The 121,896-nt window shown below is 46.6% G+C and overlaps 2 protein-coding genes and 1 long non-coding RNA gene across 4 annotated transcripts; 1 reads left to right on the top strand and 2 right to left on the bottom strand.

The window, feature by feature from the left end:
• Positions 1-699: 699 nt before the first annotated feature.
• On the bottom strand, positions 700-77,636 carry LOC137541535 (speedy protein 1-A-like). 2 transcript variants are annotated; one of them, XR_011025202.1, is made up of 7 exons: positions 77,449-77,636; positions 75,033-75,154; positions 73,554-73,612; positions 73,347-73,432; positions 70,051-70,213; positions 65,311-66,958; positions 700-1,321 (listed from the first exon to the last, which is right to left on the bottom strand). XR_011025202.1 is itself a non-coding variant. In XM_068262871.1 (6 exons), exons 1-6 carry the CDS (start codon positions 77,499-77,501, stop codon positions 66,782-66,784), a joined length of 660 nt encoding a protein of 219 aa, XP_068118972.1. In that variant the 5' UTR covers positions 77,502-77,636; the 3' UTR covers positions 64,842-66,781. The 2 variants fall into 2 exon arrangements, 1 of the variants encoding a protein (XP_068118972.1); XM_068262871.1 differs by lacking the exon at positions 700-1,321 and having other exon boundaries at positions 64,842-66,958.
• LOC137541536 (speedy protein 1-A-like) lies at positions 1,652-14,939 on the bottom strand. Its single transcript, XM_068262872.1, has 6 exons — positions 14,755-14,939; positions 8,708-8,829; positions 7,231-7,289; positions 7,026-7,111; positions 3,470-3,632; positions 1,652-2,774 (listed from the first exon to the last, which is right to left on the bottom strand). Exons 1-6 carry the CDS (start codon positions 14,802-14,804, stop codon positions 2,598-2,600), a joined length of 657 nt encoding a protein of 218 aa, XP_068118973.1. The 5' UTR covers positions 14,805-14,939; the 3' UTR covers positions 1,652-2,597.
• Positions 57,446-81,678, top strand: LOC137541538 (uncharacterized). The gene is made up of 5 exons (XR_011025203.1): positions 57,446-57,587; positions 73,301-73,429; positions 75,723-75,789; positions 80,511-80,593; positions 81,603-81,678. It is a non-coding gene; the product is annotated as an uncharacterized lncRNA (long non-coding RNA).
• The last annotated feature ends 40,218 nt before the right edge of the window (positions 81,679-121,896 follow it).

The raw sequence follows: 121,896 nt of genomic DNA, 5'->3' as shown, positions 1-121,896 counted from the left end.
ATTAATGCAATTAAGCTTCGTCAGAAAAAATAATAAAAGGTGCAGTGCATAACAAAGTGACATGAAGTCAGAGACCTGACTTGGCCTATACTTCATGTCACTTTGTTATGCACGGCACCTTTTATTATTTTTCCTGACGAAGCTTAATTGTATTAATAAGCGAAACATGTTGATTTAATGGGTGTTTGTTAGTCAGTGGGGGGTTAGTCCTATTTGTCATGATTTGGGTTATCAAGCAGTGCAGCAGTAATTAGGCTATACTGCCTGCTTTCACTACTTGGTTTGCACTGACTTGGGGTCTTTTCCTACCCTGTATATGACAAGTTTCAGCTAGTGACATCTTCCTTCTATGACCTTGTGACTTTCCACTACCACTGTGTATTTCTTGTATATGGGTGTGGCTAATAACGTACTGTCAGCTGTATTTGGGCTGAGCCTTTGCCCTATCTTCTTCATGAGATAAATTGGTCATAGTATTCATTTATTACATATATATATATATATATATATATATATATATATATATATATATATATATATATATATATATATATGTAGAGTCCCTCCCCCCCCCCCCCCTAAATGTTGAGTTATATGGTAATGGTTTAATGGCCTGTTTTTAACATACAACTTATTAAAGGTTATGTTTTAGGTAGTATAGTACCTATTATAAATTCTGTGGCTAGTAGGGATCATTTCTATACTTGGTTTGCGCTGACTTGAGGTCTTTTCCTACCCTGTATATGACAAGTTAAGATATCTGTAGCTTTCAGCCAGTGACGTCTTCCTTCTATGACCTTGTGATTTACCACTGTGTATTTCTTGTATTTGGGTGTGGCTAATAATGTACTGTCAGCTGTATTTGGGCTGAGCCTTTACCCTATCTTCTTCATGAGATGAATTGTCATAGTATCGAGTGTGTGTGTGTGTGTGTGTGTGTGTGTGTGTGTGTGTGTGTGCGTGCGTGCGTGCGTGCGTGTGGTCCCCCCCAGATGTTGTGTGTTATATGGTCATGGTTTAATGGCCCGTTTTTATCAAACGACTTATTAAAGGTTATGTTTTAGGTACTATAGTACCCTTTATACATTTAGGGGCTAATGGGGATTGTTAGATCCCAGTGTTTGATTGTATCATACCCTGTCATATATTTAGCAATTCAGGTGTTTGTTACCTGTATGGGGTCACTGGCTACCTATACTAGGGGGTACCCTCTGGCTATCTACACTCGGGGGTCACTGGCTACCTACACTAGGGGTTACACTCTGGCTGCCTACACTCGGGGGTCACTGGTTACCTACACTAGGGGTGACGCTCTGGCTACCTACTCTCGGGGGTCACTGGTTATCTACACTAGGGGTGACGCTCTGGCTACCTACACTCACGGGTCACTCTCTGGCTGCCTGCACTAGGTGGGGGGCTCTCTGGCTGACTGTACTTAGTGGTGTGATTCTTTTCACAGAAAGAGTTGTACTGCTTTTAGACACTAAATCTGGGATGAATCATACCGCTAAGGAGGTTATTAGATGTGGCATCAACTTGATATCTAAGTTGGAGAAGTGCCATGCTTCCCACCTCCCCGGCATCATACAAACCCATGGGGATTCTGCGAGTAAGTACCCAGATATTCTCATAATTTTGTGTGACAAGTGGGTTGTGTGGCACAGCTCCAAGCTGGAATTGAACTGAAGGCCAAATAATGAATAAGTACCTCAGATATGTCCACATTCCGGGTGCATGAAAGATGGCTGTAGATGGCTGGGGCTGCAAGCTAGGATGTTTGTGGATGACTGGAGGGGCTTGCTAACATGGTTGTTAAAGGCTGGAGCTGGAGGCTTAAGGCTAGTTGATGTCGGGAGCGGCTATTGATGTTTTAAGTTGGCTGGAGCTGTAATTGATGACATTGGATGAAGGAGGCATTCATTGCAGGAGGTTATAGGTCCTGCAGGTGATGAGATGGAGATGGTCACTGCAGATGATGGTCACTGTAGGAACTGTATTGAAGGACAAACACTGCAGGAGATGACAGGCACTGCAGGAACTGTATTGAAGGACAATCGCTGCAGATGATGGGCACTGCAGGAACTGTATTGAAGGACGATCACTGCAGATGATGGGCACTGCAGAAACTGTATTGAAGGACGATCGCTGCAGATGGGCACTGCAGGAACTGTATTAAAGGACGATCGCTGCAGATGATGGGCGCTGCAGGAACTGTATTGAAGGACGGTTGCTGCAGATGATGGGCACTGCAGGAACTATATTGAAGGACGGTCGCTGCAGATGATGGGCACTGCAGGAACTGTATTGAAAGTCGACCACTGCAGGAGATGACAGATACTGCAGGAGTTCAGTTGAAGTAGACAGTCAGTGCAGGAAATGACCGGCACTGCAGGAGATGATAGGAGCTTCTGAAGATGACACTGTAGATGATGGCAAGAGCTGTAGATGGTGACAAGCTGCTTGAGATGACAAGATAGGAGGAGATGGGAAGAGCTTGAATGTGTCAGAGGAAGCAGGAGGTGACAGTCACTGCAGATGGTCACAGTCTGTAGAGAAGATGGTAGGGGCAGGGGAGGGGGAGGTGCAGTAGATGACAGTTACTGCAAGATGCAACAGGTTTGGTTCCTGGACCTCTCACAACGGTCACAGGTGTAACCTCTTGACGGATGCATCCCCTTCTTTTCGCTGTCGGACCTGTACTTCTCCATGATGGCCGGTCCGTGATAGGCCATCCTCTGTCTCCTCCATGCCCAGTGAAACTGAAACCTCATGACCTAATAAAAGATATAAATTCATATTAGTAACGCTGGAAGGAAGTATAAAGCAGAGAAGATAAAGAATATTTCAGGTTGTGTTTTATAAGAAATGATACAATACTGTGACTGAATGGAGACAACTAAAGCCTGACGTAAAATCGGAGGTCTGATCTCCATGTGTGTTTACATGACACAGTGACATGCCCCCTTTTGCAGTGTACCCCAGATTATATGCAGCAGGTGGGCTGGTGCTGCTGAGGATGGAGATCCTTGCTAACGGTCTTGCTGGTAAATACTAGCCTGCATGGGGTACCGGGGCTAGTAATGTTGGGGATCGGGGCATGCTGTCCTCATGTATTATATGATGTGTAATAACAGTGTGGTTGGTGTGGCATGTGAGCAGTGACATGGCCGGTGCTGCACATGGAGTGGTTCCCTGTGTATTTCAGTGGAGCTGTGCATTGATGCAGGAGGTGCCAGGCATGGCTCCAGCAATACAGAAGATAACTCGCTGTGTCTATGTACTGTGCTGCTCAACTGCTACTCAGCTAATCACAGCCACACTATGCTAAGGGATCCATTGTGCAATCCTTCTGCTTAGTAAAGAGGCTCATAAGGTTTCTGCTGTGATGGTTGTAACTTATAACATCCTACTTACATATCATTTTTCCATCACATTTCAGGATAATGTTTAGGGCTTGGGCTGTACTTACATGACGACATTCCTCTGGACTGACCAAGGCACTGTAGTTCAGGCGTCGGTACAGGGACCACACAACATCATCAAACTCCTTCCTGTTCACAAAGAATTCTGCACCGAATAGGAAGACGCACGTGTAGGTATCCACATCCTCCTCCATCTCATTTGCGAGATACCTGCAGACATTATGGCAGAATAAGTATTTGCTATAGAGACATACACATATGCATTGCTGAATTGTAATATGTAGTTATAAATGGAATTGTGCTCAGTTGAAAGTGTACCTGGAAGAAAAAGAAAAGATACTTACCTCAGTGCAAGGAAGACTCTATATAATCCAGAGGCCTCCCCCATCCTCCACACCCCACTGATCCAGTGCTGGGACCCTCTGCACTGATTGGACAAGGACTTGTTGAATAGATCGGTTTCTGAGCATGGCCACACTGTGGAGATGCACGGATGGCCCACATCTGCTCAGTAGCATGGAGCCACTCATGCATGGCTCTGTCCTCCGTACACCAGCAGCTCTGTGCTACGGTGCAGGCACTGGCCATCTGTGCACCTACGCAGTGTGGCCACGCTTGTACATGGACAGGAGCACAGCCATGCAGAGGAAGAGGGTCCCGGTGAGATAGAGATAGAGATGGGCAGCAGAAAGATAGGAGAAGCCTCTAAATCACCCACAGGTTTCCCTCTCCTCAGGTAAATGTACCTTTTGTGAGTTTTTCGCATAGGTTTACCTTAATTAAGTGATAATATGCCTGGACATTGGCTTCTAACAGTCTCCTATGCCCTGACATTGGCATCTAACAGTCTCCTATGCCCTGACATTGGCATCTAACAGTCTCTTATGCCCTGACATTGGCATTTAAAATTCACCTATGCACTGACATTGGCATCAAACAGTCTCCTATGCCCTGACATTGGCATTTAAAATTCACCTATGCACTGACATTGGCTTCTAACAGTCTCCTATGCCCTGACATTGGCATCTGACAGTCTCCTATGCCCTGACATTGGCTTCTAACAGTCTCCTATGCCCTGACATTGGCATCTAACAGTCTCCTATGCCCTGACATTGGCATCTAACAGTCTCCTATGCCCTGACATTGGCATCTAACAGTCTCCTATGCCCTGACATTGGCATCTAACAGTCTCCTATGCCCTGGCATTGGCTTCTAACAGTCTCCTATGCCCTGACATTGGCATCTGACAGTCTCTTATGCCCTGACATTGGCTTCTAACAGTCTCCTATGCCCTGACATTGGCATCTGACAGTCTCCTATGCCCTGACATTGGCTTCTAACAGTCTCCTATGCCCTTACATTGGCTGCTAACAGTCTCCTATGCCCTGACATTGGCTTCTAACAGTTTCCCATGCCCTGACATTGGCGTCTAACAGTCTCTTATGCCCTGACATTGGCATCTAACAGTTCTCCTATGCCCTGACATTGGCATCTAATCGTTTCCCTATTCCCTGACATTGGCATCTAACAGTCTCCTATACCCTGACATTGGCATCTAAAAATCTCCTTTGCCCTGACATTGGCATCTAACAGCCTCTTATGCCCTGACATTGGCATCGAACGGTCTGCTATGCCCTGACATTGCATCGAACGGTCTGCTATGCCTTGACATTGACACCTAACAGTCTCTTATGCCCTGACATTGGCATCTAACAGTCTCCCATGGCCTGACATTGGCATCTTATACACTCCCATGCACTGACATTGGCATCTAAAATTTCCCTATGCCCTGACATTGGCATCTAACAGTCACCTATGCCCTGACATTGGCATCTAACAGTCTCCCATGCCCTGACATTGGCATCTAATATTCTCTCATGCACTGACATTGGCATCTAACAGTCTCCTATACCCTGAAACTGGCATCTAAAAGTCACCTATGCCCTGACATTGGCATCTAACTGTCTCGTATGCCCTGAAATTGGCATCTAAAAGTCACCTATGCCCTGACATTGGCATCTAACAGTCTCCTATACCCTGACATTGACATCTAACAGTCTCCTATGCCCTGACATTGGCATCTAACAGTATCCTATACCCTGACATTGGCATCTAACAGTCTCCTATACCCTGACATTGGCATGTAACAGTCTCCTATGCCCTGGAATTGGCATCTAACAGTCTCCTATGCCCTGACATGTCACCAATAAACAGCACTCTAGCATCATTATAATTATTATTTATTGTATTTATAAAGCGCCAACATATTACGCATATTACACATCATCGCATCTCTGTATATGGCAGCAGTATCTGATGGGGAAATTATGGTTCCGTGAAACCCCAGTCTATGTGGAATGATGTTTGTACTTATAATGGGGAAGATCTACAAGTGAAATTCCACTGTAGTGATTGCAGCAAACATTACAATTCCCTAATATTGGCCATCACTGCTACAGATGAAGACGTCCCCCCTGTTCAGTAGGGTGTAATGGGCTGCCTGACCCACCAGATGCCGGGCACCCATTCTGTCCCTTCCAGCTTCCGGCCTGTGTGGATGGAGATCACATGGTCAGTGCAGAAGTCACTGAAGCCAGGTCAGCACATGAGGAGACCACAGTAATCTCTGGCCGCTCGTACAGAGCCAGCTTCAGTGACTTCCATCCTGAGCAGATCCCCACAGGCAGGCAGCCAGAACAGGCAGCACAGTCATAGCTATCTGTAGAGCCAGCTGCATTTTATATGTACTACACTGAAGGCCATTACTGGGAAGGTCCATGCTTGCTGTAGTGATAGTGGCAATGAGATCACAGTGATTGTGGGGTCAGGAGCCAATGAAAAGGGACCCTGACCGGCTTACACCGACAGCAGGGCGAGTGAGCTTCAGCGACGGGGAGAGCGGCACCATCGGCGGTAGCGGTGGGTCCGTGTGGTAATTGGAATCTACGCCATGGCAAGAATAAGCAGCCATAAATACGGCGTAGATTTCAATTACCGCAGTACGGTAATTAAATATTTTTTCACACAAATGTAGCAGTTTGTGACACGCCATTTTTTCTTAAAATAATGGTCTTCCAGATACAGAGTTCTTTCAAAGCGGTATTTCAGTTTGCCGATAGCCGATAATGTCTTTTTTTAGCCGTTACCTCTGGTTTTCTTCTCTTAAAATGAAGAAGAACGTTAACCTGTGCTATGATAGGAGGTGTGGCTAAGGCACTGGGGATTGTGGGTGTGTCATGTGACAATGTGAAATGCAGCATGGAGGGTTATGGAAGGGGTTAGGACTAGTCTGTCCAGTTCATGTCTGTGGGATGAGATGACTTGGGGTCTAGGGTCAGCATCTAAAAACAAAGATCTGAAGCTGGGATGGAGAAGATGGTCTGTGTGGATGGGAGGTCACATGACACTCCAGAGTTTAGGACCCGATCATGTAGGTGAGTATGATGGGTAGCTTTTCAGGTAAGCAGTACATAAACCTCTTAGGTGGTAGAAAATAAAAATAATTATTGCAGTGGTGCTCTAATAGACATTCAGTTCTCTTGCCTGATATATTACAGCCAGTTATCTGGAAATATGAATGAGGAGAGGAACTCCAATACTTACAAAGCAGCAAAGAAATTCTGGACGGTACATTCCTCGATGGAAAGGCCAGCTCTGTGGAAATAGATGAGGACCGGGGCCAGCAGGTACTGAAATGACAATTACAGAGCACATTAGCATTTATTAATAGGAAATCTATTCTGTATTCTCAGTGTGTTTGTGTGAGAAAACAGCATAATAATCCCATTCATTATTTGCTGATATTTACCTTGTCTGAGACTCTGCGGCATCCGTCCAGCTCAAAGAGATGCTTGATCTGTGGAATGTCTGTTGAATAGAATAAAACAGTCAGATATTGGAACTATAATAGTTATATAATTTACTGTACTATAGAGAAGAGAAGTCTGTTATCCATCGTCATGGCCCTGAACTCCCATTACAGACTCCTCCCATAGCCACACCCCCTGCAAACTCACCACTAGGCAGCCTGTCCCTTTTAATCACGCTTATAATAATAATAATATATTTTATGAGGTTATAGATACACAAAGGAAGAGGAGTAGAGGAAATATATGATTGAAAAAAACAGATGATGGTTTATTTACCCATTTCGTTTTACCTTTTATGTTGATTTACTATTTTAATATTTAATATTGTATTTTGTTGTATTGTGCTAAGGAGTGTCTACAATATTCATCTTTTCAGACACTGCTTTATTTGATCTGAGGAAGCGGACTGTGCTCCGCGAAACGTGTTATCGTTTTTGTGTCTAATTATTAAAAATGTTTTCCTATATTGGCGTTGCCCCTTCTTGTTAGAGGTAAGCCATTTTATATTTATTACATCCATGGTTATTTTTTGGGGCACCTTCTCCCTCCCAGTGATATTGTTTACAGCCCCCTAGCTATTAGAGGTTGCTGTCAATTGTTTGTTTTGTGTACCCGAACAATCATTTTTTCTGGAGTGCGACCCATAAATTTGAAGACAAAGAGCCCGAGTGGGGACGGGATTTCCTCACTTGTTTTTATACTGTGGTTGCTGGTCTTGCAACCCACCTTTGTGAGTACCTCATCACTTTGCATTTATTCAGAATTTGACATTAATATACTGTATCCGTAGGAAGCCTTGGGACTTCTCTGGACTACACACCTCCTCACATGTCACTTCTAATGGCTGCCAAGAATTCAGCTCCATAGGATTCAGTATGAGAACTTAGGTGAGGCAATCTCATGGCAGCTGCAGGTGTTTATATAGATTTTTTTGTACATATCCAGGAGAATAAAATTTATTTTTTTTAAATGTTAAATAGTCTGGTGGTAGTACTGTATACTATGCAGCTTTACCACCTAAGATGTGCCCCCCCACCCCGACTTATTTCCATTCCTGTGCCCTCAGCTGTGCCCCCACCCCAGTTATCTTCCCCATTATCCCAGGGTCCATTATAGCAAATATTGTAATCTTCACCTATACTGTCCAAACTATAAAAATACAATTCAGAATAAGCTTATAAAATAGGAACTAATTCAAAGACAGCTGGCTGATTTATCACCACAAGTGCTAAGTTACCATGATCAGATGTGGAGCAGTTACACCTGGCAACCAATCACAAACCTTGTTTCATGAACAGATGAAACTGAATTGGTTGCTGTGACCAACTGCTCCATTTTTGCTCCAGTTTTCTTTGCACTGTCTTCATAAATCAGCCTAACAGGTTTTGATAATGGTGAAGAGGGTAAATATCTGACCAAGAAGCTTGTAGAAGGCTTTCCTCATGGCTCGTGTAATGTTGGCCGGTTTCTGAGGGTGGGATGAGAGGCATCCTGTCTCCGCTGTCTGTCCGTCTGGGTCAGTCACAGTCTCCACACTCCTGTAGGTAGAAATTACACACGTTTATATATCTGGCAATGCATGCTGGGAAAGATATTCTGCAAATCTGTAAACTACTTGATGAGGAGGATGGCAGCGTCCAAAGAAAGATATACAGATCAGGGGAAGTTACTATGTGCAGATAGGGGAGATTTACTAAAGGCTGGGGAACACTGGACAGAACAAGGGATCCAGCAAACCCCGACTGGATTTATTGAAAACTGTCTGCTAACATGTACCAAAAGTTATCAAACTCTACCCAGTAGCTCCGCCCAGTTGCCCAATATGGCAGCAGCCTTTTCTATTATAATGGGCAAGGGGGCGGGTACCAGGCACCAGCCATTCCTATTACATCCAGACTTCCCTCTACTGAGGTAAGTATCTAACTTTTACTATTCTCTCTATACAGTTTCGCTTTAACCTTGCAGAAAAGCTGTGATCTGCAGCAATGTGGGGCTTTGGTGAAAGCGGCATTTTGTCACTTTATTTTTGCCGCTGTAGAACATGGACAACCTCATTGTCTGCAAAAAGTAACTTTACACTATATAAAATTCAAATACTGTCTTTATTTGTATTAGAGATTTCAGTCAACATATATACGGTATGGCTCTTATTCCTACTGAGAAAGTAGCTGGTACATGTGCTATGCTGCTAAGTGCTCCTAGAGCAATGTTATGCTGGTGTGGGGCACACGGTGAGTGTGGGCACTAAGGGGTTTCCCACGCAGGTTGCGGAGGGGTCTATAGCATTAGCTGCACAAAGGAGGCATTTCTGTTTATGGGGAAGAGGTTGGAGAGCGCTGTGTGATATATACTGACGGAAATCCTTAATGTAACAGAAAGGGACTTGGACTTTATAAGAACATAGCGATCCACCATATAGACATTTGTGACCTATATTGTGTATAGATATTTCTATTCCATCCAGACTAATGTTGTAATAGAAGTGTCACAATATTGTCTATTTCCATCTACACATATAGAGGTCACAGCGGTACATGCATGTATTTATATGATAAGGTGGCATAAGTGAAGGTGTTGTCCTCATTGCACACCTCCATATAACTGCAGCCCTGTGTGGTTACAAGAAGTACATTTATGAACAATTGCTTCAATTACATTCTTTGTACAGCGCCATGGAATATGTTGGCGCTTTATAAATCAATAATAATAATACATGGAAACACATGGTAATGTGTGTAATCCTACTTACTGTGCCCTAGCAGGAAGAGGTGAAGCTCTGCTGATAGGTGGCAGAGTCTTCTGTACTTCTGCCATATAATCCAACTAGCAGAGAGCTGTTTCATGCTATTTGGCTTTCATCAGTGTAAGGTATAGCTATAGATCTAGAGCAGGGGGGGCGAGCAAACTACAGCCCGCGGGCAGGATTTGGCCCGCTAGGCCATTTCATCCAGCCTGCCGATGCTGGGCCGGTATTGCCTGGCCCCACAGGAGGTGAATTGACTTGCGGCGTCTAATAGTTCACCGGTAGCAGCCTGCAGCTCACCTCCTGCCTGCGGGATTGTGGATTCCGGCAGGCAGAGCAGGACTATGGGAAAATGATGCCCAAAGCCTTGGAGACTATTTGTGTCTCCAGTGCAGGGCTTCGGGCTCCATTTTCCTGTAGCCCTGGTCTGCCTGTCAGCCGCTGGCTGCACGGAAGATCATCGGGGGAGCTGCGCAGTGGAGGCCGGGAGAGGAGTCTTCTTCCAGGTGAGTAAATGGTTCATTTTTTTTTTTACAGGTGCCCACATTGCATGTATTTTCTGGTGAAAGCTGCTCACATTCTGTGTATTTTCTGGTGAAAGCTGCTCACATTCTGTGTATTTTCTGGTGAAAGCTGCTCACATTCTCTGTATTTTCTGGTGACAGCTGCTCCCATTCCGTGTATTTTCTGGTGACAGCTGCTCACATTGCGTGTATTTTCTGGTGAAAGCTGCTCACATTCTCTGTATTTTCTGGTGACAGCTGCTCCCATTCCGTGTATTTTCTGGTGACAGCTGCTCACGTTGCGTGTATTTTCTGGTGACAGCTGCTCACATTACGTTTATTTTCTGGTGAAAGCTGCTCACATTCTCTGTATTTTCTGGTGAAAGCTGCTCACATTCTCTGTATTTTCGGGTGGAAGCTGCTCACATTCCGTGTATTTTCTGATGAAAGCTGCTCATATTCCGTGTATTTTCTGGTGAAAGCTGCTCACATTCCGTGTATTTTCTGGGAAAAGGCTGCACAATTATGTGAATGTTCCGGGGAAAGGCTGCACCATTATGTGCATTTTCTGGTGAAATGCTGCCACATTATGTATCTTGCTGTCTGAGGGGTCTGCCTGCTGTCCCTTTGTTGTTTGTGGGTGAGGGGAACATTGTTTAATCACCTTTTGGGTTACTTTACCTGTGTTTTGGGAGAAAACTTTGGCCCACTGTCTTTGCATTGCACTGTTAAATTACCGTTAGCTCCGCCGTCATCCGGTCATGGCCACACCCATTTTAAAGTGCATGACACTCCTGTGTCCCCCCCTCCCCATCCTGTCATACCCACACCCAATTTTGCACTCCGGCTCCCCTGTCCAACTTGAGAACCCAATGTGGCCCTAAGGCCAAAAAGTTTTCCCACCTTGATCTAGAGAATGGCATAAGAGAGTCTTACACAGGATAAACAGTTATAATGTTTAGATTTAGAACCACTGAGATGTGTTGCACAAGGCACAAAGAAAACCAAATGCCCCTTTAGTTAAAATCATACCTCCCAACTTTTTGAGATGAGAAAGAGGGACACTTAAGCCACACCCATGCCACGCCCCTGATCACGCCTCCATTACACCCCTAGTCACGCCTACGATAAAAATTTCATGAGAAAAATATGTTGTTTTAAAATTCAAACCACACTGGTCCTTTCTATCCTGGTTCATTTTCCTTCATTTTAACGATTTAAAATTAGTTTAAATGATGGGGATAAAGTTTAGAGTCAATCAAACACATTTTTTTTAAAGAGAAATATATATATTTACATAGAAAGAGGGACAAAGTCCTGAAAGAGGGACAAATGAGAGTGAAAGAGGGACAGAGGGACAGGGCTCCCAAAGAGGGACTGTCCCTCCGAAAAGGGGACAGTTGGGAGCTATGGTTAAAATGCATTTGTAGCTCTCCATAATATAAGCCCACTGATTACATATCTGCCAGTAGTGACTCAGCCATGACCTACACCTATTAGCATGAGACTGCTTTGTGTGGCACTTCATATTGGATAATTTATCTGATGTGTCTTTATCCTTTTTATAGGCAACGCAGCATCTGGAAGTATCTTGGAAACCCCAGAAAGGAAAAAACTGAACAGCTGTACTCTGAGGTAAAAGTAATCTGTGTGTAAACCATGACCTCTGTACGGATGATTTATGTGATGATCTGGTGTCTGTGAACCTGTCAGCCCTATTGCTGCCTCAGTGAGGAGTGGAAAACACAGGAAATGGTCACATGTCACGTGTCTGTAATTTCCTGCTAATCTATAGTTACATTCCACTTCTCCCAACAATGAATAGAACCAGCCATGCTATTCTGTTGTTACACTCCTGTGTGGTGAGCTCTATAATGGGGAAACGATACAAAGGGCCCATCCACACTAGGGTGATTAGCGGGCGTTTACCACTAATCGCCGAGCCGTTAGTGCCTTTTTACTATATGGCAGTGACCTCACTGCCACCGATCACAGGTGATTTGCAATTGGCGGCAATTGCTAAACACATCGCATGTAGCGTTTTCCCGCTATTGAAGAGCAATCGTGATTAGCATGCTATAAAAATGCTAATCGCAATTGCAAATAAAGCGGGAACTTTGTGATCTTACAGTGATTTTACCGGGATAATCACGGTAAAATCACCTGTGCAAAAGGCTATCGCTAATCGCTAACATTTTGCATTTACAAGTGTGAATGGGCCCAAAGGGAAAACTGAAATGGAGAACACTATAATGTGAGCAATATAAAGATATCAGTAGAGGGGAGGCACATGGGATGGAGGCATGTAATGGGGCGTTATTATGGAGGGCTTGTAATGGAGGAACATGGAATAGGGGCATTATATTGGGGGATATAGAATGGTTTCTAAACGAGGAACTGCCAAACTCTGCAGATGGTATAACATGTAAGTACTGAAATGTCTCTTTTCAGTATTTGGGAGCTCATCATTTAAGTGAAGAGGGGGATCCTTTTCCCATCTGCAGCTCTGCTTACAGAAGAGGAGCTGTTACTCATTACATGGAGGCATTTCTGAGCATCCTCTATAATAATCTCCCTGTGTCCCTGCGTGTGCTGTCTCTGTGTAGCGTTGTCCGTGCTGAACTGCTGTGCGCATTTGCGCAGCACGGACCCGGCCTCACAGAGACAGGAGGACGGGACCAGGGAGCCGAGCGGGCAGCCGAGCGGGCGGCGTGTGAGTGGGCGGCCAGGTGTGCGGCAGGTCACCGGACAGCCGCATGTGCAGCTGGTGAGCGCGCGGCGGTGGTTGAGCAGGCGTCCGGTAGTGCGGCTGGTCAGCGGGTGGCTGGGTGTATGATTCCTGTGTCCCTGCTTCCCATGTCCCTGTGTCAGTGCTTTTGTGCTACTGCGCATGTCCAGCACTGACAGCCGTTGGGACAGGACGCAACAGGCTTAGGTCAGCTAGTTATTGATAAAAAACTATATTGAGGATTTTATTCTGATTCAGTTACATTAATGACTGAATGATACACCCACAACTCTATGCTGCCCCCTGGAGGCTGCACTTACCTGTCGCTGTCTCTTCCTGTGCCCATCTTGGTGATCAGAATACGAAGAAACATGGTGAAATATAGTGACTGGATGGAGTGTGTCACTGTAGGCTGTTGCTTTGACTATATTATATCTGACTGGAGGTCAAAATATTCACTTCAGGCACAAGAAATCAGGAAAGAAACCAACTGGTGACTTTCCTGATCCAATGCTTGTAGCGAGTGACTAATAACTGCCATCCTCACGGCAATCAGCCTCCTGCCAGACCTCTAGCCCCGCCCCCTGCACCTGAGCAGCCCAATCTACATAGAAAAATTCTTAAACCAAATCTGAATGTGTGTGCATAGCTCCCAATTGTCCCTCTTTTGGAGGGACAGTCCCTCTTTCCTCCTCATGTGTCCCTCTTTCAGGACTTTGGCCCTCTTTCTATGTAAATATATGTATTTCCTACTGAAAAATGTGTTTAATTGGCTCTAAATTTTATTCCCATCTTTTAAATTGATATATTTCTTATTTTCAAATATGAAGGAAAATGAACCAGGATAGAAAGGACCAGTGTGGTTTGAATTATAAAACAACATCTTTTTCTTATGCAATCTTTGTGATATGCGTGACGAGGGGTGTGACGGGGCGGGATCAGGGACGTGGCAGAGGCGTGTCTTAAGTGTCCCTCTTTCTCATCTCAAATAGTTGGGATGTATGTGTGTGTGTTGGTTCACCAGATCTCATAAACCACAAAAAAAATAAAAGCCCCAATATAATTTGTTTCAAAAATGCTCATAAATGTCACTTTTCAGTATTTGGCAGCTGATCAGTGAAGAGGGGGATCCTTTTCCCATCCGCAGCTCTGCTTACAGAAGAGGAGCTGTCACACATTAAATTGCAGCATTTCTGTCGGTCACCCCAGGTAAAAGATTCCTGGCTGCCAGGAGGGGCGGGAGAAGCCATCAGGAGCAGACAGAGCCGCCAGAAGCCTCCCGACCGCCAGCAGTGAGTCTCTGAGCTGCAGGCTTCATGTCGGGCCTACCGCTTTCAGCTCCTTTATCCTGCCCCCCCATAATGTCAGCCATCCCACCCAGGAGGTTAATAATAAACTATATTGAGGATGTTATTCTGCTTTAGTTACAACATGAATGACAGAATGATAAACACACAACTCTGTGCTGCCCTCTGGTGGCTCCTCTTACCTCTCGCTGTCTCTTGAGCGCATCTTGCTGATCAGAATACGAAGAAACATGGTGAAATACGGTGACTGGATGGAGTGTGTCACTGTAGGCTGTTGCTTTGGCTAAATAAAACTGACTGGAAGTCAAAATATTCACTTCAGGCACAAGAAATCAGGAGAGAAATCAACTGGTGACTTTCCTGATCCAATGCTTGTAGCGAGTGACGAATAACTGCCATCCACACGGCAATCAGCCTCCTGCCAGACCTCTAGCTCCGCCCCCTGCACCTGAGCAGCCCAATCTACATAGATACATTCTCAAACCAAATCTGAATGTGTGTGGGGTCACCAGATCTCATAAACCACAAAAAATAAAAGCCCCAATAAAATTTGTGTCAAGAAATGCTCATAAATGTCACTTTTTAGTATTTGGCAGCTGATCAGTGAAGAGGGGGGTCCTTTTCCCATCTGCAGCTCTGCTTACAGAAGGGGAGCTGTCACACATTAAATTGCAGCATTTCTGTCAGTCACCCCAGGAAAAGGATTCCTGGCTGCCAGGAGGGGCGGGAGAAGCCATCAGGAGCAGACGGAGCCGCCAGAAGCTTCCCAACTGCCAGCAGTGAGTCTCTGAGCTGCAGGCTTCATGTCGGGCCTACCGCTTTCAGCTCGTTTATCCTGCCCCCATAATGTCAGCCATCCCACCCAGGAGGTTAATAAGAAACTATATTGAGGATGTTATTCTGCTTTAGTTACAACATGAATGACAGAATGATACACCCACAACTCTGTGCTGCCCTCTGGTGGCTCCACTTACCTCTCGCTGTCTCTTGAGCGCATCTTGCTGATCAGAACACGAAGAAACATGGTGAAATACGGTGACTGGATGGAGTGTGTCACTGTAGGCTGTTGCTTTGGCTAAATAAAACTGACTGGAAGTCAAAATATTCACTTCAGGCACAAGAAATTAGGAGAGAAATCAACTGGTGTCTTTCCTGATCGAATGCATGTAGCGAGTGACTAATAACTGCCATCCTCACAGCAGTTAGCCTCCTGCCAGTCCTCCAGACCCCCTGCACCTGAGCAGCCCAACTGCCAACTGGCTGCAGCAATATGGCTGCCATTTTACTGATTTTAATACCAAGTTCAGACAGTTTGTTAAAAAAAAAAAGATACACATTTAGAAGAATGTTATTCTGAAGCGTAAAATACATCAAACAGTTGCAGCTGTTCCCAGTTATAAAATAACAAGTGGCTATACCTTTTCAAACCACAGTATATGCCTAAAGGGAACAGCTACTCTTTTGTTAGGATGGAGTCGCTGGTAAGGCCAAAAAATGCAAAGTGTCTGTCCTTTTGAGCACCCCAGACGGAGCAACCTATGTTGTCCCCCCATTCCCCCATGCACCACTCACACACATACTTTATGCTTCTTATACAGGGCTACATTTCTATAATATAAGATGATGATACAACAGGAGTTCCTTCCCCAGGACAAGATCCTTCCTCTGGAAGACAGACGAGGTATCTTTTTTTTGTTTAAATTTCCACTGTAGTATTGCTTTAACCTCCCTGGTGGTGCATTTCTGTCTGGAATTATGAGTCAAAAGTGGTACATCTTTTTCAAAAATTTTAGGCCTCCAATTCTTAAGTCATAACTCACCAAAATATGCCAGAATAAAAGCCTGATAGATATTCTGCATCTAAATAAAAGACTAGAACACACACTTGTTGAATTAATTACATTTATAAAGAAACGTAAAAAATTGTGAAACTGCACAAATAAGGCAGACAGAGAGTAGTCAAAATGCAGGCAGAGGTCGGTGAAGTCGTGTGTGTGTATATATATATATATATATGTACATATACATATACGCCGCCGCACTGATTAGCCGCCAGGTCCCCAGAAGAATAGCGGGGACATGGGGATCCTGTCGGCCGACAGCTGTAGATAGACATGGGGATCCCAGAGGTAGACAGCCGGGGGGAGAAGCCTGAGTCCCGCTGTGCTGCGCTGATTGCGTGCACGACCCAGAACCAGTGAGCACGCGTTGGATTTTGCCAGTCCGACCTGAGCTTGGGATTACCGCTCTCAGCTCACAAAGCGGAGCCCGAGCACAGGTCGGGATTACCGCCAGGGGGGTTAAGGAGGGTGACCTAAATCGGTCAACAAAATCGGTAATAGCAATCACTAGCGATTTGCGATATTGTAGATGGATTTTCTGAGTGATTTTTTGAATTAGCGTTTTTGCTCATTCATTCAAGCTTAAAAAAATGCTACATGCAGCGTGTTTGCAATTTTTAAAAAATCACAACGCTGTTGTGGGGTTACAGTACCCAAGTGCTTTTCAAGCACTGGCGATTTGAAAAGCGCTCAGAAGCCCTCTTGATGTGCACAAGCCCTATAGACAGTAGTTTTTTTTTATTGTTTTGTGGTGTTCCCTTTCTGCTAGTGTGCTGCAATGTTTGGCAATTCTTGTGAACTCTTGTGTCAGTGCAATTGAATGGGATTTTTTAATGTGTAAATCAAAGCAAAGGAAATTCAGAGTAAAAACAATTGAATTCTAGTGTCATACCACATTGTTATGTATTTATATAGCAATGAGATCTTTTGCAGCACTTTACAGAGTACATAGTCATGTCACTGACTGTCCTCGGGGACACTCACAGTCTAATCCAGGGTTTGGCCACTAGGGTTCCATGAGCTTTTAAAGGTTCTGTGTCATTTCTGACACTTTGAGACAAAATGGTCCGCTTCCTTAGTAATGCAACCAGGGCCGGTTCTAGTAACAATGGGGCTCCTGGGCAAAATTAACCTCGGGGCCCCCAAATAGATACCCCCATCCAAAAAGCATCAGTAGAGACTTTTTGTTGCAGCCGCATTTCCTAATAGGGCCCCTGAGACAGGGGCTGACACCCCCTGGCTCTGCTGAAGACTGTGTATGGGCCCTGAGACTGTGTAGGGGCCCTGGAGCAATAGTTAGGTTGTGGATAGACACCTTGGGGCCCCTAAAGGCTTTGGGGCCCTGGGGCAATTGTCCCCTTTGCCTCTATGGTAGCGCCGGCCCTGATATGCAACCGATGCTGTGATATCTGCTGCTGCATTAACCAATGTTCCTGTGTTACAGTCCCGGCTTGGCACACACCAGCGTGGGACATATGAGGAGGCGAACAGAAGCTGGAGCACAAGAGCAAAGTTGCTGGCAAGTATCAGTATTTCTTCTACCATTGTCACTGAATACCAGTGATTGGAGGGGCAACAGCAGCATTATATGAAAGACAAAGGCGCTGTTTCCTAGGAGATAATTGCAGCATTATATGGTGGCCCAGTGCTGTATTTCCTGGCGGAGGGGAGGGGGGCAAAGGTTGCATTATGTAAGGCGCAGAACAGGCCCAAGCTGGTGGCTGGCAATGGCATTTCCCTTAAATGGGCAGCATGGTGGCATAATGGTTAGCGCTCTCACCTTGCAGCGCGGGGTTCTGGGTTTGAATCCCAGCCAGGGCACTATCTGCATGATGTTTGTATGTTCTCCCTATGTCCATGTGGGTTTCCTCCGGGCACACTAGTTTCCTCCCACATCCCAAAAACATACTAATAAGTAAATTTGCTTTCCCCTAAATTGGCCCTAGTTTACAATACATACTCCACACGATACATACACAGACATATGACTATGGTAGGGACTAGATTGTGAGCCCCTCTGAGGGACAGTTAAGTGACAAAACAATATACTCTGCATTGCTGCGCACCTGATCAACCACGATATCTTGCAGCATATCCGTTCGATACATTCGACCAATTTCAGCCCGAAATTGGTCTTATTGTGGATTGGACCACAGGGAAGGGAACGACTTCACACTCGCTACCCCTCCTAATCAGGATGTAGGAGATGATGTGCCCGAGTTGCCAGTCTTTGCCCTTGATGTGAATGGGTTGTGGGAGTTGTTTCTGATTGGGAGGGTGGGATTGGACAGTAGACTCTCTGAAGCCTGCATAGGGGAACTTGCTGTCCACATGGACATACAGGAGCAGCAACAGTCACCTGACCGCCACCATTTCCTGCAAAATGAAGGCATTTTACTGTTTGTTACCATATAATTATTATTATAGCCAAATTCCTATAAGTAGCTGGATGTTCATTTTCACTGTGGTTGTCTTGTCAAAAACATTGCTTAGCCCTGTAGACCTAAGCATCCATCAGACCTTATGGCATTGTCGGGGATAATGCACTTGGGTGCCTTTTGTTGTGGCATACGCTCAGGGTATTTCTGGTGTTTGACAAAAGTGTGCATTGATTTCAAATAATGAGCAAACACCATGTGAACACCAGGACCAGACATAGGGCAGCTCAGTGCAGGACCAGATATAGGATAGCACGGTGCAGGGCCAGACATAGGGCAGCACGGTGCAGGGCCAGACATAGGGCAGCACGGTGCAGGACCAGACATAGGGCAGCATGGTGCAGGGCCAGACATAGGGCAGCACGGTGCAGGACCAGACATAGGACAGCACGGTGCAGGACCAGACATAGGGCAGCACGGTGCAGGGTCAGACATAGGGCAGCACGGTGCAGGACCGGACATAGGGCAGCACTGTGCAGGGCCAGACATAAGGCAGCACGGTGCAGGACCGGACATAGGGCAGCACGGTGCAGGGCCAGACATAGGGCAGCACGGTGCAGGACCAGACATAGGGCAGCACGGTGCACGACCAGACATAGGGCAGCACGGTGCAGGACCAGACATAGGACAGCACGGTGCAGGACCAGCCATGGGGCAGCACGGTGCAGGGTCAGACATAGGGAAGCACGGTACAGGACCAGACATAGGGCAGCATGCTGCAGGACCAGGCATAGGGCAGCACGGTGCAGGGCCAGACATAGGGCAGCACGGTGCAGGACCAGACATAGGGCAGCACGGTGCAGGGACAGATATAGGGCAGCACGGTGCAGGACCAGACATAGGGCAGCACGGTGCAGGACCAGACATAAGGCAGCACGGTGCAGGACCGGACATAGGGCAGCACGGTGCAGGGCCAGATATAGGGCAGCATGGTGCAGGACTGGACATAGGGCAGCACGGTGCAGGGCCAGACATAGGGCAGCACGGTGCAGGACCAGACATAGGGCAGCACGGTGCAGGACCAGACATAGGGCAGCACGGTGCAGGACCAGACATAGGGAAGCACGGTGCAGGACCAGACATAGGGCAGCACAGTGCAGGACCAGACATAGGGCAGCACGGTAGCATAGTGGTTAGCACGCTCACCTTACAGTGCTGGGTCCCCGGTTCATATCACAGTCAGGGCACTATCTGCACAGAGTTTTGTATGTTCTCCCCGTGTCTGTGGGTTTCTTAGGGGCACTCCAGTTTTCTCCCACATACCAAAAACATACACATAGGTTATTTGGCTTCCCTCTAATAAATAATAAGCCCTAGACTCCAATACATACATTACACAATATAGACATATGACTATGGTAGGGATTACATCGTGAGCTCCTCTCTGAGGGATGGTTAAGTGACAGGACAATGTACTCTTTACAGCTCTGCACTATATAAATACAGCACTATATAAATACTAAAAAATAACATAGGTAGTAAATGCCGGACCAGCCCCCTATGGGAATTAATAACATTAAAAGTTAAATACAGTAAAAACACTGTATGGGCTGGTGCACACCAACAGCAGTTCTGAGCATTTTTAAAAACGCTTGCGGGTTGAAAACCGATTGGCTAATATATTGCAATGGGATGGTGCACACCAGAGCGGTTTGTTTTTTCCCCAAACTCGGGTCCTGCAGCATTTTTGCGGATTTCTAAAGCGTTTCTGCCTCAGTATAGGAAAGTGGAAAATTGCTCTGAAAAGCACTAGATCAGAGCGATTTTCCAAGTGTTTTTGTTACAGAAGCTTTTCAGTTACAGCTCTACTGTAACAAAATATTAAAAAAGCTACACCAAAACGCTCCACAAAACATGCGGCTTTTTAGAAAATCGCTCTGAAAAACCGCTTCAAAAACTGCTAGCATTTGCGGATATGCTAAAGGTTTTTGGTGTGCACAGGCCCTATCTAAGAAAAGTCAAACTTTGATTTGGAAAGGTTGTAGTTTAACCAGCTGAGCGGTCTGGACGAGCTCAGCTCGTCCAACACCGCCAGCGGCTGCCGCTCAGGCCCTGCTGGGCCGATTTTGATGAAATAAAAAGCAGCACACGCAGCCGGCACTTTGCCAGCCGCGTGTGCTGCCTGATCGCCGCCGCTCTGCGGCGATTCGCCGCGAGCAGCGGCGAAAGAGGGCCCCCCTAGCCGCCTGAGCCCTGCGCAGCCGGAACAAAAAGTTCCGGCCAGCGCTAAGGGCTGGATCGGAGGCGGCTGACGTCACGACGTCGGCTGACGTCGATGACGTCACTCCGCTCGTCGCTATGGCGACGATATAAGCAAAACAAGGAAGGCCGCTCATTGCGGCCTTCCTTGTTTATTCTGGGCGCCGGAGGCGATCGGAAGATCGCCTCCGGAGCGCCCTCTAGTGGGCTTTCATGCAGCCAACTTTCAGTTGGCTGCATGAAATAGTTTTTTTTTTATTTAAAAAAAACCCTCCCGCAGCCACCCTGGCGATTTAATCAGAACGCCAGGGTGGTTAACACATGAGTGCGGCCGGACCATAGCTGGTGCCAGAGGGGGTGCGCAGACAGTAGTGGTAGTCAGGAAAGGCTACAATAGCCTGTAGTGCATTGGGCTGTACACAACTAGCAGCTGGGGTAGTACATGTAATATTAGGGCCTTCACTGAATTACCTTTCCTCCTGACTTTCCTGCCATTTTTCATCTTTCCTAAAATAACTGTTTAGCGTGTAAAGGTACATGCACACAAGTACATTTTTCATCAGGAATTGCCCAAAATGACCATTTCAGCCGACGATCTTGCTTGTATGGGTCAGTCCTGCTCGGGTCGAGCGTTGCTAAGGATCCGTCCTGCGTGATCCTTAACGACGCCCGAGCAGGACCAATCGCAATGTTATTTCCACTCCCCAAACCGCAGAAATCTGTTCTGTCATGTACCGATTGTCATCCCCCCGTCCCACAACATAGCATCAGAACGAATTGCTAGCCTTGAGGCTAGCGATGTGTCTGTATAGCATCGGTCCCCAAATTGTTGCCCGAGGGATCTTTTCCCAGTCCCCGATGGGCGACGGTTATTGCATGGGTGTACTTAGCGTAGCAATTTAAAAACAAATCGAAAAGTAGTTGAAAAGATTACAATATCAAATTGATTTTGTATATTTTCTTATTTTGTGGAAGTTTAAAAGGTATTTTATTGATGGTGTGAAAATATCCAATCCGAGAAAGTTAATTGAATAAAGCCTTATGCTACGTACACACTTGCGATAATAACGAACGATAGTTACCAGACGAACAATATTGGACCAATTGGAATGCAACGATGGAATGCAGCGATCATCATACACATTTTAACGATCGTTCTCGCAGAAAAGAACGATCAGAGGGAAATGTTGCGTACATATTTATATAGAATAAACAAAAAAAACACTAAAATGGAGTTACAATAGATAAAAATATATGATAGTTAACATGAAAACAAAGTTTATTTGAAATTTGTAATGTAACAATCTTTATGGGTCGCGCTACACAGGAAGTACGAAAGCTGGGCAGAATCTAACGCAGGTGCATTGGCCCTTGTAACAATTGTTCTCGGCAGATAACTGTACACACTATAGTTTTGTAACGATTGTCGCTCAATACGATCTGTCCTGTTGGATTTTCTCATCGTGCCGATATCGTTCGTTCATCATTGTACTTAATGATCGTTTGGTAACGTTCTTTACCCGATTGTTGGCAGACCGATCGTTAAGCTGCTGTTTCAAACGACCATAGTCGCAAGTGTGTCCGTACCATTAGATTGGATCTCTGCACAGAGTAGGGCAATAGGATGATTAATATCTGGTAGATGTTAATTGTTTGCTACATCTAAAAATATGGACAACAGAGCTAAGCAATAGATGATTTCAGCGCAGAACATAAAATGAATAATCCCTAATGATGTATCCTAAAAAAAGACACTTAAAAGTAATTAGGGTAATTTCTTTAATGATTAGGTCGTTTCTTTTTCCCAGAGCAAACAGAACATTCTTAAAAGTAAAAAAGTAGTCATTTTACAATGAACATCTGTGCGCACATGTGCAAAGTAACAGCCATCAAAGTGCAGTAAAAGTAACAGCTAATAGTGGTAGGTAGATAATGTACTAAATCCTAAATACATATTTTATTCGTTTAAAGGGATACTGTAGGGGGGTCGGGGGAAAATGAGCTGAACTTACCCGGGGCTTCTAATGGTCCCCCGCAGACATCCTGTGTTGGCGCAGCCCCGCTCCAGTTCACTTCTGGAATTTCTGACTTTAAAGTCAGAAAACCACTGCGCCTGCACGCCCGTGTCCTCGCTCCCGCTGATGTCACCAGGAGTGTACTGCGCATACACAGACCATACTGGGCCTGCACTGTGCGCTCTTGATGACATCAGCGGGATCGAGGACACGGCAACGCAGGCGCAGTGATTTTCAGACTTTAAAGTCTGAAATTCCAGAAGTGAACCGGAGGCGGGGCCGGAGCATCGGTGAGTGGCTGCGCCAACACAGGATGTCTGCGGGGGACCGTTAGAAGCCCCGGGTAAGTTCAACTCATTTTCCCCTGACCCCCCTACAGTATCCCTTTAAATAAAGCAGATTTTCTCAGCATTATTATGGCGTGTAGCCCTTCATATAAGCTGGACATTACCGAGTACCTCCTGTTGTGGGTGGCTCTATCTCAGCACCCATTCACACCTATACTTAAAAATACATCTTTATTGTTTATAAATTTCAAGCACAGATTCATGCTTTAACCACTTCACCACTGAGGGGTTTTACCCCCTGACCACCAGAGCAATTTTCACCTTTCAGCGCGCCTTCCATTCATTCGTCTATAACTTTATTATTACTTATCCCAATGAAATGAACTATATCTTGTTTTTTTCGCCACCAATTAGGCTTTCTTTAGGTGGGACATTATGCCAAGAATTATTTTATTCTAAATGTGTTTTAATGGGGAAATAGGAAAAAATGTGGGAAAAAATTATTATTTTTCAGTTTTCGGCCATTATAGTTTTTAAATAAAGCATGCTACTGTGATTAAAACCCATGAAATGTATTAACCCATTTGTCCCGGTTATAAAACCATTTAAATTATGTCCCTATCATAATGTTTGGCGACAATATTTTATTTGGAAATAAAGGTGCATTTTTTTCAGTTTTGCATCCATCCCTAATTACAAGCCCGCAGTTTATAAAGTAACAGTGTTATACAATCTTGACATAAATATTTAAAAAGTTCAGTCCCTAAGGTAACTATTTATGGTTTTTTTTTTATTGTATTTTTTTTTTTTAATTACAAAAAAAAAATAAAATTGGGGAGTGTGGGAGGTAATCACCGGCGTACCTACCGGGGATGCGACCCCCTCAGCCGCAGGGGGGCCCGGGGCTGCTCTGGGGCCCGCTCACTGTGCATGGGGGGAGCGCTGCTCTGGACCCCCCAGCAGGGTGCACAACTGGCCGCAGCGTCTAATAGACGCTGCGCCAGTTCATTCCCCGCAGCCTCGCTCCAGCAGCCCGCATAGTCTCCGGCAGGCAGAGCAGGGCTACGGCAAGATGGCCGCCGAAGAAGCCCTACACTGGAGACTATTTGTGTCTCTAGTACAGGGCTTCGGCAGCCATCTTGCCGTAGCCCTGCACTCTGCCTGTCAGCGCGGGAGATGTGCTGCAGGAGGACTCGGGGAGCTGCGAGCCAGATGCCGGGAGAGGAGAAGACTTCTGTCAGGTAAGTGAATTGTTTTTTGTTCACAGGTGCATTTTTTTTTCTAGTGTCTGCTGCCTACATTGTGATTTTCAGGTGTCTGCTGCCCACATTACCATTTTCTGGTGTCTGCTGCCCACATTACCATTTTCTGGTGTCTGCTGCCCACATTGCGATTTTCAGGTGACTGCTGCCCACATTACGATTTTCTGGTGTCTGCTGCCCACATTGCGATTTTCTGGTCACTGCTGCCCACATTGCGATTTTCAGGTGTCGGCTGCCCACATTACGATTTTCAGGTGTCTGCTGCCCACATTACGATTTTCAGGTGTCTGCTGCCCACATTACGATTTTCAGGTGTCTGCTGCCCACATTGCGATTTTCAGGTGTCTGCTGCCCACATTACGATTTTCAGGTGTCTGCTGCCCACATTGCGATTTTCAGGTGTCTGCTGCCCACATTGCGATTTTCAGGTGTCTGCTGCCCACATTGCGATTTTCTGGTGTCTGCTGCCCACATTACGATTTTCTGGTGTATGCTGCCCACATTACGATTTTCTGGTGTATGCTGCCCACATTAGGATTTTCTGGTGACTGCTGCCCACATTGCGATTTTCTGGTGACTGCTGCCCACATTGCGATTTTCTGGTGTCTGCTGCCCACATTACGATTTTCTGGTGTATGCTGCCCACATTAGGATTTTCAGGTGTCTGCTGCCCACATTGCGATTTTCAGGTGTCTGCTGCCCACATTGCGATTTTCTGGTGTCTGCTGCCCACATTGCGATTTTCTGGTGTCTGCTGCCCACATTACGATTTTCTGGTGTATGCTGCCCACATAAGGATTTTCTGGTGACTGCTGCCCACATTGCGATTTTCTGGTGACTGCTGCCCACATTGCGATTTTCTGGTGACTGCTGCCCACATTGCGATTTTCTGGTGACTGCTGCCCACATTGCGATTTTCTGGTGACTGCTGCCCACATTAGGATTTTCTGGTGTGTGCTGCCCACATTATGATATTCTGGTGACTGACTGCTGCCCACATTAGGATTTTCTGGTGACTGCTGCCCACATTACGATATATTCTGGTGACTGCTGCCCACATTAGGATTTTCTGGTGACTGATGCCCACATTGCGATTTTCTGGTGACTGCTGCCCACATGGCGATTTTCTGGTGACTGCTGCCCACATTGCGATTTTCTGGTGAACTCTGCCCACATTACGATTTTCTGGCCCACATTAGGATTTTCTGGTGAACACTGCCCACGTTACGATTGTCTGGTGAATGCTGTCCACGTTACGATTTTCTGGTGAACGCTGCCCACATCACGATTTTCTGGCCCACATTACGATTTTCTGGTGAACACTGCCCACGTTACGATTGTCTGGTGAATGCTGTCCACGTTACGATTTTCTGGTGAACGCTGCCCACATTACGATTTTCTGGCCCACATTACGATTTTCTAGTGAACACTGCCCACGTTACGATTGTCTGGTGAATGCTCTCCATGTTACAATTTTCTGGTGAACGCTGCCCACATTACGATTTTCTGGTGAACGCTGCCCACATTACGATTTTCTGTCCCACATTACGATATTCTGGTGAACGCTGCCCACATTTCGATTGTCTGGTGAATGCTGTCCACGTTACAATTTTCTGGTGACTGCTGCTCACGTTACGATTTTCTGGTGAACACTGCCCACGTTACGATTGTCTGGTGAATGCTGTCCATGTTACAATTTTCTGGTGAACGCTGCCCACATTACGATTTTCTGGTGAACTCTGCCCACATTACGATTTTCTGTCCCACATTACGATATTCTGGTGAACGCTGCGCACATTTCGATTGTCTGGTGAATGCTGTCCACGTTACAATTTTCTGGTGACTGCTGCTCACGTTACGATTTTCTGGTGACTGGTGCCCACATTACGATTTTCTGGTGAACTCTGCCCACATTACGATTTTCTGGTGAAGTCTGCCCACATTACGATTTTCTGGCCCACATTACGATTGTCTGGTAAAATGCTGCCCACTTTACAATTAATTTACAGTGAAACGCTGCCCCATTACGATTATTTGGCACCTATGGGGGGGGGCCCCATCCAAATATTCGCAGGGGGGCCCAGTGATTTCTAGTTACGCCCCTGGAGGTAATGAGTTAATTTATTGTTGTAAATGTAATGTTTGTATATGTAAAATGCTTTTAGGGTGTAGTTTACTATTTGGCCACAAGATGGCCACAGAGTGTTTGTTTACATGCGACCTGTAAGCGTCCGGAAGGACGCTTACAGGAAGCAGTAGGAGGCTGGCCAAATCACAATGATCTCGCTGTTTCTGAAAGAAGCAGCAGATCATTGCGGGGGCTTAGATCAACGAACGGGAATGGATTTTCCCGTTCATTGATCTCCGGGCGAGCGGGCGGCGGCGTGCACGAGTGGCGGGTGCGCGCGCACGAGCGGCGGGTGCGCGCGCACGAGCGGCGGGAGCGCGGACAGCGGCGGTAGCGCGGAAGGTACGGATTTCTCCGTCCCTGGTTTTTTAGGAGGGAAAAAAGGGGCGGAGAAATCCGTACGCGTGGGGGTAAAGTGGTTAATTTCACTAAAAACACATTTTTTTATAAAAATTAAAATAATTTATTAACCTTCCTGGCGGTAAGCTCGGGCTATGCCCCCGGAAGGCACCGCTCAGGCCCCGCTGGGCCGATTTGCATAATTCTTTGTTTGCTACACGCAGCTAGCACTTTGCTAGCTGCATGTGCAATCCGATCACCGCCAATTCGCCGCTAACCGTCACGCCGCAGCCGCCCCCCAGACCCTGTGCGCAACCTGGCCAATCAGTGCCAGGCAGCGCTATGGGGTGGATCGGAGTCCCCTTTGACGTCACGACGTCGATGACATGGCGACGGGGGAAGCCCTCCAGGAGATCCCGTTCTTTGAACGGAGGCGATCGGAGGGGCTGGGGGGATGCCGCTGAGCGGCTGTCATGTAGCGAGACAAGGTCTCCTATCCTCCTACATCCCACAGTGGTCTCGCTGGGCCCCTCTGAACGGCAGCCATGTAAATATTTACCTTTCCGGCGCAGTAGTGGCTCTCTGCTCGGGATCAGGCTGCAATAACCGATGTCGGGTCCCGACTGGGATCAGCTATTTTCTCCTGAGCCGAGAGCTGCTATTGCGCCTGCGCTGGAGCCGGGGAAGGTAAATAGTGCAGACGCTAGTGTGCCTGCGCCACAGCCTGACACATTGTTGGCTGTGGCTTCAGAGGTGCCAAGCGAGACCACCGTGGGACGGAGAAGGACGGGGGAAGCCGTGATAGTAATTATTACAGAATTCAAGGAATTCAAAAATTTTGCTGATTTTTCATATAAATGTTTTTATTTTGTTTTTGTTTTTTTAAGTTCTTTCTAGATATTTTTAACAGCTGTTAATTTTACAGTTAAAAATCTAAATATATATATATATATATATATATATATATATATATATATATATATATATATATATATATATATTATTATTATTATTATAATTATTATATATTTTTTTCCTAAGGCATCAGCATGATAGGCAGTAACTAGCACTTTTTTTTAAAGAGAATGGCAGCCTCCCCTTTCCTCCTGTATGTGTAATAACAAATAGGAAGACAAGACGCATTAGAATGTGCTACGTTTATAGCGGCAGCCCGGTACTGAATTCTATGGATTAGCAAGAGCAGTGTAGTGAAAAGTGAAACCATATTCTAGGCTCTGTGAAGCTGGCCACCCTACAATCAGCACAAATAAAAATTCCATCATACTTAGTTAATGCTTTATTTGTGCCAAAAAATTAAGATTTGTTCTGCTTTTGTTTTGAAGATAGTAGCAATTCTTATTAAAACAATAACATCACCCAGCCCTCGTACAACAACCTACAGACATAGTACGGTTGGGTAGTGCTGTGCATGTGCTCATTTGTGCTGTAAAATTCATCCTTCTATCTTTTTTTTTACTTTTTGAGATATTCAAGTTTTCATAAAGGTCAAAAGTTCACTCAGCCCCCCCTACAACATCGCAAAGGCTGAGCGAGGCTGAGTGAACTTTTGACCTTTATAAAAACATGAATATCTCAAAAACCAAAAAAGATAGAAAGAGGATTTTTGCAGCACACAGGAGCACACACACAGCACTACACACCCAATACCCGTCTCATGTCTGTAGGTTGTTGTACAGGGGCTGGGTCATGTTACAGTTTTGGAGAAAAAAAGTGTTATTACCTTCAAAATTAAAGCAGCACAAATATTAATTTTTGCTGCACAAATGTAGCACTAACCAAGCATGAGGACATTTTTATTTGTGCTGATTGTAGGGGTGGCAGCTTCACTGAGCTCATATTCTAGCGTGTGGGGTGTGGACCGCAGCAAAGAGGATAAATGCACCTGTGTTGCCTACTCTTGAAAGTTAATGGAACCGCCCCAATGTTTGAGGAAATTCTTGCGAGTCTGCCATAGGCGTTCTTGCTCATGCCTAATGGTGCGTTCACAACAGTGCATTAGAAGTGCAGTGCGACGGATCCATCTAACATAATGCATGATGTGTGTCATCAGATAACATGGCAGTGAAGCATACTTTCTATATTCTGTATGTTTCACTGTATACGTTGCACTGCATGTGTAGTGTGCTATGCCACTTTTCCCGCGTCTAGTGAAAAATGGCGCCGGCAAAATAATGGCGCCCCCTTCTGCCCGATATATATTTAAAACGATTTTTATCGTTTTAAAGGTTAAAATAGTGCAGACCTTTAAAAACGAAATTTATCGTTTTAAAAAAATTTTTTTGTCCTGCCTGAACGATATTTATCGTTTTAACCCCTGCTTTGCTGCCGTTTGGAAAATATCTGCCCGCCGGCTTTAATGTTTAATAGCAAAGCCCCCTTAAAAGCTAAAAACACCAAATTTGCAGGGAATGTTAAGAAGAAAATTGTGAACAAGAGGGAAATTTTTTTTTTCAAAAAGACCTTATAGTTTATGAGAAAATCGATTTTGAATATTCTTCTTCTGACCGTGGGAAAATTAAACGCCCGACTTTAGCGGTTAATAGCAAAGCCCCTTTAAATGCCAGAAACACCAAATGTGTAGGGAATGTTAAGAAGAAAATTGTGAACAAGAGGAAAAACATTTTTTTCAAAAAGACCTTATAGTTTTTGAGAAAATCGATTTTAAATCTTGAAAGAGGAAAATGTATCTATTTAAATTGCGTACTGACATTTCCGCGGCGGAAACAATTCCCGCCGACTTTAGCAGTTAATAGCAAAGTCACCTTAAATCCTAGCAACACCAAATTTGCAGGATATGTTAAAAAGATACTGGGAAACAATATTTTAAAAAAAAAATTGAAAAATTTTATTTATTTTTTTTTTAAATTTTAATTTTTTTGGTTATGTTCAGAGTGTGGGGATTTTTTTGAAAAAAATGACGTGGGGTCCCCCCTCCAGAGCCTCTGTAACCCCTTGTCCCCATGCAGGCTGGGATAGCTAGAATGCGGAGCCCCGGCCGACTGGGGCTTCGCACCCTGAGCTATACCAGCCCGCATGGTCCATGGTATGGGGGGGCTTCGGGGGGGGAGGGGCGGCCAAGCCTTCCCCTCCCTCCCGGAGCCCTTGTCCAATCCATGGACAAGGGGCTCTTCCCCACCTCCGGTGCCCCAGGAGCAGGTGGGGGCGACGACTCCCTGAGGGGGGGGGGGTTCATGGTGGCATCTGGGAGTCCCCTTTAAGAAGGGGAACCCAGATGCCTGCCCCCCTCCCAGGAGAAATGACTATAGGGGTGCACCCCTTACCCATTTCCATAAAGGGTTAAATGAAATAAAAACGCAACAACGAGAAAAGTCCTTTAATGTTCTAAATTAACCAGAAATACTTACCTGTACCTTTAAGAAAAAAATCCCAAGCCAATTAGGTCCCATGACAGTATCCTCCATCTTGCGATCTTCAGAAATACTTACCTGTACCTTTAAGAAAAAAATCCCACGCCATTATCCTCGGAAAAGGTCCCTCGCTATAATCTGTTATGTCCCACGATGACAGTATCCTCTGTCTTGCGATCTTCAGAAATACTTACCTGTACCTTTAAGAAAAAAATCCCACGGCAATTAGGTCCCACGACAGTATCCTCTATCTTGCGACCTTCTGATACATGTTGATTGAAGATCTCCGCCGCCCCGACGCCACACACGCCGCCTCCGCCGCACTGCTCTCAGCTATACTAAGTATAGCTTAGAGCAAAAAGCATCTTTAAATTTTAGCTCCAATGGTCCCCATTGGTTCCTTAACAGACCAATGGGGATCAGGAGAATCCCCATTGGTCGATAAGGAACCAATGGGGAGCCTTGGAGCCAAAATTTAAAGATGCTTTTTGTTCTCAGCTATACTAAGTATAGCTGAGAGTGCATCTCTACAGACGCATTAGCGCTGGCTGCCACTGCCCTCCCTGCCTCTCTCACACCTGTCACCCTCACCCATGCTGGCACCCAATGCACCCATGGGTGCCAGCATGGGTGAGGGTGACAGGTTTGAGAGAGGCAGGGAGGGCAGCGGCAGCTAGCGCTAATGCGTCTATATAGACGCACTCTCAGCTATACTTATAGCTGAGAGTAAAAAGCATCTTTAAATTTTGGCTCCAAGGCTCCCCATTGGTTCCTTATCAACCAATGGGGATCCTCCTGATCCCCATTGGTGTGTTAAGGAACCAATGGGGACCATTGGAGCTAAAATTTAAAGATGCTTTTTTGCTCTTAGCTATACTAAGTATAGCTGAGAGCAGCTCGGCGGAGGCGGTGTGTGTGGCGTCGGGGCGGCGGAGATCTTCAATCAAGATGTATCAGAAGATCGCAAGATAGAGGATACTGTCGTGGGACCTGATTGGCGTGGGATTTTTTTCTTAAAGGTACAGGTAAGTATTTGTGGTTAATGTAGAACACAAAAGACCTTTGTGGAAATGGGTAAGGGGTACTTTGTACCTCTATACTCATTTCTCCTGGGAGGGGGGTGGGCATCTGGGGGTCCCCTTCTTAAAGGGGACTCCCAGATGCCACCATGAACCCCCCCCCCCCCCAGGGAGTCATCGCCCCCCCCCCCCCGCCTCCACCTGGGGCAAAGGAGGCGGAGAAGAGCCCCTTGTCCATGGATTGGACAAGGGGCTCCGGGGGGGAGGGGGAGGCTTGGCCGTCCCTCCCCCCGGAGCCCCCCCCATACCATGGACCATGCGGGCTGGTATAGCTCAGGGTGCGAAGCCCCAGTCGGCCGGGGCTCCGCATTGTAGCTATCCCAGCCTGCATCTGGGACAAGGGGTTACAGAGGCTCGGGAGGGGGGACCCCACGTCGTTTTTTTTTTATTTATTTCCCACACTCGTTTTTTTTTTATTTATTTCCCCCCTCCCGAGCCTCTGTAACCCCTTGTCCCCCATGCAGGCTGGGATAGCCAGAATGCAGAACCCGGCCGACTGGGGTTTCGCACCCTGAGCTATACCAGCCCGCATGGTCCATGGTATGGGTGGGCTCCGGGGGGGAGGGGCGGCCAAGCCTCCCCCTCCCCCCCGGAGCCCCTTGTCCAATCCATGGACAAGGGGCTCTTCCCAGCCTCCCTTGCCCCAGGTGGAGGCGGGGGGCAACGACTTCCTGGGGGGGGGGGGGGGGGTTCATGGTGGCATCTGGGAGTTCCCTTTAAGAAGGGGACCCCCAGATGCCCACCCCCCCTTACCCATTTCCACAAAGGGTTAAATGAAATAAAAACACAACCACGAGAAAAGTCCTTTAATGTTCTAAATTAACCACAAATACTTACCTGTACCTTTAAGAAAAAAATCCCACGCCAATCAGGTCCCACGACAGTATCCTCTATCTTGTGATCTTCTGATACATCTTGATTGAAGATCTCCGCCGCCCCGACGCCACGCACGCCGCCTCCGCCGCACTGCTCTTAGCTATACTTAGTATAGCTAAGAGCAAAAAAGCATCTTTAAATTTTAGCTCCAATGGTCCCCATTGGTTCCTTAACACAGGGTTTCTCAAGACGCGGTACGCGTACCCCTGGGGGTACGCGAGACTACTGCCGGGGGTACGCCTGCCATCCCCGCTCAGACCTCCGATCATCGCTGCCTGCTGTCCCCGCTGCCTCCGCGCTACAGTAGCAATGATCACTACACTTCAGATCAACGGGGACAGTGAAGGCGCATGGTCCCTGCGCACAGTACTGCATATGCCGAAGTGACGTCATTAGTCACTTCCGCATTTGAAGTACAGCCATCAGCCGCGTGGGGACCATGCGCCTTCACTGTGCCGTTGATCTGAAGTGTAATGATCATTGCTACTGTAACGCGGAGGCAGCTGGGACAGCAGGCAGCGCTGATCGGAGGTCTGAGGCTGCGATAGGAAGGCAGCGTGGATGGTGTGCACTGGACAGGTCTGTAACAGGGACGGGTGAGAGGCCGCTCATACTGCGGGGACCACTTGGGGGACCACTTATTGGTGAACTGGGGGGGGCTGCTTATGAGGGCACTACTGACTACTTAAACTGGTGGGGCTGCCTATACCGAGGACACCACTCACTACCTAAACTGGGGGGGGGGGGGTGTCTGTACTGGGGGGACCTCTCACTATTTAAACTGGGGGAGAGGGGCTGCCTATACTGGGAGGGCTGTCTGTTCTGGGGCACCACTCACTTCCTAAACTTGAGGGGGGGGTGCCTACACTGGGGGCACCACTCACTACCTAGACTGGGGGGGGGGGCTGCCTGTGCTGGGGATACCTCTCACTACCTAGACTGGGGGGGGCTACTTATACTGGGGGGTTCTTGTACTGGGGACATCTCTCACTTCCTATATTGATGGAGGGCTACTTATGGGGGGAAAACCTCTCACTTCCTGGGGGGCTACTTATACTGGGGGACAACTCTTACCACCTATACCGGAGGGGCGGGCTATTATACTGGGTGTACTCCTCTCACTACCTATGCTGGAGGTGGGGGGCAATCTTAGTGTTTGCCATAGGTGCTATATTGGCCAGATAAGCCTCTTTGGGGGAAGCCGGGGGCACAAAAGGTGACAAGAGATGAGGGGGGCGGGGTGGAGTTGGGGGAACAAGAGATGTCAGGGAGGAATGTGGGGGGACAAGAGATGATGGGGAAGCTGGGGGACAAAAGATGGTGGGCAGAAGCTGGGGTACAAGGTGACACAGGGAAAGCCAGAGGCGCAAAAGGTGATATGGGAGACGAGATGACACGTGGGGGGACAAGAGAGAACACAGGGGGGAAGCTTGGGGACAAGAGATCATACGCGGGAAGCTTCAGGCACAAAAGGTGACAAGGGGGGGGGGAGCCAGGGGCACAAGAAGTGACACAGGGGAACAAGAGGAGGTCCCTCACCACCCATCACCCTGTACCAGCCTCAGCCAGCACCCTCACCACCCATCACCCTGTGCCAGCCTCAGCCAGCACCCTCACCAGTCCCTCACCTGCCAGCACCCTCACCTGTCTCTCCCACCCTTCACCCTCTGCCAGCTTCAGCCAGCACCCTCACCTGTCTCTCCCACACTTCACCCTCTGCCAGCGTCAGCCAGCACCCTCACCTGTCTCTCCCACCCTTCACCCTCTGCCAGCTTCAGCCAGCACCCTCACCTGTCTCTCCCACACTTCACCCTCTGCCAGCGTCAGCCAGCACCCTCACCTGTCTCTCCCACCCTTCACCCTCTGCCAGCGTCAGCCAGCACCCTCACCTGTCTCTCCCACCCTTCACCCTCTGCCAGCTTCAGCCAGCACCCTCACCTGTCTCTCCCACACTTCACCCTCTGCCAGCTTCAGCCAGCACCCTCACCTGTCTCTCCCACACTTCACCCTCTGCCAGCGTCAGCCAGCACCCTCACCTGTCTCTCCCACCCTTCACCCTCTGCCAGCTTCAGCCAGCACCCTCACCTGTCTCTCCCACACTTCACCCTCTGCCAGCTTCAGCCAGCACCCTCACCTGTCTCTCCCACACTTCACCCTCTGCCAGCATCAGCCAGCACCCTCACCTTTCTCTCCCACCCTTCACCCTCTGCCAGCTTCAGCCAGCACCCTCACCTTTCTCTCCCACCCTTCACCCTCTGCCAGCTTCAGCCAGCACCCTCACCTGTCTCTCCCACCCTTCACCCTCTGCCAGCTTCAGCCAGCACCCTCACCTGTCTCTCCCACCCTTCACCCTCTGCCAGCTTCAGCCAGCACCCTCACCTGTCTCTCCCACCCTTCACCCTCTGCCAGCTTCAGCCAGCACCCTCACCTGTCTCTCCCACCCTTCACCCTCTGCCAGCTTCAGCCAGCACCCTCACCTGTCTCTCCCACCTTTCACCCTCTGCCAGCCACTGAAAGCACCCTCTCCAGTCCCTCACCGCCCATCACTCTCTGCCAGCCTCAGCCAGCACCCTCACCTGTCCCTCAACAGTTTCTCCCCACCCAGCACCCTCATCTGCCTCTCCCCATCCAGCACCCTCATTCTCCAAGCGTGTGTGTGTGTGTGTGTGTGTGTGTGTGTGTGTGTGTGTGTGTGTGTGTGTGTGTGTGTCCAGGGGGTACTTTGTAGAGATGGAGTAGCAATAAGGGGTACTTGGCTTAAAAAAGTTGAGAAACACTGCCTTAACAGACCAATGGGGATCAGGATGATCCCCATTGGTTGATAAGGAACCAATGGGGAGCCTTGGAGCCAAAGTTTAAAGATGCTTTTTTGCTCTCAGCTATAAGTATAGCTGAGAGTGTGTCTATATAGACGCATTAGCGCTAGCTGCCGCTGCCCTCCCTGCCTCTCTCACACCTGTCACCCTCACTCATGCTGGCACCCAATGCACCCATGGGTGCCAGCATGGCGTACGTACAAAAAGGGCGCCCGGACAAAAAGGGCGCAGGGTGTAAACGCTAATTAATAATTAATCATTAATAGCGTTCATAAAAATAGTGTGCTATGTTTCGTTTACAAATAATTTTCAAAATTATAAATCATTAAATAATGTTTATGAAATCGGCAATTGTGAAAACGTTAATCTTCCCTGTTTCAAAAGTTAAACTTATAATTACGTTTATTAAAAAAACAATAATATATGTTTAATTGTTATAATTGTATATTATTGTGAATAACCTTCATTTATGGTTTGTTCTTATAATAAAATCTGAAAATATTCTTTATAACGATGATATAAATATAACTACGTTCGTAATAAGTGTTGTAAAACATTAGTAAGTATTACTAAAATTTTACTAAAACTATACCTAAGCCTACTCTTACACAGAACCCTCCCTATCCCTAACCCCTAGACCCCCCTGGTGGTGCCTAAACCTAATACCCCCTGGTGGTGCCTAAACCTAAGACCCCCCTGGTGGTGCCTAAACCTAAGACCCCCCTGGTGGTGCCTAAACCTAAGACCCCCCTGGTGGTGCCTAACCCTAAGACCCCCCTGGTGGTGCCTAAACCTAAGACCCCCCTGGTGGTGCCTAAACCTAAGACCCCCCTGGTGGTGCCTAAACCTAAGACCCCCCTGATGGTGCCTAACCCTAAGACCCCCCTGGTGGTGCCTAACCCTAAGACCCCCCTGGTGGTGCCTAACCCTAAGACCCCCCTGATGGTGCCTAAACCTAAGACCGCCCTGGTGGTGCCTAAACCTAAGACCCCCCTGGTGGTGCCTAAACCTAAGACCCAACTTTATTATGTGGATAATAATGTTTTACTAATTGTGGCTGCAAAAAATATATTGCAATTTACGTTACGTACTGATCCCTTTATTTTGTGAATAATAATGTTTTACAAACAGTAAGGGATAAAACTTTAAATAATGTTTTAATTAGTTAAATAAGATAAATATGTTTAGTATTTTTATAAACGTTATTCGGCACGGGTGCATTTTATAAACGTTAATCACCACAAGCACACTTATAAATCATTAAAAATCTCCGGGCGCCGTTTGTAAACGTTATTTATGTCCGGCGCCCTTTTTTCCTGCTCGGTGCCCATTAAACGTTATTTATTATGAGAGTGAATGGCGGCGGCCTTTTTGTCCACTAGCTGCCTGTGCCCTTTTTTCCCCGCCAGCATGGGTGAGGGTGACAGGTGTGAGAGAGGCAGGGAGGGCAGCGGCAGCCAGCGCTAATGCGTCTGTAGAGATGCACTCTCAGCTATACTTAGTATAGCTGAGAACAAAAAGCATCTTTAAATGTTGGCTCCAAGGCTCCCCATTGGTTCCTTATCGACCAATGGGGATCCTCCTGATCCCCATTGGTCTGTTAAGGAACCAATGGGGACCATTGGAGCTAAAATTTAAAGATGCTTTTTGCTCTAAGCTATACTTAGTATAGCTAAGAGCAGTGCGGCGGAGGCGGCGTGTGTGGCGTCGGGGCGGCGGAGATCTTCAATCAACATGTATCAGAAGGTCGCAAGATAGAGGATACTGTCGTGGGACCTAATTGCCGTGGGATTTTTTTCTTAAAGGTACAGGTAAGTATTTCTGAAGATCGCAAGACAGAGGATACTGTCGTCGTGGGACATAACAGATTATAGCGAGGGACCTTTTCCGAGGATAATGGCGTGGGATTTTTTTCTTAAAGGTACAGGTAAGTATTTCTGAAGATCGCAAGATGGAGGATACTGTCGTGGGACCTAATTGGCTTGGGATTTTTTGTTAAAGGTACAGGTAAGTATTTCTGGTTAATTTAGAACATTAAAGGACTTTTCTCGTTGTTGCGTTTCTATTTCATTTAACCCTTTATGGAAATGGGTAAGGGGTGCACCCCTATACTCATTTCTCCTGGGAGGGGGGCATGCATCTGGGTTCCCCTTCTTAATGAACCCCCCCCCCCCAGGGAGTCGTCGCCCCCACCTCCTCCTGGGGCACCGGAGGTGGGGAAGAGCCCCTTGTCCATGGATTGGACAAGGGCTCCGGGCGGGAGGGGAAGGCTTGGCCGCCTCTCCCCCCGAAGCCCCCCCATACCATGGACCATGCGGGCTGGTATAGCTCAGGGTGCGAAGCCCCAGTCGGCCGGGGCTCCGCATTCTAGCTATCCCAGCCTGCATGGGGGACAAGGGGTTACAGAGGCTCGGGAGGGGGGACCCCACGTCATTTTTTTCAAAAAAAATCCCCACACTCTGAACATAACTCAAAAATTTAAATTTAAAAAAAAAAATTCAATTTTTTTTTTAAAAATATTGTTTCCCAGTATCTTTTTAACATATCCTGCAAATTTGGTGTTGCTAGGAGTTAAGGGGACTTTGCTATTAACTGCTAAAGTCGGTGGTAATTGTTTCCGCCGCGGAAATGTCAGTACGCTATTTAAATAGATACATTTTCCTCTTTGAAGATTTAAAATTGATTTTCTCAAAAACTATAAGGTCTTTTTGAAAAAAACATTTTTCCTCTTGTTCACAATTTTCTTCTTAACATTCCCTACACATTTGGTGTTTCTGGCATTTAAAGGGGCTTTGCTATTAACCGCTAAAGTCGGCGGGCGTTTAATCTTCCCACGGTCAGAAGAAGAATATTCAAAATCGATTTTCTCAAAAACTATAAGTTCTTTTTGAAAAAAAAATTTTTTCTCTTGTTCACAATTTTCTTCTTAACATTCCCTGCAAATTTGGTGTTTTTAGCTTTTAAGGGGGCTTTGCTATTAAACATTAAAGCCGGCGGGCAGATATTTTCCAAACGGCAGCAAAGCAGGGGTTAAAACGAAACATATCGTTTGGGAGCAATACAAATATAAATATAAACGATAAATTTCGTTTTTAAAGCCGGAGCCGTTTTTTAGCTGTCAAAAACGAAAAATAACTAGCGATAGTGGTTCTCTATGGGGCGCCGTTTTTTAACTACGGTAACTGGCGCCATTTTTAATGGACCCCACTTTTCCCCTCTGTTTTTACAGATAAAACGATGCAACTCCCCATTGTGAATGTTTCATTACTGAGAATTCCAAAGCTAGTACAAAATATACCTGGTCTCTCAGATTGCTCAAGATGGAGAATTCCGCATAGCTAAACAGCCTAGGCTGTGACATCACTGAGAGGGCGGGGCTACATATTAGTATACTGCAATATTTACCTATAGGAAGTGTTTCTGGTGCTGAAACCAGGAAAATTATTGTAAAAGTGCATATCCTGAATACTTAACTATATTCTACTATATGTTACTACCGTGCCTCTTTAATAAATAAGAGACTACCTTGTGGCTGCTTGATACAGTCATCTATCAACAATTTACTGATTAGAACACAAACGATGACTTGATGTAACGATACTACCTGATCCTCGCTCCTGCGGAGGCACGTCCTCTTCCGGCTTGCGCTCCACGGACTCTTCCTCCTCTGCTAGCGTGCGTCTCAAAGGGCGCACGCCGTACACCAGGGGGCGGCGCGTGTTCCGAAGGTCAGGTCATCTTAAGCCTTCCGGGAACGCCGCGCCGCGCCAGTTATAGCATACACTAGGCTAGCTAGGTAGCTGCTCCTGAGCTGAGTAAGTTAGGATAGTGTATAATAGTTACATTGCTCGTTTTTGATACATGTGTATGACCCAGCCTGAAATCGATTACCCGTTTGTCTCATCCTCTTAACTTTGTATGATCTACTGTACCGACCCGGCCTGAACTCTGGTTATCCACCTGTATTGATTCCCGTATACCGACCTGATTACTGTCTGACTATCCGATTGCCTGATCCCTGTACCTGTATTGATACCCGTGTACCGACCTGATTACTGTCTGACTATCCGATTGCCTGATCCTTGTACCTGTATTGATATCCGTGTACCAACTACTGGCGGCGTGCTAGGCGGTATCCAGGAGTTAGACCACAGTCTGCACAATCACTTCTGTTTACATTTCTCTGAATAAACTTGTGCTTCCCTGTGCATCCCTGCCAGTCGTTGTCAGTGCAAGCACTGCGTACCAGCCAGCCGTTACATTATAACTAGCCCAAAAAAAAGCATCAGTATGGAGGACCTCCAGCGTCAGATTGACGCATTGACGGAGGCTATGAAAGGCCTCGCTGACATGGTCACTCCACTGGTACAAGCGCAGGCCCAAGTGCAGGCCCAGGCGCAGGCGGCAGCCGCTCCGGCAGATGCCCCTCCTGAGGGCATGGAAGTGCCGGTTCCCCCAGCAGCCGCAGCGGCTGCAGAACCCCTGGCACCCCCTCTTCCTGAGGGGCCAATAACTGAACCGAAACTTCCGCTCCCCGAGAAGTTTTCTGGCAACCGTAGTACTTTCAGCAATTTTAAAAACTCTTGCTTAATGTACTTCTTTGTAAGACCCAGGTCCTCTGGCTCAGAAATCCAGAAAGTTGCGCTAGTAATTTCCTTACTGCAAGGGGACCCACAGGCTTGGGCCTTCAGCCTTCCCCAGGGACACCCTGGTCTTGCGTCCGTGGAAGGGTTCTTTGAGGCCATGGGAGTCCTGTACTCTGACCCTGATGCCACCTCCACAGCCTCACAGAAGCTTCGGGGTTTGAAACAGGGTAGGAATGCAGCGGAGATCTATGCCGCTGAATTCCGGCGGTGGTCCGTGGATACCCACTGGAACGATCCCGCATTGTTAGACCAGTTTATCCACGGTTATCAGATCCAGTGAAGGATCTCCTGGTCAATTTTCCACCCCCTGCTTCCTTGGATGAAGCAATGACCCTGGCTATCAGAGGGGATCGTCGCCTCCGGCAGCGTCGCCAGGAGCGATCGGCAGGTGGCAGCCCGTCTCTGCCTGTAGCTCCCCCTATTGCCGCTGCTACCGAAGAGGAGCCCATGCAAATTGGGTCCTCTAAGCTTTCAGTAGCAGAGAGATCCAGGAGGCGCTCGCAGGGGCTCTGCTTATACTGTGGGGGAACAGGACATTTTGTGCGGAATTGCCCCGAGAAAAAGTCGGGAAATGCCAATGCCTAGGGGAGTTAGAGGGAGCTTTCTTGGGCGGACAGAATATTCCTCCAATCAACCAACGGTTTCTGGTTCCCGTCTGTTTGGATTGGCAGGAGCGGACATTTACTGGGCAGGCGTTTATTGACAGCGGGGCCGCTGGGAATTTCCTGGACCTTGCAGTGGCCCAACGACTGAATATTCCTGCTCTCCCGCTGGAGAAGCAGATCCAAGTTACTGCCATTGACGATTCTCCATCAGGGCTGGAACCCACAGGAGCGCTTTTGGCAGCGTTTTGGCAGCACTGCGATACGCTAGCAGTTTGCCAAAACGCTGGGCTAATGTTAATGGATGGGGCAACTTCCACAGGAGCGTTTGCGTTTCTCAGAAACGCAAACGCAGGACATGCAGCATTTTGGGAGCGTTAGCGCTTCAATGTAAAGTATTGAACCGCTAGCGGAAACGCTCAGCAAAACCTAAACTGAGCGGTTTTGCTAGCGTTTTGCGGTTCAGCACACTGTAACAAAATGAAAAATAATTCACAGGACCAATCAGGATAAAAACGCAAAACGCAAAACGCTAGGCACCCGCTGGGGAAAAAAATACAATGTTGCAAAACACGACCAAAAACGCGCATGAATCCGCTTGCAAACCGCTCAGACAAAACGCTAGCGGTTGCGTTTTGCGTTTGCGGTTTTCAGTGGGTTCCAGGCCTTACAGTTGGGACAGCCCATGGCAGTAACGCCAGAGTTGCACCTTACGATTGGGGCACTGCATTCGGAGAAAATCACCTTCCTCCTGTTGAGAATGCCTTCCACCCCCTTAGTGTTAGGGTTACCGTGGTTAGGGCAACACAACCCAGTACTGGATTGGCAGACGGGTCAGCTGGTCAAGTGGTCCGGCTTCTGTCTGAATAACTGTATTTCTGCCCTGCCTCTCCGAAGCACTCAGGTGGAGCCTCTTTCCATCCCTGAACCATATGGCATGTTCTCTGATGTGTTCTTTCCCTGCGCGGCTGATGAGCTGCCTCCGCACCGCTCATATGACTGCCCCATTGACCTACTCCCTGGGACCACGCCTCCTCGGGGCCACCTGTTTAACCTCTCTGCCCCTGAGAGAACAGCTATGAGGACGTACATCAAGGAGAATTTGCAGAAGGGGTTCAATAGGCCTTCCAATTCTCCGGCAGGGGCCGGCTTCTATTTCGTAGAGAAAAAGGATGGGGGTCTCAGGCCCTGTATCGATTACAGGGGACTGAACAGAATAACAGTGAAAGATCGGTACCCTCTGCCGTTAATTAATGACCTGTTCGGGCAAATTGCTGGGACGCGAGTTTTCACCAAACTGGACCTGAGGAGGGCGTACAACCTCATCCGGATTTGCCAGGGGGATGAGTGGAAGAAGGCCTTCAATACTCATGAGGGGCACTATGAGTACTTGGTCATGCCCTTCGGGCTCTGTAACGCCCCGGCCGTCTTCCAGGAATTCGTCAACGACGTCTTGCGGGACTTCTTGGGGAAATTTGTTATCGTTTATTTGGATGATATTTTAATCTTTTCCCCATCCTTGTCAGTCCACCGGGAGCAAGTCCGGGCAGTTCTCCAGAAGTTGAGAGAGCATCATTTATATGCCAAATTGGAGAAGTGTACCTTCAAGGCCAATCAGGTGCCCTTCCTGGGCTACATTATCTCTAGTACAGGACTGGCGATGGATCCGGCCAAGGTCTCCGCGGTGTTGAGTTGGCCCCAGCCCACTGACCTGAGATCCCTGCAGCGATTCCTGAGTTTCGCCAATTTTTATAGGCGATTTATCAAAGGGTTTTCAGTCCAGGTGGCGCCACTGACCGACCTGACTAAGAAAGGGGCAGATCCTACCCAGTGGACTCCCCAGGCTTGTCAAGCTTTCAAAGTCTTGAAAGAGGCCTTCTGTTCGGCCCCGCTTTTGGTGCATCCGGATACCTCGCTTCCGTTCGTGGTCGAGGTTGACACTTCCGAACTGGGCGTAGGGGCAGTCCTCTCCCAGTATTCTGGCTCCCCGGAGAGGTTGCATCCGTGTGCCTTCCTTTCTAGGAAATTCTCCCCAGCGGAGCAAAATTATGACATCGGCAATCGCGAGTTGCTGGGCATCAAGTGGGCTTTCGAGGAATGGAGGCACTGGCTGGAGGGGGCCAATTCTCCGATTACGGTCTTCACAGACCACAAAAACCTAGAATACATCGAGTCTGCCAAGTGATTGAACCCCAGACAAGCCAGGTGGACTCTGTTCTTCACTAGGTTTAAATTTACAATCACGTACAGACCTGGCTCGAAGAACGTTAAGGCGGACGCCCTGTCCCGTTACTTTGGCCCGAATCCTCCTCGCTCTCAGACCCCTGAACCCATCCTGCCGGCTCACTGCTTTGTCGCCGCCACGACCACTCCTAGTCCTGATGGGGACCTGGTGGAGAAGTTGTCTCGCCTTCAGGACGATGCTCCCTCCGGGAAGCCTCCAGGGGTTCTGTATGTTCCTCTGCCTTTGAGGTTACAGGTCCTGCAGCACTTTCATGAAAGCAAGTTGGCAGGTCATCCCGGTCAAGCCAAAACTCAGGAGCTTCTGGCGCGCTTGGTTTGGTGGCCCTCCTTACCTAGAGATACGCGAGCCTTTGTCAAAGCATGTCCGGTTTGTGCCCGCAACAAGGCGTCTAGAACTGCCCCCAGTGGTTCCCTTCTTCCATTGCCCATACCGTCCAAATCTTGGACCGATGTGTCCATGGATTTTATCGTGGACTTGCCACCATCGGAGGGATACACGGTAATTTGGGTGGTCGCTGACCGATTCAGCAAAATGTCTCACTTCATTCCTCTGACCAAATTACCATCAGCCACAGAATTGGCCGACCTATTTGTTACCCATGTATTCAGGCTCCATGGTATCCCGGAAAGGGTGACCTCGGATCGAGGGGTTTAATTTGTCTCTAAGTTTTGGAGGTCATTTTGCTCTCGCCTGGGGATTGATCTGGCGTTCTCATCAGGATTTCATCCTGAATCCAACAGCCAGACCGAAAGATCAATCCTTGGAGCAATATTTACGTTGCTTTGTCTCCAGCAACCAGGAACAGTGGGCCGAATACCTCCCATTTGCAGAGTTCGCCCTTAACAACTGGATGAGTTCATCCACGGGCAGGTCTCCCTTCAAAGTAGTTAACGGCCTTGACCCAAAGTTTTCTCTTCTGGTGGGACCGCCGTCCAACTTACCGGTCCTGGAGGAAAGACTGCAGCATATGGAGGAAGTATGGAAGGAAACCGAGAAGAATTTGCAAGCCGCAGTGCAGAGGCAGAAATCCGCCTTTGATAGGCGCAGGTCGTCTGAGCCACGGTTTTCACCTGGGGACCTGGTCTAGGTGTCGACGAAACATATTCCATTGCGTCGACCTACGCCAAAACTGGGTCCCAGGTTTATAGGCCCCTTTCCTATCTTTAGGAGACTGAATAGGGTGGCCTACAAGGTGAAGTTACCAGGATCCATGAAAATCGGGAATTCGTTCCATGTGTCACTTTCGAAAACCGGCCGAGTCCGCTCAACTTTCCGCTGCTCCTCCTCCACCAGTCATTATACGGGGGGAAACCGAATATGAAGTTGATAGGATTTTAGATTCCAGAAGATTCAGGAATTCATTGCAGTATCTCCTGGAATGGAAGGGATACGGGCCAGAGGAGAGGTGTTGGGTTCCGGCCCGACGGGTACATGCTCCTGAATTGATCCGGGAGTTTCATGCTAAATTTCCAGATAAACCTGGGTTGGAGTGTCCGGAGGTCACTCCTCAGGGGGGGGGGGGGGTACTGTAACGATACTACCTGATCCTCGCTCCTGTGGAGGCGCGTCCTCTTCCGGCTTGCGCTCCACGGACTCTTCCTCCTCTGCTAGCGTGCGTCTCAAAGGGCGCACGCCGTACACCAGGGGGCGGCGCGTGTTCCGAAGGTGACGTCATCAGGTCATCTTAAGGCTTCCGGGAACGCCGCGCCAGTTATAGCATACGCTAGGCTAGCTAGGTAGCTGCTCCTGAGCTGAGTAAGTTAGGATAGTGTATAATAGTTACATTGCTCGTTTTTGATACATGTGTATGACCCAGCCTGAAATCAATTACCCGTTTGTCTCATCCTCTTAACTTTGTTTGATCTACTGTACCGACCCGGCCTGAACTCTGGTTATTTACCTGTATTGATTCCCGTATACCGACCTGATTACTGTCTGACTATCCGATTGCCTGATCCCTGTACCTGTATTGATACCCGTGTACTGACCTGATTACTGTCTGACTATCCGATTGCCTGATCCCTGTACCTGTATTGATACCCGTGTACCGACCTGATTACTGTCTGACTATCCGATTGCCTGATTCCTGTACCTGTATTGATACCCGTGTACCGACCTGATTACTGTCTGACTATCCGATTGCCTGATCCCTGTACCTGTATTGATACCCGTGTACCGACCTGATTACTGTCTGACTATCCGATTGCCTGATCCCTGTACCTGTATTGATACCCGTGTACCGACCTGATTACTGTCTGACTATCCGATTGCCTGATCCCTGTACCTGTATTGATACCCATGTACCGACCTGATTACTGTCTGACTATCCGATTGCTTGATTCCTGTACCTGTATTGATACCCGTGTACCGACCTGATTACTGTCTGACTATCCGATTGCCTGATCCCTGTATCTGTATTGATATCCGTGTACCAACTACTGGCGGCGTGCTAGGCGGTATCCAGGAGTTAGACCACAGTCTGCACAATCACTTCTGTTTACATTTCTCTGAATAAACTTGTGCTTCCCTGTGCATCCCTGCCAGTCGTTGTCAGTGCAAGCACTGCGTACCAGCCAGCCGTTACACTTGATCATTTGATTGAGCATTGCCCATAAATACAGCTGATCCACACAGACACTGACGGTCCAATGGCAGGCCACAGTGGAGGAAATTGGGAGACACATAGAAAATATGAATGAGTACAAATGTTAGTGCGGGGCGTATCCGATAAATTAGATAAGAATAGAGATGGACAATGAGATGCAAATCATTTTAAGATGACGCAGCATTATGCAAAATTTTGTATGCAAATGTATGCAGCTTGAAAAAGAATCATTCAAGTCCCGCTGAAGTACAATTTGATCGGTCCATATCCAATCTGCATGAATTTGCATACAAATTTTGCATAATCCTGCGACAATTCGAAATTATTTGCATCTGATTGACCATCGCAAGATAAGAACACTTGAAAAATGTGGTCATCGCCGTGAAAGCATCACATGTTGATAAAAGTGAGTAAATCTATCAAAAATATCATACAGTGTACATCCATATATAAATAGGACATTTGGGAATATCAGTGTCCACTAATGTTTTTGTAATTTTTTTGGATACACGATAACATTTTTACTTGAATTGATGCGCTTGTGGAATTTTTTTGTTTTCCAGTGGACATCTTTTCTCACATAACAGAGTTTGCATTATGAGTCCACTATTCTTGATGATTTACACACTTGCTCTATACATTTGTGTCATAAGAATTAGAAAACTGGAGAAGATGAATATTGCTTGGTCCTGTCTCTTATAACCTCTATGAGTCGAATTTGCAGATAGGTCTCTGGTTGAGTGTTAATCTGTGTTGCAAAAAAATAAAAAATAATATATGTCAGCCTCCTATAATTCAGATCTATGTAGACACAGAACATAGTTTACTAATGGCGGGCAGGCATAAAAAAATCCCAGTGAGTAATCAACCCAAATTCTGTTTTAAAGAGGAACTCCACCCACCACCCGGGATCATAGGTGGAGTACAGTTTTGTCCACTGACCATCGCTGGACCCATTTTTGAAGACTATCTACCAACCCTTACATAGATATACACTTCCTGTTTCAGGCATCTGTTGGATCATTTGAACTATGGACTAGGGCTGGACTCTGTTATCGGTTAACCACTTGAGGACTGCAGTGTTATACCCCCCTAAAGACCAGGCCATTTTTTACAATTCAGACCACTGCAGCTTATAACAGTTTATTGCTCGGTCATACAACTTACCACCCGAACACATTTTACCTCCTTTACTTCTCACTAATACAGCTTTCTTTTGGTGCTATTTGATTGCTGCTGCGATTTTTCGTTTTTATTATATTCATCAAAAAAGACAGGAATTTGGTCAAAAAAAGGATATTTTCAACTTTCTGTGGTAACATTTTTAAAATAAAGTAACATTTCTATACAAGTTTTTGTCCAAATGTATTGTGCTACATGTCTTTCTGCTATACTCCTTATATTGGGCACCCAAAAACACATTATACTACTTCTCCTGAGTACGGCGATACCACATGTGTGAAACTTTTTGCAGCTTAGCTGTGCAAAGGGGCCCACAGTCTAATGAGTACCTTTAGGATTTCACAGGTCAATTTTACTCATTTGCTTTCCAGACTACTCCTCACGGTTTAGGGCTCCTAAAATGGCAGGGCAGTATAGGAACCCCATAAGTGACCCCATTGTGGAAAGACGAGACCCCAAGGTATTCTGTGAGGGGTATGGTGAGTTCATAGAAGATTTTATTTTTTGTCACAAGTTAGTGGAAAATGACACTTTGTGAAAAATAATAATAAAAAAATTCATTTCCACTACCTTGTGACAAAAAAATAAAATCTTCTATGAACTCACAGAAAACCTTGGGGTGTCTTCTTTCCATGAACTCCAATCAAATAAAAGCGTACTGTATATGCTAGAATTACTTGGCCTACTATAAACACTTACTTGGCTGTGGTTCCAAACCTTTTCAAGACATAACACACTGCACAGCATCACGTCACAATGATGTATCTTATGCTGTACCCACAACCCTTCTCCTTTCCAAGCCTTGGCCTTGATTTTCCTAATCCGACTGTCCAGTCACTAATGATGGCCACATCCTCAGTGATTGGCCCTCTAGACGGGATGGAAGTGCAAGTGTACTCTATTGTTGGTGCAGGTGCAGCACTACAAGCGAGTGGCCAGTAGACTAGCTACATAGCTATTGGCTCCAGTGTGAGTTTTACATTGAGCCCTCACGAGTGCTCTATAAAAAAAAAAAAAAATTAATATGCAGCAAGTATTCTTGCCAATTGTCAGCATAGAACAGTTGAAAAGCTAACATGGGTAAGAAGGGTCAGTTTAGCTTTCCTGGTGCAGTTACTAGGGATGGTTAGTGAGATGCAAGTTGATGAATAATTATGCAAATTTACGCTGCTCAAAAAATGGATCAATTGAGCCATACTAAGGCCTCTTGCACACTGCAAGTGATTCCGATACAGATTCCGCTTTTTAATCAGTTTTTACATCCGATTCCGATTCCGATTTGCAGTTTGCTTCCTGCACACTGCAAATCGGAATCGGATGTAAAAACTGATTAAAAAGCGGAATCTGAATCGGAATCACTTGCAGTGTGCAAGAGGCCTAAGTTGGAAGTCGATTGGCCCATTTTCAATCTGCATAAATATGCATATTCATGCATCAGCTTTGCACCATTTGCATCTCATTCACCAGAGAAGTATAGTTTTCATGTACTATACTGTGCTTCACTGTATGCACTGCACCCATAGCGCATGATGGGACTTTTCCTCTCTGTCACATTTCAGTCCTTTTTTTTCCTTTTTCCCAGGATGTGCACTACCTTGGTGTGAAGCTAGCCTTAGGCCTCGTTCACAGCATACGCGCTTCCGCACGGATATGGAAGCGCGTATGATGTGCTAAAACGCAGGAACGGCAGAAGGGCATAGACTGCCCTTCTACCGCTCACATCTACTGCGCTGCGCAGCAGTACGATGTGCTGGGAAGTGCTTGTGTACTGCTGTCTGCATATTGCCCGCAAGCGCAGAGCTGATCCCATCACTGTCAATGGATGGGATCAGCAGCGGGCTGCGGCGCAGATGGCTGGCGATCGGATGAGCTGCGTTCGGATCGCACAGCCATCTGCGTTGCTAGATGGGAACGAGGCCTTAGGCCTAGTGCCAACTTGAGAGCTTTCAGTTGTGATTTATGCTTTCTAGGTATCTGGTGACTTGTAAAAATGCTTCGCTACTGAAAGGCTATGGGAGTGAGGCCATAGCAGCGTTGCAGTCACAAAAATGCTTGCAATTGAGCTAGAGCGATTGCATTAAAGCCAATAAGGGCAAAATCGCAATGGCAGGAAAAAAGCGGTACTTTAGCGATTCGGAAAACGCTAGTTCCAAAATGCCGACCGTTACTGCAAGTGGGTTGCCTGCCTGGCCTTCAGTTTAAAGCGGATCCGAGATGAAAAATTAACTATAAAAAGTAACTTTTCCATATATCTTATCTAAAGTTTAGTTAGCTTACACAGCAAATCTAGCTGCAAACAGCTTCAATAGTATATGATTATTTCTTCCTGTGATACAATGAGAGCAGCCATGTTCTGTTTGTCACGTTAAGCACAGGCAAGCTGATCTGCATCTCCAGCCCTCAGCCTGTGAAAACTTCACTCCCCTCTCCTCCTCACCTCTCCCTCCGAAATCTCTGGCTAGTAACACCTCCTCCTCTTCCTGCCTAGACTGAGCTCCCGTAAGCCCTTGCTACATGGGTGTGAGTGCCAAGGCACTGGAGAAGCTGTGGGCAGAGGCTTGTTTAGTTTATAGGGAATAAAAAGTATTAAAACAAAAAACAAAAAGTATTGGGCTTGAGGAATGCCCTATAAACTATATGAAAGGTACACAATTATGTGAAGAGTGAGGGCCAGTGCACACCCAAAAACCGCTAGCAGATCCTCAAAACGCTTGAGGTTTTTGAAGCAGATTTCAGAGCGATTCTAGGCATGTTTTTTGGAGCGTTTTTGTGTAGCAGATTTCAAATATTGTTACAGTAAAGTTGTTACTGAACAGCTTCTGTAACAAACGCCTGGAAAACTGCTCTGATCGAATGTTTTTCAGAGCGGTTTTCCACTTTCCTATACTTTAACATTGAGGCAGAAACGCCACAGAAATATAAAAAATGCTGCAGCACCCGAGTTTGCGTTTGTGGAAAAAACGACCCGCTCTGGTGTGCACCAGCCCTAAACGTTTATCTCGGATCCACTTTAGCTACTCCTAGCAGAATTTTTTTTTAATCTCTCTTAAATATTGATAAGATGAGGATCTTTGTCTGGTTTGTTTTGATTTCCTAGTTGCGAAGAATGCATTATATTAACCATTCTCTTTCTGCTCCTAGGTGTAAAAAATGTGGTATTCCTATTGAGAAGATCTACAACAAAACTCAGTGAGAAAAGTTTGCCTGGGCTATTGACATGACTGAGGATGACTATGAATTTTAACGAGTGTGCGAGGGACAATGTTTTATTTGTTTTTAAATTTGTTTTAATTATTTTAAGCCTGGATGTCACCACGGAAAGGATTTTATTTTTTCTTTTAGAGAGCTGTGAGCCTTACCTTTTATTAACTTAATTTTATTTTAAGATGGGAAGGGGATATGCAGCAGATTAAGTGGAGAAAAATATAGAGACATGAATTGTAAGCAAAGTACCCCCCACTGGTCGAAAACTTTGGGTACTTACATGACTTCCCCATGTGCTGCCTTCAGTATTGTCCCATGGACAAGAAGTATATATACCTATGATGTACAAAACGGATGAGCTGAGATTGTGACAATGCGGTTTTTACGTGTGTTTTAAGATGGGAGGTTGTCACCAGGCGTTAAAAAAAATCCACTTTTCAAAAAAGTCTGTATAATAGAACTAAAAAAAATAAACTATCCTGTGTGTTTTTACAGTTAAGATTTTTTTGCAATGACGTCTATTTTAATAGAAAACTATAAATTGTACCCTTCCCTTTCATCTGGACATATCCCCTTACCCTGGTTACACTGTTCTGCTGAAAAGAGGGGGGCGTCTTGTCTGGCAGCTGTGGGGTCTTATTGACTCTGTTTTCCCATTAAAAGTGAAATTGGACCATGCATCCTAAAACTGGAGAATAAAACTACATCAGTCCATTGCCAGTGGCCAACCAATCATAGAGCTTATTTTTGAAACAAAATGCACAGTGTAGCAACCAGAGGCTGAATCTGATCCGAGTTTTATGCTACGTACACACATGCTACAACGATCGTTCGTTATGAACGACGAACGAACTTTTAATTGAAGAAAGAACGACCTAAGTAAAGTTAGTTTTAAAAGGTGTGTAACGATCTGATCGTTAAAACGAACGTTACATCACATAAAGCAACTATTGCGCTTGCGCATAAAAATGAAAAGTTCCATGGAGAAATAGTGAAATGTGCATGTCAAGCCTAGTACGAACGACCGTTTCCAACGATGTGCTACTTTTGCAAACGATCGTCGTTGGGAAAAATCCGCCAAGCTAGATAGTTCGTTTTAAACGATATAGCTCGTCCGTCGTTAGACTTTATAGTCGTTAGCTGCTTTTTTTCAAACGATCGTCGTTTGAAATGATCGGGGAACGATCGTTTCAAACGACTATAGTCGCATGTGTGTACGCACCTTTAGTAACGGCTGTTTTGATTGGTTGCTTAGACTACTGCTGATGGTACCCTTCTTTTGCAGCTCATGACATAATGCCATATATGCTGTTTGCATTAGACTGAGTAAAATGTGGTAATTAAATAATCTTCAATCAGATTCCAACTATTGTTTTTCTCTGTAAAGTGCAAAAAAATATTTGATTGTTGTAGATGGGGGTTTGTCTCTTCTCCAGTTTTTATATGCTCGAGTCCTGTGTTCAAACCAATTATGAATGGCTTGAAGACTTATGGTAGAACTTTAGGAATATGGCTAAAATGAATTGTTGAAGTACATATACATGATTGCTTTTATGTACCGGGAAAGTAAGAATAGTCACTATGGTGTTCTGGTTTATAGCCTGATTGTGTCACGTGCCTGCTCATTGGATGGCGAGTGAGCAGTGTGATGCTGATTTGCTGCCTCTACAGGCAGGTGACACAGGAAGCTAGAAACAGGAAATGACACAATCTGTCTGGCCATGTAGTGTGACAGAGGTGTGCGAGTTAAAAATCATGATGCCAGGGAAATTACTAACTCTCTGGTAGGAACAATAATTCATGTATATGTATTTTATTATTCTGCTAGATTCCGTCTTAAATACAAAATGTGACTTTTATTTTTTTTTTCCCTTTCGTCAGATTTCCTAAAGGGGATTTTTTTTTTTTTTTTTTAAAGAAATGTGAATTTTTTTTTCTGCCCAATATCTATTGTCCACTATTTTAAGTATTTAATCCTGTATCTTAGTAGCAAAAAAAGTATCAAGACAGTTGTACCATTGTAGGAACATTTGACCTTCATTTGAGGAAATGCTTTTAACACAGAATTGTATTTAATGTGAAGAGTACTTTTTGTAGAAGTGCAATGGAGACCAAACTTGTTGAAACTTTTTTTGTATGAAAGCATTACTTGTCACGACGCACTGCACCGGCGCCCTGTGGGACATTGGGCCACCGCATTGTATCTTGGGTGGCTCTAGTTGCAGAACTTCAGCTTGTGGCTACTTAAAGTGAGGAGTAAGGACTGAAGACCTGGATGTTTCTTTCAAGCCATTGGGGAGGCTCCAGGGAGGAATTGCATTTTAAACATTATACTTGAATCCTGCTCCACATTGGACTGGCTAATATTTTAGTAAAGGCGATTTTAATTGGACACGAGGAAAATGTTGTTAGTGTCTTGATGGAGAAGTCTGTAAAGCATCAATGGGCTTTTCTTTTTGGATCTATCTGTCTCTCTCCCCTCACATTATCTATTTTTATCATAATTTGCCATTAACTTGAGTGTAGGTTATTTAAAAAAATAAAGCCCTACAACTTGCATTTGTGTTTGTTTCTTTTTTTCATACCGTTATATACAGTATATTGGTCCCATTTTGTATGTAAATGGCAAAGTAAATACACACACAGAGTACACTTCACTGGTTTCACCACTTAATGACAACTGGACGTTTATAAACAGCCAGTGTATTTGTGGAGAGTGCACCAGCAGTTTGTTACTAAACAGGCTTCAGTAGTGTCTGAATAAAGCATGTGGCAAATCCAGTTAGACTTTAGTCAAACATCTGATCTGCATGCTTGTTCAGGGTCTGTGAAGGTATTAGGCATGGAACCCACTAGCAGCAATTTACTAAGCACTTGTGATTTGAAAAGATCTTGCTAATGTAATGCTGTGTGTGATCCCACTTGAGGGATGTGAATCCTGTATTTATTTTTTAAATCACACAAATCATCCCATTTGTAAAAACATTACAAATCACCGGTGGTAGTGCAGAGTATAGATGGGAACTCCAGCGCCTGGAACCATTAGTAGGTGAGTCTGTGTCTGCTGCTTTTATCCCTCCCCGCTGTGTTCTGTAATAGTGCAGGGAGGAGAGGGGATGCCAATGGGGCATGTTGTGGGAGACAGATGCAGCGGGAGTGCGGACATGGCACACTACAATGGGCTGGGGGGCCAAGGACAGTGACGGGACAGCTTCTGGCCCCCCTTTCTGCACCCTAGCAGCTGGCAGTGGCCACCAATGTAAAGGAGAAAAAGTGGCCAATCACAGAGGTGTGAGGGGAAAAACGAATGGGACAGATACTTCAGCCAATCAAGGCTGAATTAGCATGTGACGCAACTTCCCTTTTGCAGCTGTGTACAAGATGAGCCAGGAGGCATGAGGAATGGAAATCAATTAGGAAAAAAAGTGAGATTGATTTATATTAACTTTTAAACTGCCTGGTTAGCATCCCATTTTACTTGTATAACAGCTACTAATAGAGAATTGATTGTATGCCTAACAGTTACTGTTTAAAAGGAAATATAGCAGCCTCCATATCCTTTCACCTCGTGTTCCCTTTAACCCCCTTGCCGTTCCAATTCTGTCGGCAAGGGTGGCGGCACAGCACTTTTAAAAAAAAAATGTTTTTAAATTAATGTAGCTAGCCTAGCGCTAGCTACATGATAGCCGCTGACAAGCGGCATCCTCCTACATGTTTCGATCGCCGCCGGCGATCTTTGCAAGCAGGAAATCCCGTTCAGAACGGGATTTCCTGCTCTGCTTCGGGGCGGGATAACGTCATGGACGTCGGGACGTCAGAGGGAATCCCGATCCACCCCTCAGCGCTGCCTGGCACTGATTGGCCAGGCTGCGCAAGGTGTCTGGGGGGGGGGGGGGGGAGCACGGCGGGTAGCGGCGAATCGGCGGCGAGTGGAGGCAATCGGGATATGCACGCAGCTAGCAAAGTGCTAGCTGCGTGCAATAAAAAAAAATTGTGAAAATTCGCCCAGCGAGCCTGAGAAATCCTCCTGCGCAGGTTACCCGAGCTGAGCTCGGGATAACCGGCAAGGAGGTTAAGGCTCCTTTCACACTAAGCATGTTGCAACCACGTATCCCTCACTTCAGCTGTACACACACATGTTGCCCTGTAAACACACTGCATGCTTTGCATTACCCTGATGGAATGGGCTGCACTGCAATCAATGTGACAGCCCTATAGGAATGTTATTGTTGTTTTTTTGTTGATACTGTCTATTGAAATTTAATCAAATGCGGACCGACGCAATTTAAATCTACGTCGGGCGGGTGGCGCTGCGGTTCTGACCGAACGTAAACTCCACGTCCCATTCACCGCACGTTCCCGCCGCTCTCTACCCGCTGCAATGTGCTGCCTCCATGACGGCAGAGCAATGTGAGCCGGGCAGGAGCCGTTTTCATTGGCTCCTGGCCCTGTCATTACTGTAAGCCAATCCCATTGGCTTACATTGAGTGACAGGGTCAGGAGCCAATGAAAGCGGCTCCTGAGCGGTGCACAGCGCTCTGCCGTCATAGAGACGGCAGAGAGAGCAGCCTGCGGTGGGGACAGACCAGCATGACCGTCGGGAGCAACGGATTATTGCGGCGATTCGTTGGTATGCGGCGTTTTAGTGTCCCGGCAGCCTCTGGCCCTTAAGGGGGCAGAGCCTGCTGGTACCGAAGTGGTTAAAGAGTCTGAAGTGTTAAATACCGCCTTTATTTCAGTGTCCTCTTCAGTAGTATGAGCTAAGATTATTCACCGCAGCCGTACCAGTTTGTTGACCACCCGGAAAGAATCCTCTGATACTTCCTGGAGGAGGCAAAGCTTTGTGCTGTAGCTCTGCCTCCAGTCCATTCAATAGCCTCCCCCCCTCACCTCTCTTTGAAAGAAGACTGAGAAGCGGCAATCAGCAGTGACTGAATGGACTGGAGGCAGAGCTACAGCACAGGCCCTGGGATTTGGCTGGGGATAAAGACCTTGTACTGCCGCAGGGATGCAGCGAATAGTCTTAGCTCATACTGCTAGAGGATTCTGAAATAAAATGGGTAGATAACGCTTCAGAGTCTCTTTAAACTTGCTGGCCTAGAATGATCCTGCAGATCATATGCATTGACTCTGGCCTGACTCCACTGGCTGTATGCCTGTTGCAGGTATGGGATTCTAAACCACTAAAGTGTGACAGCCAGGCAACTGGCAGCGTTAATAAGGGAATGCAGATGGCTGCCTCTGTATTCCTCTCTCTTCAGGTTCTTTTTAATCTCCCTGGTGTTCAGCTTTTGCAGGATTTCTGTGCAAAAAGCGGTTCAATTAATTTTTCATTCGATTTTTGGCTGCAACTTACCAAAATGTGACTCGCAAGTGTCTAGAATACATTTTGAGTAGTAGTTACAACCACAAAAACATGTAAAAGAAATTGAATTCACATTACTAAATTTAATTTAATCAAACCGACGCTAGAACATCATTTACGCAAACGCAGCATTTTGATCCCTATTTCTCCCATCGTCTGAGGCAACCATGGCAGAAAAGGGGTTGTTTCGCACCATACTTCTGTGCTGTATGGGGTAACAAAAACTGACGATCGCTGGGAAGCCCTGCTGGAAGCCACCACGTGCTTTTCTGCACGCTTGCAAAAAAGCATTTAAACAAGACAGCGGGGGGCTGGTTCAGAGGCCTGCCTGACGCTGGACTGAACTCAGCCGTGGCACACAATGTCAATGTTCTCACCGCCTACCAGAATCTGCTCTGTTGCACAAGCTCATCGTCCCTCTGCCACCTCTGCAGAGCAATAGATGCATTGTGTGCGGAGGCTGATGACTCGTCTGTACACAGTTGGTGCACTCCGGCGACAGATCCAGAAGACCTCTAAAGGTGAGTATTTGGCTGCAGTGATCCTTGCCAGCTGACAGGGCACTAATGGCACTGTACACATGCTTCATCAGACTTTGGCTGACAATGCTTCTATTGCTATACTGAGGCGGAGGGACGCTGGCGAGTGGCTTCCAGCAGGCGCAAAGAACAATGGGTGTAATACTGATCAGGTAATCAACTTGTTGTGCGGTTGGTCATGTTGTGTGGTTGGTTATGTCTTCATTGATATTACACAGTATACATTTACTTTACCCAATAATTTATTAATAATAATCCCTCCAGCAGTCAAGTAATATTAGACTTCTACCTTCCAGGTTTTTTAAGTAATAATTTAGTTACCAATCTTGGGTTTCTCAGACTTCTGCCCATGTCATCACTTACAGTATTAGAGCGTTCCTGCCAAGCACGGGTCCATAGCACCACCCAAATTACACAAGCCACTCCCCTTCCACCTATATTGTTTAAACACTGTAGTTTTACAGCTGTTCGATCACTCAAACTAAGGCCCCGTTCACACTTGCGGTTTTGTCAAAACCGCACCGGATGTCCGGACCGCACCGGAGCCGGACCGGACCTGATCCGTACGGTTCCTATCCGGATCCGGTCCGGATCCGGTCCGTTTGCATCCGGTTTCCGTGCGGTGTGAACACGGTTGCGGTCCGGATCCGGTTTCTTAAGGAGATAACATCCTGTAAATACCTGGGGTCTGGGAGGTCAGCAGAAGGGTCTGGGGTCATTGTTGGAGACAGGTGGACGTGTGGAGACCATCCGTGGATACAGAGAATGCAGTTGGGACCATGGATCCAGGCATTTTTTACTCGTAAACCTGGGAATTCTCTCCTTCCTGTTGTTCGCCTCCTCGTTATCAGACATCAGACATGTTGCTGCCAAAACGAGCTCCAGCATGAAATCGCTGCTGCCCCACTCTTTGAACGCTGGGCCCATGTGGTCCCCATCCAAAATGCATAGGAAGTGGGGTAGAACGTCCGGTTTTTGTAGCCAGTGTGTTGTGCGCTCTCCGGCTCTCATTGCTTTGTATTGGCCGGATGGTGCAGTCCGGCTCCGCTCCGGATACGGCTGCCGGAGGAGCCGGACCAAAAAATAGCGCATGTTGGAACGGACGCCGGAGTCCGGATCCGGTCCGGATCCGGTCCGGCTCCGGTCCGGCAGAACGGACGCATGTGAACGGACGCATAGGCTTTCATTGCTATTGCCGTGCGTCCGTTCCGTCCGTTCTGCAAGCGGTCCGGCTCCGGCACGGCGATTCCGGACGGCCACCGCTAATGTGAACCGGGCCTAAGGCAGGACTACAGCCGTTCTGCCCATCGATGTCCCATAGACCTATCGAATGAATGAATCAATGTTATAGTTGACCTGTTGGAGTTTTGTATTTATTATCTAACTGCCTCTGAGGAAGATAGATCTGACAAGATTATCTGCATGCTTGTCTCTGGTGTTATTCAGACACTACTGCAGCCAAATAGATCAGCAGGGCTGCCAGGCAACTGGTATTGTTTAAAAGGAAATAAATACGTCAGCCTACATATCCGTTTAGTTACAGTTGTCCTTTAAGGGCTCTGCCTCTGACACAGGAGTCCTTGGTTCGAATCTTGGCTCTTCCTGTTCAGTAAGCCAGCACCTATTCAGTAGGAGACCTTGGGCAAGACTCCACAACACTGCTACTGCTTATAGAGCACATCCTAGTGTCTGCAGCTCTTGTGCTTTGAGTCCACCAGGAGAAAATTGTGATGTTATTTGTCTTGTCTGTTTTTTTTGTTTTATTAAAATCGGATTAAGCTGATCACATTGAGAGCATTTTTCTCTCTAGTCTCTTGACGTTCAATCTTCTTGGAGCCAATGGTGAGGACTTTACAAAGTTTCCCCGACGATTCGTTGAGGTGGATGTCCTTGGATTGCCCAGCAGTTGTCCCGTTCTCATTGTTGTCTTTCTACTCACAAGTGCAAGCTGCTGATTGGTTAGTATTGATGCTATTAGCAACAACTTCATGTGAGCTGCTGTGATATTGGGTGAGAAATTCCTCCCATACTTTAAACACAAAAGGGTTCATATGCAATAGTTTTTTTTTCTCCAGTGTTTTCTCCTAGGTGATATTTTTTTTATCTTCTATTTAGAATAACTTGTAAATATTGTGCAATTAAAAAGGTAACAGAAAGTAGGTGGAAAAGTACTTTCAAAACTATTTTAATATTTTATTCAATTATTTATTTTTTGCTTACTGTTGATTTAGAAAGGCATTTTACTGCCACGTTTGAAAATATCACTTAGGAGAAAACTCAGGGCCCGTATGCAATTTAAGTTTTCTCCCGGGAGATGATGTTTCATCCTTTATTTAGAATAACTTTTCTGCACTTTGCAACTGAAAAAAGTACCAAAAAAAAGTGAAAAAGTACCATTAACCATTTCAGTCCACAGATATTTTTCACCTTATGGACGAGAGGAATTTTCCCCTTTCAACGCTCCTCCCTTTCATTCCCCAATATCTTTATCACTACTTATCACAAAGAAATGATCTATACCTTGTTTTTTCTGCCACCAGGCTATCTTTGGGTGGTACATTATGTTAAGAATTCTTTTATTCTAAATGCATTTTGCCAGGAATAATACAAAAAAAATTGATAAAAAATCATTATTTCTCAGTTTTCGGCCATTATAGTTTTAAAATAATACATACTACCGTAAATAAAATCCACACATTTTATTTGCCCATTTGTCCTGGTTATTGCAACGTTAAAATTATATCCCTAGTATAATGTATGGTGACAGTATTTTATTTGGAAATAAAGGTAAATTTTTTCAGTTTTACATCCATCGCTAATTTTTAGCCCATAAATGTATAATAATATTGCCCTCTTGACATACATATTTTTTTATTCCCTAATGTCTGTAAATGTAATTTTACTATTTGGCCACAAGATGTCCCCACTGATTAAAATACTATGTAGCGTACAACTACGATACATAGGAAACAATGTATTGCTGCATTGTTACTAGGGAAGTGACGCAGGTTTCAATGGAAGCCTGGATCACGGGTGGGTTGCAGGAATATTAATGAATGGGAACAAAGTTCCCATACATAAATCTAACGATCAGGTGGTGGATTTTGTCGGCTGGAGGCAGCGCGGCAGCTCTATTTAAGAATAAACACTGTTTTTGTACAAAAACTGTGTTTATTCTCAGCGGACATGCTCCATTAACACAGGGGACTTTTGTCAAATATGGAGGTGGCAGCATCATGTTCTGGGGGTGCGTCTCTTCAGCAGGGACAGGGAAGCTGGTCAGAGTTGATGGGAAGATGGATGGAGCTAAATACAAGGCAATCTTGGAAGAAAACCTCTTGGAGTCTGCAAAAGACTTGAGACTGGGGCGGAGGTTCACCTTCCAGCAGGACAATGACCCTAAACATAAAGCCAGGGCAACAATGGGATGGATTAAAATCAAAACATATCCATGTGTTAGAATTTCCCAGTCAAAGCCCAGATCTAAATCCAATCGAGAATCTGTGGCAAGATCTGAAAACTGCTGTTCACAAATGCTGTCCATCTAATCTGACTGAGCTGTTTTGCAAAGAAGAATGGGCAAGGATTTCAGTCTCTAGATGTGCAAAGCTGGTAGAGACATACCCTAAAAGACTGGCAGATGTAATTGCAGCAAAAGGTGGTTCTACAAAGTATTGACTCAGGGGGCTGAATGCAGTTTTTTTTTTTTTTTTTTTAAATGTTTGGAATCATGTATGATTTTCGTTCCACTTCTCACGTGTACACCACTTTGTATTGGTCTTTCACATGGAATTCCAATAAAATTGATTCATGTTTGTGGCAGTAATATGACAAAATGTGGAAAACTTCAAGGGGGCCTGTAATGGAGTGCGGAGACACTGCCGCACGGTCTGACAGCGAGGCGGCTGGTTCCGTGTTCAGACTGGCGGTTTCTCTGAGCCTAGTAGTGCACACAGATGGAGAGCTACGCGCGCGCTAACAGGCAGGCCCTTTATGCCAATAGGAGAAGGATCAGCTAATCAGGATGATAAGCTGATCCCAGCGCAGTAGATGATTGGCTGAATAGGACTGGGCGGCGCTGAGGAGCGCTCTGCTATATATACTTCTTGCTTGTCAGTTGCTGGTTGTCTGCCGTTGCGAATGCTTATGTGTTAGCACTCAGACCATAGTCAGATCCCTCAGTGTGTTAGAACCAGGTGGACCTGGGAATTCACACTTAGCCAGATTACTGTGTTATTACTGTGTTATTACTGTGTTATACTTTAGACCAGTTCCAGGGTGTAGAGACCACGGACCTCACACCCAAGATTAGGGATACTGTGTCATTGCTGTGTTATTCTTTGACCAGTTCCAGGGTGTAGAGACCACGGACCTCACACCCAAGATTAGGGATACTGTGTCATTGCTGTGTTATTCTTTGACCAGTTCCAGGGTGTAGAGACCACGGACCTCACACCCAAGATTAGGGATACTGTGTCATTGCTGTGTAATTCTTTACATCAGTTCCTGAGTGTTGAGACCACGGACCTCACACGCTAGACTAGGCCTCTGCTTGATATCTGTTATGACCTATTGCTCTCTTGACCCTTGTCTTGCTCTCTGATTCGGTACCTTCGCATATCTGATTACCTGTTGCCAACCCTGCCTGTCCCTGGTTGCCGAATCAGCCTTCTGTATCTGTACCTTATCTGCTCGTGTGTTGCCGACCCGGCCTGACCGACCCTGCTACCTGTGACACCCCTCCCCCCCTGGTGGGATGTCCAGTAGATTCAGGGACTCCCTGTCCCTCAGAGGGACCTCTCTGCAATCCAGTTAGGGACTCTATCCTATAGGAGTCCTTTGACTGCAGTAGAGTCTGACTCCCAGCAGTTCAGGGAATCACTGGCTCTCTGGTTATCTCCAACCCTAACTAGGAGATACTCGTTACGGTCTAGGGTCACCTGCTCCTCAGGTGATCCAGGCTCATATACTGTTGCACCAAACACTTACACTTCATCAGGTGTCCAGAGGTTAGTTATACTAGTATTATTGGTGATTCTGCAGATCATCAATAATCAGGTATATATCTGTATTCTTGGTGATACTGCAGATCACCAATAATCAGATTCTCTCTGTGTGTTGACACCGATCGTTACAGGGCCGAATACTTTTGCAAACCACTGTATTTCTTAATTTCAAATGTTAATATGAAGAAAAGCTAGTGATAATAGAAAAGGCCAGTGTGGTTTGAATTGTAATATTACATCTTTTGCTTACGTATTTTTACGGGTATGCGTGGCTATTGGTTTGCGGTGGGGGAGTGGTTAGAGGTGTGGCAGGGGCGTGTCTTAAAGTGTCCCTCTTTCTCATCTCAGAAAGTTGGGAGGTATGCAGAACCTGTGATTACTGCAGTCCCTCCCTCCCCTGATGTCACACAATCAAGCAAGAGCGCTGCCAAGTGGCTGTTGATGTGTCCTCACTGGTTTATATGATGGATGAAGTGCTTGGTAGAAAATATAAATAAAGAACCAAAGATATATCATGCTCATTACATTGACTGGGGTCCTGGGATCACAATAAGGGAATGTGACAACAGGTTCAGCTCCATGATAGGGTTGTGCCATGCCCCCCATACTTACCTTACCCTCCCATGTCACACAAACCAATAAGAGCTCCAGTAATGGCTGCTGGCGTGCTCTCACTGGATTGTGTGATGGGCGGGGACTGGGCAGAGACCTCATTTCAAATAATAAGTGATTATCTCAGCTACAGGCACATGATTCTGTTCAAAGGCCCCAATTAACAATACCGGAACCCATAGATAACAGAAAATGGGACCCCACTGCTAGTGTGAACCAGACATCTGAACCATTGTGAGGCAATCAAAAAAAAATATACCAGTACAAATATATGACTAAGGAGGCAGAAATAAATTCATGAAAGTTTATTATACATTTAATATATACAAACAATAGAAATTGGAATTGCCATAAAACAATTTCACACATCACATATTTATCAATAAGCTGGACAATACGAACATATACAGAAAAAGCCACCTATCACAATAGTATTACAATCGTGGTGTTAGTATTATTCTCAAACGTGATGACAAAAACTGCAGAGAAGTAGAACCTAGATGCCTCCCATAGCCATGAAATATCATTCATAATGCATTACTTGACTTTACCCATTGTGGTTCCTGTCAGGCCTTCATGGCTACCGTAGCGGCTCGGGGCCCACAAAGTCCCCACCATACTTCACCCCAACAGGCAGTCCCTTACTTGCCGATACCCAGGTCCTACCACAAGTAGGTAGCCAGCATAATGCATTAATATAAATAAATGATATCTCAGGCACATAGATGGAAGTCTCAGACAAGGAGGAAAACACACATAACTGAGGCAATGGTTAGTTTGATATAAAGTGATAGCTGGAGAGAGATATGTGTCCTGGAGGCCTCTGTGATGTATAGAGGCCTGTGATAGGTGGCGAGAGATGTGTGGCCTGTGATGTATAGAGGCCTGGCATTCATACACCTGGAATATGTCCATATCAAAAGGGAACCTACTTTGCACCCAAGTGTGTTTGTTTGGGCGCATGTAATGTGGCCAAAACTTCAGTTCTGAGTTGATGCCACATCATGCCTCCCACCCCTGAACCACAAGCCCAGGTGTATGTTGTAAGTGTAGCAGCAGTTTCAGCTCTGTGTTGGAGCCACACCAAGACCCCCACCCTCCCCGGTATCACACAAATCAGTAAGAGTGCAGGCAATGGGATGCCTGTGTCCTCTGATTGGTTTGTGTGATGGGTGGGGGTGTGGTAATGTTCCAGGTTTAGAGGTAAAACCAAAGCTACAGATACAGCATGCACACAAGGATGACTAAACTCCCAGGGATCCCTGGCCTATTCTTCCCTTGACCCTCCTTCTATTAACCTAATGCCTTCCCTAAATGTGACATTACCCTCAGGTCTAAATTAGAGTATTGCCATGTCTCCCACTCCCCTGACATCATACAAACCAATGGGAATTCTAGGAGAAGCTACTAAGATAATCTCACTGTTTTTTTTTTGGCAAGTGGGTTGTGTGGTACAACTCCAAGCCAGAGCTGATCTGAAGGCCAGAATATTAACTTGTACCTGAGATGTGTCCACATCAAAGGCCAACATTAAAGGGACCTGAGCAGAGGGGACTTCGGCTGAAGTGAATTTCCCCCACTGCTCAGGATCCTTTTAACAATCGGGGAACTTATGATGCACCTACTTCTGCAAGCCGGGGTGTGTTGTAAATGTGGCAAAAACGTCAGTTCTGTGTTGACTCCACACCATGACTCCCACCCCCTGAATCACACAGACCAGCAAGACTGCAGCTAATTGGCTGCTGTGTGTCCTTGCAGGTTTCTGTGATGTGTGGGGCGCATGATATAAATCTAAGCTCACAGATGAAGTCAGAGCCACAGATCCAACATACATGAGGCTTTGATCAAAGCCTGGGGTTCCCACTTAGGGAATTTATGAGGCAGCCTTACCAACAAGCCTACACATATACTGTAAGTGTGACAACAGGTTCGTCTCTGAGGTGGGGCTGTGCCATGCCACCCATGCCCACCCATACCCTCCCATGTCACACAGACCAATGAGAGCTCTGACAATTGCTGCTGATGTGCTCTCATGGGTGTGTGTGACAGGTGGGAGGCCTGGCAGAGCTCTGTGCTCAGAGCTGAAGTGAAAGTCACAAATACAGCAGATGCAAAGCTTTGATCAAAACCCCAGGTGTACTGTAATGGACCCTGTGGGCACCCAACCCTACAAGCCCAGGTGCATGTTGTAAATGTAGCAACAATTTAAGCTCTTAGTTGGATCCTCACCATGACCCTCACCTTCCCCAATATCACACTAATCAGTAAGGGTGCAGCCAATGGGATCTTTACATGCTCTTATTGGTTTGTGTGATGAGTGGGGGTGTGGTGATGTTCCAGGTTCAGGGCTGAAATCAAAGCTGCAGATACAACATGTACACAGGGGTCCTTCCCAGACATTGTTTCTTCCTGAAGTATGGCATCAAGTTCAGGTCTAAGTTGGAATAATGCCATTTCTCCCACCTCCCTGACATCATACAAACCAATGGGAATTCTAGCAGTAGCTACTAAGATGTTCTCACTGGTTTACATGACTAGTGCGTTGTGTGGTACAACTCCAAGCCAGAGCTGATCTGAAGGCCAGAAAATAACTTGTACCTGAGATGTGTCCACATCAAAGGCCAAGATTTACAGCTGAGGAACCTCTGAAGCACCCACTTCTACATATAATAGGGGAGACAGGAACAATGGGTGCCGGGTAATACAGATAGTAGAATGGGTAATTTTACTGGTATCCCTACTAGCCCTGATTCCTGATAGGAGAATATCGGTTATTATACAGATATTCTACTTTCACCCTCTGTAATCTAATTCCCACACCAACTCCCCCCTATGTGCTGCTTACACTAACCTCCCCCTGCTTTACTTTTAACATCAACCTCCCCTATATGTGTCTACCCCCCCCCCCCCCACACACACACACACACACCACCGCCACCTAGATAAAGCCTGGACTTTAGCTGCAGTGGAGCCAGATTCTGGTGCACTACTGCTCCCAGCAGAGTGGCTATAAAGCTACTCAAAACCATACCCCCACCGGCTGATAATGTACTTCCTCCCTCTGGGTACGCTGCCTGGCTACCTATAAATGGGGGCGCTGTAACACTAGCCTCCCCTCTTAAAAGGTGTGGCACTCTCTGCCTGCCTATATTTTGGGGGCTTCTCTGACAATCTCTGCTGGGGAAGGGGGCACTTTCTGTCTACCCATAATGGGGGACACACTCTGGCTACCTGTAGGGGGTCAATCAAACACTGAGATCAAACAATCCCTTTAATAAGTCATATGTTAAAAATGGGCCATTAAACCATTACCATATAACACATAACATTTAGGGGGAACTCCACATATATATATGTAATAAATCGATACTATGACCAATTTATCTCATGAAGAAGATAGGGTAAAGGCTCAGCCCAAATACAGCTGACAGTACGTTATTAGCCACACCCATATACAAGAAATACACAGTGGTAGTGGAAAGTCACAAGGTCATAGAAGGAAGATGTCACTAGCTGAAACTTGTCATATACAGGGTAGGAAAAGACCCCAAGTCAGTGCAAACCAAGTAGTGAAAGCAGGCAATACAGCCTAATTACTGCTGCACTGCTTGATAACCCAAATCATGACAAATAGGACTAACCCCCCACTGACTAATAAACACCCATTAAATCAACATGTTTCGCTTATTAATACAATTAAGCTTCGTCAGGAAAAATAATAAAAGGTGCAGTGCATAACAAAGTGACATGAAGTCAGAGACCGTGTGTGTGTGTGTGTGTGTGTGTGTGTGTGTGTGTGTGTGTGTGTCCAGATGTTATGTGTTATATGGTCATGGTTTAATGGCCCGTTTTTATCAAACGACTTATTAAAGGTTATGTTTTAGGTACTATAGTACCCATTATACATTTAGGGGCTAATGGGGATTGTTAGATCCCAGTGTTTGATTGTATCATACCCTGACATATATTTAGCAATTCAGGTGTTTGTTACCTGTATGGGGTCACTGGCTACCTATACTAGGGGGTACCCTCTGGCTATCTACACTCGGGGGTCACTGTCTACCTACACTAGGGGTTACACTCTGGCTGTCTACACTCGGGGGTCACTGGTTACCTACACTAGGGGTTACACTCTGGCTGTCTACACTCGGGGGTCCCTGGCTACCTACACTAGGGGTTACACTCTGGCTGTCTACACTCGGGGGTCACTGGCTGCCTACACTAGGGGTTACACTCTGGCTGTCTACACTCGGGGGTCACTGGCTACCTACACTAGGGGTTACACTCTGGCTGTCTACACTCGGGGGTCACTGGCTACCTACTCTCAGGGGTCACTCTCTGGCTGCCTAAACTAGGTGGGGGGCTTTCTGGCTGACTGTACTTAGTGGTGTGATTCTTTTCACAGAAAGAGTTGTACTGCTTTTAGACACTAAATCTGGGATGAATCATACCGCTAAGGAGGTTATTAGATGTGGCATCAACTTTATATCTAAGTTGGAGAAGTGCCATGCTTCCCACCTCCCCGGCATCATACAAACCCATGAGGATTCTGCGAGTAAGTACCCAGATATTCTCATAAGTTTGTGTGACAAGTGGGTTGTGTGGCACAGCTCCAAGCTGGAATTGAACTGAAGGCCAAATAATGAATAAGTACCTCAGATATGTCCACATTCCGGGTGCATGAAAGATGGCTGTAGATGGCTGGGGCTGCAAGCTAGGATGCTTGTGGATGACTGGAGGGGCTTGCTAACATGGTTGTTAAAGGCTGGAGCTGGAGGCTTAAGGCTAGTTGATGTTGGGAGCGGCAATTGATGTTTTAAGTTGGCTGGAGCTGTAATTGATGACATTGGATGAAGGAGGCATTCATTGCAGGAGGTTATAGGTCCTGCAGGTGATGAGATGGAGATGGTCACTGCAGATGATGGGCACTGCAGGAACTGTATTGAAGGACAAACACTGCAGGAGATGACAGGCACTGCAGGAACTGTATTGAAGGACAATCGCTGCAGATGATGGGCACTGCAGGAACTGTATTGAAGGACGATCGCTGCAGATGGGCACTGCAGGAACTGTATTAAAGGACGATCGCTGCAGATGATGGGCGCTGCAGGAACTGTATTGAAGGACGATCGCTGCAGATGGGCACTGCAGGAACTGTATTGAAGGACGGTCGCTGCAGATGATGGGCACCGCAGGAACTATATTGAAGGACGGTCGCTGCAGATGATGGGCACTGCAGGAACTGTATTGAAGGTCGACCACTGCAGGAGATGACAGATACTGCAGGAGTTGAGTTGAAGTATACAATCAGTGCAGGAAATGACCGGCACTGCAGGAGATGATAGGAGCTTCTGAAGATGACAATGTAGATGATGGCAAGAGCTGTAGATGGTGACAAGCTGCTTGAGATGACAAGATAGGAGGAGATGGGAAGAGCTTGAATGTGTCAGAGGAAGCAGGAGGTGACAGTCACTGCAGATGGTCACAGTCTGTAGAGAAGATGGCAGGGGAGGGGGAGGTGCAGTAGATGACAGTTACTGCAAGATGCAACAGGTTTGGTTCCTGGACCTCTCACAACGGTCACAGGTGTAACCTCTTGACGGATGCATCCCCTTCTTTTCGCTGTCGGACCTGTACTTCTCCATGATGGCCGGTCCGTGATAGGCCATCCTCTGTCTCCTCCATGCCCAGTGAAACTGAAACCTCATGACCTAATAAAAGATATAAATTCATATTAGTAATGCTGGAAGGAAATATAAAGCAGAGAAGCTAAATAATATTTCAGATTGTGTTTTATAAGAAATGATACAATACTGTGACTGAATGGAGACAACTAGAGCTTGACGTAAAATCGGAGGTCTGATCTCCATGTGTGTTTACATGACCCAGTGACATGCCCCCTTTTGCAGTGTACCCCAGATTATATGCAGCAGGTGGGCTGGTGCTGCTGAGGATGGAGATCCTTGCTAACGGGCTTGCTGGTAAATACTAGCCTGCATGGGGTACCAGGTTTAGTAATGCTGGGGATCGGATGCTGGGGATCGGGGCATGCTGTCCTCATGTATTATATGATGTGTAATAACAGTGTGGTTGGTGTGGCATGTGAGCAGTGACCTGGCCGGTGCTGCACATGGAGTGGTTCCCTGTGTATTTCAGTGGAGCTGTGCATTGATGCAGGAGGTGCCAGGCATGGCTCCAGCAATACAGAAGATAACTCGCTGTGTCTATGTACTGTGCTGCTCACCTGCTACTCAGCCAATCACAGCAACACTAAGCTAAGGGATCTATTGTGCAATCCTTCTGCTTAGTAAATGAGGCTCATAATGTTTCTGCTGTGATGGTTGTAACTTATAACCAGTGGCGTACCTAGGGTATTTGACACCCGGTGCTGATTATCCACAGACACCCCCCCCCCCCCCCCCGAATAAAAAGATGAAAATTAGTGAGCGTGACAGTGAGACAGTGGTAGGATTAGATTGTGAGCTCCTCTGAGGACAGCCAGTGACATGACTGTGTACTCTGTAATGTGCTGCAGAACATGTCAGTGCTATATATATATATATACACAATAATAATATGGTAGGACATTAGACTATGACTATGGTAGGATTACAGTGTGAGCTCCTCTGAGGACAGTCAGTCACATGCCTATGTACTCTGTAAAGTGCTGCAGGAGATGGCGCTGCTATATAAATACATAATAATAATAATATTGTAGGACATTAGACTATGACTGTGGTAGGATTAGATTGTAAGCTCTGAGGACAGTCAGTGACATGACTATGTACTCTGTAAAGTGCTGCAGAAGATGTCAGTGCTATATAAATACATAATAATAATAATACGGTAGGACATTACACTATGATTATGGTAGGATTAGAGTGTGAGCTCCTCTGAGGACAGTCAGTCACATGCCTATGTACTCTGTAAAGTGCTGCAGGAGATGTGAGAGCTAAATTAATACATAATATGGTAGGACATTACACTATGACTATGGTAGGATTAGATTGTGAGCTCCTCTGAGGCAAAGTGGGTGTGGCCATGGGTGGGGCTCCACTATATAACTAGATGTGGGTACCAGCTCCCCAGTATAGGCGGCAAGTCACATAAATATGTAGGGAGCTCCCAGTATAGGTAGTGAGGTGCCACAGTATAGGTGGTAAGATGTCCCCAGTATAAGTAGGAAGGTGTCCCCAGTATAGGTGCTAAGCGTCCACAGTATAGGAAGTAAGGTGACCCCCCAAGTATAGGTAGTAAGGTGACCCCCAGTATAGGTAGCAGGGTGTCCCCAGGCGGTGGTTGGGTAGGTAGGTAGCAGTTTGTGTGGTTTTAGGCAGGTAGATAGCAATGTGTTGGTTTAGGTAGTCCGGTAGCAGTGTATGTGTAGTTAGGTAGGAGCTTGTGGGGTTTTAGATAGGCAGATAGGTAGCAGTGTGTGGGTTTAGGTAGGTAGCAGTGTGTGCGTAAGTAGGCAGGTAGGTAGCAGTGTGTGGGTAGGTAGGTAGAAGTTTGTGGGGTTTTAGCTAAGTAACGTAGCAGTGTGTGGGTTTAGGTAGGTAGGTAGGTAGGTAGCAGTGCGTGGGTGGTTAGGTAGGTAAGGTTTAGGTAGCGGTGGGTGGTTAGGTAGGTTGGTAAGTTTAGGTATGTAGGCAGCAGTGGGTGGTTAGGTAGTAGAGTGGTTAGATAAATGGGTAGCAATATGTGGGTTTAGGTAGGTAGCAGTGTTTGGGTTTAGGTAGGTAGCAGTGTGTGGGTAGGTAGGTAGGAAACAGTTTGTGGGGTTTAAGGTAGGTAGCAGTGTTTGGGTTGGTGGTTAGGTAGATAGGTAGGTAAGATTAAGGTAGCGGTGGGTGGTAAGGTTTAGGTAGGTAGGTAGGCAGCAGTGGGTAGGTAGGTAGCAGTGTTTGGGTGGGTGGGTGGTTAGGTAGATAGGTAGGTAAGATTTAGGTAGCGGTGGGTGGTTAGGTAAGTTGGTAAGATGTAGGTAGGTAAGTAGGCAGCATTGGGTGGGTGGGTAGGTAGGTAGCAGTGTTTAGGTGGGTGGTTAGGTAGATAGGTAGGTAAGGTATAGGTAGCGGTGGGTGGTTAGGTAAGTTGGTAAGGTTTAGGTAGGTGGGCAGCAGTGGGTGCGTAGGTAGGTAGGTAGCAGTGTTTGGGTGGGTGGTTAGGTAGATAGGTAGGTAAAATTTAGGTAGGGGTGGGTGGTTAGGTATGTTGGTAAGGTGTAGGTAGGTAGGCAGCAGTGGGTGGGTAGGTAGGTAGCAGTGTTTGGGTGGGTGGTTAGGTAGATAGGTATGTAAGGTTTAGGTAGCAGTGGGTGGTAGGTAGTGTTTCTCTCTCTCTCCCTCCTCCCATCAGACCTGCAGATCAGCGCGGCGAACAGGAGCAGAGACCTCAGATCAGCGTGGGACCCGGCTGACAGAGCGGCGCACACTGTGCAGCCGCGCGAGTCGGCTCATATGCAGGAGGTGACGAGTGACGTCACTTCCGCATATGAAGTAGTCGTGTCCCGCGGTGTCTGTGTCACGGTGCTCTGTTGGTCTGATGATGGGAGGGAACACGGGGGGGGGGTGCCAGCCGAGCCCAGCCCGAGGCCCCTGCAGGGATTGAGGCCACAGGCGAGCTAAGCACAGCGGCAGGGGCGGCAGCACAGGACTCCGGGTGTCACCCCCCACCATGAAGACACCCGGGGCGGGCCGCTCCTGCTGCTTGACGGTAGGAACGCCACTGCTTATAACATCCTACTTACATATCATTTTCCATCACATTTCAGGATAATGTTTAGGGCTCGGGCTGTACTTACATGACGACATTCCTCTGGACTGACCCAGGCACTGTAGTTCAGGCGTCGGTACAGGGACCACACGACATCATCAAACTCCTTCCTGTTCACAAAGAATTCTGCACCGAATAGGAAGATGCACGTGTAGGTATCCACATCCTCCTCCATCTCATTTGCGAGATACCTGCAGACATTATGGCAGAATAAGTATTTGCTATAGAGACATACACATATGCATTGCTGAATTGTAATATGTAGTTATAAATGGAATTGTGCTCAGTTGAAAGTGTACCTGGAAGAAAAAGAAAAGGAAAAGATACTTACCTCAGTGCAAGGAAGACTCTATATAATCTAGAGGCCTCCCCCATCCTCCACACCCCACTGATCCAGTGCTGGGACCCTCTGCACTGATTGGACAAATACTTGTTGAACAGATCGGTTTCTGAGCGTGGCCGCACTGTGGAGATGCACGGATGGCCCACATCTGCCCAGTAGCATGGAACCGCTCATGCATGGCTCTGTCCTCCGTACACCAGCAGCTCTGTGCTACGGTGCAGGCACTGGCCATCTGTGCACCTACGCAGTGTGGCCAGGCTTGTACATGGACAGCAGCACAGCCATGCAGAGGAAGAGGGTCCCGGTGAGATAGAGATAGAGATGGGCAGCAGAAAGATAGGAGAAGCCTCTGAATCACCCAGAGGCTTCCCTCTCCTCAGGTAAATGTACCTTTTGTGAGTTTTTCGCATAGGTTTACCTTAATTAAGTGATAATATGCCTGGACATTGGCTTCTAACAGTCTCCTATGCCCTGACATTGGCATCTAACAGTCTCCTATGCCCTGACATTGGCATCTAACAGTGTCCTATACCCTGACATTGGCATCTAACAGTCTCCTATGCCCTGACATTGGCATCTAACAGTCTCCTATGCCCTGACATTGGCATTTAAAATTCACCTATGCACTGACATTGGCATCTAACAGTCTTCTATGTCTTGACATTGGCTTCTAACAGTCTCCTATGCCCTGACATTGGCATCTGACAGTCTCCTATGCCCTGACATTGGCTTCTAACAGTCTCCTATGCCCTGACATTGGCTTCTAACAGTCTCCTATGCCCTGACATTGGCATCTAACAGTTCTCCTATGCCCTGACATTGGCATCTAATCGTTCCCCTATTCCCTGACATTGGCATCTAACAGTCTCCTATGCCCTGACATTGGCATCTGACAGTCTCCTATGCCCTGACATTGGCTTCTAACAGTCTCCTATGCCCTGACATTGGCTTCTAACAGTCTCCTATGCCCTGACATTGGCTTCTAACAGTTTCCCATGCCCTGACATTGGCTTCTAACAGTCTCCTATGCCCTGACATTGGCATCTAACAGTTCTCCTATGCCCTGACATTGGCATCTAATCGTTCCCCTATTCCCTGACATTGGCATCTAACAGTCTCCTATACCCTGACATTGGCATCTAAAAATCTCCTTTGCCCTGACATTGGCATCTAAAAGTCTCTTATGCCCTGACATTGGCATCGAACGGTCTGCTATGCCCTGACATTGCATCGAACGGTCTGCTATGCCTTGACATTGACATCTAACAGTCTCTTATGCCCTGACATTGGCATCTAACAGTCTCCCATGGCCTGACATTGGCATCTTATACTCTCCCATGCACTGACATTGGCATCTAAAATTCTCCTATGCCCTGACATTGGCATCTAACAGTCACCTATACCCTGACATTGGCATCTAACAGTCTCTCATGCACTGACATTGGCATCTAACAGTCTCCTATACCCTGAAACTGGCATCTAAAAGTCACCTATGCCCTGACATTGGCATCTAACTGTCTCTTATGCCCTGAAATTGGCATCTAAAAGTCACCTATGCCCTGACATTGGCTTCTAACAGTCTCCTATACCCTGACATTGGCATCTAACAGTCTCCTATACCCTGACATTGGCATCTAACAGTCTCCTATGCCCTGACATTGACATCTAACAGTCTCCTATGCCCTGACATTGGCATCTAACAGTCTCCTATGCCCTGACATTGACATCTAACAGTCTCCTATGCCCTGGAATTGGCATCTAACAGTCTCCTATGCCCTGACATTGACATCTAACAGTCTCCTATGCCCGGACATGTCACCAATAAACAGCAATCTAGCATCATCGCATCTCTGTATATGGCAGCACTATCTGATGGGTAAATCATGGTTCCGTGAAACCCCCAGTCTATGTGGAATGATGTTTGTACTTATAATGGGGAAGATCTACAAGTGAAATTTCACTGTAGTGATTGCAGCAAACATTACAATTCCCTAATATTGGCCATCACTGCTACAGATGAAGACGTCCCCCCTGTTCAGTAGCCTCTAATGGGGCTGCCTGACCCACCAGATGCCAGGCACCCATTCTGTCCCTTCCAGCTTCTGGCCTGTGTGGATGGAGATCACATGGTCAGTGCAGAAGTCACTGAAGCCAGGTCAGCACATGAGGAGACTACAGTAATCTCTGGCCGCTCATACAGAGCCAGCTTCAGTGACTTCCATCCTGAGTAGATCCCCACAGGCAGGCAGCCAGAACAAGCAGCACAGTCATAGCTATCTGTAGAGCCGGCTGCATTGTATATGTACTACACTGAAGGTCATTACTGGGAAGGTCCATGCTTGCTGTAGTGATGGTGGCAATGAGATCACAGTGATTGTGGGGTCAGGAGCCAATGAAAAGGGACCCTGACCGGCTTACACCGACAGCAGGGCGAGTGAGCTTCAGCGACGGGGAGAGCGGCACCATCGGCGGTAGCGGTGGGTCCGTGTGGTAATTGGAATCTACGCCATGGCAAGAATAAGCAGCCATAAATACGGCATAGATTTCAATTACCGCAGTATGGTAATTAAATATTTTTTCACACAAATGTAGCAGTTTGTGACACACGCCATTTTTTCTTAAAATAATGGTCTTCCAGATACAGAGTTCTTTCAAAGCGGTATTTCAGTTTGCCGATAGCCGATAATGTCTTTTTTTAGCCGTTTCCTCTGGTTTTCTTCTCTTAAAATGAAGAAGGTTAACCTGTGCTATGATAGGAGGTGATGGATGGGAGGTCACATGACACTCCAGAGTTTAGGACCCGATCATGTAGGTGAGTATGATGGGTAGCTTTTCAGGTAAGCAGTACATAAACCTCTTAGGTGGTAGAAAATAAAAATAATTATTGCAGTGGTGCTCTAATAGACATTCAGTTCTCTTGCCTGATATATTACAGCCAGTTATCTGGAAATATGAATGAGGAGAGGAACTCCAATACTTACAAAGCAGCAAAGAAATTCTGGACGGTACATTCCTCGATGGAAAGGCCAGCTCTGTGGAAATAGATGAGGACCGGGGCCAGCAGGTACTGAAATGACAATTACAGAGCACATTAGCATTTATTAATAGGAAATCTATTCTGTATTCTCAGTGTGTTTGTGTATGAGAAAACAGCATAATAATCCCATTCATTATTTGCTGATATTTACCTTGTCTGAGACTCTGCGGCATCCGTCCAGCTCAAAGAGATGCTTGATCTGTGGAATGTCTGTTGAATAGAATAAAACAGTCAGATATTGGAACTATAATAGTTAGATAATTTACTGTACTATAGAGAAGAGAAGTCTGTTATCCATCGTCATGGCCCTGAACTCCCATTACAGACTCCTCCCATAGCCACACCCCCTGCAAACTCACCACTAGGCAGCCTGTCCCTTTTAATCACGCTTATAATAATAATAATATATTTTATGAGGTTATAGATACACAAAGGAAGAGGAGGAGAGGAAATATATGATTGAAAAAAACAGATGATGGTTTATTTACCCATTTCGTTTTACCTTTTATGTTGATTTACTATTTTAATATTTAATATTGTATTTTGTTGTATTGTGCTAAGGAGTGTCTACAATATTCATCTTTTCAGACACTGCTTTATTTGATCTGAGGAAACGGACTGTGCTCCGCGAAACGTGTTATCGTTTGTGCGTCTAATTATTAAAAATGTTTTCCTATATTGGCGTTGCCCCTTCTTGTTAGAGGTAAGCCATTTTATATTTATTACATCCATGGTTATTTTTTGGGGCGCCTTCTCCCTCCCAGTGATATTGTTTACAGCCCCCTAGCTATTAGAGGTTGCTGTCAATTGTTTGTTTTGTGTACCCGAACAATCGTTTTTTCTGGAGTGTGACCCATAAATTTGAAGATAAAGAGCCCGAGTGGGGACGGGATTTCCTCACTTGTTTTTATACTGTGGTTGCTGGTCTTGCAACCCACCTTTGTGAGTACCTCATCACTTTGCATTTATTCAGAATTTGACATTAATATACTGTATCCGTAGGAAGCCTTGGGACTTCTCTGGACTACACACCTCCTCACATGTCACTTCTAATGGCTGCCAAGAATTCAGCTCCATAGGATTCAGTATGAGAGCTTAGGTGAGGCAATCTCATGGCAGCTGCAGGTGTTTATATAGATTTTTTTTATATATCCAGGAGAATAAAATTTATTTTTTTTAAATGTTAAATAGTCTGGTGGTAGTACTGTATACTATGCAGCTTTACCACCTAAGATGTGCCCCCCCCCCCCCCCTGACTTATTTCCATTTCTGTGCCCTCAGCTGTGCCCCACCCCAGTTATCTTCCCCATTATCCCAGGGTCCATTATAGCAAATATTCTAATCTTCCCCTATACTGTCCAAACTATAAAAATACAATTCAGAATAAGCTTATAAAATAGGAACTAATTCCAAGACAGCTGGCTGATTTATCACCACAAGTGCAAAGTTACCGTGATCAGAAGTGGAGCAGTTACACCTGGCAACCAATCACAATCCTTGTTTCATGAACAGTTGAAACTGAATTGGTTGCTGTGACGAACTGCTCCATTTTTGCTCCAGTTTTCTTTGCACTGTCTTCATAAATCAGCCTAACAGGTTCTGATAATGGTGAAGAGGGTAAATATCTGACCAAGAAGCTTGTAGAAGGCTTTCCTCATGGCTCGTGTAATGTTGGCCGGCTTCTGAGGGTGGGATGAGAGACGTCCTGTCTCCGCTGTCTGTCCGTCTGGGTCAGTCACAGTCTCCACACTCCTGTAGGTAGAAATTACACATGTTTATATATCTGGCAATGCATGCTGGGAAAGATATTCTGCAAATCTGTAAACTGGAAAAAGGCTGCACAATTATGTGAATTTTCTGGTGAAATGCTGCCACATTATGTATCTTGCTGTCTGAGGGGTCTGCCTGCTGTCCCTTTGTTGTTTGTGGGTGAGGGGAACGTTGTTTAATTACCTTTTGGGTTACTTTGCCTGTGTTTTGGGAGAAAACTTGGGCCCACTGTCTTTGCGTTGCACTGTTAAATTACTGTTAGCTCCGCCGTCATCCGGTTATGGCCACACCCATTTTAAAGCACATCACACTCCTGCCCCCCCCCCCCCATCCTGTCATACCCACACCCAATTTTGCACTATGGACCCCCTGTCCAACTTGAGAACCCAATGTGGCCCTCAGGCATTTGTAGCTCTCCATAATATAAGCCTACAGATTACATATCTGCCAGTAGTGACTCAGCCATGACCTACACCTATTAGCATGAGACTGCATTGTGTGGCACTTCATGTTGGATCATTTATCTGATGTGTCTTTATCCTTTTTATAGGCAACGCAGCATCTGGAAGCATCTTGGAAACCCCAGAAAGGAAAAAACTGAACGGCTGTACCCTGAGGTAAAAGTGATCTGTGTGTAAACCATGACCTCTGTACGGATGATACATGTGATGATCTGGTGTCTGTGAGGGTCCATCTGAAAATGGCGCCTGAGAATAATGGCGCACGGTGTTGCCGCTAATCCGTTTGTTGCTTATAGCTATTTAACGTTAAAGCCTTATCGTTATTTAGTGTTAACACACAGAACCCTCTCTGTACCTATCCTTAACCCCTAAACCCCCCCTGGTGGTGCCTAACCCTAAGACCCTCCCTGGTGGTGACTAACTCTAACCACTCCCTTGGTGGTGCCTAGCCCTAACTACCCCCGTAGCCGTTGGGACAGGACGCAACAGGCTTAGGTCAGCTAGTTATTAATAAAAAACTATATTGAGGATTTTATTCTGATTCAGTTACATTAATGACTGAATGATACACCCACAACTCTATGCTGCCACCTGGAGGCTGCACTTACCTGTCGCTGTCTCTTCCTGTGCCCATCTTGGTGATCAGAATACGAAGAAACATGGTGAAATATAGTGACTGGATGGAGTGTGTCACTGTAGGCTGTTGCTTTGACTATATTATATCTGACTGGAGGTCAAAATATTCACTTCAGGCAAAAGAAATCAGGAAAGAAATCAACTGGTCCAACTGATCCTGATCCAATGCTTGTAGCGAATGATGAATAACTGCCATCCTCACGGCAATCAGCCTCCTGCCAGACCTCTAGCCCCGCCCCCTGCACCTGAGCAGCCCAATCTACATAGATACATTCTCAAACCAAATCTGAATGTGTGTGCATAGCTCCCAACTGTCCCTCTTTTGGAGGGACAGTCCCTTTTTTTTGGGAGCCCTGTCCCTCTGTCCCTCTTTCCTCCTCATTTGTCCCTCTTTCAGGGATTTGTCCCTCTTTTTATGTAAATATATGTATTTCCTACTGAAAAATGTGTTTAATTGGCTCTAAATTTTATTCCCATCTTTTAAATTTATATATTTCTTATTTTCAAATGTTAATATGAAGGAAAATGAACCAGGATAGAAAGGACCAGTGTGGTTTGAATTATAAAACAACATATTTTTCTTATGAAATCTTTGTGATATGCGTGACAAGGGGTGTGACGGGGCGGGATCAGGGACGTGGCAGAGGCGTGGCTTAAGTGTCCCTCTTTCTCATCTCAAAAAGTTGGGATGTATGTGTGTGTGTGGGGTCACCAGATCTCATAAACCACAAAAAAATAAAAACCCCAATATAATTTGTTTCAAAAATTGCTCATAAATGTCACTTTTCAGTATTTGGCAGCTGATCAGTGAAGAGGGGGGTCCTTTTCCCATCCGCAGCTCTGCTTGCAGAAGAGAAGCTGTCACACATTAAATTGCAGCATTTCTGTCGGTCACCCCAGGAAAAGGATTCCTGGCTGCCAGGAGGGGCGGGAGAAGCCATCAGGAGCAGACAGAGCCACCAGAAGCACCCCAACTGCCAGCAGGGAGTCTCTGAGCTGCAGGCCCCATGTCGGGCCTACCGCTTTCAGCTCGTTTATCCTGCCCCCCATAATGTCAGCCATCCCACCCAGGAGGTTAATAAGAAACTATATTGAGGATGTTATTCTGCTTTAGTTACAACATGAATGACAGAATGATAAACACACAACTCTGTGCTGCCCTCTGGTGGCTCCACTTACCTCTCGCTGACTCTTCCTGAGCCCATCATGCTGATCAGAAAACGAAGAAACATGGTGAAATACGGTGACTGGATGGAGTGTGTCACTGTAGGCTGTTGCTTTGGCTAAATAAAACTGACTGGAAGTCAAAATATTCACTTCAGGCAAAAGAAATCAGGAGAGAAATCAACTGGTGTCTTTCCTGATCGAATGCTTGTAGCGAGTGACGAATAACTGCCATCCTCATGGCAGTTAGCCTCCTGCCAGTCCTCCAGACCCCCTGCACCTGAGCAGCCCAACTGCCAACTGGCTGCAGCAATATGGCTGCCATTTTACTGATTTTAATACCAAGTTCAGACAGTTTGTTAAAAAAAAAAAAGATACACATTTACAAGAATGTTATTCTGAAGCGTAAAATACATCAAACAGTTGCAGCTGTTCCCAGTTATAAAATAACAAGTGGCTATACCTTTTCAAACCTAAATGCACAGCAAGTATACTATATATACAGTGGTGTGAAAAACTATTTGCCCCCTTCCTGATTTCTTATTCTTTTGCATGTTTGTCACACTTAAATGTTTCTGCTCATCAAAAACTGTTAACTATTAGTCAAAGATAACATAATTGAATACAAAATGCAGTTTTAAATGATGGTTTTTATTATTTAGTGAGAAAAAAACCTCAAAACCTACATGGCCCTGTGTAAAAAAGAAATTGCCCCCTGAACCTAATAACTGGTTGGGCCACCCTTAGCAGCAATAATTGCAATCAAGCGTTTGCGATAACTTGCAACGAGTCTTTTACAGCGCTCTGGAGGAATTTTGGCCCAATTATCTTTGCAGAATTGTTGTCATTCAGCTTTATTTGAGGGTTTTCTAGCATGAACCGCCTTTTTAAGGTCATGCCACAACATCTCAATAGGATTCAGGTCAGGACTTTGACTAGGCCACTCCAAAGTCTTCATTTTGTTTTTCTTCAGCCATTCAGAGATGGATTTGCTGGTGTGTTTTGGGTCATTGTCCTGCTGCAGCACCCAAGATCACTTCAGCTTGAGTTGACGAACAGATGGCCAGACGGTCTCCTTCAGAATTTTTTGGTAGACAGTAGAATTCATGGCTCCATCTATCACAGCAAGCCTTCCAGGTCCTGAAGCAGCAAAATAACCCCAGACCATCACACTACCACCACCATACTTTACTGTTGATATGATGTTCTTTTGCTGAAATGCTGTGTTACTTCTACGCCAGATGTAACGGGACACGCACCTTCCAAAAAGTTCAACTTTTGTCTCGTCGGTCCACAAGGTATTTTCCCAAAAGTCTTGGCAATCATTGAGATGTTTTTTAGCAAAATTGAGACGAGCCTTAATGTTCTTTTTGCTTAAAAGTGGTTTGCGCCTTGGATATCTGCCATGCAGGCCATTTTTGCCCAGTCTCTTTCTTATGGTGGAGTCGTGAACACTGACCTTAATTGAGGCAAGTGAGGCCTGCAGTTCTTTAGATGTTGTCCTGGGGTCTTTTGTGGCCTCTCGGATGAGTTTTCTCTGCTCTCTTGGGGTAGTTTTGGTCGGCCGGCCACTCCTGGGAAGGTTCATCACTGTTCCATGTTTTGCCATTTGTGGATAATGGCTCTCACTGTGGTTCGCTGGAGTCTCAAAGCTTTAGAAATGGCTTTATAACCTTTACCAGACTGATAGATCTCAATTACAGTACTTTTGTTCTCATTTGTTCCTGAATTTCTTTGGATCGTGGCATGATGTCTAGCTTTTGAGGTGCTTTTGGTCTATTTCTCTGTGTCCGATAGCTCCTATTTAAGTGATTACTTGATTGAAACAGGTGTGGCAGTAACCAGGCCTGGGGGTGACTACAGAAATTGAACTCAGGTGTGATAAACGACAGTTAAGTTGTTTTTTAACAAGGGGGGGCAATCACTTTTTCACATAGGGCCATGTAGATTTGGAGTTTTATTTCTCACTAAATAATAAAAAACGTCATTTAAAACTGCATTTTGTGTTCAATTATGTTATCTTTGACTAATAGTTAACGGTTCTTGATGAGCAGAAACATTTAAGTGTGACAAACATGCAAAAGAATAAGAAATCAGGAAGGGGGCAAATAGTTTTTCACACCACTGTACAGTATATGCCTAAAGGGAACAGCTACTCTTTTGTTAGGATCAGGGCCGGCGCTACCATAGAGGCAAAGGAGGCAGCTGCCCCAGGGCCCCAGAGCTTGTAGGGGCCCCCAGTGGCTACAAGAGGAAAAAAAATTCAAATCGATTTTAAAGTTTCAAAGGAAAATAAATACACATTTAAAAACCAGCCGACTTTAATGGTTAATAGCAAATCCACCTGAAATTCTAGAAACCCTACATTTGCAGGATATGTTAAGGAGATCATTGGGAATAAGAGGAAAAAACAATTTTTCAAAAAGACCTTATAGTTTTTGAGAAAATCGATTTTAAAGTTTCAAAGGAAAAAAGTATACTTTTAAATGCGGTAAATGTCACTTTTAGTACCTAACGGTAGTGTAATTTTACATATGTCAAAAGAAAGAGCAATACATTTCCTGACGGGGTTTCCAGGGGGTCCATACGCAGCCGCAGCGCTTTGGCCAGGGATCGCTATACAGCCGCAATATGGCTGTATGAAGATCCCTGGCATTTTTTTCCTATTTTCCCATTTTTTATTTTTTTTATGTTTAGAGTGTGGGAATTTTTTTTTTTATTATTATGTGGGGTCCCCCCTCCTGAAACTTTTTAACCCCTTGTCCCCCATGCAGACTGGGGTAGCCAGAATGTGGAGCTCCGACCGATTGGGGCTTCAAACCCTGACTATACCAGCTGCAAAAAAGGTCCCTTAATGTCAATTTTTGCTCCGGGGTATCTGTTGGGGGGGCCCCCAGGTTTATTTTGCCCTGGGGCCCCATTGTTGCTTAAACCGGCCCTGGTTAGGATGGAGTCGCTGGTATCAGGAAAGGCCAAAAAATGCAAAGTGTCTGTCCTTTTTAGCACCCCAGGCGGAGCAACCTCTGTTGTCCCCCCATTCCCCCATGCACCACTCATACTTTATGCTTCTTATACAGGGCTACATTTCTATAATATAAGATGATGATACAACAGGAGTTCCTTCCCCAGAACAAGATCCTTCCTCTGGAAGACAGACCAGGTATCTTTTTTTTTATTTGAATTTTTTTATTTTGTTTAAATTTCCACTGTAGTATTGCTTTAAGGAGGGTGACCTAAATCAGTCACCAAAATCGGTAATAGCAATCACTAGCGATTTGCGATATTGTGAATGGATTTTCTGAGTGATTTTTTGAATTCGCGTTTTTGCTTATTCATTCAAGCTTAAAAAATGCTACATGCAGCGTGTTTGCGGTTTTGAAAAAATCACAGCGCTGTTGTGGGGTTACAGTACCCAAGTGCTTTTCAAGCACTGGCGATTTGAAAAGCGCTCAGAAGCCCTCTTGATGTGCACAAGCCCTATCTTAGTGCTTGCATTTTGCTGATCAGAAGGACACTAGTTATTTTTTTTATTGTTTTGTGGTGTCCCCTTTCTGCTAGTGTGCTGCAATGTTTGGCAATTCTTGTGAACTCTTGTGTCAGTGCAATTGAATGGGATTTTTTTATGTGTAAATCAATCAGAGAAAATAATCGCAAAGCAAATGCAGAGTAAAAAAAAATTGCATTCTAGTGTCATACCACATTGTTCTGTATTTATATAGCAATGAGATCTTTTGCAGCACTTTACAGAGTACATAGTCGCAGTCTAATCCAGGGTTTGGTCACTAGGGTTCCATGAGAAGCTTTTAAAGGTTCTGTGTCATTTATGACACTTTGAGACAAAATAGTCCGCTTCCTTAGTAATGCAACCAGGGCCGGTTCTAGTAACAATGCGGCCCCTGGGCAAAATTAATCTCGGGGGCCCCCAAATATATACCTTTTTGTTGCAGCCATATTTCCTAATAGGGCGTCTGAGACAGGGGATGACACCCCCTGGCTCTGCTAAAGACTGTGTAGGGGCCCTGGGGAGCAATAGTTAAGTTGGGGATAGACACCTTGGGCTTTGGGGCCCTGGGGCAATTGTCCCCTTTGCCTCTATTGTAGCGCCGGCCCTGAATGCAACCGATGCTGTGATATCTGCTGCTGCATTAACCAATGTTCCTGTGTTACAGTCCCAGCTTGGAGCACACCAGTGTGGGACATATGAGGAGGCGAGGAGAAGCTGGAGCACAAGAGCAAAGTTGCTGGCAAGTATCAGTATTTCTTCTACTATTGTCACTAAACACCAGTGATTGGAGGGGCAACAGCAGCATTATATGAGAGATAAAGGCGCTGTTTCCTAGGAGATAAATGCAGCATTATATGGTGGACCAATGCTGTATTTCCTGGCAGAGGGGAGGGGGCAAAGGTTGCATTATGTAAGGTGCAGAACAGGCCCAAGCTGGTGGCTGGCAATGGCATTTCCCTTAAATGGGCAGCATGGTGGCATAATGGTTAGCGCTCTCACCTTGCAGCGCGGGGTTCTGGGTTTGAATCCCAGCCAGAATAAACATACATATATCCAGGCACATCGCCTCTAGTTAGGACATTAAATAAATTATTAGGGAAAGGGAGGTGCTGAAGGGGGTGTGGCTAGAAACAGCAAAAATCAATTAACCCTTTGCACTCTCACATGCAAATGTTCAAACAAATGCATTCACAGATTTACTCATCCAGGCACAACTGTTATTCCTACAGCTAAATTAAAAGCCAGGGTTTTAGTTCACAGAAGAATGCATTCTTATGCTTAGTCACCTATACTGCGTAGAAGTACCCAGGTAAACATAGGTGTCCTAACTCTGGCCCTGTAACATGCATAGTGCAGACATGCAAACACATGCAAATGTGCATGTGAGAGTGCGAAGGGTTAATTGATTTTTGCTGTTTCTAGCCACACCCCCTTCAGCACCTCCCTTTCCCTAATAATTTATTTAATGTCCTAACTAGAGGCGATGTGCCTGGATATATGTATGTTTATTCTTATCATTGACCCCTGTGGCTAGGGTCCAATTCGGTGCACTCCCCCCTTCCCCTGTATGTTTGTCAGCATGCAGACAGCTTATGCTGGTGTATGCGCATGGTGCACATGGACACATAACGTTAGCTCCCTTATGCGATTGGTAAGATGCACTGTCTTTCCCAGGAGAGGAAGTTAGGATGTGTGCTCCTAATCCATTGATAGGTTTGATGCAATGAATGTGTTTGCATGTCTGCACTATGCATGTTACAGGGCCAGAGTTAGGACACCTATGTTTACCTGGGTACTTCTACGCAGTATAGGTGACTAAGCATAAGAATGCATTCTTCTGTGAACTAAAACCCTGGCTTTTAATTTAGCTGTAGGGATAACAGTTGTGCCTGGATGAGTAAATCTGTGAATGCATTTGTTTGAACATTTGCATGTGAGAGTGCGAAGGGTTAATTAATTTTTGCTGAATCCCAGCCAGGGCACTATCTGCATGATGTTTGTATGTTCTACCCGTGTATGCGTGGGTTTCCTCCGGGAACACTGGTTTCCTCCCACATCCCAAAAATATACTAATAAGTAAATTTGCTTTCCCCTAAATTGGCCCTAGTTTACGATACTTACTCCACACGATACATATACTCTGCATTGCTGCGCACCTGATCAACCACGATATCTTGCAGCATATCCGTTCGATACATTCGACCAATTTCAGCCCGAAATTGGTCTCATTATGGATTGGACATCAGGGAAGGGAACGACTTCACACTCGCTACCCCTCCTAATCAGGATGTAGGGGATGATGTGCCCGAGTTGCCAGTCTTTGCCCTTGATGTGAATGGGTTGTGGGAGTTGTTTCTGATTGAGAGGGTGGGATTGGACAGTAGACTCTCTGAAGCCTGCATAGGGGAACTTGCTGTCCACATAGACATACAGGAGCAGCAACAGTCACCTGACCGCCACCATTATCTGCAAAATGAAGGCGTTTTACTGTTTGTTACCATATAATTATTATTATAGCCAAATTCCTATAAGTAGCTGGATGTTCATTTCCACTGTGGTTATCTTGTCAAAAACATTGCTTAGCCCTGTAGACCTAAGCATCCATCAGACTTTATGGCATTGTCGGGAATAGTGCACTTGGGTGCCTTTTATTGTGGCATACGCTCAGGGTATTTCTGGTGTTTGACTGAAAGTGTGCATTGATTTCAAATAATGAGCAAACACCATGTGAACACCAGGACCAGACATAGGGCAGCTCAGTGCAGGACCAGATATAGGATAGCACGGTGCAGGGCCAGACATAGGGCAGCTCGGTGCAGGGCCAGACATAGGGCAGCACGGTGCAGGGCCAGACATAGGGCAGCACGGTGCAGGGCCAGACATAGGGCAGCACGGTGCAGGACTGGACATAGGGCAGCACGGTGCAGGACTGGACATAGGGCAGCACGGTGCAGGGCCAGACATAGGGCAGCACGGTGCAGGACCAGACATAGGACAGCACGGTGCAGGACCAGACATAGGGCAGCACGGTGCAGGACCAGACATAGGGCAGCACGGTGCAGGGCCAGTCATAGGGCAGCACGGTGCAGGATCAGACATAGGGCAGCACGGTGCAGGACCAGATATAGGATAGCACGGTGCAGGACCAGACATAGGATAGCACGGTGCACGACCAGACATAGGGCAGCACGGTGCAGGATCAGACACAGGACAGCACGGTGCAGGACCAGCCATGGGGCAGCATGGTGCAGGACCAGACATAGGGAAGCACGGTGCAGGACCAGACATAGGGCAGCACGGTGCAGGGCCAGACATAGGGCAGCACGGCGCACGACCAGACATAGGGCAGCACGGTGCAGGACCAGAAATAGGAAAGCACGGTGCAAGACCAGCCATGGGGCAGCACAGTGCAGGACCAGACATAGGGAAGCACGGTGCAGGACCAGACATAGGGCAGCACGGTGCAGGACCGGACAAAGGGCAGCACGGTGCAGGACCGGACATAGGGCAGCACGGTGCAGGACCGGACATAGGGCAGCACGGTGCAGGGCCAGACATAGGGCAGCACGGTGCAGGGCCAGACATAGGGCAGCACCGTGCAGGACCAGACATAGGGCAGCACGGTGCAGGGCCAGACATAGGGCAGCACGGTGCACGACCAGACATAGGGCAGCACGGTGCAGGGCCAGACATAGGACAGCACGGTGCAGGACCAGCCATGGGGCAGCACGGTGCAGGACCAGACATAGGGAAGCACGGTGCAGGACCAGGCATAGGGAAGCACGGTGCAGGACCAGACATAGGGCAGCACGGTGCAGGGCCAGACATAGGGCAGCACGGTGCAGGACCAGACATAGGACAGCACGGTGCAGGACTAGACATAGAGCAGCACGGTGCAGGACCAGACATAGGGCAGCACGGTGCAGGGCCAGTCATAGGGCAGCACGGTGCAGAACCGGACACAGGGCAGCGCGGTGCAGGGCCAGACATAGGGCAGCACGGTGCAGGATCAGACATAGGGCAGCACGGTGCAGGACCAGATATAGGATAGCACGGTGCAGGACCAGACATAGGATAGCACGGTGCACGACCAGACATAGGGCAGCACGGTGCAGGATCAGACACAGGACAGCACGGTGCAGGACCAGCCATGGGGCAGCACGGTGCAGGACCAGACATAGGGAAGCACGGTGCAGGGCCAGACATAGGGCAGCACGGTGCAGGGCCAGACATAGGGCAGCACGGCGCACGACCAGACATAGGGCAGCACGGTGCAGGACCAGACATAGGACAGCACGGTGCAAGACCAGCCATGGGGCAGCACGGTGCAGGACCAGACATAGGGAAGCACGGTGCAGGACCAGACATAGGGCAGCACGGTGCAGGACCGGACAAAGGGCAGCACGGTGCAGGACCAGACATAGGGCAGCACGGTGCAGGACCAGACATAGGGAAGCACAGTGCAGGACCAGGCATAGGGAAGCACGGTGCAGGACCAGACATAGGGCAGCACGGTGCAGGACCAGACATACGGCAGCACAGTGCAGGACCAGACATACGGCAGCACAGTGCAGGACCAGACATAGGGCAGCACGGTAGCATAGTGGTTAGCACTCTCACCTTACAGTGCTGGGTCCCCGGTTCATATCACAGTCAGGACACTATCTGCACAGAGCTTTGTATGTTCTCCCCATGTCTGTGGGTTTCTTCCGGACACTCCAGTTTTCTCCCACATACAAAAAACATACACATAGGTTATTTGGCTTCCCTCTAATAAATAATAAGCCCTAGACTCCAATACATACACTACACAATATAGACATATGACTATGGTAGGGATTACATCGTGAGCTCCTCTCTGAGGGATGGTTAAGTGACAGGACAATGTACTCTTTACAGCTCTGCACTATATAAATACAGCACTATATAAATACTAAAAAATAACATAGGTAGTCATGGCCGGATTTCTGGCAAGGCCACATAGGCCATGGCCTAGGGCACCAGATAAACAAGGGGCGGCCTGCAGACAGTGGGCATTATTTGCAAGTGTCCAAACAAATGAAAGTGGTCAGGATAACTGCACTATTAGTACCAGCTGGCATCTGCCTGTGCTGTGCTACAGGCAGCTGCAGTCCGTTAACCAAATGTTTGTGAACAGTGTGTGACTAGCAAAAAGCCAGAGTCCAATAACACAGCAGCAGCTGCAGGCAGTTACAGAAGGCCGGGTCTCACACACTTGGTGTGGGGGATGAAAGGACCAGGGGCAGTACCAGCAAATAGTACAGGATACAGAAGGCAGCTTCTCACAGTACCCATTTCTTAATTATTGATTGGCCAGCACTGTTACCCTGGAGACAGCAGTGGGTACAGGACTCACTTTTACGTGTTGCTGACCCCACCCAATGTCCAATTGTGAGCCACTTTTGACTATGTGTGTGTGTGGTGGAACGCTCCCACCACGCTCATCACCTGTAGATCGCTTGATTGACCAGTTCCCCCGTGTGACATGATTGATTCACTTCACGTTGCCATGGAGACCTCAGCACTAGCCCCAATAGTGGACACCATCGGCCCAAATATTTTTGGATGGGTGTGTGTGGAGAGAGGTGGTAGGATACGGTTTCGGTTGGGGCGGCTGGTAATAGTCGGCCTTGGGCGGTAAGAAGTACAAATCCGGCCCTGTAGGTAGTAAATGCCGGACCAGCCCCCTATGGGAATTAATAACATTAAAAGTTAAATACAGTAAAAACACTGTATGGGCTGGTGCACACCAACAGCAGTTCTGAGCATTTTTAAAAACGCTTGCGGGTTGAAAACCGATTGGCTAATATATTGCAATGGGATGGTGCACACCAGAGCGGTTTGTTTTTTCCCCAAACTCGGGTCCTGCAGCATTTTTGCGGATTTCTGAGGCGTTTCTGCCTCAGTATAGGAAAGTGGAAAATTGCTCTGAAAAGCACTAGATCAGAGCGATTTTCCAAGTGTTTTTGTTACAGAAGCTTTTCAGTTACAGCTCTACTGTAACAAAATATTAAAAAAGCTACACCAAAACGCTCCACAAAACATGCTGCTTTTTAGAAAATCGCTCTGAAAAACCGCTTCAAAAACTGCTAGCATTTGCGGATATGCTAAAGGTTTTTGGTGTGCACTGGCCCTATCTAAGAAAAGTCAAACTTTGATTTGGAAAGGTTGTAGTTTAACACATGAGTGCGGCCGGACCATAGCTGGTGCCAGAGGGGGTGCGCAGACAGTAGTGGTAGTCAGGAAAGGCTACAATAGCCTGTAGTGCATTGGGCTGTACACAACTAGCAGCTGGGGTAGTACATGTAATATTAGGGCCTTCACTGAATTACCTTTCCTCCTGACTTTCCTGCCATTTTTCATCTTTCCTAAAATAACTGTTTAGCGTGTAAAGGTACATGCACACAAGTACATTTTTCATCAGGAATGGCCCAAAATGACCATTTCAGCCGACGATCTTGCTTGTATGGGTCAGTCCTGCTCAGGGGTCGAGCGTTGCTAAGGATCCGTCCTGCGTGATCCTTAACGACGCCTGAGCAGGACCAATCGCAATGTTATTTCCACTCCCCAAACCGCAGAAATCTGTTCTGTCATGTACCGATTGTCATCCCCCCGTCCCACAACATAGCATCAGAACGAATTGCTAGCCTTGAGGCTAGCGATGTGTCTGTATAGCATCGGTCCCCAAATTGTTGCCCGAGGGATCTTTTCCCAGTCCCCGATGGGCGACGGTTATTGCATGTGTGTACTTAGCGTAGCAATTTAAAAACAAATCGAAAAGTAGTTGAAAAGATTACAATATCAAATTGATTTTGTATATTTTCTTATTTTGTGGAAGTTTAAAAGGTATTTTATTGATGGTGTGAAAATATCCAATCTGAGAAAGTTAATTGAATAAAGCCTTATGCTACGTACACACTTGCGATAATAACGAACGATAGTTACCAGACGAACAATATTGGACCAATTGGAATGCAACGATGGAATGCAGCGATCATCATACACATTTTAACGATCGTTCTCGCAGAAAAGAACGATCAGAGGGAAATGTTGCGTACATATTTATATAGAATAAAAAAAAAAACACTAAAATGGAGTTACAATAGATAAAAATATATGATAGTTAACATGAAAACAAAGTTTATTTGAAATTTGTAATGTAACAATCTTTATGGGTCGCGCTACACAGGAAGTACGGAAGCTGGGCAGAATCTAACGCAGGTGCATTGGCCCTTGTAACAATTGTTCTCGGCAGATAACTGTACACACTATAGTTTTGTAACGATTGTCGCTCAATACGATCTGTCCTGTTGGATTTTCTCATCGTGCCGATATCGTTCGTTCATCATTGTACTTAATGATCGTTTGGTAAAGTTCTTTACCCGATTGTTGGCAGACCGATCGTTAAGCTGCTGTTTCAAACGACCATAGTCGCAAGTGTGTCCGTACCATTAGATTGGATCTCTGCACAGAGTAGGGCAATAGGATGATCAATATCTGGTAGATGTTAATTGTTTGCTACATCTAAAAATATGGACAACAGAGCTAAGCAATAGATGATTTCAGCGCAGAACATAAAATGAATAATCCCTAATGATGTATCCTAAAAAAGACACTTAAAAGTAATTAGGGTAATTTCTTTAATGATTAGGTCGTTTCTTTTTCCCAGAGCAAACAGAACATTCTTAAAAGTAAAAAAGTAGTCATTTTACAATGAACATCTGTGCGCACATGTGCAAAGTAACAGCCATCAAAGTGCAGTAAAAGTAACAGCTAATAGTGGTAGGTAGATAATGTACTAAATCCTAAATACATATTTTATTCATTTAAAGGGATACTGTAGGGGGGTCGGGGGAAAATGAGCTGAACTTACCCGGGGCTTCTAATGGTCCCCCGCAGACATCCTGTGTTGGCGCAGCCCCGCTCCAGTTCACTTCTGGAATTTCTGACTTTAAAGTCAGAAAACCACTGCGCCTGCACGCCCGTGTCCTCGCTCCCGCTGATGTCACCAGGAGTGTACTGCGCATACACAGACCATACTGGGCCTGCACTGTGCGCTCTTGACGACATCAGCGGGATCGAGGACACGGCAACGCAGGCGCAGTGATTTTCAGACTTTAAAGTCTGAAATTCCAGAAGTGAACCGGAGGCGGGGCCGGAGCATCGGTGAGTGGCTGCGCCAACACAGGATGTCTGCGGGGGACCGTTAGAAGCCCCGGGTAAGTTCAACTCATTTTCCCCTGACCCCCCTACAGTATCCCTTTAAATAAAGCAGATTTTCTCAGCATTATTATGGCGTGTAGCCCTTCATATAAGCTGGACATTACCGAGTACCTCCTGTTGTGGGTGGCTCTATCTCAGCACCCATTCACACCTATACTTAGAAATACATCTTTATTGTTTATAAATTTCAAGCACAGATTCATGCTTTAACCACTTCACCACTGAGGGGTTTTACCCCCTGACCACCAGAGCAATTTTCACCTTTCAGCGCGCCTTCCACTCATTCGTCTATAACTTTATTATTACTTATCCCAATGAAATGAACTATATCTTGTTTTTTTCGCCACCAATTAGGCTTTCTTTAGGTGGGACATTATGCCAAGAATTATTTTATTCTAAATGTGTTTTAATGGGGAAATAGGAAAAAATGTGGATAAAAATTATTATTTTTCAGTTTTCGGCCATTATAGTTTTTAAATAAAGCATGCTACTGTGATTAAAACCCATGAAATGTATTAACCCATTTGTCCCGGTTATAAAACCATTTAAATTATGTCCCTATCACAATGTTTGGCGACAATATTTTATTTGGAAATAAAGGTGCATTTTTTTCAGTTTTGCATCCATCCCTAATTACAAGCCCGCAGTTTATAAAGTAACAGTGTTATACAATCTTGACATAAATATTTAAAAAGTTCAGTCCCTAAGGTAACTATTTATGGTTTTTTTTATTGTATTTTTTTTCTTTTAATTACAAAAAAAAAAAAAAAAAATTGGGGAGTGTGGGAGGTAATAAGTTAATTTATTGTTGTAAATGTAATGTTTGTATATGTAAAATGCTTTTAGGGTGTAGTTTACTATTTGGCCACAAGATGGCCACAGAGTGTTTGTTTACATGCGACCTGTAAGCGTCCGGAAGGACGCTTACAGGAAGCAGTAGGAGGCTGGCCAAATCACAATGATCTCGCTGTTTCTGAAAGAAGCAGCAGATCATTGCGGGGGCTTAGATCAACGAACAGGAATGGATTTTCCCGTTCATTGATCTCCGGGCGAGCGGGCGGCGGCGTGCACGAGCGGCGGGTGCGCGCGGACAGCGGCGGTAGCGCGGAAGGTACGGATTTCTCCATCCCTGGTTTTTTAGGAGGGAAAAAAGGGGCGGAGAAATCCGTACGCGTGGGGGTAAAGTGGTTAATTTCACTAAAAACACATTTTTTAATAAAAATTAAAATAATTTATTAACCTTCCTGGCGGTAAGCTCGGGCTATGCCCCCGGAAGGCACCGCTCAGGCCCCGCTGGGCCGATTTGCATAATTTTTTGTTTGCTACACGCAGCTAGCACTTTGCTAGCTGCATGTGCAATCCGATCACCGCCAATTCGCCGCTAACCGTCACGCCGCAGCCGCCCCCCCCCCAGACCCCGTGCGCAACCTGGCCAATCAGTGCCAGGCAGCGCTATGGGGTGGATCGGAGTCCCCTTTGACGTCACGACGTCGATGACATGGCGACGGGGGAAGCCCTCCAGGAGACCCCGTTCTTTGAACGGAGGCGATCGGAGGGGCTGGGGGGATGCCGCTGAGCGGCTGTCATGTAGTGAGACAAGGTCTCCTGTCCTCCTACATCCCACAGTGGTCTCGCTGGGCCCCTCTGAACGGCAGCCATGTAAATATTTACCTTTCCAGCGCAGGCGCAGTAGTGGCTCTCTGCTCGGGATCAGGCTGCAATAACCGATGTCGGGTCCCGACTGGGATCAGCTATTTCCTCCTGAGCCGAGAGCTGCTATTGCGCCTGCGCTGGAGCCGGGGAAGGTAAATAGTGCAGACGCTAGTGTGCCTGCGCCACAGCCTGACACATTGTTGGCTGTGGCTTCAGAGGTGCCAAGCGAGACCACCGTGGGACGGAGAAGGACGGGGAAGCCGTGATAGTAATTATTACAGAATTCAAGGAATTCAAAAATTTAGCTGATTTTTCATATAAATGTTTTTATTTTGTTTTTGTTTTTGTAAGTTCTTTCTAGATATTTTAACAGCTGTTAATTTTACAGTTAAAAATCTAAATATATATATATATATATATATATATATATATATATATATTATTATTATAATTATTATATATTTTTTTCCTAAGGCATCAGCATGATAGGTAGTAACTAGCACTTTTTTTTTAAAGAGAATGACAGCCTCCCCTTTCCTCCTGTATGTGTAATAACAAATAGGAAAACAAAGCGCATTAGAATGTGCTACGTTTATAACGGCAGCCGGGTACTGATTCTTACGGATCAGCAAGAGCAGTGTAGTGAAAAGTGAAACCATATTCTAGGCTCTGTGAAGCTGGCCACCCTACAATCAGCACAAATAAAAATTCCATCATACTTGGTTAATGCTTTATTTGTGCCAAAAAATTATGATTTGTTCTGCTTTTGTTTTGAAGATAGTAGCACTTCTTATCAAAACAATAACATCACCCAGCCCTCGTACAACAACCTACAGACATAGTACGGTTGGGTAGTGCTGTGCATGTGCTCATTTGTGCTGCAAAAATCATCTTTCTATCTTTTTTTACTTTTTGAGATATTCAAGTTTTCATAAAGGTCAAAAGTTCACTCAGCCCCCTACAACATCGCAAAGGCTGTGCGAGGCTGAGTGAACTTTTGACCTTTATAAAAACATGAATATCTCAAAAACCAAAAAAGATAGAAAGATGATTTTTGCAGCACAAATGAGCACACACACAGCACTACACACCCAATACCCGTCTCATGTCTGTAGGTTGTTGTACAGGGGCTGGGTCATGTTACAGTTTTGGAGAAAATAAGTGTTATTACCTTCAAAATTAAAGCAGCACAAATATTAATTTTTGCGGCACAAATGTAGCACTAACCAAGCATGAGGACATTTTTATTTGTGCTGATTGTAGGGGTGGCAGCTTCACTGAGCTCATATTCTAGCGTACGGGGGTGTGGACCGCAGCAAAGAGGATAAATGCACCTGTGTTGCCTACTCTTGAAAGTTAATGGAACGGTGCCCACATTACGATTTTCAGGTGTCTGCTGCCCACATTGCGATTTTCAGGTGTCTGCTGCCCACATTACGATTTTCAGGTGTCTGCTGCCCACATTGCGATTTTCAGGTGTCTGCTGCCCACATTGCGATTTTCAGGTGTCTGCTGCCCACATTGCGATTTTCTGGTGTCTGCTGCCCACATTACGATTTTCTGGTGTATGCTGCCCACATTACGATTTTCTGGTGTATGCTGCCCACATTAGGATTTTCAGGTGTCTGCTGCCCACATTGCGATTTTCAGGTGTCTGCTGCCCACATTGCGATTTTCTGGTGTCTGCTGCCCACATTGCGATTTTCTGGTGTCTGCTGCCCACATTACGATTTTCTGGTGTATGCTGCCCACATTAGGATTTTCTGGTGACTGCTGCCCACATTGCGATTTTCTGGTGACTGCTGCCCACATTGCGATTTTCTGGTGACTGCTGCCCACATTGCGATTTTCTGGTGTCTGCTGCCCACATTACGATTTTCTGGTGTATGCTGCCCACATTAGGATTTTCAGGTGTCTGCTGCCCACATTGCGATTTTCAGGTGTCTGTTGCCCACATTGCGATTTTCTGGTGTCTGCTGCCCACATTGCGATTTTCTGGTGTCTGCTGCCCACATTACGATTTTCTGGTGTATGCTGCCCACATAAGGATTTTCTGGTGACTGCTGCCCACATTGCGATTTTCTGGTGACTGCTGCCCACATTGCGATTTTCTGGTGACTGCTGCCCACATTGCGATTTTCTGGTGACTGCTGCCCACATAAGGATTTTCTGGTGACTGCTGCCCACATTAGGATTTTCTGGTGTGTGCTGCCCACATTATGATATTCTGGTGACTGACTGCTGCCCACATTAGGATTTTCTGGTGACTGCTGCCCACATTACGATATATTCTGGTGACTGCTGCCCACATTAGGATTTTCTGGTGACTGATGCCCACATTGCGATTTTCTGGTGACTGCTGCCCACATGGCGATTTTCTAGTGACTGCTGCCCACATTGCGATTTTCTGGTGAACTCTGCCCACATTACGATTTTCTGGCCCACATTAGGATTTTCTGGTGAACACTGCCCACGTTACGATTGTCTGGTGAATGCTGTCCACGTTACGATTTTCTGGTGAACGCTGCCCACATCACGATTTTCTGGCCCACATTACGATTTTCTGGTGAACACTGCCCACGTTACGATTGTCTGGTGAATGCTGTCCACGTTACGATTTTCTGGTGAACGCTGCCCACATTACGATTTTCTGGCCCACATTACGATTTTCTGGTGAACACTGCCCACGTTACGATTGTCTGGTGAATGCTCTCCATGTTACAATTTTCTGGTGAACGCTGCCCACATTACAATTTTCTGGTGAACTCTGCCCACATTACGATTTTCTGTCCCACAGTACGATATTCTGGTGAACGCTGCCCACATTTCGATTGTCTGGTGAATGCTGTCCACGTTACAATTTTCTGGTGACTGCTGCTCACGTTACGATTTTCTGGTGAACACTGCCCACGTTACGATTGTCTGGTGAATGCTGTCCATGTTACAATTTTCTGGTGAACGCTGCCCACATTACGATTTTCTGGTGAACTCTGCCCACATTACGATTTTCTGTCCCACATTACGATATTCTGGTGAACGCTGCCCACATTTCGATTGTCTGGTGAATGCTGTCCATGTTACAATTTTCTGGTGACTGCTGCTCACGTTACGATTTTCTGGTGACTGGTGCCCACATTACGATTTTCTGGTGAACTCTGCCCACATTACGATTTTCTGGTGAAGTCTGCCCACATTACGATTTTCTGGCCCACATTACGATTGTCTGGTAAAATTCTGCCCACTTTACAATTAATTTACAGTGAAACGCTGCCCCATTACGATTATTTGGCACCTATGGGGGGGGGGCCCCATCCAAATATTCGCAGGGGGGCCCAGTGATTTCTAGTTACGCCCCTGCTGCCCACATTACGATTTTCAGGTGTCTGCTGCCCACATTGCGATTTTCAGGTGTCTGCTGCCCACATTACGATTTTCAGGTGCCTGCTGCCCACATTGCGATTTTCAGGTGTCTGCTGCCCACATTGCGATTTTCAGGTGTCTGCTGCCCACATTGCGATTTTCTGGTGTCTGCTGCCCACATTACGATTTTCTGGTGTATGCTGCCCACATTACGATTTTCTGGTGTATGCTGCCCACATTAGGATTTTCTGGTGACTGCTGCCCACATTGCGATTTTCTGGTGACTGCTGCCCACATTGCGATTTTCTGGTGACTGCTGCCCACATTGCGATTTTCTGGTGTCTGCTGCCCACATTACGATTTTCTGGTGTATGCTGCCCACATTAGGATTTTCAGGTGTCTGCTGCCCACATTGCGATTTTCAGGTGTCTGCTGCCCACATTGTGATTTTCTGGTGTCTGCTGCCCACATTGCGATTTTCTGGTGTCTGCTGCCCACATTACGATTTTCTGGTGTATGCTGCCCACATAAGGATTTTCTGGTGACTGCTGCCCACATTGCGATTTTCTGGTGACTGCTGCCCACATTGCGATTTTCTGGTGACTGCTGCCCACATTGCGATTTTCTGGTGACTGCTGCCCACATAAGGATTTTCTGGTGACTGCTGCCCACATTAGGATTTTCTGGTGTGTGCTGCCCACATTATGATATTCTGGTGACTGACTGCTGCCCACATTAGGATTTTCTGGTGACTGCTGCCCACATTACGATATATTCTGGTGACTGCTGCCCACATTAGGATTTTCTGGTGACTGATGCCCACATTGCGAATTTTCTGGTGACTGCTGCCCACATGGCGATTTTCTGGTGACTGCTGCCCACATTGCGATTTTCTGGTGAACTCTGCCCACATTACGATTTTCTGGCCCACATTAGGATTTTCTGGTGAACACTGCCCACGTTACGATTGTCTGGTGAATGCTGTCCACGTTACGATTTTCTGGTGAACGCTGCCCACATCACGATTTTCTGGCCCACATTACGATTTTCTGGTGAACACTGCCCACGTTACGATTGTCTGGTGAATGCTGTCCACGTTACGATTTTCTGGTGAACGCTGCCCACATTACGATTTTCTGGCCCACATTACGATTTTCTGGTGAACACTGCCCACGTTACGATTGTCTGGTGAATGCTCTCCATGTTACAATTTTCTGGTGAACGCTGCCCACATTACGATTTTCTGGTGAACTCTGCCCACATTACGATTTTCTGTCCCACATTACGATATTCTGGTGAACGCTGCCCACATTTCGATTGTCTGGTGAATGCTGTCCACGTTACAATTTTCTGGTGACTGCTGCTCACGTTACGATTTTCTGGTGAACACTGCCCACGTTACGATTGTCTGGTGAATGCTGTCCATGTTACAATTTTCTGGTGAAGTCTGCCCACATTACGATTTTCTGGTGAACTCTGCCCACATTACGATTTTCTGTCCCACATTACGATATTCTGGTGAACGCTGCCCACATTTCGATTGTCTGGTGAATGCTGTCCACGTTACAATTTTCTGGTGACTGCTGCTCACGTTACGATTTTCTGGTGACTGGTGCCCACATTACGATTTTCTGGTGAACTCTGCCCACATTACGATTTTCTGGTGAAGTCTGCCTACATTACGATTTTCTGGCCCACATTACGATTGTCTGGTAAAATGCTGCCCACTTTACAATTAATTTACAGTGAAACGCTGCCCCATTACGATTATTTGGCACCTATGGGGGGGGCCCCATCCAAATATTCGCAGGGGGGCCCAGTGATTTCTAGTTACGCCCCTGCTGCCCACATTACGATTTTCAGGTGTCTGCTGCCCACATTGCGATTTTCAGGTGTCTGCTGCCCACATTACGATTTTCAGGTGTCTGCTGCCCACATTGCGATTTTCAGGTGTCTGCTGCCCACATTGCGATTTTCAGGTGTCTGCTGCCCACATTACGATTTTCTGGTGTATGCTGCCCACATTACGATTTTCTGGTGTATGCTGCCCACATTAGGATTTTCTGGTGACTGCTGCCCACATTGCGATTTTCTGGTGACTGCTGCCCACATTGCGATTTTCTGGTGACTGCTGCCCACATTGCGATTTTCTGGTGTCTGCTGCCCACATTACGATTTTCTGGTGTATGCTGCCCACATTAGGATTTTCAGGTGTCTGCTGCCCACATTGCGATTTTCAGGTGTCTGCTGCCCACATTGCGATTTTCTGGTGTCTGCTGCCCACATTGCGATTTTCTGGTGTCTGCTGCCCACATTACGATTTTCTGGTGTATGCTGCCCACATAAGGATTTTCTGGTGACTGCTGCCCACATTGCGATTTTCTGGTGACTGCTGCCCACATTGCGATTTTCTGGTGACTGCTGCCCACATTGCGATTTTCTGGTGACTGCTGCCCACATAAGGATTTTCTGGTGACTGCTGCCCACATTAGGATTTTCTGGTGTGTGCTGCCCACATTATGATATTCTGGTGACTGACTGCTGCCCACATTAGGATTTTCTGGTGACTGCTGCCCACATTAGGATTTTCTGGTGACTGATGCCCACATTGCGATTTTCTGGTGACTGCTGCCCACATGGCGATTTTCTGGTGACTGCTGCCCACATTGCGATTTTCTGGTGAACTCTGCCCACATTACGATTTTCTGGCCCACATTAGGATTTTCTGGTGAACACTGCCCACGTTACGATTGTCTGGTGAATGCTGTCCACGTTACGATTTTCTGGTGAACGCTGCCCACATCACGATTTTCTGGCCCACATTACGATTTTCTGGTGAACACTGCCCACGTTACGATTGTCTGGTGAATGCTGTCCACGTTACGATTTTCTGGTGAACGCTGCCCACATTACGATTTTCTGGCCCACATTACGATTTTCTGGTGAACACTGCCCACGTTACGATTGTCTGGTGAATGCTCTCCATGTTACAATTTTCTGGTGAACGCTGCCCACATTACGATTTTCTGGTGAACTCTGCCCACATTACGATTTTCTGTCCCACATTACGATATTCTGGTGAACGCTGCCCACATTTCGATTGTCTGGTGAATGCTGTCCACGTTACAATTTTCTGGTGACTGCTGCTCACGTTACGATTTTCTGGTGAACACTGCCCACGTTACGATTGTCTGGTGAATGCTGTCCATGTTACAATTTTCTGGTGAACGCTGCCCTTATTACGATTTTCTGGTGAACTCTGCCCACATTATGATTTTCTGTCCCACATTACGATATTCTGGTGAACGCTGCCCACATTTCGATTGTCTGGTGAATGCTGTCCACGTTACAATTTTCTGGTGACTGCTGCTCACGTTACGATTTTCTGGTGACTGGTGCCCACATTACGATTTTCTGGTGAACTCTGCCCACATTACGATTTTCTGGTGAAGTCTGCCCACATTACGATTTTCTGGCCCACATTACGATTGTCTGTTAAAATGCTGCCCACTTTACAATTAATTTACAGTGAAACGCTGCCCCATTACGATTATTTGGCACCTATGGGGGGGGGCCCCATCCAAATATTCGCAGGGGGGCCCAGTGATTTCTAGTTACGCCCCTGATGGAACCGCCCCAATGTTTGAGGAAATTCTTGCGAGTCTGCCATAGGCGTTCTTGCTCATGCCTAATGGTGCGTTCACAACAGTGCATTAGAAGTGCAGTGCGACGGATCCATCTAACATAATGCATGATGTGTGTCATCAGATAACATGGCAGTGAAGCATACTTTCTATATTCTGTATGTTTCACTGTATACGTTGCACTGCATGTGTAGTGTGCTATGCCACTTTTCCCGCGTCTAGTGAAAAATGGCGCCGGCAAAATAATGGCGCCCCCTTCTGCCCGATATATGTTTAAAACGATTTTTATCGTTTTAAAGGTTAAAATAGTGCAGACCTTTAAAAACGAAATTTATCGTTTTAAAACTTTTTTTTTGTCCTGCCTGAACGATATTTATCGTTTTAACCCCTGCTTTGCTGCCGTTTGGAAAATATCTGCCCGCCGGCTTTAATGTTTAATAGCAAAGCCCCCTTAAAAGCTAAAAACACCAAATTTGCAGGGAATGTTAAGAAGAAAATTGTGAACAAGAGGGAATTTTTTTTTTTCAAAAAGACCTTATAGTTTATGAGAAAATCGATTTTGAATATTCTTCTTCTGACCGTGGGAAAATTAAACGCCCGACTTTAGCGGTTAATAGCAAAGCCCCTTTAAATGCCAGAAACACCAAATGTGTAGGGAATGTTAAGAAGAAAATTGTGAACAAGAGGAAAAACATTTTTTTCAAAAAGACCTTATAGTTTTTGAGAAAATCGATTTTAAATCTTGAAAGAGGAAAATGTATCTATTTAAATTGCGTACTGACATTTCCGCGGCGGAAACAATTCCCGCCGACTTTAGCAGTTAATAGCAAAGTCCCCTTAAATCCTAGCAACACCAAATTTGCAGGCTATGTTAAAAAGATACTGGGAAACAATATTTTTTTTAAAAAAATTGAAAAATTTTATTTTATTTTTTTTAAATTTTAGTTTTTGGGTTATGTTCAGAGTGTGGGGATTTTTTTGAAAAAAATGACGTGGGGTCCCCCCTCCCGAGCCTCTGTAACCCCTTGTCCCCATGCAGGCTGGGATAGCTAGAATGCGGAGCCCCGGCCGACTGGGGCTTCGCACCCTGAGCTATACCAGCCCGCATGGTCCATGGTATGGGGGGGGCTTCGGGGGGGGAGGGGCGGCCAAGCCTTCCCCTCCCCCCCGGAGCCCTTGTCCAATCCATGGACAAGGGGCTATTCCCCACCTCCGGTGCCCCAGGAGCAGGTGGGGGCGACGACTCCCTGTGGGGGGGGGGGGGTTTATGGTGGCATCTGGGAGTCCCCTTTAAGAAGGGGAACCCAGATGCCTGCCCCCCTCCCAGGAGAAATGAGTATAGGGGTGCACCCCTTACCCATTTCCATAAAGGGTTAAATGAAATAAAAACGCAACAACGAGAAAAGTCCTTTAATGCTCTAAATTAACCAGAAATACTTACCTGTACCTTTAAGAAAAAAATCCCAAGCCAATTAGGTCCCATGACAGTATCCTCCATCTTGCGATCTTCAGAAATACTTACCTGTACCTTTAAGAAAAAAATCCCACGCCATTATCCTCGGAAAAGGTCCCTCGCTATAATCTGTTATGTCCCACGACGACAGTATCCTCTGTCTTGCGATCTTCAGAAATACTTACCTGTACCTTTAAGAAAAAAATCCCACGGCAATTAGGTCCCACGACAGTATCCTCTATCTTGCGACCTTCTGATACATGTTGATTGAAGATCTCCGCCGCCCCGACGCCACACACGCCGCCTCCGCCGAACTGCTCTCAGCTATACTAAGTATAGCTTAGAGCAAAAAGCATCTTTAAATTTTAGCTCCAATGGTCCCCATTGGTTCCTTAACAGACCAATGGGGATCAGGAGAATCCCCATTGGTCGATAAGGAACCAATGGGGAGCCTTGGAGCCAAAATTTAAAGATGCTTTTTGTTCTCAGCTATACTAAGTATAGCTGAGAGTGCATCTCTACAGACGCTGGCTGCCGCTGCCCTCCCTGCCTCTCTCACACCTGTCACCCTCACCCATGCTGGCACCCAATGCACCCATGGGTGCCAGCATGGGTGAGGGTGACAGGTTTGAGAGAGGCAGGGAGGGCAGCGGCAGCTAGCGCTAATGCGTCTATATAGACGCACTCTCAGCTATACTTCGAGCTGAGAGTAAAAAGCATCTTTAAATTTTGGCTCCAAGGCTCCCCATTGGTTCCTTATCAACCAATGGGGATCCTCCTGATCCCCATTGGTGTGTTAAGGAACCAATGGGGACCATTGGAGCTAAAATTTAAAGATGCTTTTTTGCTCTTAGCTATACTAAGTATAGCTGAGAGCAGCTCGGCGGAGGCGGTGTGTGTGGCGTCGGGGCGGCGGAGATCTTCAATCAAGATGTATCAGAAGATCGCAAGATAGAGGATACTGTCGTGGGACCTGATTGGCGTGGGATTTTTTTCTTAAAGGTACAGGTAAGTATTTGTGGTTAATTTAGAACACAAAAGACCTTTGTACCTCTATACTCATTTCTCCTGGGAGGGGGGTGGGCATCTGGGGGTCCCCTTCTTAAAGGGGCAGGGGCGGCGCCAGGGGGGTGCTTGGGGGTGCTCGAGCACCCCCTAGAATTGTCCAAGCACCCCCAAAGCACCCCCTGGAGTGAACTGACTTCAGGCGTCTAAAAGACGCCAAGTCAGTTCACAGAGCGGCAGCACGGAGCAGCAGGCAGGGCTACGGTAAGATGGCCGCCCGGAGCCCTGTTCTGCAGACTTCGAGTCTGCAGTGCCTGGCTTCGGGCGGCCATTTTCCCGTAGCCCTGCTCTCTGCATGCAGGCAGGAAGTCTCGTCGTGACGTCGGGATGGAAGAGGATCGTGGGCGCGCGGGCGCTGCGCGCCACAATGAGGTCGGGACTCGGGACAGGAGGTCGGGAAAGAAGGTCTTCTGGCTGTAGGTGAGTAAATGGGTTTTTCTTTTCTTTTTCAGGTGATGCTGATTGTGCATATTGGGGTCATATCTGCTACGGATTGTGCATATTGGGGTCATATCTGCTACGGATTGTGCATATTGGGGTCATATCTGCTACGGATTGTGCATATTGGGGTCATATCTGCTACGGATTGTGCATATTGGGGTCATATCTGCTACCGATTGTGCATATTGGGGTCATATCTGCTACGGATTGTGCATATTGGAGTCATATCTGCTACGGATTGTGCATATTGGGGTCATTTCTGCTACCGATTGTGCATATTGGGGTCATTTCTGCTACCGATTGTGCATATTGGGGTCATTTCTGCTACGGATTGTGCATATTGGGGTCATTTCTGCTACCGATTGTGCATATTGGGGTCATTTCTGCTACCGATTGTGCATATTGGGGTCATTTCTGCTACCGATTGTGCATATTGGAGTCATTTCTGCTACCGATTGTGCATATTGGAGTCATTTCTGCTACCGATTGTGCATATTGGGGTCATTTCTGCTACCGATTGTGCATATTGGGGTCATTTCTGCTACCGATTGTGCATATTGGGGTCATTTCTGCTACCGATTGTGCATATTGGGGTCATATCTGCTACCGATTGTGCATATTGGGGTCATATCTGCTACCGATTGTGCATATTGGGGTCATATCTGCTACCGATTGTGCATATTGGGGTCATATCTGCTACCGATTGTGCATATTGGGGTCATATCTGCTACCGATTGTGCATATTGGGGTCATATCTGCTACCGATTGTGCATATTGGGGTCATATCTGCCACCGATTGTGCATATTGGGACCATATCTGCCACCGATTGTGCATATTGGGACCATATCTGCCACCGATTGTGCATATTGGGACCATATCTGCCACCGATTGTGCATATTGGGACCATATCTGCCACCGATTGTGCATATTGGGACCATATCTGCCACCGATTGTGCATATTGGGACCATATCTGCCACCGATTGTGCATATTGGGACCATATCTGCTACCGATTGTGCATATTGGGGCCATATCTGCTACCGATTGTGCATATTGGGGCCATATCTGCTACCGATTGTGCATATTGGGGCCATATCTGCTACCGATTGTGCATATTGGGGCCATATCTGCTACCGATTGTGCATATTGGGGCCATATCTGCTACCGATTGTGCATATTGGGGTCATATCTGCTACCGATTGTGCATATTGGGGTCATATCTGCTACCGATTGTGCATATTGGGGTCATATCTGCTACCGATTGTGCATATTGGGGTCATATCTGCTACCGATTGTGCATATTGGGGCCATATCTGCTACCGATTGTGCATATTGGAGCCATATCTGATAACGATTGTGCATATTGGGGTCATTGGACGTGGTTTTTGTTAAAATCTGCTCACATTACGTGTATTTTCTTGAGAAAACCTGCACAATTATGTGAATTTTCTGGGAAAAGGGTCACCAAAACTTGGGCCCTCTGTCTTTGCGTTGCACTTTTAAAGGGAACCCGAGGTGAGAATAATATTGAGGCTGCCATATTTATCTCCCTTTAAGCAATACCAGTTGCCTGGCTGCCGTGCTGGTCCTCTGCCTCTTATTCTTTCAACCATAGACCCTGAACAAGCATGCAGCAGGTCAGGGGTTTCTGACAATATTGTCAGAACTGACAAGATTAGCTGCATGGCTTGTTTCTGGTGTAATTCAGTTCACTACTACAGCCAAATAGATCAGCAGGGCTGCCAGGCAACTAGTATTGTTTAAAAGGAAATAAATATGGCAGCCACCATATCACTCTCACCCTGGGTTCACTTTAAATTACAGTTAGCCCCGCCCTCATCCGGTCATGACCACGCCCATTTTTTCGTCGCGGCGCGCTTTGCGCGCCGCAGGTTGTAGCCACACCCCCCTCCCGAGCCTCTGTAACCCCTTGTCCCCCATGCAGGCTGGGATAGCCAGAATGCGGAACCCGGCCGACTGGGGCTTCGCACCCTGAGCTATACCAGCCCGCATGGTCAATGGTATGGGTGGGCTCCGGGGGGGAGGGGCGGCCAAGCCTCCCCCTCCCCCCCGGAGCCCCTTGTCCAATCCATGGACAAGGGGCTCTTCCCAGCCTCCCTTGCCCCAGGTGGAGGCGGGGGGCAACGACTCCCTGGGGGGGGGGGTTCATGGTGGCATCTGGGACCCCCAGATGCCCACCCCCCCTCCCAGGAGAAATGAATATAGAGGTACAAAGTACCCCTTACCCATTTCCACAAAGGGTTAAATGAAATAAAAACACAACCACGAGAAAAGTCCTTTAATGTTCTAAATTAACCACAAATACTTACCTGTACCTTTAAGAAAAAAATCCCACGCCAATCAGGTCCCACGACAGTATCCCTCTATCTTGTGATCTTCTGATACATCTTGATTGAAGATCTCCGCCACCCCGACGCCACGCACGCTGCCTCCGCCGCACTGCTCTTAGCTATACTTAGTATAGCTAAGAGCAAAAAAGCATCTTTAAATTTTAGCTCCAATAGTCCCCATTGGTTCCTTAACACAGGGTTTCTCAAGACGCGGTACGCGTACCCCTGGGGGTACGCGAGACTACTGCCGGGGGTACGCCTGCCATCCTCGCTCAGACCTCCGATCATCGCTGCCTGCTGTCCCCGCTGCCTCCGCGCTACAGTAGCAATGATCACTACACTTCAGATCAACGGGGACAGTGAAGGCGCATGGTCCCTGCGCACAGTACTGCATATGCCGAAGTGACGTCATTAGTCACTTCCGCATTTGAAGTACAGCCATCAGCCGCGTGGGGACCATGCGCCTTCACTGTGCCGTTGATCTGAAGTGTAATGATCATTGCTACTGTAACGCGGAGGCAGCTGGGACAGCAGGCAGCGCTGATCGGAGGTCTGAGGCTGCGATGGGAAGGCAGCGTGGATGGTGTGCACTGGACAGGTCTGTAACAGGGACGGGTGAGAGGCCGCTCATACTGCGGGGACCACTTGGGGGACCACTTATTGGTGAACTGGGGGGGGCTGCTTATGAGGGCACTACTGACTACTTAAACTGGTGGGGCTGCCTATACCGAGGACACCACTCACTACCTAAACTGGGGGGGGGGGTGTCTGTACTGGGGGGACCTCTCACTATTTAAACTGGGGGAGAGGGGCTGCCTATACTGGGAGGGCTGTCTGTTCTGGGGCACCACTCACTTCCTAAACTTGAGGGGGGGTGCCTACACTGGGGGCACCACTCACTACCTAGACTGGGGGGGGGGGGGGCTGCCTGTGCTGGGGATACCTCTCACTACCTAGACTGGGGGGGGCTACTTATACTGGGGGGTTCTTGTACTGGGGACATCTCTCACTTCCTATATTGATGGAGGGCTACTTATGGGGGGAAAACCTCTCACTTCCTGGGGGGCTACTTATACTGGGGGACAACTCTTACCACCTATACCGGAGGGGCGGGCTATTATACTGGGTGTACTCCTCTCACTACCTATGCTGGAGGTGGGGGGCAATCTCAGTGTTTGCCATAGGTGCTATATTGGCCAGATAAGCCTCTTTGGGGGAAGCCGGGGGCACAAAAGGTGACAAGAGATGAGGGGGGCGGGGTGGAGTTGGGGGAACAAGAGATGTCAGGGAGGAATGTGGGGGGACAAGAGATGATGGGGAAGCTGGGGGACAAAAGATGGTGGGCAGAAGCTGGGGTACAAGGTGACACAGGGAAAGCCAGAGGCGCAAAAGGTGATATGGGAGACGAGATGACACGTGGGGGGACAAGAGAGAACACAGGGGGGAAGCTTGGGGACAAGAGATCATACGCGGGAAGCTGCAGGCACAAAAGGTGACAAAGGGGGGGGGGGAGCCAGGGGCACAAGAAGTGACACAGGGGAACAAGAGGAGGTCCCTCACCACCCATCACCCTGTACCAGCCTCAGCCAGCACCCTCACCACCCATCACCCTGTGCCAGCCTCAGCCAGCACCCTCACCAGTCCCTCACCTGCCAGCACCCTCACCTGTCTCTCCCACCCTTCACCCTCTGCCAGCTTCAGCCAGCACCCTCACCTGTCTCTCCCACACTTCACCCTCTGCCAGCGTCAGCCAGCACCCTCACCTGTCTCTCCCACCCTTCACCCTCTGCCAGCTTCAGCCAGCACCCTCACCTGTCTCTCCCACACTTCACCCTCTGCCAGCGTCAGCCAGCACCCTCACCTGTCTCTCCCACCCTTCACCCTCTGCCAGCGTCAGCCAGCACCCTCACCTGTCTCTCCCACCCTTCACCCTCTGCCAGCTTCAGCCAGCACCCTCACCTGTCTCTCCCACACTTCACCCTCTGCCAGCGTCAGCAAGCACCCTCACCTGTCTCTCCCACCCTTCACCCTCTGCCAGCTTCAGCCAGCACCCTCACCTGTCTCTCCCACACTTCACCCTCTGCCAGCTTCAGCCAGCACCCTCACCTGTCTCTCCCACACTTCACCCTCTGCCAGCGTCAGCCAGCACCCTCACCTGTCTCTCCCACCCTTCACCCTCTGCCAGCTTCAGCCAGCACCCTCACCTGTCTCTCCCACACTTCACCCTCTGCCAGCTTCAGCCAGCACCCTCACCTGTCTTTCCCACACTTCACCCTCTGCCAGCGTCAGCCAGCACCCTCACCTTTCTCTCCCACCCTTCACCCTCTGCCAGCTTCAGCCAGCACCCTCACCTTTCTCTCCCACCCTTCACCCTCTGCCAGCTTCAGCCAGCACCCTCACCTGTCTCTCCCACCCTTCACCCTCTGCCAGCTTCAGCCAGCACCCTCACCTGTCTCTCCCACCCTTCACCCTCTGCCAGCTTCAGCCAGCACCCTCACCTGTCTCTCCCACCCTTCACCCTCTGCCAGCTTCAGCCAGCACCCTCACCTGTCTCTCCCACCCTTCACCCTCTGCCAGCTTCAGCCAGCACCCTCACCTGTCTCTCCCACCTTTACCCTCTGCCAGCCACTGAAAGCACCCTCTCCAGTCCCTCACCGCCCATCACTCTCTGCCAGCCTCAGCCAGCACCCTCACCTGTCCCTCAACAGTTTCTCCCCACCCAGCACCCTCATCTGCCTCTCCCCATCCAGCACCCTCATTCTCCAAGTGTGTGTGTGTGTGTGTGTGTGTGTGTGTGTATGTGTGTGCGCCCGCTCACTCGCCAGGGGGTACTTTGTAGAGATGGAGTAGCAATAAGGGGTACTTGGCTTAAAAAAGTTGAGAAACACTGCCTTAACAGACCAATGGGGATCAGGAAGATCCCCATTGGTTGATAAGGAACCAATGGGGAGCCTTGGAGCCAAAGTTTAAAGATGCTTTTTTGCTCTCAGCTATAAGTATAGCTGAGAGTGTGTCTATATAGACGCATTAGCGCTAGCTGCCGCTGCCCTCCCTGCCTCTCTCACACCTGTCACCCTCACTCATGCTGGCACCCAATGCACCCATGGGTGCCAGCATGGCGTACGTACAAAAAGGGCGCCCGGACAAAAAGGGCGCAGGGTGTAAACGCTAATTAATAATTAATCATTAATAGCGTTTATAAAAATAGTGTGCTATGTTTCGTTTACAAATAATTTTCAAAATTATAAATCATTAAATAATGTTTATGAAATCGGCAATTGTGAAAACGTTAATCTTCCCTGTTTCAAAAGTTAAACTTATAATTACGTTTATTAAAAAAACAATAATATATGTTTAATTGTTATAATTGTATATTATTGTGAATAACCTTCATTTATGGTTTGTTCTTATAATAAAATCTGAAAATATTCTTTATAACGATGATATAAATATAACTACGTTCGTAATAAGTGTTGTAAAACATTAGTAAGTATTACTAAAATTTTACTAAAACTATACCTAAGCCTACTCTTACACAGAACCCTCCCTATCCCTAACCCCTAGACCCCCCTGGTGGTGCCTAAACCTAATACCCCCTGGTGGTGCCTAAACCTAAGACCCCCCTGGTGGTGCCTAAACCTAAGACCCCCCTGGTGGTGCCTAAACCTAAGACCCCCCTGGTGGTGCCTAACCCTAAGACCCCCCTGGTGGTGCCTAAACCTAAGACCCCCCTGGTGGTGCCTAAACCTAAGACCCCCCTGATGGTGCCTAACCCTAAGACCCCCCTGGTGGTGCCTAACCCTAAGACCCCCCTGGTGGTGCCTAACCCTAAGACCCCCCTGATGGTGCCTAAACCTAAGACCGCCCTGGTGGTGCCTAAACCTAAGACCCCCCTGGTGGTGCCTAAACCTAAGACCCAACTTTATTATGTGGATAATAATGTTTTACTAATTGTGGCTGCAAAAAATATATTGCAATTTACGTTACGTACTGATCGCTTTATTTTGTGAATAATAATGTTTTACAAACAGTAAGGGATAAAACTTTAAATAATGTTTTAATTAGTTAAATAAGATAAATATGTTTAGTATTTTTATAAACGTTATTCGGCACGGGTGCATTTTATAAACGTTAATCACCACAAGCACACTTATAAATCATTAAAAATCTCCGGGCGCCGTTTGTAAACGTTATTTATGTCCGGCGCCCTTTTTTCCTGCTCGGTGCCCATTAAACGTTATTTATTATGAGAGTGAATGGCGGCGGCCTTTTTGTCCACTAGCTGCCTGCGCCCTTTTTTCCCCGCCAGCATGGGTGAGGGTGACAGGTGTGAGAGAGGCAGGGAGGGCAGCGGCAGCCAGCGCTAATGCGTCTGTAGAGATGCACTCTCAGCTATACTTAGTATAGCTGAGAACAAAAAGCATCTTTAAATTTTGGCTCCAAGGCTCCCCATTGGTTCCTTATCGACCAATGGGGATCCTCCTGATCCCCATTGGTCTGTTAAGGAACCAATGGGGACCATTGGAGCTAAAATTTAAAGATGCTTTTTGCTCTAAGCTATACTTAGTATAGCTGAGAGCAGTTCGGCGGAGGCGGCGTGTGTGGCGTCGGGGCGGCGGAGATCTTCAATCAACATGTATCAGAAGGTCGCAAGATAGAGGATACTGTCGTGGGACCTAATTGCCGTGGGATTTTTTTCTTAAAGGTACAGGTAAGTATTTCTGAAGATCGCAAGACAGAGGATACTGTCGTCGTGGGACATAACAGATTACAGCGAGGGACCTTTTCCGAGGATAATGGCGTGGGATTTTTTTCTTAAAGGTACAGGTAAGTATTTCTGAAGATCGCAAGATGGAGGATACTGTCGTGGGACCTAATTGGCTTGGGATTTTTTGTTAAAGGTACAGGTAAGTATTTCTGGTTAATTTAGAACATTAAAGGACTTTTCTCGTTGTTGCGTTTCTATTTCATTTAACCCTTTATGGAAATGGGTAAGGGGTGCACCCCTATACTCATTTCTCCTGGGAGGGGGGCAGGCATCTGGGTTCCCCTTCTTAATGAACCCCCCCCCCCCCAGGGAGTCGTCGCCCCCACCTCCTCCTGGGGCACCGGAGGTGGGGAAGAGCCCCTTGTCCATGGATTGGACAAGGGCTCCGGGCGGGAGGGGAAGGCTTGGCCGCCTCTCCCCCCGAAGCCCCCCCATACCATGGACCATGCGGGCTGGTATAGCTCAGGGTGCGAAGCCCCAGTTGGCCGGGGCTCCGCATTCTAGCTATCCCAGCCTGCATGGGGGACAAGGGGTTACAGAGGCTCGGGAGGGGGGACCCCACGTCATTTTTTTCAAAAAAATCCCCACACTCTGAACATAACTCAAAAATTTAAATTTAAAAAAAAAATTCAATTTTTTTTTTTAAATATTGTTTCCCAGTATCTTTTTAACATATCCTGCAAATTTGGTGTTGCTAGGATTTAAGGGGACTTTGCTATTAACTGCTAAAGTCGGCGGTAATTGTTTCCGCCGCGGAAATGTCAGTACGCTATTTAAATAGATACATTTTCCTCTTTGAAGATTTAAAATCGATTTTCTCAAAAACTATAAGGTCTTTTTGAAAAAAACATTTTTCCTCTTGTTCACAATTTTCTTCTTAACATTCCCTACACATTTGGTGTTTCTGGCATTTAAAGGGGCTTTGCTATTAACCGCTAAAGTCGGCGGGCGTTTAATTCTCCCACGGTCAGAAGAAGAATATTCAAAATCGATTTTCTCAAAAACTATAAGTTATTTTTGAAAAAAAATTTTTCCTCTTGTTCACAATTTTCTTCTTAACATTCCCTGCAAATTTGGTGTTTTTAGCTTTTAAGGGGGCTTTGCTATTAAACATTAAAGCCGGTGGGCAGATATTTTCCAAACGGCAGCAAAGCAGGGGTTAAAACGAAACATATCGTTTGGGAGCAATACAAATATAAATATAAACGATAAATTTCGTTTTTAAAGCCGGAGCCGTTTTTTAGCTGTCAAAAACGAAAAATAACTAGCGATAGTGGTTCTCTATGGGGCACCGTTTTTTAACTACGGTAACTGGCGCCATTTTTAATGGACCCCACTTTTCCCCTCTGTTTTTACAGATAAAACGATGCAACTCCCCATTGTGAATGTTTCATTACTGAGAATTCCAAAGCTAGTACAAAATATACCTGGTCTCTCAGATTGCTCAAGATGGAGAATTCCGCATAGCTAAACAGCCTAGGCTGTGACATCACTGAGAGGGCGGGGCTACATATTAGTATACTGCAATATTTACCTATAGGAAGTGTTTCTGGTGCTGAAACCAGGAAAATTATTGTAAAAGTGCATATCCTGAATACTTAACTGTATTCTACTATATGTTACTACCGTGCCTCTTTAATAAATAAGAGACTACCTTGTGGCTGCTTGATACAGTCATCTATCAACAATTTACTGATTAGAACACAAACGATGACTTGATGTAACGATACTACCTGATCCTCGCTCCTGCGGAGGCGCGTCCAGTCATTATACGGGGGGAAACCGAATATGAAGTTGATAGGATTTTAGATTCCAGAAGATTCAGGAATTCATTGCAGTATCTCCTGGAATGGAAGGGATACGGGCCAGAGGAGAGGTGTTGGGTTCCGGCCCGACGGGTACATGCTCCTGAATTGATCCGGGAGTTTCATGCTAAATTCCCAGATAAACCTGGGTTGGAGTGTCCGGAGGTCACTCCTCAGGGGGGGGGGGGGGGTACTGTAACGATACTACCTGATCCTCGCTCCTGTGGAGGCGCGTCCTCTTCCGGCTTGCGCTCCACGGACTCTTCCTCCTCTGCTAGCGTGCGTCTCAAAGGGCGCACGCCGTACACCAGGGGGCGGCGCGTGTTCCGAAGGTGACGTCATCAGGTCATCTTAAGCCTTCCGGGAACGCCGCGCCGCGCCAGTTATAGCATACACTAGGCTAGCTAGGTAGCTGCTCCTGAGCTGAGTAAGTTAGGATAGTGTATAATAGTTACATTGCTCGTTTTTGATACATGTGTATGACCCAGCCTGAAATCGATTACCCGTTTGTCTCATCCTCTTAACTTTGTATGATCTACTGTACCGACCCGGCCTGAACTCTGGTTATCCACCTGTATTGATTCCTGTATACCGACCTGATTACTGTCTGACTATCCGATTGCCTGATCCCTGTACCTGTATTGATACCCGTGTACCGACCTGATTACTGTCTGACTATCCGATTGCCTGATCCTTGTACCTGTATTGATATCCGTGTACCAACTACTGGCGGCGTGCTAGGCGGTATCCAGGAGTTAGACCACAGTCTGCACAATCACTTCTGTTTACATTTCTCTGAATAAACTTGTGCTTCCCTGTGCATCCCTGCCAGTCGTTGTCAGTGCAAGCACTGCGTACCAGCCAGCCGTTACATTATAACTAGCCCAAAAAAAAGCATCAGTATGGAGGACCTCCAGCGTCAGATTGACGCATTGACGGAGGCTATGAAAGGCCTCGCTGACATGGTCACTCCACTGGTACAAGCGCAGGCCCAAGCGCAGGCCCAGGCGGCAGCCGCTCCGGCAGATGCCCCTCCTGAGGGCATGGAAGTGCCGGTTCCCCCAGCAGCCGCAGCGGCTGCAGAACCCCTGGCACCCCCTCTTCCTGAGGGGCCAATAACTGAACCGAAACTTCCGCTCCCCGAGAAGTTTTCTGGCAACCGTAGTACTTTCAGCAATTTTAAAAACTCTTGCTTAATGTACTTCTTTGTAAGACCCAGGTCCTCTGGCTCAGAAATCCAGAAAGTTGCGCTAGTAATTTCCTTACTGCAAGGGGACCCACAGGCTTGGGCCTTCAGCCTTCCCCAGGGACACCCTGGTCTTGCGTCCGTGGAAGGGTTCTTTGAGGCCATGGGAGTCCTGTACTCTGACCCTGATGCCACCTCCACAGCCTCACAGAAGCTTCGGGGTTTGAAACAGGGTAGGAATGCAGCGGAGATCTATGCCGCTGAATTCCGGCGGTGGTCCGTGGATACCCACTGGAACGATCCTGCATTGTTAGACCAGTTTATCCACGGTTTATCAGATCCAGTGAAGGATCTCCTGGTCAATTTTCCACCCCCTGCTTCCTTGGATGAAGCAATGACCCTGGCTATCAGAGGGGATCGTCGCCTCCGGCAGCGTCGCCAGGAGCGATCGGCAGGTGGCAGCCCGTCTCTACCTGTAGCTCCCCCTATTGCCGCTGCTACCGAAGAGGAGCCCATGCAAATTGGGTCCTCTAAGCTTTCAGTAGCAGAGAGATCCAGGAGGCGCTCGCAGGGGCTCTGCTTATACTGTGGGGGAACGGGACATTTTGTGCGGAATTGACCCGAGAAAAAGTCGGGAAATGCCAATGCCTAGGGGAGTTAGAGGGAGCTTTCTTGGGCGGACAGAATATTCCTCCAATCAACCAACGGTTTCTGGTTCCCGTCTGTTTGGATTGGCAGGAGCGGACATTTACTGGGCAGGCGTTTATTGACAGCGGGGCCGCTGGGAATTTCCTGGACCTTGCAGTGGCCCAACGACTGAATATTCCTGCTCTCCCGCTGGAGAAGCAGATCCAAGTTACTGCCATTGACGATTCTCCATCAGGGCTGGAACCCACAGGAGCGCTTTTGGCAGCGTTTTGGCAGCACTGCGATACGCTAGCAGTTTGCCAAAACGCTGGGCTAATGTTAATGGATGGGGCAACTTCCACAGGAGCGTTTGCGTTTCTCAGAAACGCAAACGCAGGACATGCAGCATTTTGGGAGCGTTAGCGCTTCAATGTAAAGTATTAAACCGCTAGCGGAAACGCTCAGCAAAACCTAAACTGAGCGGTTTTGCTAGCGTTTTGCGGTTCAGCACACTGTAACAAAATGAAAAATAATTCACAGGACCAATCAGGATAAAAACGCAAAACGCAAAACGCTAGGCACCCGCTGGGGAAAAAAATACAATGTTGCAAAACACGACCAAAAACGCGCATGAATCCGCTTGCAAACCGCTCAGACAAAACGCTAGCGGTTGCGTTTTGCGTTTGCGGTTTTCAGTGGGTTCCAGGCCTTACAGTTGGGACAGCCCATGGCAGTAACGCCAGAGTTGCACCTTACGATTGGGGCACTGCATTCGGAGAAAATCACCTTCCTCCTGTTGAGAATGCCTTCCACCCCCTTAGTGTTAGGGTTACCGTGGTTAGGGCAACACAACCCAGTACTGGATTGGCAGACGGGTCAGCTGGTCAAGTGGTCCGGCTTCTGTCTGAATAACTGTATTTCTGCCCTGCCTCTCCGAAGCACTCAGGTGGAGCCTCTTTCCATCCCTGAACCATATGGCATGTTCTCTGATGTGTTCTTTCCCTGCGCAGCTGATGAGCTGCCTCCGCACCGCTCATATGACTGCCCCATTGACCTACTCCCTGGGACCACGCCTCCTCGGGGCCACCTGTTTAACCTCTCTGCCCCTGAGAGAACAGCTATGAGGACGTACATCAAGGAGAATTTGCAGAAGGGGTTCAATAGGCCTTCCAATTCTCCGGCAGGGGCCGGCTTCTATTTCGTAGAGAAAAAGGATGGGGGTCTCAGGCCCTGTATCGATTACAGGGGACTGAACAGAATAACAGTGAAAGATCGGTACCCTCTGCCGTTAATTAACGACCTGTTCGGGCAAATTGCTGGGACGCGAGTTTTCACCAAACTGGACCTGAGGGGGGCGTACAACCTCATCCGGATTTGCCAGGGGGATGAGTGGAAGAAGGCCTTCAATACTCATGAGGGGCACTATGAGTACTTGGTCATGCCCTTCGGGCTCTGTAACGCCCCGGCCGTCTTCCAGGAATTCGTCAACGACGTCTTGCGGGACTTCTTGGGGAAATTTGTTATCGTTTATTTGGATGATATTTTAATCTTTTCCCCATCCTTGTCAGTCCACCGGGAGCAAGTCCGGGCAGTTCTCCAGAAGTTGAGAGAGCATCATTTATATGCCAAATTGGAGAAGTGTACCTTTAAGGCCAATCAGGTGCCCTTCCTGGGCTACATTATCTCTAGTACAGGACTGGCGATGGATCCGGCCAAGGTCTCCACGGTGTTGAGTTGGCCCCAGCCCACTGACCTGAGATCCCTGCAGCGATTCCTGAGTTTCGCCAATTTTTATAGGCGATTTATCAAAGGGTTTTCAGTCCAGGTGGCGCCACTGACCGACCTGACTAAGAAAGGGGCAGATCCTACCCAGTGGACTCCCCAGGCTTGTCAAGCTTTCAAAGTCTTGAAAGAGGCCTTCTGTTCGGCCCCGCTTTTGGTGCATCCGGATACCTCGCTTCCGTTCGTGGTCGAGGTTGACACTTCCGAACTGGGCGTAGGGGCAGTCCTCTCCCAGTATTCTGGCTCCCCGGAGAGGTTGCATCCGTGTGCCTTCCTTTCTAGGAAATTCTCCCCAGCGGAGCAAAATTATGACATCGGCAATCGTGAGTTGCTGGGCATCAAGTGGGCTTTCGAGGAATGGAGGCACTGGCTGGAGGGGGCCAATTCTCCGATTACGGTCTTCACAGACCACAAAAACCTAGAATACATCGAGTCTGCCAAGAGATTGAACCCCAGACAAGCCAGGTGGGCTCTGTTCTTCACTAGGTTTAAATTTACAATCACGTACAGACCTGGCTCGAAGAACGTTAAGGCGGACGCCCTGTCCCGTTACTTTGGCCCGAATCCTCCTCGCTCTCAGACCCCTGAACCCATCCTGCCAGCTCACTGCTTTGTCGCCGCCACGACCACTCCTAGTCCTGATGGGGACCTGGTGGAGAAGTTGTCTCGCCTTCAGGACGATGCTCCCTCCGGGAAGCCTCCAGGGGTTCTGTATGTTCCTCTGCCTTTGAGGTTACAGGTCCTGCAGCACTTTCATGAAAGCAAGTTGGCAGGTCATCCCGGTCAAGCCAAGACTCAGGAGCTTCTGGCGCGCTTGGTTTGGTGGCCCTCCTTACCTAGAGATACGCGAGCCTTTGTCAAAGCATGTCCGGTTTGCGCCCGCAACAAGGCGTCTAGAACTGCCCCCAGTGGTTCCCTTCTTCCATTGCCCATACCGTCCAAATCTTGGACCGATGTGTCCATGGATTTTATCGTGGACTTGCCACCATCGGAGGGATACACGGTAATTTGGGTGGTCGTTGACCGATTCAGCAAAATGTCTCACTTCATTCCTCTGACCAAATTACCATCAGCCACAGAATTGGCCGACCTATTTGTTACCCATGTATTCAGGCTCCATGGTATCCCGGAAAGGGTGACCTCGGATCGAGGGGTTCAATTTGTCTCTAAGTTTTGGAGGTCATTTTGCTCTCGCCTGGGGATTGATCTGGCGTTCTCATCAGGATTTCATCCTAAATCCAACAGCCAGACCGAAAGATCAATCCTTGGAGCAATATTTACGTTGCTTTGTCTCCAGCAACCAGGAACAGTGGGCCGAATACCTCCCATTTGCAGAGTTCGCCCTTAACAACTGGATGAGTTCATCCACGGGCAGGTCTCCCTTCAAAGTAGTTAACGGCCTTGACCCAAAGTTTTCTCTTCTGGTGGGACCGCCGTCCAACTTACCGGTCCTGGAGGAAAGACTGCAGCATATGGAGGAAGTATGGAAGGAAACCGAGAAGAATTTGCAAGCCGCAGTGCAGAGGCAGAAATCCGCCTTTGATAGGCGCAGGTCGTCTGAGCCACGGTTTTCACCTGGGGACCTGGTCTAGGTGTCCACGAAACATATTCCATTGCGTCGACCTACGCCAAAACTGGGTCCCAGGTTTATAGGCCCCTTTCCTATCCTTAGGAGACTGAATAGGGTGGCCTACAAGGTGAAGTTACCAGGATCCATGAAAATCGGGAATTCGTTCCATGTGTCACTTCCGAAACCGGCCGAGTCCGCTCAACTTTCCGCTGCTCCTCCTCCACCAGTCATTATACGGGGGGAAACCGAATATGAAGTTGATAGGATTTTAGATTCCAGAAGATTCAGGAATTCATTGCAGTATCTCCTGGAATGGAAGGGATACGGGCCAGAGGAGAGGTGTTGGGTTCCGGCCCGACGGGTACATGCTCCTGAATTGATCCGGGAGTTTCATGCTAAATTCCCAGATAAACCTGGGTTGGAGTGTCCGGAGGTCACTCCTCAGGGGGGGGGGGGGGGGTACTGTAACGATACTACCTGATCCTCGCTCCTGTGGAGGCGCGTCCTCTTCCGGCTTGCACTCCACGGACTCTTCCTCCTCTGCTAGCGTGCGTCTCAAAGGGCGCACGCCGTACACCAGGGGGCGGCGCGTGTTCCGAAGGTGACGTCATCAGGTCATCTTAAGCCTTCCGGGAACGCCGCGCCAGTTATAGCATACGCTAGGCTAGCTAGGTAGCTGCTCCTGAGCTGAGTAAGTTAGGATAGTGTATAATAGTTACATTGCTCGTTTTTGATACATGTGTATGACCCAGCCTGAAATCAATTACCCGTTTGTCTCATCCTCTTAACTTTGTTTGATCTACTGTACCGACCCGGCCTGAACTCTGGTTATTTACCTGTATTGATTCCCGTATACCGACCTGATTACTGTCTGACTATCCGATTGCCTGATCCCTGTACCTGTATTGATACCCGTGTACCGACCTGATTACTGTCTGACTATCCGATTGCCTGATCCCTGTACCTGTATTGATACCCGTGTACCGACCTGATTACTGTCTGACTATCCGATTGCCTGATTCCTGTACCTGTATTGATACCTGTGTACCGACCTGATTACTGTCTGACTATCCGATTGCCTGATCCCTGTACCTGTATTGATACCCGTGTACCGACCTGATTACTGTCTGACTATCCGATTGCCTGATCCCTGTACCTGTATTGATACCCATGTACCGACCTGATTACTGTCTGACTATCCGATTGCCTGATTCCTGTACCTGTATTGATACCCGTGTACCGACCTGATTACTGTCTGACTATCCGATTGCCTGATCCCTGTACCTGTATTGATACCCGTGTACCGACCTGATTACTGTCTGACTATCCGATTGCCTGATCCCTGTACCTGTATTGATACCCGTGTACCGACCTGATTACTGTCTGACTATCCGATTGCCTGATTCCTGTACCTGTATTGATACCCGTGTACCGACCTGATTACTGTCTGACTATCCGATTGCCTGATCCCTGTATCTGTATTGATATCCGTGTACCGACCTGATTACTGTCTGACTATCCGATTGCCTGATCCCTGTACCTGTATTGATATCCGTGTACCGACCTGATTACTGTCTGACTATCCGATTGCCTGATCCCTGTATCTGTATTGATATCCGTGTACCGACCTGATTACTGTCTGACTATCCGATTGCCTGATCCCTGTATCTGTATTGATATCCGTGTACCAACTACTGGCGGCGTGCTAGGCGGTATCCAGGAGTTAGACCACAGTCTGCACAATCACTTCTGTTTAAATTTCTCTGAATAAACTTGTGCTTCCCTGTGCATCCCTGCCAGTCGTTGTCAGTGCAAGCACTGCGTACCAGCCAGCCGTTACACTTGATCATTTAATTGAGCATTGCCCATAAATACAGCTGATCCACACAGACACTGACGGTCCAATGGCAGACCACAGTGGAGGAAATTGGGAGACACATAGAAAATATGAATGAGTACAAATGTTAGTGCGGGGCGTATCCGATAAATTAGATAAGAATAGGGATGGACAATGAGATGCAAATCATTTTAAGATGACGCAGCATTATGCAAAATTTTGTATGCAAATGTATGCAGCTTGAAAAAGAATCATTCAAGTCCCGCTGAAGTACAATTTGATCGGTCCATATCCAATCTGCATGAATTTGCATACAAATTTTGCATAATCCTGCGACAATTCGAAATTATTTGCATCTGATTGACCATCGCAAGATAAGAACACTTGAAAAATGTGGTCATCGCCGTGAAAGCATCACATGTTGATAAAAGTGAGTAAATCTATCAAAAATATCATACAGTGTACATCCATATATAAATAGGACATTTGGGAATATCAGTGTCCACTAATGTTTTTGTAATTTTTTGGATACACGATAACATTTTTACTTGAATTGATGCGCTTGTGGAATTTTTTGTTTTCCAGTGGACATCTTTTCTCACATAACAGAGTTTGCATTATGAGTCCACTATTCTTGATGATTTACACACTTGCTCTATACATTTGTGTCATAAGAATTAGAAAACTGGAGAAGATGAATATTGCTTGGTCCTGTCTCTTATAACCTCTATGAGTCGAATTTGCAGATAGGTCTCTGGTTGAGTGTTAATCTGTGTTGCAAAAAATAAAAAATAATATATTATATAAGAGAGAACAGAGGCGCCAAAAGGATAAAAGGGGTTTTAAAGGAGCTTAAAAGCCAAAACTTGGTAATTAGAGGAGGCAGTGGTGGACTTACCCCCTCCAAGCAGACACAACACGACTGTACATTCAGTCTATTTATTAACGAACTCCAGATAAAGCAAAGCAATGCGTTTCACGGGTCAGCGCCCGCTTCCTCAGGCAATAGAAAAAGGAGTTACAGCATCTAGCAAAACAAACGACACTCAGCGCCTCTGCTGAGAGGCGCTGAGTGTCGTTTGTTTTGCTAGATGCTGTAACTCCTTTTTCTATTGCCTGAGGAAGCGGGCGCTGCCGCTGACCCGTGAAACGCTTTGCTTTGCTTTATCTGGAGTTCGTTAATAAATAGACTGAATGTACAGTCGTGTTGTGTCTGCTTGGAGGGGGTAAGTCCACCACTGCCTCCTCTATTTACCAAGTTTTGGCTTTTAAGCTCCTTTAAAACCCCTTTTATCCATTTGGCGCCTCTGTTCTCTCCTATATAATATTGTATCCACCCTGAGTGGAGGGTTGCGACCCTTTTCTACTATCTACAGAGAGCGACTTCTTATTCCTGAGTGGGGTCAGGATAATCTCCCCACCTGCCTTTACAGTGGTTTCCTATTGGTGACCCATGTTTGTGAGTATAACAACTATTACTCTTTGTCATTACCCCCTTTGTCAATACATACTACACTATTGGGGCTCTTTGTGTTCCTCTGTTTATCTCGTTTAAAAAATAATATATTTCAGCTTCCTATAATTCAGATCTATGTAGACACAGAACATAGTTTACTAATGGCGGGCAGGCATAAAAACATCCCAGTGAGTAATCAACCCAAATTCTGTTTTAAAGAGGAACTCCACCCACCACCCAGGACCATAGGTGGATGTGAGTACAGTTTTGTCCACTGACCATCGCTGGACCCATTTTTGAAGACTATCTACCAACCCTTACATAGATATACACTTCCTGCTTCAGGCATCTGTTGGATCATTTGAACTATGGACTAGTGCTGGACTCTGTTATCGGTTAACCACTTGAGTACTGCAGTGTTAAACCCCCCTAAAGACCAGGCCATTTTTTTACAATTCAGACCACTGCAGCTTATAACAGTTTATTGCTCGGTCATACAACTTACCACCCGAACAAATTTTACCTCCTTTTCTTCTCACTAATACAGCTTTCTTTTGGTGCTATTTGATTGCTGCTGCGATTTTTAGTTTTTATTATATTCATCAAAAAAGACAGGAATTTGGTAAAGAAAAAAAAGATATTTTCAACTTTCTGTGGTAACATTTTTAAAATTAAGAAACATTTTTATACAAGTTTTTGTCCAAATGTATTGTGCTACATGTCTTTCTGCTATACTCCTTATATTGGGTACCCCAAACACATTATACTACTTCTCCTGAGTACGGCGATACCACATGTGTGAAACTTTTTGCAGCTTAGCTGTGCAAAGGGGCCCACAGTCTAATGAGTACCTTTAGGATTTCACAGGTCAATTTTACTCATTTGCTTTCCAGACTACTCCTCACGGCTTAGGGCCCGTAAAATGCCAGGGCAGTATAGGATCCCCCCAAGTGACCCCATTTTGGAAAGACGAGTCCGTGAGGGGTATGGTGAGTTCATAGATTTTATTTGTTGTCACAAGTTAGTGGAAAATGACACTTTGTGAAAAATAATAATAAAAAAAATTCATTTCCACTACCTTGGGACAAAAAATAAAATCTTCTACGAACTCACCCAACCCCTCACAGAAAACCTTGGGGTGTCTTCTTTCCATGAAATCCAATCAAATAAAAGCATACTGTATATGCTAGAATTACTCGGCCTACTATAAACACTTACTTGGCTGTGGTTCCAAACCTTTTCAGGTCATAACACACTGCACACCATCACGTCACAATGATGTATCTTATGCTGTACCCACAACCCTTCTCCTTTCCAAGCCTTGGCCTTGATTTTTCCTAATCCTACTGTCCAGTCACTAATGATGTCCACATCCTCAGTGATTGGCCCACTAGACGGGATGGAAGTGCAAGTGTACTCTATTGTTGGTGCAGGTGCAGCACTACAAGCGAGTGGCCAGTAGAATAGCTACATGGCTATTGGCTCCAGTGTGAGTTTTACATTGAACCCTCACGAGTACTCTATACAAAAAAAATATTGATATGCAGCAAGTATTCTTGCCAATTGTCAGCATAGAACTGTTGAAAAGCTAACATGGGTAAGAAGGGTCAGTCTAGGTTCCCTGGTGCATTTACTGGGGATGGTTAGTGAGATGCAAGTTAATGAATAATTATGTAAATTTATGCAGCTCAAAAAATTGATCAATTGAGCCATACTAAGTTGGAAGTCGATTGGCCCATTTTCAATCTGCATAAATATGCATATTCATGCATCAGCTTTGCACCGTTTGCATCTCATTCACCAGAGAAGTATAGTTTTCATGTACTATACTGTGCTTCACTGTATGCACTGCACCCATAGCGCATGATATACTGTGCTTCACTGTATGCACTGCACCCATAGCGCATGATGGGACTTTTCCCCTCTGTCACATTTCAGTCCCTTTTTTTTTTTCCCCAGGATGTGCACTACCTTGGTGTGAAGCTAGCCTTAGGCCTCGTTCACATCATACGCGCTTCCGTGCGGATATGGAAGCACGTATGATGTGCTAAAACGCAGGAACGGCAGAAGGGCATAGACTGCCCTTGTACCGTTCACATCTACTGCGCTGCGCAGCAGTACGATGTGCTGGGAAGTGCTTGTGTACTGCTGTCTGCATATTGCCCGCAAGCGCAGAGCTGATCCCATCACTGTCAATGGATGGTGTCAGCAGCGCAGCGGCGCAGATGGCTGGCGATCGGATGCGCTGCGTTCGCATCGCACAGCCATCTGCGTTGCTAGACGTGAACGAGGCCTTAGGCCTAGTGCCAACTTGAGCACTTTCAGTAGTAATTTATGCTTTCTAGGTATCTGGTGACTTGTAAAAATGCTTCGCTACTGAAAGGCTATGGGAGTGAGGCCATAGCAGCGTTGCAGTCACAAAAATGCTTGCAATTGAGCTAGAGCGATTGCATTAAAGCCAATAAGGGCAAAATTGCAATGGCAGGAAAAAAGCGGTACTTTAGCGATTCGGAAAACGCCAGTTCCAAAATGCCGACCGTTACTGCAAGTGGGTTGCCTGCCTGGCCTTCAGTTAAAAGCGGATCCGAGATGAAAAACTAACTATAACAAGTAACTTTTCTATATATCTTATCTAAAGTTTAGATAGTTTACACAGAAAATCTAGCTGCAAACAGCTTCAATAGTATGATTATTTCTTCCTGTGATACAATGAGAGCAGCCATGTTCTGTTTGTCACATTACGCACAGGCAAGCTGATCTGCATCTCCAGCCCTCAGCCTGTGAAAACTTCACTCCCCTCTCCTCCTCCCCTCTGCCTCTGACATCTCTGGCTAGTAACACCTACTCCTCTTCCTGCCTCGACTGAGCTCCCATAAGCCCTTGCTACATGGGTGTGAGTGCCAAGGCACTGGAGAAGCTGTGGGCCGAGGATTGTTTAGTTTATAGGGAATTAAGAGTATTAAAACAAAAGTATAGGGCATTCCTCAAGCCCAATAAACTATATGAAAGGTACACAATTATGCAAAGAGTGAGGGCCGGTGCACACCAAAAACCTCTAGCAGATCCTCAAAACGCTAGAGGTTTTTGAAGCAGATTTCAGAGCAATTCTAGGCATGTTTTTTGGAGCGTTTTTGTGTAGCAGGTTTCAAATATTGTTACAGTAAAGTTGTTACTGAACAGCTTCTGTAACAAAAAAGCCTGGAAAACCGCTCTGATCTAGCGTTTTTCAGGTCGGTTTTCCACTTTCCTATACTTTAACATTGAGGTAGAAACGCCATAGAAATCTAAAAAATGCTGCAGCCCCCGAGTGCGTTTGTGGAAAAAACGACCCGCTCTGGTGTGCACCATCCCATTCACTTTCATTAGCCAAGAGGTTTTCCCCTGCAAGCGTTTTAAAAAACGCTCCAGAACCGCTCTGGTGTGCAATAGCACTAAAAGTTTATATCGGATCCACTTTAACTACTCCTATCAGAATTTGGTTTTTATCCCTCTTAAATATTGATAAGATGAGGATCTTTGTCGGATTTGTTTTGCTTTCCTAGTTGTAAAGAATGCATTATATTAACCATTCTCTTTCTGCTCCTAGGTGTAAAAAATTTGGTATTCCTATTGAGAAGATCTACAACAAAACTCAGCGAGAAAAGTTTGCCTGGGCTATTGACATGACTGAGGATGACTATGAATTTTAACGCGTGTGCGAGGGACAATTTTTTATT

The sequence above is a fragment of the Hyperolius riggenbachi genome, chromosome 12 (assembly GCF_040937935.1).
Source record: "Hyperolius riggenbachi isolate aHypRig1 chromosome 12, aHypRig1.pri, whole genome shotgun sequence".
Taxonomy (NCBI): Eukaryota; Metazoa; Chordata; class Amphibia; order Anura; family Hyperoliidae; genus Hyperolius; species Hyperolius riggenbachi.
The sequence above is the reverse complement of the archived record's forward strand: the minus strand, read 5'-3'. Positions and strand labels throughout refer to the sequence as shown.

Coding starts and splice junctions, on each gene's coding strand:
- LOC137541536 (XM_068262872.1), bottom strand. CDS start 14,804: ATGTTTCTTCGTATTCTGATCAGCAAGATGCGCTCAAGAGACAGCGAG. Junction 3,633..7,025: donor CAGAATTTCTTTGCTGCTTT/GTAAGTATTGGA, acceptor TAATGTCTGCAG/GTATCTCGCAAATGAGATGG. Junction 2,775..3,469: donor GTCCAGAGGAATGTCGTCAT/GTAAGTACAGCC, acceptor ATCTTTTATTAG/GTCATGAGGTTTCAGTTTCA.
- LOC137541535 (XM_068262871.1), bottom strand. CDS start 77,501: ATGTTTCTTCGTTTTCTGATCAGCATGATGGGCTCAGGAAGAGTCAGC. Junction 75,155..77,448: donor TCAGGAAGAGTCAGCGAGAG/GTAAGTGGAGCC, acceptor TTCTACCTACAG/GAGTGTGGAGACTGTGACTG. Junction 73,433..73,553: donor GCCGCAGAGTCTCAGACAAG/GTAAATATCAGC, acceptor TTGTCATTTCAG/TACCTGCTGGCCCCGGTCCT.